At 47.2% G+C, this 144,179-nt stretch overlaps 1 protein-coding gene across 1 annotated transcript; it reads left to right on the top strand.

The window, feature by feature from the left end:
• Nucleotides 1–66,247: 66,247 nt before the first annotated feature.
• Nucleotides 66,248–127,355, top strand: ZNF593 (zinc finger protein 593). The gene is made up of 4 exons (XM_086957653.1): nucleotides 66,248–66,434; nucleotides 73,250–73,451; nucleotides 126,369–126,431; nucleotides 126,904–127,355. Exons 2-4 carry the CDS (start codon nucleotides 73,252–73,254, stop codon nucleotides 127,028–127,030), a joined length of 390 nt encoding a protein of 129 aa, XP_086813779.1. The 5' UTR covers nucleotides 66,248–66,434; nucleotides 73,250–73,251; the 3' UTR covers nucleotides 127,031–127,355.
• Nucleotides 127,356–144,179: the final 16,824 nt, after the last annotated feature.

Below are 144,179 nucleotides of genomic sequence, written 5' to 3'. Positions count from 1 at the left end.
ACACCCCCTCACCCACCCGAAACCCCCTCACACCCTCAAACTCACACCCACTCACCCTCACACACCCTCACACACAGTCACACATCCTCACCCACATGCCCACACCCCCTCACCCTCACACCCCCTCACCCTCACACCCCTTCACCCTCACACCCCCTCACCCTCTCACCCCCTCACACTCTCACACACCCCTCACCCTCATACCCCCTCACCCTCACTCACACTCTCACCCTCACTCACCCTCACACACCCTCACCCACCCTCACCCTAACACCGCCTCACCCCCTCTCACCCTCACACCTCCTCACCCTCACACACTCTCACCCTCACAGCCTCTCCCCTCACCCTCACACCCTCTCACCCACATCCCCTCACATCCCCTCACCCTCACACCTCTCACCCTCACACACCCTCACATCCTCACCCTCACACCCCCTCAACCTCACACCCTCACCCACTCACCCTCACACCCCATCACCCTCACCCCATCACCTTCACATCCCCTCACCCTCACACCCTCACATCCCCTCATGCTCACACACCCTAACACCCCCACACCCTCACCCCCACACCCCCTCACCCTCACACACCCGAAACCCCCTCACACACCCTCTCCCTCACTCACCCTCACACCCCCTCACACACAGTCACGCATCCTCACCCACATGCCCACACCCCCTCACCCTCACACCCCCTCACCCTCACACCCCTTCACCCTCACCCCCCTCACCCTCACCATCACACCCCTCACCCACCCTCACCCTAACACACCCTCTCACAGCCTCACCCTCACAACCCCTCACCCTCAACCTCACACACCCTCACACCCTCTCACCCACCCACCCTCACTCACACCCTCACCCACACACCCCCTCACACACCCTCACCCTCACCCTCACACACCATCAACCCCTTACCCTCACACACCCTCACCCTCACACACCCTCACCCTCACACCCCCTCACCCTCACACACACTCACACCCTCACCGTCACAACCCTCTCACCCTCACCCACACATGCCCTCACCCTAACCCCCTCACCCACACACCCCCTCACCCTCACACACCCTCACCCTCACACACCCTCACCCCCTCACCCTCACACACCCTCACCCTCACACACCTCCACACCCTCACCCTCATACACCCCCTCACACACCCTCACTCACCCTCACACCCTCACCCACACATCCCCTCATCTTAACACCCTCACCCGCCTCACCATCACACGCTTGCAACCCCCTCATCCTCATACACCCTCACACTCTACCCTCACACCCAACCCTCAACCCCTCACAACCTCTCATGCTCACACACCCTCACTCACCCTCACCCACACACCCCTCACCCTCACACACCCTCTCACCCAAACCCTCACGCACCCTCACTCACACTCACACCCTCAGAGACCCTCACACACCCACTCACTCTCACACACCCTCACCCTCACACCCCTCGCACTCACATCCCCTCACGCTCACACACCCTCACACCCCACACCCTCACCCCCTCACCCTCACACACCTGAAACTCCTCACACACCCGCACCCTCACTCACCCTCACACACCCTCACCCTCACCCTCACACACAGTCACGCATCCTCACCCACATGCCCACACCCCCTCACCCTCACCCTCATACCCTTTCACCCTCACACCACCCTCTCACCCACCCTCACTCACACCCTCACCACACACCCCCCTCACCCTCACACACCCTCACCCTCACACACCATCACCCCTTACCCTCACACACCCTCACCCTCACACCCCATTCACACCCCTCACCCTCACACCCCCTCACCCTCACACACACTCACACCCTCACAACCCTCTCACCCTCACCCACACACGCCCTCACCCTAACCCCCTCACCCACACACCCCCTCACCCTCACACACCCTCACCCTCACACACCCTCACCCCCTTACCCTCACACACCCTCACCCTCACACACCCTCACACCCCCTCACCCTCACACCCCCTCGCACCCACCCTCACTCACCTTCACACCCCCTCTCCCTCACACACCCTCACTCACCCTCACACCCTCACCCACACACCCCCTCATCTTAACACCCTCACCATCACACGCTTGCAACCCCCTCATCCTCATACACCCTCACCCTCACACCCCCTGACCCTCACAACCCTCTCATGCTCACACACCCTCACTCACCCTCACCCACACACCCCTCACCCTCACACACCCTCTCACCCAAACCCTCACGCACCCTCACTCACCCTCACACACCCTCTCACACCCTCAGATACCCTCACACACCCACTCACTCTCACACACCCTCACTCACCCTCACACCCTCACCCTCACACCCCTCACACCCACACCCCCTCAGCCTCACACCCCTCATCCTCACACTCCTTCACCCTCACAACCCCTCACCCTCACATGCCCTCACGCACCCTCACACACCCTCTTACCCTCACCCACCATCTCATCCCTTTACTCACCCTCTCACACCCTCTCACCCTCACACACCCTCACTCACCCTCACATCCCCTCACCCTCACACCCCCTCACCCTCTCACCCCCTCACCCTCACACCCCCTGACCCTCACACACTCACACACCCTCACCCTCTCACACCCCTCACCCTCACACCCTCTCACCCTCACACACCCTCTCACCCACACCTCCTCACACTCCTTCACCATCACACTGTCAACCTCACAACCCTCATTCCACCCCTTACCCTCACCCCCCTCACCCTCACACCCTCACACCCCCTCACCCTCCCTCACACCCCGCACCCAAACCCCATAATCCTCACACACTCCCTCACCCTCACACCCCCTCAACCTCACACCCCCTCACACACCCTCACCCCACTCACCCTCACACACAGTCACACACCCTCACCCACACACCCTCACCCACACACCCTCACCCCTCACCCTCACACCCCCTCACCCTCCCTCACCCTTACACCCCTTCACCCTCACACACCCTCACCTTCACCATCACACCCCTCACCAACCCTCACTCACCCTCACACACCCTCACCCTCAGACAACCTCACCCTCACACACCCTCACCCTCACACACCCTCTCACCCTCCCTCACCCCCCCTCCCCCTCACAACCGTCTCCCCCTCACCCCCTCACCATCACACCCCCTCACCCTTACACACCCTCATCCTCACACACCCTCATTCTCACACACCCTCACACCCACCCTAACCGTCACACCCTCACAACCCCTCACCCTCACCCCCTCACCCTCTCACTCTCACACACCCTCACTCACCCTCACCCCCTCACCCACACACCCCCTCACCCTCACACACCCTCACCCTAACATCCCCTCACACCCCCTCACCATCACACACTCAACCCCTCATGCTCATACACCCTCACTCACACCCTCACCCTCACAACCCTATCACCCTCACACACCCTCACTCACCCTCACAAACTTACTCACACACCCTCACCCTCACACACCCTCTCACCCAAACCCTCACACACCCTCTCACCCTCACTCACCCTCCCACCCTCACCCCCCATACACCCTCACCCTCACACCCTCAAACCCCCTCACCCCCCTCACCCTCACCCTCATACCCCCTCACCCTCATACCCCCTCACCCTCACACCCCCTCACCCTCACACACACCCTCAACCTCACACCCCCCTCATACCCACTCACCCTCACACCCCTTCACCCTCCCACACCCTCACACCCCCTCACCCTCACACACCCTCACCCACCCTCTCACACCCTTTCACACCCTCTCACACCCTCAGACCCTCACTTACCCTCACCCTCACACCCTCATACCCCCTCACCCTCACATCACCTCACCCTCACACACCCTCACCCTCATAACCCCTCACCCTCACACCCTCACACAACCCCTCACCCTTCTCACCCCTTCACCCTTTCACCCTCACACACCCTCCCCCACCCTCACACTCCTCACCCTCACACACTCACACCCTCACGCAGCCTCTCTTACCCTCACACCCCCTCACCCTCACACCCCCTCACCCCTTCACACCCCCTCACCCTTACACCCCCTCACTCTCACCCTCCCTCACCGTCACCCACCCTCACACACCCTCACTCACCCTCACCATCCACCCTCACAACCCTCTCACCCTCACGCCCACACACCCCCTCACCCTCACCCAACTCCTCACCCTCACACTCCCTCACTTTCACACACCCTCACTCTCACACACCCTCATCCTCACACACCCTCACCCTCACGCACCCTCACCCTCACACTCTCACACACCCTCTCACCCTCACGCACCCTCTAACCCTCACACACCCTCTCACCCTCACCATCACATCCCCTTACACACCCTTTCACCCTCACACACCCTCTCATCCTCTCACCCTCACACACCCTCTCATCCTCTCACCCTCACATCCCCTCAGACACCCTCACCGTCACACCCCCCCTCACCCTCACACTCACCCTCACACACCCCCTCACACCCACTCACTCTCACACCCCCTCACCCTCTGTTGGAACCGGCCTCGTGGCGTGGCCCCACTCCTTCTGCATGGTGGGCCCTGGACGACATCGACCCCTGCCCTCGGGCTGAAGATACCCCCTCTGACATTCTCGAGAGCCGCCACCCCTGGCAACCACCGGCTCTCCCCCACCCGAACATGGCGACCCCTACTCGCCCCACGCTGCTGGCCCGGTCCCTATCCCGGGCTAACCTCTCAGGCCCCGACGCCGTCTTGGGCCTTCCCCGTTCGGGCCCGGAGCCTCGGCCCGACCTCGGCCGCGGCCCCAGCTAAGCCCCGACATCGAGGCACCAAGATCCGACCAGGGGGTAAAACGGCCACTTGACGGATCAAGGAGGAGAGGAGTTTCGATGGCCCTTCAGCCGTCCCCGGACGCCGGGTTTCGATCGCCCTCCGGCCTCCCTGTGCGCTGGCTCCGCCCTCCTGCTGGGTGTCTGGACACTCTCATCCCGGCCCCTCTGACCCCCAGGTGCGAGGGTCCGGACATCAAAGGACTCCAGACCTATATTTGGGGCAGCCCTGGAATGGGTCGGCAGTTGTATCCTGGAGTCGAGAGACCCCGAGAAGAACTCACCTACTTGGAACCTGAAACCATCTTTGGAGCCCTGCTGGCGCTGCCGCGGCCCAACCTCGCTGAAACCATCTTTGGAGCCCTGCTGGCGCTGCCGCGGCCCAACCTCGCTGAAACCATCTTTGGAGCCCTGCTGGAGCTGCCGCGGCCCAACCTCACTGAAACCACCTTTCGAGCCCTGCTGGCGCTGCCGCAGCCTGACCCCGAGGAACCCCCCAGCTCGAGGATTGAGAGCTGAGCGTAGGGTACCTCAGTACCAGGCTGGTACCGAGACTGTCCCGCTACCCCCTTCCCGCAGTTACCAAGACCGTTAGGATCCTTCGATCCATTTGTACCTGTATCGTAGAGATAACCTGCTTTTTACTGATAAAGATGTTGAGAATCGATCCTTGTGTGGTGTCCATCTGTAGTGGTGTGATTGCTCGCCTGTACGATCCTAGGAGAGGAACCTCACCAGGAGGCCCCTCGACTTCGCTCGGCCAGTTCTAGACGGAGAGGTGGGTCTTAGGGTGGTCGGCCAGACAACCTCTGCCCCCCCACTGGAGATCCCCTTTCTAACATTGGTGGCAGGCGGTGCGATCCGAGACGACGCAGATCGTACAGAGAGTGACTCGCCCACTACTGACAGAAACACACTACGACCATGACTACCAAGGAAACCAGACCGACCGCAGAGTTCCAGATGGAACGGTTGGAAGACTATAACCACAAAGAACTGAAACAATTCTGCAAGGACCTGGGTATCGCTACCACTGGGCTAAACACTAAAGACGATTTCAAGCAGGCCCTGCAAACATGGGTAGAGGCAGGAGCGACGCCACCCCAGAACGAAGACATCACGTTCCCAGATATGCATCCGGAAACCATCACAACCCCAGCGGAGGGAAGAAACATGGGCCTCTCCCACGAAGACGCCCGAGAGCGAGAAAAGAGCTGGCTCCACGAATAGGAGCTGGCCCGACTCCGCCTAGATGGAGAACTACAACTGGCCGAGAAAAAGATAGCCCTCGAGCAACTACGGCTGCAAGGAGACCTGGAGGAGAAACGAAGGCAGAGGGACTTAGAGGAGAAGAAGCTCACGTACGAGCACAAGCGTGGTTTAAAGGAACTTGAGATCAAGGCTAAAAACGGGGAGGCCAGCGCCTCCACGAACCGAAGCTCACCTCCTCCTGCGGACACGAAGGTCCACATCTCCAAAGATGTTGTCCGAGAATACTATAAAAACGACGATATCCAACAGTGGTTCAAGGCCTACGAGGTAGCCATGACCTCGCACCGGGTGCCGCAAAAAGACTGGGGTGCCGGGTTGTGGGGAAAGTTCGTCAACGAGGGGAGAGACGCCCTACTACAGCTCCCCGACGCCGAGATGACCTCTTACGAACACATGAAAGCCACCCTCCTTACTCGCTATGGACTCACCCCCGAGATGTACCGGCAACGATTCTGAGACTGCAAGAGAATCCCCGGTGCTACCTGGGTGGAGTAGGTGAACTTCTATAAAAGAGCCTTAGAGGGGTGGATCAAAGGCAGCCAAGTCACCACCTACGAGCAGCTGTTCAACCTCATTGTATGGGAACACCTCTCCAACAACTGTTTTGTCGAACTTAGACAGCATCTCCTCGACAGCAAACTGACCGAGCCACGTAAACTCGCCATTGAAGCCGATCGATGGGAGAGCACCCGGGTCCCCCGGAACTCGATGGGAGATTTTGGCCGAGCTTCCCAGGGGTCGCACCGTCCACGAGGCGGCGGAGGAAGCCAGAACAGGAGCCGAGACTCCCCAGCGGCATCTTGCCCAACCCACACTTCGCTATCCCTGGCCAGACGAGGGACCCCCCCCAGCACGGCCGGGGCCCGCACGAACATTACCTGCCACAGATGCCAGCGACCCAGTCACTATGCCAATGACCCCAACTGCCCAATGAACCAGTGATCCAGCACCACCGGTCCGCCAAACCGCCAGATCGCCGCCGCCTCCCTGGGAGAAGAGAGGTGCGAAGAAGAGGACTATGACAAGAACAGACCGAGTGGGAGCCCACCGCCATGTCCCTGGTATGTCTGGGCGAAAGAGACATGGTCCCCCGGGCCCCAATCCCGGCCAACACTCAGAAGTACAGCCAGTGGGTCACCATCAATGGACACCGGGCCGAAGCCCTCCGCGACACGGGAGCCAGCGTGACGGCCGTCCGTGGCCACCTGGTGACCCCAGACCAAATCCTGCCCAATGTACTGTGCCCCGTGCGGTCCGCGGACAATTCCAAGAGCCTGTGCCAGATGGCCCGAATCCCCTTTGAGTGGGGGGGAGTGTCGGGCATGCTGAAGGTGACCGTTCGCGACGATGCCCCGGTAGACTGCCTCCTCGGGAACGACCTGGAGAGTTCCCCCTGGGCCGACGTCGAGCGGAGAGAACATCTGGGGATGCTAGGCCTCCCTGAGTGGGTCTGCGCGACCACCCGATCCTTGGCCGCCCGAGCCGCCACCCCAACCGAAGAACCAGAGTGGCCCGAGCCTCCACCGCCCGACACCTCCGAAGACAACGACCCTGAGCCCCGTCCACCGGGACCCAACCGCGAACAAATTGCCCCACTCAGCGACCTCCCGGAACTGGCCCAATGGCGCCAAGAAGATGGCCCCACACGAGAACAGTTCCGTTAAGAACACAAAACGTGTCCCTCCCCCGAGGTGATCCGACAACAAGCCGCCGCTCAAAGCACCGGAGACCCCTCGGGGGCCCACTGGGTCTATTGGGACAACGATCTCCTTTACAGCGAACAAAAGATTGCCGAGCTGGGGGCCAGCCGGGTATTGGTGGTCCCCCTCCGGTTCAGAGACTTCCTCCTGAATTTGGCACACGATGTGCCCCTCGCCGGGCACCTGGGGCAGGACAAGACGTACAGCCGCCTGGTGACCCATTTCTACTGGCCCAAGATGAGGAACGATGTAAGCAATCACTGCCGGGCTTGCCCCACCTGCCAAGCCAGCGGGAAGAGAGGCGGAAAGCTCGAGGTCCCCCTGCAACCATTCCCAGTCGTCAACACTCCCTTCGAGCGGGTGGGGATCGACATCGTGGGACCACTGGAGCCCCGAACATTTCAAGGTCACCGTTTCATCCTCGTCCTGGTGGACCATGCCACCCGTTATCCCAAAGCCATCCCTCTCCGGACCGTGACGGCTCCCGTGGTTGGCCGGGCGCTGATTGGGATCTTCTCCCGGGTGGGCTTCCCCCGAGAGGTCGTCAGTGACCGGGGTACGAACTTCATTTCCCGCTACATGAAGTCCCTGTGGCAACAATGTGGGGTCACGTACAAATTTACGACCCCCTACCACCCCCAAGGGAACGGACTGGTGGAACGCTTCAATCGGACCCTCAAAGGGATGATCATGGGCCTGGAAGAGCCCTCACGACGCCAGTGGGACGTGTTGCTGCCCTGCCTCCTCTTCGCCTATCGGGAAGTCCCTCAGAAGTCCCTGGGGTTCAGCCCCTTCAAGCTGTTGTACGGGCACCCCGTCCGGGGTCCCCTAAGCCTGGTCAAAGAAGGCTGGGAGGCAGCCGCCCAAGATGCTCCCTCCGATGTATACCGATTTCTCCTGACCCTTCGAAACCAGACTCGGCGGTTCCGAGAACTTGCCAAAAACAACCTCGAGGCCAGCCAAGAAGAAATGAAACGCTGGTATGATCAAAATGCCTCTTCCATTGAGTTCGAGCCGGACCAACAGGTCTGGGTCATGTCCCCGGTCGAACCATGTGCCCTCCAGGACAAGTGGACTGGGCCCTTCAAAGTGGTGGAGCGCAAGAGCCCCGTCACATATCTGGTGGACATGGGAGTCCCCCAGGAACCCCCTCCGGGTCCTCCACGCCAACCGGCTCAAACCTCACTTTGTCCGATCGGAACTTAGCCTCCTGATGGCTACAGACAGTGGGGCCGAAGACGACTCTGAGCCCCTACCGGACCTCCTGAACGCCACTGAAAAAGACGGCTCCGTGGAGGGAGTCAACCTCTCCTCCGCCCTAACCCCAGAACAACGTCGAGACTGCCAAGAGCTGTTGGGACAATTTGCAGACTTGTTTTTTCTCACCCCCGCAGTCTCCCTCTCGGTGCGTCCACGATGTTGACACCGGGGACAGCCCACCTGTGCGGCACCAGGCCTACCGAGTTCCCGATCGAGTTCGGACCTGCATTCAATCAGAAGTGTCCAAGATGCTGGCTCTGGGGGTGGTCGAACCCTCGGACAGTCCGTGGACCAGCCCTGTCGTCCTGGTCCCCAAGGCCGCCGCCCCTGGCACTGCTCCCGAACTAAGGTTCTGTGTAGACTACCGGGGATTGAACGCCGTCACCCGGACGGACGCCCACCCTATTCCCCGGGCTGATGAACTGATCGACCGCCTGGGGGCGGCCCGCTACCTGAGCACCTACGACCTAACCTCCGGCTACTGGCAGATCGGACTCACCCCAGGCGCCCAAGAGCGCTCCGCTTTCTCAACCCCCGACGGCCACTACCACTTCAGGGTAATGCCCTTCGGGATGAAAAACGCCCCTGCAACGTTCCAGAGACTGGTGAATAAGGTGCTGGCGGGGCTCGAGGAATTCAGCGCCACATATCTGGACGATATCGCGGTGTACAGCCTCCACTGGGCTGAGCACCTCCAACACCTCCGGGAGGTCCTGGCAGCCCTCCGCCGGGCCGGATTGACAATAAAAGCAAGCAAATGCCAGATCGGCCACGGTTCCGTGACCTATCTGGGACACCAAGTGGGGAGCGGCCAGGTGGCCCCCCTCCAACCCAAGATCAACGCCATCTTGGCCTGGGAGCCCCCAGTCACCCAGACAGCGGTCCGAGCCTTTCTGGGGCTCACTGGGTATTACCGGCGCTTTGTAAAGAATTATGGCAGCATTGTGGGGCCCCTCACTGAACTCACTTCCAAGAAGCAGCCACAAAAGGTCCACTGGACACCCCAGTGTCAGGCCGCATTTGAGACCCTAAAGACAGCGATGTGTACCGCCCCCGTGCTCCAAGCCCCCGATTACAGCCGGGAATTCGTAGTTCAAACAGATGCCTCCGAGCATGGTGTCGGGGCAGTCCTGTCCCAGATCAACGCCGAAGGAATTGATCAGCCGGTGGCCTTCATCAGCCGGCGTCTGCTGGCCCGAGAGCAGCGCTGGAGCACCATTGAGCGAGAAGCCTTCGCCGTGGTGTGGACCCTCAAGAAACTCCGACCTTACCTCTTCGGCACCCATTTCCGGGTGCAAACTGACCACCGGCCCCTGCGGTGGCTGATGCAGATGCAAGGGGAGAACCCGAAGCTGCTGCGATGGTCCATCTCCCTACAAGGGATGGACTTCACTGTGGAGCATCACCCCGGCAGCGACCACGCCATCGCTGACGGCCTGTCCCGCTTCTTCCGCCTCGGCGAGGAGAACACCCAAGAAGATGGGTGACTCTCCCTGCCTTCGGCTGGGGGGGACGTGTGTTGGAACAGGCCTCGTGGCGTGGCCCCACTCCTCCTGCATGGTGGGCCCTGGACGACATCGACCCCTACCCTCGGGCTAAAGATACCCCCTCTGACATTCTCGAGAGCCGCCACCCCTGGCAACCACCGGCTCTCCCCCACCCGAACACGGCTACCCCTACTAGCCCCACGCTGCTGGCCCGGTCCCTATCCCGGGCTACCCTCTCAGGCCCTGACGCCATCTTGGGCCTTCCCCGTCCGGGCCTGGGGCCTCGGCCCGACCTCGGCTGCGGCCCCAGCTAAGCCCCGACATTGAGGCACCAAGATCCGACCAGGGGGTAAAATGGCCACTTGACGGATCAAGGAGGAGAGGAGTTTCGATGGCCCTGCAGCCGTCCCCGGACGCCGGGTTTCGATCGCCCTCCGGCCTCCCTGTGCGCTGGCTCCGCCCTCCTGCTGGGTGTCTGGACACTCTCATCCCGGCCCCTCTAACCCCCAGGTGCGAGGGTCCGGACATCAAAGGACTCCAGACCTATATCTGGGGCAGCCCTGGAATGGGTCGGAAGTTGTATCCTGGAGTCGAGAGACCCCGAGAAGAACTCAGCTACTTGGAACCTGAAACCATCTTTGGAGCCCTGTTGGCGCTGCCGCGGCCCAACCTCGCTGAAACCATCTCTGGAGCCCTGCTGGCGCTGCCGCGGCCCAACCTCGCTGAAACCACCTTTGGAGCCCTGCTGCCGCTGCCGCGGCCCAACCTCGCTGAAACCATCTTAGGAGCCCTGCTGGCGCTGCCCCGGCCCAACCACGCTGAGAACACATTTGGAGCCCTGCTGGCGCTGCCGCTGCCCAACCTTGCTGAAACCACCTTTCGAGTCCTGCTGGCGCTGCCGCGGCCCGACCCCAAGGTACCCCCCAGCTCGAGGATTGAGAGCTGAGCGTAGGGTACCACTGTACCAGGCTGGTACCGAGACTGTCCCGCTACCCCCTTCCCGCAGTTACCAAGACCGTTAGGATCCCTCGATCCATTTGTACCTGTATCGTAGAGATAACCTGCTCCGCCCTCCTGCTGGGTGTCTGGACACTCTCATCCCGGCCCCTCTAACCCCCAGGTGCGAGGGTCCGGACATCAAAGGACTCCAGACCTATATCTGGGGCAGCCCTGGAATGGGTCGGAAGTTGTATCCTGGAGTCGAGAGACCCCGAGAAGAACTCACCTACTTGGAACCTGAAACCATCTTTGGAGCCCTGTTGGCGCTGCCGCGGCCCAACCTCGCTGAAACCATCTCTGGAGCCCTGCTGGCGCTGCCGCGGCCCAACCTCGCTGAAACCACCTTTGGAGCCCTGCTGCCGCTGCCGCGGCCCAACCTCGCTGAAACCATCTTTGGAGCCCTGCTGGCGCTGCCCCGGCCCAACCACGCTGAGAACATATTTGGAGCCCTGCTGGCGCCCGACCCCAAGGTACCCCCCAGCTCGAGGATTGAGAGCTGAGCGTAGGGTACCCCTGTACCAGGCTGGTACCGAGACTGTCCCGCTACCCCCTTCCCGCAGTTACCAAGACCGTTAGGATCCCTCGATCCATTTGTACCTGTATCGTAGAGATAACCTGCTTTTTACTGATAAAGACGTTGAGAATCTATCCTTGTGTGGTGTCCATCTGTAGTGGTGTGATTGCTCGCCAGTACGATCCTAGGAGAGGAACCTCACAAGGAGGCCCCTCGACTTCGCTCGGCCAGTTCTAGACGGAGAGGTGGGTCTTAGGGTGGTCGGCCAGACAACCTCTGCCTCCCCCCCAGAAGATCCCCTTTCTAACACCCTCACACCCCCTCACCCTTACCCTCACACCCCCTCACCCTCACACCCCCTCACACCCTCACACCCCTCACCCTCACACCCCCTCACCCTCACACCCCCACACCCTCACACCCCCTCTCACCCTCACACACCCTCACACACTCACACCCCCTCACCCCCTCACAGCGCTTCACCCTCACACCTCCTCACACCCTCCCTCACACACCCTCTCACCCTCAAACCCCCTCACCCCCATCACCCTCACCCCATCACCTTCACCCTCCCTCACTCTCACACCCTTACCCTCACACCCCCTCACCCTCACCCTCACAATCCCACACCCTCACCCTCACAACCCCACACCCTCCCCCTCACACCCCACACCCCTCACACACCCCCTTACCCTCACACCCCCTCACCCTCACACACCCTCACACCCCCTCACCCTCACACCCCCCACATCCCCCACACACCCTTATACCCCTCACCCTCACACACCCTCACACCCCCTCACCCTCACAATTGCTCACCCCCCTCACCCTCACACCCCCTCACACACCCTCACTCACCCTCACCCCCTCACCCTCCCTCACTCTCACACTCCCTCACCCTCACACCCCTCACTCACACACCCTCACCCCCTCACCCTCACACCCTCTCACCCGCACACACCCTCACCCTCACACCCCCTCACACCTTCTCACCCTCACACACCCTCACCCTCACACAACCTCACCCTCACTCACCCTCACACACACTCACACACCCTCACCAGCATAGCATAACAAAAAAAGCATAGGATAGCAAAACATAGCATAGCATAACAAAACAAAGCATAGGATAGCAACACAAAACATAGCATAACAAAAAAACATAGCATAGCAAAACACAACGAAGCATAACATAGCATAACAAAACATAGCATAACAAAACAAAGCATAGCATAGCATAACATAAAGCATAGCAAAACAAAACATAGGATAGTATAACAAAACATAGCATAGCATAACAAAACATAACAAAACATAGCATAACAGAACATAAAACAAAGCATAGCATAACAAAACATAGCAGAACAAAACATATCATAAAATAACAAAACATAGCATAACATAACATAAAACATAGCATAACAAAACATAACAAAATAAAGCAAAACACTACAAAACATAGCATAGCATAACAAAACACAACAAAACATAGCATACATAACAAAACATAGTATTGCAAAGCATAGCAAAACATAGCATAGCATAACAAAACACAACAAAACATAGCATAACAAGACACAACATAGCATAACGAAACAAAGCTTAGCATAGCATAACAAAACATAGCATAACAAAACACAACAAAACATAGCATAGCATAACAAAACAAAGCATAGGATAGCAAAACTAAACATAGCATTGCATAATAAAACAAAGCATATGATAGCAAAACAAAACATAGCATAGCATAACAAAACACAACAACACATAGAATAACAAAACATAGCAAAACACAACACATAGCTTAACAAAACACAACAAAACATAGCATAGCAAAACAAAACATTTAATAGCATAGCAAAACATAGCATACCAAACACAACAAAACAAAGCATAGCATAGCATAACAAAACATAGCATAGCAAAAGAAAGCATGGCATAATAAAACACAACAAAACATAGCATAGCATAACAAAACGTAGCATAGCATAACAAAGCATAGCATAGAAAAACATAGGATAGCATAACAAAACATAGCATAGCATAACAAAACACAGCATAGCATAGCATAACAATTCAAAGCATAGGATAGCAAAACATAGCATAGCATAACAAAACAAAACATAAGATAGCAAAAAAAACATAGCATAGCATACAGCATCACTCCGCACCACCACAGCATCACTCAGAGGCACCACAACATCACTATGCGCTACCAGAGCATCACTGAATGCCACAGCATCACTCGTTCGCCATCACAACATCACTCAGCGCCACCACAGCATCAATCTGTGCAACCATTCAACAACACCTGGTTCATATATGTTCTCTCAATGTTTCAAGCTTTATTCCAAATGTAACAAAAAGATGTTAATATTTCACTTCTGTTCTTGGATTTTCGTCACAATAAAATACACTGAACATAATCTTCACAAAAGTTATTTACAAAACTTTAAGCTATTGCCTTTATAAATTACAATAACTTTTATTTAAGTATTAATTATTGAAAAAAAATTATTTCAATACACTTAAGTCACATAAATACAACACATATTGCATTACAAATGTTATAGATGTCACATTTGCGAAAGTTATAACTATTGGCATTGTAAATGACAAAGCTATTAATTTTGCTATTTTCAAAAACAAAACATAAATTTAAAAAATGGTCATTTACAATACCAATAGCTCAAACTTTCCTAATGCGAGACCTATTGCATTGCAAATGCTTGTTTAGTTTGTATTGAGGACCAAACAAATGACACGCTTAGACAAACCCCGATATTGTGACAGAGAGTGGTTAACAACATTTCAGACTCCGATCCAGTCTCTCCAAAGATCCCTCCTCTGCCAGACAAAAGTGCCTTGCAATATACAACAGCCATTTAGACATTAAATTAAGAGCCCTAGAATAGTACAAACCTTGCCCATGTTCTCCCATTATCAACAAGCTAAACTCCCAGGCCAAGCTCTTGGGCGCACTGGTATAGGCCACCAAGGTCAATACAGTAAGATTGTTGACAACACCTCAGGAAATACGCTATGCTCCGGAGGAGCCATTAAGATCAATAATGGTGGATCAGGACACCCTTGAACACACCCTAGTGGTGGTTTTGGCAGTGGGGTCGAGCTACCGGCAACCCATCCCACTTTGTAGTACATAGAGTAAGGTGCAGTTAACGGTCAACAAGCATTCGCCAATCAGGTAAGGCCTTTGACATCCAGCGACACCCTTGCCACAGAAAACCAAGACCTGGCCCTTCAAATCTCATGTTCAGCTGTCCTCCCCGCTATGGCAAGTCTCTCACTGAGGGCAAAAAAACACTAAGCAAACAAACAAAGAAGCAAAGTCTATTAAAAAGAGCATCACCTAGACCATCTTTGTGCAGCTCCACCAATTTGTATACAATATTTGGGCAAGCAAGCAAGGTTAAGTCGCAGCAGACTTTATCTAAAGTCTTGGAAGTGGCCAGTTAGTCAGGTACCAAAGATACAACTGCTTTGGGGGGTTGTTATCCTTTGTTATTTGGATCGGACTGTTCGATGTTGGTATGGGGACATTACCTAACTTGAAATGCCTGACGTGGAATGTCCGGGGGCTGCGAACTATGGTTAAACGCCACAAAGTACATGCATACCTGGTGCGTAGGGGGGTTCAGATTGCTATGCTACAGGAAACTCATCTGACCAAAAAAGAGTGCGCTGCATTGCAAAAAAGATGGCGGGCCAGGTGTTCGGCACCACTTACTCAGCGTATGCCAGGGGGGTGCTGATCTGGGTGAGGGCGGGGGTACCATTTCAAGTGCTGAATCAAGTGGTGGACCCTGATGGTCGGTTCGTGGCGGTGGAGGGGAGGCTGTATGGAAGGGACGTGGTTCTCTGCTGTGTGTATGCCCCGAACACTGATCAGGCTCGATACTTTGATGGCCTCTCTGGGTCCTTGGCCTCTTTCCTGGCAGGCCCGATAGTGCTAGGGGGGGACTTCAACTCGATCACGGATGTGGCTCTGGATAGGTCCCATCCCCCACTGGTAGACTCCCCGGTGCGCAGGTTGGCCATGCACAGGAAGGATTGGCAGGACAGATGGGGGTTGCTGGATGTGTGGCGGGAGCAGCACAGACACACCAGGGATTATTCCTTTTACTCTGCTCTCCACGATCTGCACGTCAGGATAGATTCGGTGCTCTGCGGTGGGTCCCTAGCCCCATTGATTTCCCATACGGAGTACCTGGCTAGGACCATCTCGGATCATAACCCCCTATTGGTACACATTCAATGGCAGCGGGAGCGCTCAGCGATACCAACATGGCGGCTCCGGCCGGAGACGCTGGAGGACTCAGTATTCAGCGACGCGATCCAGCAAGGCATTGACCGCTATTTTGGCGAGAATGAGGGCACGGCCACGAGTAGGTCCACTGAATGGGATGCAATGAAAGTGGTGGTGAGAGGGGTGTGTCTGGGTAGGTTTTCGAATGTTCGTACGACTGTGTTGAATGCACTCATGAAAGCGGAAGAGACTTTGAGGGATTTGGAGCGCCGCAGGCCGGCCAGGCCGGACTTACAGACCCAGTTATTGGAGGCGAAGGAAGTGGTCGCCACCGAGACAGAACGTTTGAGGTGCTACGACTACAGGCAGTACGTCATCAGAGCGCATGCAGAACGGGACAAGGTGGGCACCCTCTTGGCCAGACTTGCTAACCCGGAACTTAGGGGCTGCCCGATCCTTAGCATTAGCAATGCACGGGGGGAGATGGTGTATTCCCAGGCAGCGGTGTAGGAGTGTTTTCGGGTGTACTATCAGGAATTATATCGGAGTCAGTTGGGAGTGAAGGTCCAGGACATAGCAGAGTACCTAGGGGAGAGGCAGCTTCCGGTCCTAGCCGAAGAGGACGCGAAGGAGCTGGGCGGCCCGATCACGCTCCCCGAAATACGGGTGGCCATTAAACATATGGCTCGTAATAAAACGCCCGGGGTGGATGGGTTGCCAATTGAATTTTATCAACAGTATGTCGACAGCCTGGCCCCCAGGCTCCTGGTGGTGTACACGGAAGCTTATGAGGCAGGGGGACTGCCTGGGTCCATGCGCGAAGCCTTGATTGTACCGCTCCTAAAGCCTGGCAGGGACGCGACGGATGTGAGGTCCTATCGCCCGCTATCCATGCTGACAGTAGACTACAAGATCCTGAGCCGAATCCTAGCCACCAGACTGGCCCCACACATGACGGGCCTGGTGCACAGGGATCAGGCTGGGTTTATACCCACGAGGAGCACGGCGCTGAATATTCGCCGCCTGGTGGGAATAATGGACGCCATCTTGGATGGGGACGGGGCTCCAGCGGTCCTGTCCGTGGACATCGAGAAGGCCTTTGATAGCTTAGAATGGACTTTCCTGGATGGGGTGTTAGAGAGGTTTGGCATGGGAGAGGGGATCCGCCGGTGGACGAGGGTCCTATATGCCTCGGCGACGGCGAGGGTGCGCTTGGGCGGTCTGGTGTCTGCGGCATACCCGGTGGCTAGGGGCACGCGACAGGGGTGCTCCCTATCCCCCCTATTGTTTGCTCTGGCGATGGAGCCTTTGGCGGTCCATGCGAGGTCGGGTGACAGGTACGCGGGGGTAGCCAGCGGCGGGCAGCAGCATTATATATCGTTGTATGCGGATGACCTGCTCCTGTACCTCGACGACACGGCGCGGGCCCTGGAAGGAGCGATGGACTTGCTATCGGAGTTTGGCCGGCTATCGGGCCTTAAGGTCAACTGGGCGAAGACCTGTGTGTTTCCGCTGAGAGCGGAGTCGCCCAACCCTGGTCGCGATCTGGGGGTAGTCTGGGAGCCATCTTGCTTCACCTATCTGGGTGTCCGCATCTATCACGCGACTGCGGATCTATTGGAGGGCAACATTGGTCGGTGCGTCCGGGCACTGAGGGGCAGCATGTCCTTCTGGTCGACCCTCCCGCTGACGGTTCTGGGTAGGATCGCCCTTTTAAAAATGGTGGCGCTCCCCCGCTTCCTGTACTACTTCCGGACATTGCCTATCTGGATTCCTCAAGGGATCTTTAGAGACCTGAGGACAATGATTATTGGTTTCCTATGGGGGCATGGCCGCCGTAGGGTGGCGCTGAGCACGCTGCTTCGCCCCAAGATTGAAGGGGGTATGGCTGTGCCCGACTTTGAGCTATATTATTTGGCGGCGCAGTTACAGGTCCTCACGCAGAACGTGGCCAGGGTGTTTAGGGGTCCGGAGGAGGACCGAGACCGGGGGATCCAACGCCATGTGCTGTCCTATATCGTCATGCAGCAGAGACTTGAGTTAAGGGGCCTCACTATGGAGGAACGAACACTCCGGCTGTGCTGGCAGAGGAGCCTTAGGAGAGCGAAGGCGACGCGGCCTTATGCACCGGAGATCCCGATCGGTATGCTGACGGCACTGCCACACGGGGGAGATTGGTCGCCATTGCTGGATTGGGAGGAGGCGGGCCTACAGGTGGTGGGTGACCTGTACATCGATGGGGCTCTGGCACCGTTCAAAGTATTTCGGGAACAGTTCGGGCTGCCTGACGGGGGGTTCCTCCTGCACGCGGCGGTGGTGGCGGCTATACAAAAGCACTGGAGAGGGGGGCTCATGGAACCGACCACGACTATGGCGTGCCAGTATGTGGTAATGGCGGCGGGTACGTTCAAGGCTGTAACGTGCCTCCATAACAGGATGCTGAATGAGGGACTGGAACCGCTCCAGGGGCTCAAGGCTAAATGGGAGGAGAGTGTGGGCCAGCCCATACCGGACACGGTGTGGGGCCACATCCTGCGGCGCACGTGGAAAGGCACGAGAAATGCGCGTTTCCAGCAAGTGCATTTCTATGTGCTCCATAGGGCCTACTTAAACCCCGAAAAAATACAGCGGTACTTCCAGGTGCCGGACGCCCGGTGCCCGCGGTGTTCGTCTCCAGGAGCGGACATGGATCATCTGTTCTGGGGGTGCTCGCACTTGGAGGCCTACTGGACGGAGGTGGGGGATCTCCTAAACGATGTGACTGACAGGGAGGTGGATTTCGATACGGCGGCATGCTTGTTGCTCTGGTTCCCGCACACCAAACACACCAAGGTGACGAGCAAATTTATTGATCTGGGACTGATACTGGCGCAAAGAGAAATATTGTGGCAATGGAAGTCCAGGGGTGGGCCGTCACTGCGTAGATGGAAGAATGAATTGCTGCGGTGGTCTGAATGCGAGAGTGTGCTCCGGATGAAGCAAGCTGTTAAGCTTGGAAATGAGAAGGCTTTGGATGCAGCGCGTGCGTGGGAGTTGGTGGTGCAGGCTTTGCGTGATTCTTTGGTGGAGGATGAGGACTGAGGGAATCAGGCTGGCGGACACTGCGGGGCAAACACAAACAGAATTGTAACTTACACTGTAGTGGATCCATCCAACACGTCGGGACGAGGCATACATCGTTAGCAGTTGCCAGGGGGGGTGGGGATTTGGGGGGGTAGTTTAGTGGGAGTTTGGGGTGGGTCGGAAGCCAAGTAGTTGGTCGTCTGCTAGGGCGCCTTGAGTTCAGTAGGCCGATAGGGTACTGTGCGGAGCGAGAGATGGCTGGGGGGAGCGGCCAGGCATGATAGGCCCTACAGCGCTCGGGGAAGGTCCCGGCATGGATAGTACCACTGATTACACAACTGGAATGGCTGACGGAAGTAATGTTGAGGGTGGGAGGGTAAAGCAGATACGTAAAACGATATATCAACCATGGTCCCTATGGGACGCGCACCGTGATGTTTTCCTACTGAATGGAGTATTATGCCGCCCGGCCTCCGGGATGCGGGCTGAATGGCTGTGTACGATATACGTCTTACTGTTGGCGGGGGGGATGTCACGAGTGGACTGGTTGACTAATTGTATTCTGTGGTTTCTAATTCTGCAATAAAAACAAATTAAAAAAAAAAATTAAAAAAAAAGGTACCAAAGATACAACCACACATGCCCACCTGGATCTGTCCTTTTCCAAGGTTCCCCGTTTTACAGCCTGTGTCAGTGTCAAGATGACCCTAGAAGTTTTAGGACAAAAGTACACAGGGGGAATGGAAGGGCCCAGATTCATCTCAGAGCCACCATCTAGGGACTGCTCTTGGAGGGTCCCACCAAGGGAGCAATCACCCTGGAGCCCCGAAGGCCCGCCAGTGAGGAAATAATTTCTGGGGCTCTGAGTCACACACTGCCGTCTGAGATTTCATGTAGCAATCCAGAATTCAGCCACTTGCAAGAGAGGGTGAACTGTGGCCAACTGCACAATTGCAACACAGCAGAGATGGTGAGGGAATACTGCGATCTCCCACTAATTAATCTTGAACCCTTACAACCCGCCCATCAGGCCTGCCGGAGGGTGGAAAGCAGCGACCACCCCAAATTCGTTTACATACCTAGGTACTGCCACAGGGGCCTCAGGACAAGCTTGACCAAGGGAACCTGCTGGGATTATTTAGCCACTTCTCTACTCTCAAGAATATTACCTATGAAGATCTGATATGGGTGAAATCCACTCAAACTCCACATGGGAAGTTTCAAGCACAGCATGGAGGTATGTGGCACTGAGAGAAGCAGAATGGGGAGAAAAAAACACTTTTGCAGATGAGGAGTGACTTGCGCAACTATACTCGCCAAAAATACCTGCATGCCCTACTTAACCCACCTTTATGGGAGACAGCACAAAGCATCCTTAAGGGCACATCAGGCGGAAACAGAAGCTGGAAAACAGAGGACATGAAAGGTTCTAGGGCCCTAATGATTGTACACACACTTAGTCTGAGAGAGGTGTGCTTCGCCCTTACAAGTGGCATACGTCAGGAGGAGGGGTGGCAGGAGAATCACACGAACAGGAAGGACATTGGGCTACATGTCTCTGCCCTGACAGGAGTTCAAGTCAAACATGACAACAGACAAATTTTAAACTTTTGATAATTTCATGGAACGAGGCGGGGCTTAAAAAAATCAGAGCAAGTAGCAAAGTGCGGTCTTACTTGGATACAGACAACATCCTCTGCCTCCAATAAACTTGGGCTATGGCCCCTACACCCTTGTCAGGCTTCCAAAAGAATTTTACTACGGCATCCCGCACAAGCCTTATTGGGCGCCTGTCGGGGAGGGGTCTATCGAGCTTCATTAATCATGATGCCAAATTAGAAGCCATGCTGATTGATAGCAAATGCAGAGCAGTCCAAGATACCCGAATCCAGGGTTTGAAAATCAGCCGCAAACATGTGGGCTTGATTTTGGTCAAACTGCTATCTTAACGCTCCAAACAAAGCAATGACTGAGTTGGTAAGCAACCTCCTCGAAAGCCTTGAAAAACTCGTTCTAGACCATCCCCAACATGAATTTACAATCACTGGAGATTTTAACATCAGGGGTCTGGGGGAGACCTCCGCTGAAGGCTCCCAATCAAGAGCAGAGACTGCTATTAATGATTTTCTGAAGCACCACAATCTAGTATCAGGACAGATGGCATATGAGGGGAAAAATAAGGATTGAGTATTCTCCCAACCTGTAACGATATACTTACCATTGATTACACTTTTCTATCTGATGGTTTGGCCACTCGCCTGAGTCACTTTGATATATCAGTCAGACCAGAAAGTGACCATAATCCACTGAAGTGTTATTTGAATCTCGCAGTACAACCTGCGGACCAAAACAACCAGGAGGTCACTTCAACGGGGAAGAGACTGTGAAATTAGCAAAAAGAATTAAGTGGCAGCCGGTTCATAGAACAAACATAAGCACCTGGTTAGGGGGGCTGTAGCTCATTCTAAAGACATATCAATCAGAATATGCCCTACAGGAGTGAGAAGGATACATGGATGATCTAAGAACAGAGATACAAGCCCAATTTCCAACAGGCGGTCCGGAAACATGTGAAGTCTGTTCACTACAGCAAAGTAATGACACTCTTCAAAAGATCCCTCCACAAACCCATGCATGCTCATCAGATACATCAGCTGAATCAGCAAAATTGGCCAGAATGTCCCATAAAAAACAGTTTGGGAACATCAGAAGGAACGACATGACAAAGAATGGGCGACAGTCTTTCACATCTTAAAAGGTTCCAACCAGGCTCACATCTGGACCCAAATCAACAAACTTAAAAACAGTAATGTGACAGGAAAACAGAGTCTCTGAAACAGTATGGGATCAGCATATTGTTCAGCTGTAAGGGATCGGTCAGGCATCACACCAATTGCCGGTCTGGTTGAAACTACAGTACAAAAGCCAAATATTGCTGCAAACCTGGGAGCCAGTGAGCCCAGGCTGTATCATCAAGATGAACTTATTCACGATCAGGGTCTTTTCCTGGCGGTAAGCCAATCTGACTCAGGAAGTCGAATTTGCTCATGGAAGGTTGCAAAAATACTTAACCTGCTGAATTAAAAGGGGGTCCTGGGCCTGAATGGCTTTCCAGCCGGCTTATTTAAAGATGCCCATTGCTGGGCCAGGATGCTGCCAGTTCTTTACAATTATTCCTTTAAAAATCCTGTCACCCCCCCCTAGGTCTGGAGAGGATCCATTCTATGCCCCATATTCAACAAGCATTCGCAAAGCCAATAGGTCTCGGCAATGACCGAGCTATCAGCTTTTGGAATTATTAATGTGAATGCTTTTTAGCAATATGTTGACACCTTTAAGCTTAGTCAATGTTTTTAGTTCTTGACTATTATATTCCGCAAGGAATAAATAGACGAGTATTGTGGGCAAACCAAGCTCTGAAACCAGCGGATTTCGGACAGTTTGCGTGGCTTACTGAAGCGGAAAGCACGTCCACATCAAAGCCATCAGCCTCCCTCCCACAGGCATCTGTAGCTTCCCCCAGCATGCGCTCGGCCTCAGGCATTTCTCCTCCCCCCTAATTATTCACCCCTGCTGTTGCTGCCCACGGCCGGCTGTACTTTCACTTTCACGGCCGCCAGGCCGTGTCTCGCATTTCTCCTCCCCCCTAATTATTCATGGCCGTAATTTCACTTCACGGCCGCCAGGCCGTGCCTCTTTCAACATCCTCCCCCCTCCCAGTGTACTTTTATTTTTTAAACTTGTTTCCAGAGTTGATTTCAGCCACACAGTGCCAGTCTGCAAGGAGGCACTCATTGTCCCGCAGGTAATTATTCTAGGATGGAGCGCTTGCTAACGTGCTAACCATTAGAGCACTTTATCTTCAGTTTCTCTGCTGTGCTCTTTATTTTCACAGAACGACTGCATTATCAGCAGCCCAATTTCACGGCAACTTCCGGGCGGTTGACATGCTTTGATCAATTCCTGTGCCCTGATAAGATTGTTATTTCAATCACTTTCAGCCACATAGCATTAGTCATGCAGCGCCAGTCTGCGAGGAGGCATTCCTTGCCCCGCAGGTAATTAGTTGAGCATGCAGCGCATGCCAGCGCGTCAATGATTAGAGCAGTTTGTTTGTTGTTTAGTTAAACTGCCATGTTCCTTACCTCCACAGAATGACGGCACTATCAACAGCTTAATTTCACGGTTATTTTTGGGCCGTTCACACGCCATCACTAAATTTTGTGCCCCAACAGGATTGTTATCTTAATCACCACACAGGCACACGTGGCGCCAGTACCTTAATTATCAGGTACCCCAGATCTTATGATTTTGGAGCGGTGGGCTTACTATCGGGATTTTTTTCTACATTCATTGTTAGGCATTCTATATATTATTTACAGTTCTCCCATTTTCTGCCCCTATTTAGTGCACATTCCTGTGCAAATTATAAATATCATAGTAATCTATTGCCAGCACAACGCGGACAGAATCTCCAAAAACGTCGGTTTTCGCTGCATGTCCTCATCGTAATGCATCTTTTTCAGCATATCCATTGAAACTTGAATTACACTCTTCAGGTTTGTCACATCCTGTTTGTAACATTGAGTTTTTCGATATGTATATAAATCGTTACTGAGGCATGATGCTGACATATATTTAACTAAGCAATTGGATGCTAACAGCTAATTGGGCGCTCCACAGTTATTATCAGGGGAAATGTAATGTATTCACAATGAAAATCAGTAGGTGGTGCATCTAGAGGGAGGGTGCGCATCCAATACCCAACATTTCTGTAACAACAGAAGCCAAATATGTATCACCCCCTGAGCACACAAATAAGTAACTGAGATTGGTATTGGATGCGCACCCTCCCTCTAGATGCACCACCTACTGATTTTCACTGTGAATACATTACATTTCCCCTGATAATAACTGTGGAGCGCCCAATTAGCTGTTAGCATCCAATTGCTTAGTGTAGTATATTACAGCAAAGGAGCAGCCCCTTGCTTAGTGTAGTATATTACAGCAAAGGAGCAGCCCCTGTAAGGGTATAGTATATCAAATATGAATAGAGATTAGGAAGCACAGGATCTGTTTAATAATTTACTGACGGGTAAAACAGGCAAAACCACTAATGTACAACAACCTACTAAGAGTGTGGGACTTAAAGAGAAATTCAAGAGATTAGAGTATTTAAAGAAACAGGACTTAAATAAATGGTGGGACACAGCAACGTTAAAACAATATTTGAGCCTTAACAGAATACCTAGAGACCTTAGATCTCAGATAATGCCTACCTACGAGGATTTTAGAATCGGATTTATTAGACAGATGGGTGAAAGAATTAACATCATCCTCCAGAAACCTTATGAATATTCTAATTGAAAATGCTGAACGTAAGATTAAAAAACTTTTGGAAGAGATTCACAAAATTGAGGATGAAATCAAGGACCTTAATATGCCGGAGGCCACAATCAAGAATTACACCATTCTTGATAATTATTTAAATGACCTTCAGGCAGATATTAAACGTAGAAAGGCCAGGAAGCTACAGCGTGACGAAAGAGACTATAAGACAGGCTGCGTCTTCACGTTCGCCAAACGTTTTGATTATTTAGTTCAGCAACCCCGGGGTTCAAAACAGAGGTCTACCACTAAACCTAGCGTCAGCGCTAGTGAAACTGAAGCATCTTCTATTGTTAGCAGTGAAAATGAGGAGGTGGATGGTGTGCCGTTGGCCGGGGCAGATGTACAAGAAAACAACAATAATTTTTTAGAGGAGGTGAAACGTCTCAGAATAGGATATCAAGACAGTGCTTTCAAAGGCAGGGGTGGAAACATGTCAAGACAAGGAGAGGATCCAGGGGCAAGGGGTCAACAGGCAACAAGAAGGGGAATGAGACTCAGGTCATGGAAAGAATAACAGATAGTCATAACAGACTAGACTGTGAATTAGAAATTATTAATTTGTCACTTGTGAACCTAACAGAAGATATGTTTACTCTGTTAAAGAAAGGTCTTGGATTTTGTCCGAACGTTGTACCTGATTGGTATTTGACAAAAATTGACATCTACAAATTTGTTAGACTTCTGAAAATTAAGAAGCATTTTGTACATGCACCTATTAAAGATAAAAGTTGTACTTACTTACAGACTATGAGTGAATTGAGCATAGAGGGGGCTAATGCCACTAGGCTTTTACTGTCACTCACTGAGAACGAACAGGACCCTATTACAGTAGCTAAACTTTTAGATGATTTAGAGATCAACAGGTATTTGAGCGAAAGCAGTGGCTTAAAACTCAAATCTAAGTGGACACCACAATTGGGTACAGGGAGCACCATTGATACATTTCACAGGATGGTGGAGTTAGATATTGACAAACTTATTGACAAGAGGACTCGGGGTTGTCATTACAGGAAACCAGATAATTTAACTACTGCTGAAAGAACTGCCCTCAGAACACTCAGGAATGATGACAGTATTACCATCCGGATGGCGGATAAGGGTGGTAATATTGTCATCATGGATACGGACAAGTATAAGGCTGAGATTTTTTCTCAGCTTGATGACTCTAGGTACTATGAGGCTCTCAGGGGTAACCCACTGGAATCCCTGAAAATCAGCATTAACACCAAACTTAAAGAATGGTATGACCTAACACTATTGGATATAGACGAATACAACTACTTGACAGTATCGACACCCAGAGCACCCTGTCTATATACACTACCAAAAGTACATTTTGTAATTTGTGGATATTTGTTAAGCGCAGCCTATCGCTCGAAAGGGAGCATCTTGGCGCTGAGAAAATTGTGTGGAGGTGAAGTTGTATGATGGAGATTCTAAATAGCGGCCATCACATAAGCATCAGATTGCTGATAGACCCAGGTCTTCAGTTGTTTCCTGAAAAGGCTCTCGGTCTCAACCAGTCTGAGGTTTAAGGGCAAGTTGTTCCAGGCCCTTGCTGCTAGGACTGTGAAAGTTTTTCCGCCCTTGGTTTTGTATTTGTACCTCGGGATCTTGGTAAGGTTACCACCGGAGGATCTCAAGCTACGTACGGGGTCATAGTGAACAAAACGGTTGACAAGGTATTTAGGACCGATGTTTTTCAGTGCTTTGAAGACTGTCTGTAGAAGTTTGAAAAGGATCCTCTTGTGCAAGGGCAGCCAATGAAGAAGATTTAGTGCAGCTGAGGCTGAGGATTTCCTGGGGAGTTTTAACACTAATCTTGCAGCCGCATGTTGTACACTTTGCAACTTCTTCAGCGTGGACTTTTTCACTCCAGCCATCAACCCATTGCAGTAGTCGAGTCGGGAGAGTATTAATGCGACCACGACTGATTTCCTGGACGCAATGGGGAGGAAATCAAAGAATTTTTTTAAAGATTTGATAAGTCCGAAACAGCAACCTGCCGTGATCCTGACGTGATCATCGAAGGAAAGGGCTGCATCAAATTGCACGCCTAGGTTGCGAGCTGAGGTCACAGCACTAGCATAAGCATAAGGATAGAAACAATCAACCGGGAAGACCTATAATTTCAGGGATAGGTGGACCCACGGAGAGGATCTCGCAATACATAGATATATTCTTGAGACCCTATGTTCAGCCTTTACCGTCTTATATACAAGACACGAAGCATGTACTAAATATCATGTCTGATGTCACTTGGGAGGAAGGAATGTATTTGGTGACCTTAGATGTTGTCTCGCTATATTCTAACATCGATCACTCCCTAGGAATAACAGCAGTAGAGACTTTTCTCAATAAGATACCAGTGGAACTATTTGAACACACTAATATGTTATTGGCAATGACAGAGTTGGTATTAAAAATCAATGTGTTCATATTTGACCAGAAATGGTACAAACAGTGCCTCGGTACCGTGATGGGTTCCAGATTCGCTCCGTCTTTTGCCAACCTATTTATGGGGTGGTTTGAGGCGGAGTGGATCGGGGGCCGTCGTGGTAAAAAATGGATTGACAACATACAATACTGGGGCAGATTTATTGATGATTGTCTCATGATCTGGACTGGTACCCTGGCTGACTTGCTTTGCTTTTTTGAATATTTGAATGATAATGATGTGAACCTACGTTTTACTTCACACTACGATACAAAGAAGATTGTATTTTTGGATGTAGAGTTATACGTCAAAGATATGAGACTGTGTTCGAAAATGTATAGAAAGGAAACGAGCTGCAATGCAGTTTTATATGCAACAAGTTGCCACCCAAACTGCCAAAAAAATCTATTCCCTACGCTGAAATGGTTAGAGCCAGGAGAAATTGTTCTGAAGATGATGATTTTCATTATAACTTAATGGATATGTCACGTAGATTTGAAGCCAGAGGCTATGAAAGGGGTGTGATTAACAAAGCAAAAAAGAGAGCATTGAAGCTCCTAAGATCACATACCTTAGCGGAGCATAAGAAAGAAGATAACCGCACAGATAAGGTGCGACTTATTACTCAGTTTAATACTGAATCCAAACGTCTATACTCGATTATCAATAAACATTGGCACTTGTTAAAAGCAGATAAAGATCTGTTACCTTACATCAGTGAAAGACCCTCAATTACATTTAGAAAGGGCAAAACATTGGCTAATGATTTAAGCCCGAGTTATCCAATAAAAGCGAAGAAAATTTGGTTGACATCTATGACCAAAGGTTTCCACAAGTGTGGTAAATGTAACTCTTGCAGGTGGGCTAAGAAAAAGGTAATGAACTTCAGCTATAATGGTTCAGAAAGGTTTGAGATTGATACATTTATCAATTGTGAATCGACGTATGTAGTATATGTGATATCATGTACGTGTGGTCAGATATACGTGGGGAGCACAATTATGAGGTTGAGAGACAGGATGATGGAGCACTTCCGAGCATGGAAGAATGGTGATACTAGATATCCTATTGCTGCCCACAGTGTTCAAAATCATGATAATCAACAACAGCATCAATTTAGTTACCATGGGATCGACCAAGTTACACAGGACCCCAGGGGGAGCAATAGACAATTAAGACTGAGACGGAGAGAAGTGATCTGGATCATGAAGCTGAAGGCGGTTGAGAGAGGTCTTACTATTGATAATGAATATCAATATTATCTAGGTCAAGAGTAATATATAAAATTCTTTGATTACTGCTCTCAAGTGGCAGGTTTATCTTACCAGTATTTGTATTATGAATTGTTTGCTATACCTGTATGGTTAGCAGCGTAGGTACATGTGACATTATGACAATTGATGGAAAATATATTTTGCTGATGCAAAGTTTAGAAATGATACGAATTTTGAATGTAACTCGTGTATATATTGAGCACATGTTACCAATGGGGTTTTTGCTGCTTTCTCTTTTTTCTTAAATAATAATTCCTTCTCAAATAATAATTTTATGGATGTTGGATATTTAGATTTGAATAACTAGGAAGAGACCTTGGAACACAATGTGATATAGATACGATGTTATATGTTGGTTGAGACTGAGAATAATATCCTAATATTGACAATGTTGTAATTGGATCCATATAAATTTACGAGTGTTTCTTCTTGGTAAAATTTAGGATTGCCAGTACTGTATCACTGCCCTGATTAATGACACACACGGAAACACTTCTCTTTTCTATCTATGTATCCTTTTTCCTTTTTTCAGATTTTCTACTAATACATTAATAAGTCGATTTGTTATAAGGTTTCCTAAGTTAGTTGACCAATCGTTATGCACACCGCTACTACTGATTTATGGATTTATCTCGAATTGGACGTAGTGAATATGTTGAGATTGGGGTATACCGAAACATTTCTGCTGAGAGGGTCGCCCAGCCTCAGTGTATTATTACGATTGTGACATTGTTGCAATGTTTCTTTGATTGTCAAGTATGAGAACAGACCGGATAGAGCTCATCATACTCAGCTAATACTCGGCAAATACGGGTTAATAAATGGATCTTTATGTATATTTTTAAGATTTTCGAGATGATTTCTCGGAGTATGGTAATATAACAACATTGCGCTTACGACTTAACGGATTTCGACGGTAGTATACTATGCCGTTTAGTCGAATTAATTGACTGAAATATTACTTTCTGAAGTTTATGTGCATGTTTCGGTGTAAGTATATATTATGCAATGAGTGCATTACGGAATATCGGTTTACCTCTAACTATATTTCGAGGATTAAACCACTACAATATGGCGCCTGCTCTAGTTTGTGATAAAAGGACACTCCAATATGGCGCCCACGCTGAACGCCGAGAAGCAGCGAGGATTTTTGCTGCCATCATATAGGTATGCTCCAGCGATGAGTTTATCCCCGTTTGCGTTGACTATTTTTTGTATGGATTTTAAAGCGTCTCCTCTCTTTAACAGGAGGAGAACGGAGGACTTGATTGGTTAATACGGACTTTGGGTAAGTCACTGTTAGAAACGTGACACTTAGTTTCCTTAAAATAATGACATGGTTTTGATATATTACTTTCGCATTTCAGTGACTTTATTTTGTGATCCTCCTGACTAAATACGATTAACAAGGACATAATATCATTTTGAGAGTGGATGTATTGAACGAGGACGGAAAGGAAATACTTTATATTTGGTGTAAAATGAACGAGGTTTTTTAATATTAGGAGACAAACATAATTTAGGCTTAGACAACTGACTGACTATCTTCTTATTTTTCAGTGCATGTCCTCACAATGTAATTAAAGACAATAATTGTGGTGAGTTATGGCGCACTTCTATTGCATATTTAACATCTATATATATTGATTAGATGTTAACTTATATATTACATTTTAGAAATTACAGGATTAGAAAACTACTTACAACATATGAAACTTCACTTCGTGATAATATTTGAATGAGGTGAGAATTATGTACAATTGTTAGATTTTATACGAAATACAACGCTGACAGTAGGATATATGTAGTACTTTATCTTTCAGGAGTTATTACTGAAAACTCTGGAATCTTTATGTGAATATTGAACACGCTATTGTGTTAAATTTGGTGAGTGCCATTTCGGCCAATATAATATGGATACTAGTGTGTATAACATTTGGCTGACTTAAAGCGAGGGTTTCCGAGGGTATACAATATGGTTTTGGATATTTCCGTCTTGAACTGACTTTGGATACTGGATACCGCACCTAGGGATAAGCATATAATTGGATAGGTTGTTAGACCTCTGAATAGGACCCAGGAAATCTATCCAATAGTGATATACAGGCATATGGTAGCCTTGTTTGGTGACTTTTGTTTGCACTCATTTTTAGACATATTTCCTGGCAACAAGACGAAGAAGTTATATATCCAGGAAATTAGATTTATTTTGAGGTGAATATGCCTTATCTAACTCTAAGCTGAATGTACTGGGTTATAAGGTATTCACATATATTCTGAGTGTGAACTTTCCACCCTTGTTAGAGCTATGTAAACCTCTTTTCTTTCTTAGGACAAGTACCTACACGTTGGATAAGATCTTGTATTAACTTTGCTTTTTGTGTTGGTGAAGGGAACTATCTTTTCTCTTCTTTTGGCAACATAGAGTAGTAGCATTTTATTTATGGGCAATGTTTATTTGGTTGCAGCCCTGAAGAAGTCTATGTGTAATATAAATACACGACGAAACACGTGTTGGCTGATGTACCATCTATGCACAGAGACTGATGTACAGAATTTACAGTCAAATTATTTTGGAATAAATCTTTGAAGATCTGCAGTGACTACAACGTCTGAAGAATGGACTTGATCTTGTTATGACACCGAGTGGATTGCCAGCTATTTAATCTTCTTTGTGCAACTATAATTTAGTTGAGACCAATCTCAGTTACTTATTTGTGTGCTCAGGGGGTGCTACATATCTGACATATATTTAATCTGGGTTCTCCAACGCCCGAGATACTTTGTTACTTAGGCACTTTATTTACACACTCTGTGGTGTTGCCGGCCGACCGGGTGAGATACAGTTTCATCATTATTTTTTCATCGGTCTGCATGATTAGAGAGGAGTTTCTTAAATAATTGGGTGTGTTACCCCCCAGACGTGAAATGCACGAATGATGCAGTTTCCAAAACGGCAATTGGTAAATGAAAAGGTGATATCACCACGAGCATTATGTTTGGGTGTGTCTTTATACCCCTTGGCTCTCTATACCTGGAGAGTTTGTCAGCGTTGCTATTAATAGGTGCAAGATCAACTACATATGATTCTATTGAGAATAGTTGCACTTGAAGTGCCTGAGGAGTAGTTTACATTTGGTTATTCATTTCACTTTTGTTTCTTTCAGCCGATTTAAATTCACTGTCATCACTTTTAATAATCAAGGCTGGCCACATCCTTATGCCCTCTGTTAGACTCGTTTTTTGTGCCTTTGTGCCCTCTGTTAGACTCGGTTCTTGTGCCTTTCTGCCCTCTGCACCACCCCAACATCACTCAGCGCCACCCCAGCATCACTCAGCACCACCACAGCACCTCTCAGCATCACCACATCATCACTCAGCACCACCCCAGCATCACTCAGCACCACCACATTATCACTCAGCACCACCACATTATCACTCAGCACCACATTATCACTCAGCACCACCACAGCACCACTCAGCACCACCACATTATCACTCAACACCACCACATTATCACTCAGCACCACCACCACAGCACCACTCAGCACCACCACAACATCACTCAGCAGCACCACTCAGCACCACCACAGCACCACTCAGCACCACCACATTATCACTCAGCACCACCACTTTATCACTCAGCACCACTCTGCACCACCACAGCATCACTCGGCACCAACACAGCATCACTCAGCACCACCACAGCATCACTCAACACCACCACAGCATCACCACAGCACCACCCAGCACCACCACAGCACCACCCAGCACCACCACAGCATCACTCAGCACCACCACAGCATCACTCAGCACCACCACATCACCACTCAGCACCACCACATTATCACTCAGCACCACCACATTATCACTCAGCACCACCACTCAGCACCACAACAGCATCACTTGGCACCACCACAGCATCTCTCAGCACCACCACAGCATCACTCAGCACCACCACAGCATCACCACAGCACCACCCAGCACCACCACAGAACCACCCAGCACCACCACAGCTTCACCCAGCACCACCACAGCATCACTCAGCACCACCACAGCACCACTCAGCACCACCACAGCACCACTCAGCGCAACCACAGCATCACTCAGCAAACCACAGCATGACTCAGCGCAACCACAGCATGACTCAGCGCAACCACAGCATCACTCAGCGCAACCACAGCATCACTCAGCGCAACCACAGCATCACTCAGTGTAACCAGAGTGTCATTCAGTGTAACCACAGCATCACTCAGAGCAACCACAGCATCACTCAGCACCACCACAGCATAATTGGTTCAAATATGTTCTCTCAATGTTTCAAGCTTTATTACAAATGTCACAAAAAGATATTAATATTTCAATTCTGTTCTTGAATTTTCGTCACAATAAAATGCACTGAACATAATCTTCACCAAAAGTTATTTACAAAAGTTTAAGCTATTGCCATTATAAATTACAATCACTTTTATTTAAGTATTAATGATTTTAAAAAATTAAAAGGCATTGTTATTTGTAATATCAATACATCTAAGTCACGTAAATACAAAATATGTTGCGTTACAAATGCTATAGGTGTCACATTTACGAAAGTTATAACTATTGGCATTGTAAATGACAAAGCTATTAATTTAGCTATTTTCAAAACCAACACATAATTTTATTTGTGCCAGAGCAGGAAAGACCTTTATTTATCCTTTCCCATTTGCTTGGCTAAAGCTGGCCTTAAATAAGAAGACCAAGGTAATAAGAAATGGCATGTTTGACCACAGTGTCACGGTGATAAAGGAATCTGTTTAACGAGAATACCAGGAAGATAAAAGGAAAACGTTAAACCACCAGAGTTATAAAATGAATCACACTTAATTACAGCACCATGGTGATAAATAACATGTAAGACGTTTAACCAAAGCACCAAGGTGATAACACAGTGCAAACAAAAACACCTACGATAACACAGAACATGTTTAACCACGGGACTTGGGGGATCGAATGGTACATGTTTAACCACAGAACGTGAGCACTAGGGTGATTACACAGACATCTTGAACCAGCACCAGTGTCATAACACGAACCCCAATGAAACTCAATACAATGGCGTTAACCCTTGGCACAAGGGTGACAACACTGAGCATGTTTAACCACGGGACCAGAGTAATAACATCAAACACGGACATGGGATAATATGAAACAAAACCAGAGTTCCCCTAGCACGGAAACATCGACTACTGTACCCCATGTTTTTGCAGCCACTCCGTGTAGTTCTCCATGGTGTGCTATTGGTGCTGCAGCTTCTGGGAGGGACACTTGGGCTCCACACGTCGGTCATCCCGCTGCAGCGCCTTGTACTGCTCCGTGGTGGTGGTTCTCCCAGCAGCCCGTGTCCTGCTCCGGCAGGATCTAGTGATGTATGGGTCGCACTCTTATTTTACCTATTACAAGTATCGACACAAAAGTCACAGGCCACCTTACATCCTCATACAAAACAGGGTTAATGGAAGCGAAACCTTGCAGTCATGGAAAGGTAGGACATAACCCATCTAACACAGAAGTAAAGTAAAACAAAGAAAAAAACTGATAAAAAGTCAAGAAGAATAACAAGCATTGGAAATGCAATAGGGCTCGCATTAGGAAAGTTTGAGCTATTGGTCTTATAAATCAAAGTTTTTTTTATTTATGTGTTATTCTTTAAAATAGCTAAATTAATAGCTTTGTCATTTGCTATGTTTTGTTATGTATGCTATGTTTTGTTGGGTTTTGTTATGCTATACTATATTTTGTTTTGTTTTGCTATGTTTTGTTTTGCTATGTTTTGTTTTGCTATGTTTTGTTTTGCTATGTTTTGTTATGCTATGCTTTGTTATGCTATGTTTTGTTGTGTTTTGTTATGCTATGCTATGTTTTGTTGTGTTTTGTTATGCTATGCTATGTTGTGTTTTGCTTTGCTATATTTTGTTTTGTTATGCTATGTTTTGTTTTGCTATCCTATGCTTTGTTTTGTTATGCTATGCTATGCTATGTTTTGCTATCCTATGCTTTTTTTAATGCTATGCGGTGTTTTCTTATGCTATGCTATGGTATGCTGTGTTTTGTTATGCTATGTTTTGTTATGCTATGCTGGTGAGGGTGAGGGGTGTGAGGGTGAGAGGGTTGTGAGGGTGAGGGGGCGTTAGGGTGAGAGGGTTGTGAGGCTGAGGGGGTGTGAGGGTGAGGGTGAGTGAGGGGTGTGAGGGTGGGTGAGGGGGGTGAGGGGGGGTGAGGGGTGTGAGGGGGTGTGAGGGTGAGGGTGAGTGAGGGTGAGTGAGGGTGAGGGGTTGTGAGGGTGTGTGAGGGTGAGGGTGTGTGAGAGGGGGTGTGAGGGTGTGGGGTTGAGGGTGAGGGTGAGTGAGGGTGTGTGAGGGTGAGGGTGTGTGAGGGTGAGGGGGTGTGTGAGGGTGAGGGGGTGTGAGGGTGCAGGGTTGAGGGTGAGTGTGAGTGAGGGTGTGTTAGGGTGAGGGTGTGTGAGGGTGAGTGAGGGGGTGTGAGGGTGAGAGGGTTGTGAGGAGGTGTGCGGATGAGAGGGTTCTGAGGGAGTGTGAGTGTGAGGGCGTTGTGATGGTGTGTGAGGGTGAGTGAGGGGGTGTGAGGGTGAGTGGGATAGGCGAGACCTAAAAATCTATCCAACAGCCGTACTGAATGAGTAAAGTGAAGTGCAGAAACCAATCAAATGTCAGAAGTGATCCTTCTGGTGTTAATAATCTTTATGATTTCCATAGTTCTTGAACATGATGGAGAGCACCTTCAAAGCGCAAACAACATTTTTAACAGCTTAATCGTTGTGATTGGGTGGGTTTTTGGTGGTCAAAAGGACAGCATTCAGGCTGGTTTTCTCAACAATGGAAAATGCTTCATAACCAATGAGTCACCTCTAAATGCACAAAGGCATTAAAGGGCTTTACCTGCAGGGCGGTGTGAACTGCAGGGGTAGATCAGCTGCTGCAGGGGAGGAGGAGAGGTGGGCTGATCACCGTGGCCCCTGCGGCTATAGAGGTGATCCGGGAGAGGCTGACCGCGGGCGGCCGATGACGAAGGGCAATCTACTTAACCCGGAACTGGGGGTGGGAGGAGTGTAGATTTTGGTGTTAAGAGGGAGGGCACCAAACGGGGAGAAATGTTAAAGGTCAATGTGATTAAAAAACATGTAGGTAGTTAAGCCGCACATACGGACCATAATGTCATATTAAGCTGAAAATAAAGTGCAGCTAAAGTATTCATACTGAATAAGGTCCGTGACCTGGAGGCCCCGCTCGGAATAGTTTTTCCTAACTTGAAGGCGGGTGCCGGGCTGAAACAAAGCGCAGCGCCCATGCACTTGAAACTAGTTTCATCACATAATCGTGTTGCCACATGGAAAAGAAATGTACGCATTCCACCGCTCAGTGTTTCAACAGATTTACAGAGAAGGCCGCACAGAGAGGCACAGGTTAACGCAGCTCGACGCTCCCATTCAGCCTCTTAAAGTAACCGCACAAATGAGTCTGGATCGAGCATTAAAGAGCAACAAACAGTGTTGTGGGAGTAGCATCGAGGGTGGCACAGGGAGATTACGTGCCGCTCTGTGAAATGGGCGCCAACACTCAAGCCTGAAGCATACCTCAAAGAAACAAGTTTTTTTTAAAAGTACACTGGGGGGAGGAGAATCACCAAAACGTGCACTAACCCTCTATGAACTTCACGAGCCTGCATTCTGGCATCATGATGTAACACGGCGTCCCTACCAAAACACCCCCCATTCCGCTCAACCCCAAATGATTCTGCATTTGCTAATGTTTGTGGCATAAAACCGGGAGATTATTATTTTTTTCCCTGCCTTAATTGAAGGAAGCATTTAGTGGAGATTTACCCATTATTGGCTCTCGGTGCGCGTGCGGCGCGCTCGCGCACTCTGGAGCAGGTTTGGACGAGCTTGCAGGATTTATGCGAATGGGCCTGCGGGGAGAGGCAATTTGTAGCTGAGACGGACAATTATACGTGGCCCATGAGTGCAAGAATGACTGCGCCAGGCGGCTAATGGGTAATAAGGCTGCGCAGGCAGCCATGAGTCGCACAGCGGTGTGACGGCGGCTCCAGAGAGCGCCGAGAAGGGGTGCTGCGAGGCATTGGCTGCAGCCAAAGAGAAGGCTCGCGGGGAACTTTAAAAGTGAGCGAGGGAGAGGGGCTGGGGTAGAGAGAAGCCAGAGGGTGAGGAGAAAAAAAGGAGAGGGATACAAAAAGAGTGTGTGGGGAGTTAATTCAATAGATTAGAGTACAGGTGTGTGGGTGTGGGAAGGAAGTGAGAAGGCAATAGAGCATTAGAGATTTTAAGAGACTGCGAAAAGAAAGTGAGAGTGGGAAAGGCGATGGGGGACAGAGAGGCAGTGCTGTAGTGAGGAGAGTGAGATATAAGTAAGTATGAGAGAAAGTGATAATGAGAACGAAGATAGGTGGGAGGAGAATTAGTTGGGGTGAAGGGTTAGCAGTAAGGATGAACTGGGAGAGGAAGGAGGAAAATTGGAGGGGAAAATGAAAAGAGGGAGGAAAAGAGGAAAACAATGAAATGTGGAGATAAGCGGAAAGGATGAAGAGAGGGAAATAAAATGGACAGGTATGAAAATGAGAGAGAGAACGAGAGTGACGACGAGAGAAGAATACAGGTACAGCAGAAGCCAGAGAGAAAGATGGAGAGAAAGACTGAAAACCTGAAATAGAGGGAGGGGGGAAGAATCACAGAGAAGAGAGAGACGGACTGAGGCTGTAGAAGTGATTTAGAGAGGCACCGAGAGAGGAGCACTGAAAAACAGGTCCAGGGCTCGAAAAGAGAGACATATATGGTCGAGGTGGGAAATGCAGAAATCAGAGACAAACGAGCCAAAGAGAGGGCGGAAGATAGCGAGACGATGAGAGAGAAAGCTGGCCAGTGAGAGAGGCGGTAAGAAAGAGAAAATCAGAGAGAGAGAAAATAGCATGTAACTGGTTAATTTGGCCCGACATTGCCATGAGGGGGTTCTAGTAATATCATGAACCACAAGGTGACGAGGCAGAGTGGTTTATATATGTCACAGGAACCCTAAGATGGCAATGTAGGGCCATATTATGTACGCATGGTACCCATTGTGTATTTTAAATGGTATACATTAAGTTTGGGAAAGTTAGCTTGAAAAAGCAGTTTTCTAAAAAGTGAAGTTGGCACTGGGATTTGATTGGAATTATATATAATGTTTAAGCTTCTTTTAACTCTCCTTTAATAAATTGGTAATTGAAAAATGGTGAGGGTCATTGGATTTAGAAGATTCTGTGACTGCTGTGTTTACCGCACAATTATGGACTTACACTGACATTGAGAGAGAAAGCTGGACAGTGGGAGAGGCTGCAAGAAAAAGAAAAGCAGACAGAGAGAGAGAGAGAGGAGAACATAAAGGCACAGAGAAATGGAGAATCAGAGACAGAAAAAAGACGAAGAGAAAAGCATAAAAGGAGACACGGCCTGGGGGCTGTGAAACAGAAAGTACAGCGGGCCGGCCGTGAATAATTAGGGGGTGAGAAATGCGCTGGGAGGGATGCCTTTGATGTGGTAATGCGAGGCAGGCAGGCAGGCGGCTGGTGGCATTGTGCACGTGCTTTTTAGGGCTTGCGCTTGCGCAATGACCTAAAAAGCACATGCACTGCATGGAATCGCCAGTGGAATCGCCAGTGGTGGTTAAACTCTGGATAAGCCACATTAGAGCTTCGCCAGCTATGCGCAGAAGCGCATCAGCAGGCGAGCCCTAAAAATGTCAGTGCAAGGCAATACCAGAGTATTCCAGGGGGAACCACCCATTCCAGGCAAACACGCCATCATCAAGGACTGCATGCGCCCACAGTCACAGTTGCAGCGCAGTGGAACGCTCCTTTTGTAAGGTTAAATATTCACTTTTTTTCCTTCTTGCCATGTTTGGGTGTAAAAATTATACTAATGAAATGCAACCAGTCTCCAGACAGTGTAAAAATGATAAAATAATTAATAATTTCACAAAATATACCGTATTACACTGCATAATTTGCCTTTCTTGCCGCATAATTTACTTAACAGTGTTGCATAATTCCAGTTGCCCTGAACAAAAGTTATGACCATGAGGTGCTTCCGTGTACTGTAATAAGAAAAAAAAAAGATTGTTCTAGCCAGGAAGTGCTTACTGGTCAATAATGGGTGGCACAGGACATAATGCTTTCCATGCACCGCAAATGTTGCATGATGCAAAAAGGGAGAACTCCACTGGAGTTCGCTTAGAAAACCTTGGTCAGCTTGCTACATGTTTGAAGACAGGAGGAAGTGTGCAGTGCCAGCTCGAATAAGACTAGCTGCGCCACTACGGCAGTCTGTGTGTGACCCACAGGTCACCTGTTTAAACCCGGTAGGGCAAGCTCAGTCACTCATCCTTCTGGCGCTGATAAACTGAGTATACCGTAAATCCTAAAACGTGAAAGTCAGGCAGAAATACAGTTAGCGGAGTGCCTTAAATTCAAATGCAAAAAGAACAATTGGTGGACTGAATGCAGAACAATGTCATACATTCACCCCAGTACAGAGATCTGGGCCTAAATCCATCTTTTTTTGTTCACTTGCTATTCCAGTTTGGACCCAGCCATATGCAAATCAGTCTTGACCCTGCGCCCAATGGGAACAGTCCAGCCTGAATTGCCAGGTCCTCCCTGGACTGGAAACAAGCACCCTAGGACTGGTTTCGGGCTGTCAGCCCTCATCAGCCAGGATAGCTTGACTCCAGTGGCATGGAGAGCACGGGACTCATGTCCGAGCATATTTCGTCCCACTCGTCCCCAACATTGTTCTGAACGCAGAACAATGTTATACATTCACCCCAGTACAGACGTGGATCCTGTGCTCTCCATGCCACTGGAGTCAAGCTATCCTGGCTGTTGAGGGGTGAAGCCCCGAAACCGGTCCTAGGATGATTGTTTTCGGTCCAGGGAGGACCTGGCTTGGCAGTTCGGCCTGGACTGTTCTCATGAGGCACAGGGTCAAGACCGGTGGCATGGTGAGCAAAAGAACGATGAATTTAACCAAGATCTCTTGACTGGGGGTGTATGTTTTGATTTGTTCTGCATTCCGTCCAACAATTGTGTGTCTTTTGCTTTCTAGCCTTAAATACAATGTACATTGTTACAGAAAAACAATGAAAGACTGCTGACGGCTGACAATCTTGATGAAATCAGCAGGTTTCCCGCCTTTAGCAGAGTTAACAGAAAGATGTAGATTAGGCGGATCACCTTGGAGAAGTCCTGACCATCTCGTCGGTGGAATTCCCAAGGTAGGTGTTAGACTCGGCCTCGTGGCGTGGTCCTCCCTGACCCGTAGCGACCCAACCCTGACCCGTGCACCACACCAGGCCCCTGATTATCACGGCCTACCCGGCCCACTCCCTCCATGACCCCACAGACAACACTAGACTTCCCCGTCCTCACCCCCCATCTTCCCGGTACCGGACGCACCCAAACCCCATCGGCCCCAAAGGCCTCCGGTGACCATTCCCCTGCACCTAAGCTGGCCGCCCCCGGCCCCATCGCGACCTCTGCCCTAGACGCGCCATGCCCGGCTGGGGGGTAGAGAGCTCCCCGTGAGCAAGAGAGGGAGGAGCAGTCTCTATCACACCTCCAGCCTCGCCTTGAGAGATGGCTTTCAATCGCCCCTCCGGCCTCCCTGAGGGCTGGCTCCACGCCTGCTGTGTTTCTGGGATCCCTCCAGACCCAACTTGAGAGGATAAAAGAGCCGTGTGGCAGGAAACCCTGACAAGCGACCACCAGGTGCTAAGACCCCTGCCTGCGAGGACTCCGGACATCAAAGAAGAGTAGACCTATAACAAGGGGCGCTCTAGGACTATGAGGAGATGGAATCCTGGAACTAAAAGAGCCCTGCTGACGTGGTCGCGGCTCAACTGAACATCGAAGAGGCACTATTTGAACCTTGGAACCTTGGTGAGCCCTGGCAGAGACGGACTTCTGCCTGAGCCATCTGAGCCCCGCTGACGTGGTCGCTGCTCCCTTGCAACCTTGAGAACACCTGAGCCCTGCTGATTGGATCGCGGCTCCCCGAAGACCGTAAGACCTCCGACATCCTTGCTTGAGCCCTGCTGACTTGGTCGCGGCTCAGAGACTGTTCTGGTCCGGCTGGACCCAAGATCGTATCGTATCCCCCGGCTCGAGGATTGAGAGCTGTGCGCCGGATACGCACCTGTATTAACCCTGAACCGTAAGACTGTCCCGCTACCCCTACCCTTACCGAGACTCTGTGAGCCCTTGCTCTACTTGTAATTACGAACCTTGCGGATCATAAAGATCCTGATACCTTGCTAGATAAAGAATACGTTCTTCAGAACCTACTGTGTGGTGTCTCTTTGTCGAGTGATGCTAGCTCAGCGCGTACGATCCTAGATACGAGACTCTTCCCCATAAGGGTCTCCCGCCAGTGCTAGACTGCATTACTAGGAGAGGTGGGTCACAGGGTGGTCAGGTACATATCCTGCCCTCCCCTGGGATCACCCCTTCTAACAGTAGGTGCAATGTGGAGTAGAAGAAAGTACACCAACTGTACCTGGTGGTGACAGGGACTGGTTTTAAGCTGCAAGGTGATCCGTCATATGTTTGTAAATATACATTTTTTACATCTAACGAGCAAGGGGCGTTTATTGAGCTACAATATCGGAGAACCGGCCTCGTGGCGTGGTCCTCCCTGACCCGTAGCAACACCCTTCCGAGCTTTACACCACAACAGACCCCTGAGTCCCCCGGCCTAGCCAACCCTTCCCTCCATGTTAACCATAACCGTCCCCGGACTTCCCAGTCCATGTCTCCATCTTCCCGGCCCGTAGGCCCTGTGTGCCCACTTCCCGGCACCTAATATGGCCGCCAAGCCAGCGCGGCCTAGGCCGGGAGGCGCCGCCCTGGCTGGAGGACAGAGCGCCCCCCTTGAGTGAGAGAGGGAGGAGCAGTATCTTTCACACCTCCGACCGATCCTCGAGAAGTGGGTTTCGATCGCCCCTCCGGCCACCCAGAGGGCTGGCTCCACGCCTGCTGTGTGTCTGGGACTCCTCCAGAACCTGACATGAATGGATCAAAGGGCCGCGTGGCAGGAAGCCCCAACAAGCGGCCCCCCAGGTGCTAAGACCCCTGCAGACCAGAACTCCGGAGATCAAAGAGGAGCAGTCCTATAACTGGGGATGCTCCAGGACTATCGGCAGATTCGATTCTGGAACGACGAGAGCCCTGCTGACATGGTCGCGGTTCGCATGGCAGAGAAGGACTTCTGCTGGAACAACCTGGGCCCTGCTGAGTGACTCGTGGCTCCCTTGCAACTTTGAAACACCTGAGCCCTGCTGAGTGACTCGCGGCTCCCTGAAGATCGTAGACCTCCGACATCGTGCTTGAGCCCTGCTGAGTGACTCGCGGCTCCCTTGCAACCTTGGAACACCTGAGCCCTGCTGAGTGACTCGCGGCTCCCCTGAAGATCGTAAGACCTCCGACATCTTGCTTGAGGTCTGCTGAGTGACTCGCGGCTCCCTGACTCTCCCGGTCCCGCTGGACCCCAAAAGATCATCTCATATCCCCCGGCTCAAGGATTGAGAGCTGTGCGCCGGCTACGCACTGAGATTGACACTGATCCTAAAAGACTGTCCCGCTACCCCTATCCAGACCGAGACTCTTTGAGCCTTTGCTCTATTTGTAAATACCTGCCTTGCCGATCATAAAGATCCTTTGAATTCTGAGATAAAGAAACGTTCTTAAGAAGCTACGGTGTGGTGTCTCTGTGTCGTGTGGTGCTTGTGTAGTGTGTACGATCCTTGATTTGAGACTCTCCCCCTGAGAAGTCTCTCGCCGGTGCTCGTCTTCATACCTAGGGAGGTGGGGCCCAAGGTGGTCAGGTACACTTCCTGCCCTCCCCTGAGGTAGCCTTCTAACATTGGTGGCAAGCGACGATATACGAGCTGCAATCTAGAGATCGTACAGCACACGACTAATGCACTACTGAGCAAAGACGACAGAAGAAACCACCATGAGTATCGTTGAAGTTAACGCAAGTACGGCATTCCAGGTAGAACAACTGGAGGAGTACACGCACAAAGAACTAAAAGAATTCTGCAAAGAACTGGGAATCGCTTCCACTGGCCTCAACACAAAGGAAGACATGCAGAAAGCCTTGAAAACTTGGGTGGAGTCCGGAGCCCCCGCACAGAAGGAGCGGCGGCGCAGCCAGACAGACCGGGACTCCCCCAGACAGAAAGCAGCAGCAGCCTGGTACGAAGCATCGTACCAGACGGGGGTCTATCCCCGGAAGCGCTCGCAGATCGAGAAAGAAGTCGCCACCATGAGCTCGAGATGGCAAAACTAAAGATCGAAGGCGAAATAAAATTGGCAGAAAAGAAACTTGCGGTCGAGCAATTGAAAGTACAAGGGGAATTAGAAGAGAAGAAACTCCAGCGGGAGCATGAAGGGAGGGGACTTCAGCTGGAGCACGAGCGAAGTTTGAAGGAGCTCGAGCTCAAGGCGAGGAACGAAGAGAACCGGCCCCCGGGGAACAGAGAGACCATCCCCGCGGCCGAGCCGAAGGTCCACATCCCCAAGGATGTTGTCAAAGAGTATTACAAAAATGACGACATCCAGCAATGGTTCAAGGCCTACGAAGTTGCCATGACCTCCCACCGAGTCCCACAGAAGGATTGGGGGGCCGGATTGTGGGGTCGATTCCTGAGCGAGGGGAGAGACACCCTGCTCGATCTACCGTCCTCCATGCAGACTTCCTACAGCCACATGAAGGAGGCCCTCCTGACGAGATACGGCCTCACCCCAGAATTGTATCGCCAGCGGTTCCGGGACTGCAAAAAGATTCCTGGCACCACCTGGGTAGAGTACGTAAACTTTTTTAGCAGAGCATTTGAAGGATGGGTCAAGGGCAGCAAAGTGACCACCATGGAAGAACTAACTAACCTCATGCTGTGGGAACACTTGTCCACAAATTGTTTTGTGGAACTACGCCAGCATCTGCTCGACAGCAAGCTCGCAGATCCGAGGAAGCTGGCTGTCGAGGCGGATCGCTGGGTGAACACCCGGGTCTCCCGGGGCCCCGTAGGAGACTACCCCCGCACCAGTCAAGGACCACCCCGCCAGAGAGGAGGGGGAAACTAAGGAGGACCCAGGGACGCCCAGTCTGGTCCCCAGCATAGCCCCCGAGAAACACACAGCCGAATTTCCCCGCACCTCCGGCCGCTACCACTGGTCCCCCGGGTAGACAGCACCGAGTGACCATCACATGCTATAGATGTTAGAAGCCGGGTCACTACGCCGGTGATCCCCAGTGTCCCATGGCCCCCCGTATCCCTACCACCACTCCCCCGGCTAGGCAGTTAGCGAATGTAGCTCTAGGGGAAGAGTTTGAAGACACAGAGGAATGGGAACCTGCTGCCATGGCCCTAGTATCCCTGGGAGATAGAGAGATGGTCCCCGGGAATGCCCTGCCTCCCAACACCAAGAAGTACCGCCAGTCAGTAATAGTGAACGGCCACCGAGTGGAGGCCCTCCGTGACACCGGAGCCAGCATCACGGGTGTCCTTAGCCATTTAGTGCGAGAAGACCAGATCCTCCCCAATGTCCTGTGCTCTGTGATTTCAGCAGATAACTCTGAGAGCTTGTGTAAGGTAGCCCTGATACCATTTGAATGGGAAGGAGTAGCTGGGACAGTAAAAGTAGCAGTATGGACCTCCCAACCTGTGGATTGCCTCCTGGGGAACGACCTGGCAAGTTCTTCATGGAAGCAGGTCGAGCGCCAAACCCACCTCAGGATGATGGGTCTTCCCGAGTGGGTGTGCCACACCACCCGATCTATGGCCGCCCGACAGGGAAGTCAAGGACGAGACCGCTAGCCTCCCCCCTGTGGACGGCAACAGGCCCGATCCAGCCGGGAACCCCGACCTCTCCCCACGAGGAGAGGAATTCGCGAACAACGAATCCATACACCCCGACCCCACACAGATCACCGAGCTGGATGATTTGCCCGAATTGGCGCAGTGGCGCCACGAAGGGGGCCCCTACCAAGAGGAGTTCTGCAGGGAATAAGCTACCTGTCCTTCCCTGGTCGGACCCCGGCAACAGGCCGAAGCCCAGGCGGCGGGCGACCAATCTGGAACCCACTGGCTGTACTGGGAGAATGACCTCCTTTACAGCGAGCAGAAGTCGGCGGAGCTAGGGTCAGCCCGAGTGCTGGTGGTACCCCTACGCTTCCCCGACTTCCTCCTGGGCTTGGCCCACGATGTACCCCTAGCAGGCCACTTGGGTCAGGACAAGACATATAGCCACCTGGTCACCCACTTCTATTGGCCCAAAATGAAAGCGAACGTAGAGGCCCACTGCAAGTCCTGTCCCACGTGCCAGGCTAGTGGGAAGAGCGGAGGAAAGAGCAAGGCTCCCCTTCAACCATTCCCCATTGCCAGTACCCCCTTTGAGTGGGTCGGAATTGACATAGTGGGGCCGCTGGACCCCAAGACTTCTCAAGGTCACCGCTTCATCCTCGTCCTAGTGGACCATGCCACTCGATAACCAGAAGCCATCCCCCTTCGGACCGTCACGGCCCCCGTGGTGGGCCGGGCGCTGATGGGAATCTTTTCCCGTGTAGGATTTCCCCGCAAAGTAGTGAGCGACTGCGGGACAAACTTAATCTCCCGATACATGACATCCCTTTAGCAGCAATGTGGAGTGTCTTATCGGTTCACCACTCCGTACCACCCCCAAGGAAATGGCCTAGTAGAGCGGTTCAACCGGACTCTAAAGGGGATGATCATGGGCCTAGAGGAGCCCCTCCGGCGTAAGTGGGACGTCTTGCTCCCCTGCCTCTTGTTCGCCTACCGGGAGGTCCCCCAGAAATCCTTGAGGTTCAGCCTGTTCGAACTACTGTATGGACACCCTGTCCGGGGGCCCCTCAGCCTGGTCCGAGAAGGTTGGGAGACGGCACCCAGAGATCCTCCTCAGGAGGTGTTCCGGTACATCCTGACCCTCCGAAACCAGACTAGGAAGTTCCGGGAATTGGCCGAGGCCAACCTGGAGGCGAGCTAGGAAGAAATGAAGCGCTGGTACGACCAGAATACCACTCTAGTCGAGTTCCAGCCGGGCCAGCAGGTATGGGTAATGGCCCCAGTAAAACCTTGCGCTCTTCAGGATAAGTGGACGGGGCACTTCAAAGTGATCGATCGGAAAAGCCAAGTCACATACTTGGTGGACGTCCAGTCCCCCCGGAACCCCCTGCGGGTCCTGCATGTGAACCGCCTCAAGCCTCACTTCGTGCGGACGGAGTTGAGCCTGCTACTGGCCACAGATGACGGGGCGGAAGAGGAAACGGAGCCTCTCCCTGACCTCCTGTGCACCAAGGAGAAATATGGCTCCGTGGAGGGAGTGAACCTCTCTTCCTACCTCAATCCACAACAACGCGAAGACTGCCGCCAGCTCTTGGGGCAGTTCTCCGACCTGTTCTCTCTCGTCCCCAAGGTCACCGACTGGTGTGTCCACTACGTGGACACCGGAGACAGCCCGCCGGTGCGACACAGAGCCTACCGAGTCCCCGATCGGGTCCGGTCCTGCATCCAGGCAGAGGTCTCGAAGATGTTGTCCCTGGGGGTGGTCGAACCCTCAGACAGCCCCTGGGCCAGCCCGTGGTGCTAGTCCCGAAAGCTGCTGCCCCTGGAGTCGCTCCCGAACTGAGGTTCTGCGTGGACTACTGGGGGCTCAATGCAGTCACCCGAGCCGACGCTCACCCCATTCCCCGCGCAGATGAGCTCATTGACCGTCTCGGGTCTGCTCATTTCCTCAGCACCTTTGACTTGACCTGCGGATACTGGCAAATTGTGCTCACAGAGGGAGCCAAGGAGCGGTCCGCCTTCTCCACCCCGGACGGGCACTATCGCTTTCGGGTGATGCCCTTAGGGATGAAAAATGCCCCAGCCACCTTTCAGAGACTGGTGAATAGAGTCCTGGCCGGCTGGAAGAGTTCAGTGCCGCATATCTGGACGATATCGCGGTTTTTAGTTCAGAATGGAGCGAGCACCTCCGGCACCTCCGGAGAGTGTTGACTGCCCTGCGCCAGGCTGGCCTCACAGTGAAAAACAGCAAATGCCAAATCGGGCAAGGATCGGTGGTCTACCTGGGGCACCAGGTTGGAAGTGGGCATGTCGCTCCTCTGCAGCCTAAGATTGACGCCATCCAAGCCTGGGAACCACCCAAACAGAGGTCCGGGCCTTTCTGGGGTTCACTGGTTACTACCTGAGGTTCATCCGAGGGTACGGCAACCTCGTAGGTCCCCTCACAGAGCTAACGTCCAAAAAGCAACCCCAGAAGGTGCAGTGGACCCCTGCCTGCCAAGAGGCGTTCGACGCCCTGAAGAGAGCCATGTGTACTGCCCCGGTGTTACGAGCTCCTGACTACTCAAAAGAGTTCGTGGTACAGACTGATGCTTTGGAACACGGCATCGGGGCCGTACTATCCCAACTGAATGAGGAAGGTCTAGACCAGCCGGTAGCCTTCATTAGCCGGAGGCTACTCCCCAGAGAGCAGAGGTGGAGCACCATCGAACGAGAAGCGTTCGCCGTAGTCTGGGCCCTCAAGAAGTTACAGCCCTACTTGTTCGGAACCCATTTCCGCGTCCAGACGGATCATCGACCATTGCGGTGGTTGATGCTGATGCGGGGCGAGAACCCCAAACTGCTGCGATGGTCGATATCCCTCCAGGGGATGGATTTCACTGTAGAACATCGCCCTGGTACCAACCAACGCCAACACTGACGGCCTCTACAGGTTCTTCCGCCTCAGCGAAGAGAACCCCCAAGAGGATGGGTAGTTCTCCCCGACTTTCAGCTGGGGGGGACGCATGTTAGACCCGGCCTCGTGGCGTGGTCCTCCCTGACCCGTAGCAACACCCTTCCGAGCTTTACACCACAACAGACCCCTGAGTCCCCCGGCCTAGCCAACCCTTCCCTCCATGTTAACCATAACCGTCCCCGGACTTCCCAGTCCATGTCTTCATCTTCCCGGCCCGTAGGCCCTGTGTGCCCACTTCCCGGCACCTAAGATGGCCGCCGAGCCAGCGCTGCCTAGGCCAGGAGGCGCCACCCTGGCTGGAGGACAGAGCGCCCCCCTTGAGTGAGAGAGGGAGGAGCAGTATCTTTCACACCTCCGACCGATCCTCGAGTAGTGGGTTTCGATCGCACCTCCGGCCACCCAGAGGGTTGGCTCCACGCCGGCTGTGTGTCTGGGACTCCTCCAGAACCTGACATGAATGGATCAAAGGGCCGCGTGGCAGGAAGCCCCAACAAGCGGCCCCCCAGGTGCTAAGACCCCTGCTGACCAGAACTCCGGAGATCAAAGAGGAGCAGTCCTATAACTGGGAATGCTCTGGGACTATTGGCAGATTCGATTCTGGAACGACGAGAGCCCTGCTGATGTGATCGTGGCTCGCATGGCAGAGAAGGACTTCTGCTGGAACCACCTGAGCCCTGCTGAGTGACTCGCGGCTCCCTTGCAACTTTGAAATACCTGAGCCCTGCTGAGTGATTCGCGGCTCCCTTGCAACCTTGGAACACCTGAGCCCTGCTGAGTGACTCGCGGCTCCCCTGAAGATCGTAAGACCTCCGACATCTTGCTTGAGCCCTGCTGAGTGACTCGCGGCTCCCTGACTCTCCCGGTCCCGCTGGACCCCACAAGATCATCTCGTATCCCCCGGCTCAAGGATTGAGAGCTGTGCGCCGGCTACGCACTGAGATTGACACTGATCCTAAAAGACTGTCCCGCTACCCCTACCCAGACCGAGACTCTTTGAGCCTTTGCTCTATTTGTAAATACCTGCCTTGCCGATCATAACGATCCTTTGAATTCTGAGATAAAGAAGCGTTCTTAAGAAGCTACGGTGTGGTGTCTCTGTGTCCGGTGGTGCTTGTGTAGTGTGTACGATCCTAGATTTGAGACTCTCCCCCTGAGAAGTCTCTCGCCGGTGCTCGTCTTCATACCTATAGAGGTGGGCCCCAGGGTGTTCAGGTACACTTCCTGCCCTCCCCTGAGGTCGCCTTCTAACACAGCGTCTTTGGATCGCCTGGCGAATGTGAGTACAAAAGTAGTCTAGAAACAATGCCCCCTGCGTATGTTAAACAGCAGTTGGGGCGGTCGCTCGGGCAGGGATAAAAACCAGAAGAGGCACGACTTATGCATGCCCTCAGCAAATGGGGAGCCCACAAAATGGAGCGATGATGGTTGTAGCCAAAGGCAATACTATGGGCGGACAGTTCCCTCGATGTACATACACCATGTTTTGGTTCAAGACAGCGCATGTGCGCCATCTTAAAGCCGAGACCTAAAAATAGAGATTGGACTCTAGCCGCCATTTACCGATTGATCGCCTTACTAGATGTCAAGGACAAAGTCAATGTCTGAATTCTATTAGAACAACTAGAAGCCTGGGTAGGTGAGGAGGACATTTTGCCTTTCTTCCAATCAGGTTTTAGGGCCGGGCATCTACTCTAGACAACATCCAAGCACAATCAGTCCTCAGGTATCGTGCCCTTCAAAAGAATAGCTTACCTCCCCTGTGCTGCTTCACAGACTATAGTGCAGCCTTTGACAGGGTGGACAGGGCCACCCTTTAGAGGAAGCTTGATGCATGGGGCATAGCCAAATCTCATAAGAGCCATTCCCTCTTTATACACAGAGATGTAGATGTGGGTGCAGGTGAAAACCGGCCCATCCATTGCCACATGAAAGATTGACACCAACTGTGGGTTAAAACAGGGTTGTGTTTTGGACCCCATGCTGTTCAATTTATACCAGCTGGCTTAGGGAAGGCACTGGATTCCAGAAGTCTGTTTCCTCCACGGCTAGGCACCATCACTTTGCAAGAAATCCAATATGCTGATGACATTGTGGTCATGGATCACACTAAATCAAGTTTCCAACAGGTTTTGGATGCCTTGAACAGATTTAACATGGCTAACCACCTACAGGTTAAACAGGCCAAAACTAAAGTCTTTGATATTTGGCAGTAATCGGCACAAGAAGGCGATGGCATGGTGTCTGGGCTTAAAGACAATCACCACAGCCAGGCATTACAAGTATCTGGGCGTGTTGTTTAGCAAAATAGGGGCAGCCATAGCCCAAATAAATTAACTTACAAAGAAGGTGGCTGCTATCACATAGGTATTGGCCAACTAAATTTTTTTTTAAGCAGCACCTCTGTGGCCCCATCTTAAGAGTAATGAAGGAAACTTTAACTCCAGCTCTAGATTATGGCCATCATGCCTGCGCTGGACTACACCCTGGGGCTATGCCACTTTTGAGCATTTAAGACATTATTTCAGCAACCACGATATGCTTGACACTCCAGATTCAGACAAGAGTTGAGGCTAGAAATTCCATCTCTTGAGTGTAAAGCATCCATGCTAAAATATTACATCCAGGATGGCCCGCACGAACTACATAAAAAGCCTTCTAAAAACCATCTATGAAAGCTCCGGTAACCCAGGGTCTATCCAATTTAAGAGAAGCGATCCTGACACTCAAGATTGTAGAATCTGCTTTTGGGGATGGTACTATTCCCACACTCTGTATGGAAGACAGCAATCAACAAACAAATGAAAGTGACCTCCTGGGAACAGAATCCATCAGTGGTTGACAATTCTGCGCTGGCTCAACTTTTGTAGGACCCCTACCACGTGGAGAAACCACAATCTCACTTCACAAATCCCATTAATGCAGAAACACATTCTTTATATGGGATAACTAGCCCTACCAATAAAAGATTTTAATCCAGTCTGGGCTGGCTTGGAAGGCAATAGTGCCTGCAGGCTACGCCACAACAATCAAGATCATGGGCTCAACTGCTGTGTAGCTGCCTTATTTTAAAACATCAAAAGAGACTCTTCCTCAAACAGTTTTTTTGGCCTAGAGTGCACTCACCTGTGCACAGGCATCCTTTATTAGGTCTCGGACTAGTGTCGCACTGCGCAGCAGTGTGGGCAGAGCTCCGAGATGTAATATTTTCTAGATGTTTTCTACAGTGGGGCTTGAACCCGCCCCTCGTCTCCATTGGCTGGCTTCCTAAACGGACGCCAGCCATTGGAGGAGAGAGGCATCACTCCATTCAAGCCCCGTCTTTTCCAGATTCGGGGGCGTTTCTCTCTCGTCTTTAGATTTTTTTAAGCCCCGCCCCTTTTCTAGTGGTGGGCGTTTGTGGGCATTTTTTTTTTATTTCTGTTTTTTTCACTGTTTCGATTTTATTAACACCGGATATTTCATTATGACCATCTTGTTATTTTGGTCTACATCCAGAGTGTGCTTCAGACGTTAATTCGGGTAATTGACCACGTTATTAAACACTAAGGTATGACATCTCCTTTTCGAGAGATTTCCATGAGTTTTCGCGTATTTAGATGCATTCAGATACATTCTTATTCTCTTTCACTGACGGCCTGGTACAGTGGTATTCCGGAGGAGGTTTACAGAAGAGCTTATCACTGAGTATCTTCGTACACTTCTCATTAGTAAGTTATTTTACGTGTTAGCCTTCAAACAGCCAACGTTTTCATTTCCAGATTATTTTTTACACTTATTGTGTTTTTTTGGCTCTGGGTGTGTGTGGCTCTGTGTGTGTGTGGCTCTGTCTGCGTGTGGCTCTGTGTGTGTGTGGCTCTGTGTGTGTGTGGCTCTGTGTGTGTGGCTCTGTGTGTGTGTGTGGCTCTGTGTGTGGCTCTGGCTCTGTGTGTGTGTGCGGCTCTGGCTCTGTGTGTGTGTGTGTGTGGCTCTGTCTCCGCTAATACTCTCTACTACTCTCTAATGCTCGCCTATTGCCATTGCAAATAACAATACCATTTATTTCTGTTAAAAAAAAAATGCCATTTGCAATGCCAATAGCTCTAATTTTAACAAAGCCGAGACCATTGCATTGTAAATGCTTGTTTGATTTACTTAGTAGCAGGTTCCCTGTGGTGCTGGAGAGATGTGCTAACTCTGTGAACATTTCAGAACAGCACCTCTCTCAATTAAAGGCAACAGTTTCTCATCAGGAATGAAGACTTTAATTTTCATCATTCGCTTTGCGTACTGGGTCACCCATGCAATAGCGAGAACCAGCATAGCAGGTCTTATCTCCCGAATAGCCTTGAGAGCTTTTTACTAGTTTTAAATGTTTACAGTGGTTTCTTTTTTACAGTGGTTTTGTATTATGCACTTTGAATCTCTGCCTGTCTTTCCCTTATATTACATGCTATTTGTAATGGGTTTTAGTAGCTAAACAATAAAGAATTTACAGATATCTGGGGTGACCTCAACTTCTGGCAGGAGCGGTCAGATGAGATAAATATAAGTGCTGGAGACCACATGGGGTCTTCCGCCCGTTACGTACCAAGAGTCCCATGTGCATGTATGTTTGATTATTGGCCAGCGTGAACCGGGCCCTGTCACCTATGTGACTTTACCGGGAGCGCGGTACAGAAGGGACTACGTTAGCAAAGTCTGTCTTGCGTCCAAAAACATAGTGTTTTATTCATTGGGATTCATTTTAGCTTGATTAGAATGTAGTTGTATTCTCTATTCTGTATTCTGTTGTGGGGTTCTATGGATGGGCGGTTGGGAGGCAGTGAGTGAAGATACTGGAGCAGGGTGTTTGTGTAAGCTGTCTACTGCTGTACTTAAAATAAAACGTCACATTAAGGAATCATCTCATGCATTCGTTTGGATTACTTCACGAATTTTGACGACGCGGATGCGATGTATTGAGACAGCGAAGACAGCGTTCACTTGGCTTCAAGGTATTTTTTTTTAGTTATCAATGTGCGTGAAAGCACCTGCGGCTGACTGAATATCTGTGCTTTTGATGGCACCAGCGGCTGACTGGGAGAGGACATTTTTTTTCTCTCTATTATATTTGAGAACTGTGCGATTTCAACTGGAGTTAATTGGAAGGATTTCTGTTTAGACTCTTTTGTTACGATATTACAGTGTGGCGTAATAGTGTTATCCTGTACTTTTCAGCGCTATTATTTGTGAAACTTAAAAAGAAAACATTGAAATTGATATTGGCTAACCGTTTACTTGAGCTCGAGCGTTGGATTTTTTCTGAGCGAGGTCCCGAGCGCCGGATTCGTCACACATGGTTTGTGTTGCGCAAGCTTATTGAAGTTTAGCCGCGCAATGCATTCTGGATCGTGCTGAGCCTTCGGGGTAATTGATGTCATCACGCACGCAAAGCGGACATCTTGGAATGATTTTTATTGTTTTTTGTCAGCATTGTGCAGTTTGTCCGTTTCAGTGATTCGCACACTTTTGTTTATCGGCTATCTTAATTGCGAAATCAGTGATTCGCACACTTTGGATTCCACAGGCAATTTAACCCCTTCGCTGCTGACCCGTTTCCGCCGCTGTGCGGTAAACAAAAGAACAGGGGCGGGCCATGACGAACCCCAGCCGTCATCAGCACACGAGCACCGTAGTGCATGACGGCTGGGGTTCGTCATCAGCATACAAGGGGTTAAAGGATATATTTGGAGCGAGCTGCAGTTATCCGCACACTTGTTATATTAAATAACTATTTTAGTTCGAGACATTTATCCATTGCAGATTATTTAGATTTTTTTTTTTTAAGTTACATCTGTTGTTGAATATCCACATTTTTTTTCTTCTCTTTTACCTAATTGCAGTAATGTGCACATTCACATTAGAGTAACTACTTCTATTTTCAGGAGGTTAATACTTTATAAGTTGTTTATTTAATTTCAGTTATTTCAAATTATACGAGTGAGTTAAGATGTCTTCTATTTTAGAGCCTCCACATTTTTTGCCGGTCGCTGGCGAGCCTAAAGTTGAATGGGAGTTATGGTACCTATGTTTTTGGCATACGTGGAAGTATTGGAGGAAGATGGATGTTCTGCAAAAAGGAAGCTGGATCTTTTGAGGCATTGTTTAGGTGGACAAGGAATAAAGGAATTTACGGATTTGCCTCCAATTCAAGGATCGGAGGAGACTGATGTATTTGAGGTTGCTATAAAACAATTGTCTATACATTTCGGCAAGAAAATAAATACTGTAATGGAAAGATTCAAGTTTTACTCACGGGCTCAGAAAGAGGAAGAGTCTATTGTCTCAGCCTTACGTGCTTTAGCGGGTTCATGCGCTTTTGATACCATCAACTATGAGCAAGTTCTACGAGACCAAATCATGATGAAAACTAAGAGTAAGACGATACAAGAGAGGTTATGGTTGGGTACTGAATCTTCTTTGAGCGCTGTGGTAAACATAGCTAAGGGCATTGAACAGTCTGAGAAGTTTGCTAATGAGATTAGAGGTCATTCTCAAAATGTTTCTGTGAAAATTCAAAATTCCACATCTGAAGTGTCTCTTGTTAAGAACCAGTTCTATTCAAAGAACCCTGTGCATCCTTTAACCCCTTCGATGCTGATGACGAGCTCAGCTCGTCATCAGCTACGGCGCTCGTATGCTGATGACGAGCTGAGCTCGTCATGTTACTCGGGATTTTCGAAATCCCAGCACACAGCGGGAAAACCGCTAGCAGTCAAGGTGTTAAAAAAGAGGTTTAGTTGAAAGAAAATAAGTGGGGGGAAAAAGAATTTACCTCCGCTGAAAATAAATTTGGTGGGAGACGTAATTTTATAATATGTTACAGGTGTGGCAGTTTTGAACACGTTGGAAATTTTAGAAATTGTCTGGCATTGAATAAAATTTGTGTAAAATGCAAGAGGGTAGGCCATTTTGGGAAAATGTGTAGATCTAATCAAAAAGTCAATTGTGTAACATCAAGTGAAGAGGGAATGTGTGAATGTGTGAACAATTCAGTGAATTCAATTGCATTTCTTGCGTTGGATGTAGTGACACCAAGAATTTTCCATCTTGTTTTATATCTATTGCTGGTGAAGATATTCAAATGATGGTTGATTCCTGTGCTTGGTATACTATAATTGGAAAGGATGTGTTTGTGAGATTTAGGGGTGACAAAGAATTATTGTCTCCTGATATTAGACCTGGAGGTTATACTGGGAAAAAGATTGATTTGGAAGGGTTTTTTGGACAGATTTAAATTTTCAAGGTAGAAGAACTAGGGGCAAGGTATATGTAGCAACTAAGTTTTAACTGTTGATTTTAGGATGGCCTCATCAGAAGGAAATGGGGATGAAGCGCGATCCTAATGCCTCACCAACTGTGTATGTTGTGTCTGAGTGTAATGAACAATTTGTTGCTAGCATTAAGGGAATGTATCCAAGAGTTTTTGACGAGAGACTTGTTGAATTTATCAATTTTAAACATAAAATTATACTCAAGAGCACTGCTATTCCGGTGAGACACAGAGTACGTAATGTACCTCTGGCTTATCGTGATAAATTAAAAGGAATGTTGTCAGAATTAGTACAAAGTAAAGTCATTGAACCCATTGAATCTTCACCGTGGGTTTCTCCGGTTGTTCTTTCTCTTAAAGCTAGTGGGGATCTTCGTTTATGTGTTGATCTCCACAGCCTTAATAAAGAGATTTGGACTGACAGACATCCTTTACCTAATATACACGAATTGATTTTTACGTTATCTGGGATTTGTATTTTTTCAACATTGGATTTGGCTAGTGCCTATCATTAGGTTATGCTGCACCGGAGGGTATGTACCAATTTTTAAGGATGCCTTTTGGTTTAGCTAGCGCAGCATCCATGTTCCAAAGATTATTGAAGGAGGTTTTGGAAGGCTGTGCTGGTGCAATAGCTTTTCAGGGCGACATATTGATTTCTGGGAAAGATTCTGAGGCACATGATACTAATTTGTTGAGGGTTTTGCAAAGTATACAGAATAAAGGATTAACTCTAAAATATTCTAAATGCAAATTTAGACGAGGAAAGGTTGAATATTTAGGGCATGAAATATCTAGCCTAGGCATCAAACCCAAGTTCAACCATGTTAAAAGCATTGCTGAAGCACCTGCTCCAACTAACAAAGAACAGTTGTACTCATTTTTGGGACTTACTGAGTTTTATAGCATGTTTATCAAAAATTATGCTTCAAAGGTATTTCACCTTAGATTGTTGTTTGAAGAAAAATGCAAAATTTGACTGGAGTAAAGACCAACAAATTGCGTTTGAAATGCTTAAAAAGGAAATTTGCTCGGCACCATTTTTTAAACCATTTACGGTTGGACAGGAATGTGTAGTGGCTGTTGATGCAAGTGGTACAGGTTTGGGGGCTGTTCTGATGCAGAAAAGTAATGGAATTGAACATATTATTTTGTATGCTTCTAGATCATTGTGTGGTGCTGAATGCAGCTATTCCACTATTGAGCGGGAATTATTGGCGTGTACTTGGGCTGCACAGCATTTCAGAAAATTTTTGTGGGGAACAAAATTTTGTTTAAGGACCGACCACAAACCATTGATTAACATGCTAGATGCAGGTGGTGGAAGAACTTTAACAGCACTTTTGGCCAGGTTGGCTGCTAAGTTGCAAGAATTTCAATGTAGGGTTGAGTACATTACTGGCCGTATGAATGTACATGCTGATTGTATATCTCGGTTGCCTCTACCTAATGAGGTGGATTCAAATTAAGCATGGGTGAATTTTGCGAATCCGCGATCCGCAAATTTGCGAATTCTCAATCCGCAAAATTTGCGAATTTGTGCGAATTTTTTTATTTTTGCGTGTTCGCAGGGCACTTTGCGTGTTCGCGGGTGTTTGCGGGGCGCTCTGCGTGTTCGCAGGTTTTTTTTTGCCTGGTTAATCACTGCCACCCTCTTGTTTTTTACGCCCTTCTGCCCTCTGTACCACTCGTTTCTGTGCCCTTCTGTCCTCTGCCCCACTCATTTTTTTATCCCCTTCTGACCTCTTTCCCACTTTTGTGCCCTTCTACGCTCAGCCCCACTTAGAATGGCGCCGGCAAGCTGCCAGCGCCATTCTAAAATAGCTACAAAGAGCTTCAACAGGAAGCTCTAATAGATAAAGTAAAGCAGGTGCTCGAGCTGAAGATCAAATTAAGTTACACAATCATTAATCACCCCAAGTTTGGGCTGATTAATGATTGTGTAACTGAATTTGACCTTCAACTCGAGCACCTGCTTTGCTTTATCTATTAGAGCTTCCTGTTGAAGCTGACTTTTGTAACTATTTTAGAATGGTTCTGGCAGCTTGCCGGCGCCATTCTAAAAGAGTTACAAAAGTCAGCTTGAACTTTGGACCCAATCCGTTCCGCCAGCGGATTTTGCGCGAAATTCGCGAATCTCACAGATTGCAAATTTACCGAAAATCCGCAAAATCCGCGAGCGGAACGGATTTTCCGCCCATGTTTACTTCAAATGATTCTGGGGAAGAATGTGTTGTTGTTGCATATACCTTTGAGGACGTTGGTGGAATTGGTTTGTCTGGAGTTATTTCAGTGGATGATTGGAAAAGAGCCATGGTTGAGGATAATGTTTTGTGCAGAGTGCTTGAATATTTACGTGTTGGTTGGCCGGAAGAAAGGAAGTTGAATGGAGAATTGAGTTTGTTTTTTAAGGTGAAGGACAAACTTATGTGTTCACAGGATATTGTTACCAGGGGTGACAAAATTGTTCCTCCTTATGGTGTTAGAGAGAAGTTAATGACTATTGCACATGAGGGACATTTAGGTATGTCTTGTACTAGGAGGCGTTTAAGAGAATTCTATTGGTGTCCAGGTATTGACGGTATTGTGGATAAGTGGGTTAGAGAATGTGATCCTTGCTCTAAGAGTGATAAGACGGTCAAACCTTTGTCTACTTCTATAACTCCTATTGAGTATGTTGATGGGCCGTGGAAGAAATTGGGGATTGACATCATTGGTCCTTTGTGTTTGCCTTCTTCTAAGGAAGTTTTTGCTTTGGTTTTAATAGGCTATTTTTCTAAATGGCTGGAGGTTAAGGTTGTAGAAAAAATTACTTCTTTGCAGGTGATAGTTTTTTTTTTTTAAGTTCAAAAGGCTTTATTGAACATTGCACATGTACCACAGCTGCGTGCCTACAACCCGGGGACCGGCAGCGTATATTAAGAAGAACAACCTCCAATAAAACACAGCCCATCAGCCGACATCCCGGGGGACCGGCGGCGATTCAGAAATAGGAACCCCGAGTGGCCGCAGTACATGATAGACAAAAATAACATAGCACTTCCAGGGGAACTTTGCTTTTTCCTTTAACCAATTCAACAAGAATGAAAACAGCAACACAGGAATGTAGGCAATCAAGCGGCAGGGCAAGCAGCATGTGTTTTCTTCAGACATCAAAATCACTTTGTGGAGACTGTACAACATAGCAATTGCGGCAGATCAGAGAGAAATAAAGGGAAAAAGGGTCAGCATGCGCGGGCCAACCTCACATCAACACATCCCTCTCGCAGCCAGGAACTCCCTACATGTATGATTCCGCCTCCAGAAGTGCATCAGGGTTGGCATCTGAAGCCTCCCCCACTGAACCATCCCGCTCCTCATCAGCAGCCACAGCAGTCTCATCAGGCACATTCGCATGGACCGCACCCTCCAGCACTGCCGCCCAGTAGTTCTTAGGCCTATTCTTGGGGGGCATCAGGTCGCTATACAGCCCAGTCTGAGTACAGCAATAAACCAGTTCTCTCTTCCACGCTCGCACTGTAGGCGGGGGGCCTCTCATCCAGGCTCTGGCAATACAACGTTTGGCCATCAGGAGCGCCAGATCCACAATACGTCGCTGGGAGAAAAGCAAGGGTTTGTAGTAGCCCAGGAGAGCCAATAAGGGTTTCGGGGCTTGTGTCAAGTTCACCGTTTTATTGATCTCAACAAAGACCGATTGCCAAAAAGAAAAGATCGTGGGGCACAACCATGCAACATGAAGGAAATCCGCCAGGGGGGCCCTACACCTCTCACACTCCGGGGATTCACGGAGTCCGTATCTATGAAGCCTCTCCGGCGTATAATATGTCCTGTTCAGAAATGTAAAATGTGTGAGCCTGTGGCGGCCATTAAGAGAGATTTTGCGGACGCTGTCGCAATAATAGCTCCAGAGGTCCTCAGTCATATCGATGCCCAGGTCATGTTGCCAGGCCAGGCGTGGCTTGGTGTAATACGCATACAGCTCCGTCTGGGCTATCCGATAAAGAGTGGAAAACATTCTCTGAGGAGATTTAGCTGTGACCACATAATCAAAGGTAGTTATCGTCACTGGATCCGTCATATCTGGTCCCAGAAGGTCCCGCAGAGCACTACACACCCTATGGAACTGGAAGCGGGCCATCAAGGGGGGGTCCTCCATCGCGTTAGTCACCTCGTCCCACGTCCGCGCCATGCCACCCGAAAACAAGTTACCCATGGTGTGAATACCAATCCGTCTCAGTGCCAGAATCACTCCCTTTTCCCTACAGGGACTCAACCAGTAGCACCACTCAAGATTAGCGCTCAGGGAGTATAGGAGCGAACAAGCTTGGGCGTTCGCCATGTAGTGCCAGGCGTGGGTTACCGACAGTAGAGAATCGACCAGGCCCGTACGTCGATCCCTAGTCTGCGTTAACAGGGCCAGCAGGGGAGTCGGGTCTGCGACTACCCGTTCAATACGGACGTAAGGGGTGTCCTGTGGACCCTGGATCCACGCATAAGCATGGGCGGACTGCGCCGCACGGTAGTAGAGCTCCAAATCTGGGGCGTTGAGGCCGCCCGCCGCATATGGTCGTATTAGAATATACCAAGCGATCCTAGGCTGTTTACCCGCCCAAGCAAGTCGTACTAGCAGCGATTGGAGCCTGCGGAAAAACTGAACAGAAAGGACCATAGGGATAGTGTTGAACAGGAAAAGAAAGCGCGGGAGTACCACCATCTTCATTAACGCGGTGCGTCCCAAAAGAGACAGTGGGAGGGAAATCCATCTCTCTACATCATCCTCCAACTTCGAAACCGCGCAGCCATAATTTTCCCGAAGAACGATCTCCGAATCGGTATGGAGCCGGATGCCAAAATATCTGACCGCCTCAGTAGTCCACTGTAGTGGAAACTCAGGGTCAAACTGCACTGTAGCCGCTGTAAGCGGAAACATGATCGACTTTGTCCAGTTCACCCGGATGCCAGAAAGGGCGTCAAACCGGACTACCTCCCGCAATACCGGGGAAAGATGATTCATGGGGTCTCGAACATAAAGAAGCGTATCATCCGCGTAAGAAGAGACAATGAGCTTGTACTTAGGGAAGCGGATACCCCGATGAGCATGGTACTCGCGGAGGGTACAAGCAAGGGACTCAGCCACCAAAGCATAAAGCATCGGGGAGAGCGGGCATCCCTGCCTCGTGTCCCTGCCAACCTCAATGGGCTCAGAGGTCAGAGGTCCAATACGGATCCGGGCCCTCGGCTTTGAGTACAGGATCGATAACAGCTGCAGGAAGAGAAGGCCAACACCCATCCTGCGAAGAACATGATGCATAAAAGTCCACTCTATAGAATCGAATGCCTTTTCCATATCTAAAAATGCGGCAATGGCCGGTACCTTCGGACGAGTATGCTGAAAAGCGGCAAAAACCGTTCTAATGTTATAAACAAGGTTGCGCGTAGGGACAAAACCACACTGCTCTGGGGCCACCAGCATCGTGACCAGAGGATGTAAACGGTTAGAGAGCACTTTAGCAAAGATCTTCGCATCTCCGTTCATCAGGGAGAGCGGGCGATACGAGGCACAGTCATTAGGGTCCTTGCCCGGTTTAAGAATTGCCACAATTACAGCCTCACGGTGGCATAGATGCCGAATTGGCCATATCATCGAACAGACTCAGCAGATGTGGAAGCAGCAAATCGTAAAAAGCCTTGTAGAAAGCCACCGTGAGGCCGTCGCTGCCCGGGGCGCTACCACCCCTCATGGAGGACAGTGCCAACACCACCTCATCTCTCTCAAAGGGGCGAGCCAAAAACTTACGGTCCATATCAGAGAGCCACGGGAGCTCTATGTGTGACAGGTAGTCTACTATCCCCTCCTTCGGAGCGGGTCCCCTCGAGGCGTACAGAGCCTTGTAATAGTCCCTAAAGCGTTCGTAAGCGGGAGCCCGGCGTCACCAGATCTCATTGTTGAAACAGAAGAGCGCTCTCTGCCCTGCTTAGTCAAGCGGGCCAGCACCACACCCGGACGCTCTTCCTCACAGTAAGTCGTGGGAATGGCATACTTCCCTAAGTGTTTAATCTCCAGATCTGCCTTGTCGTTGTACTCCTGAAGGACCCCAGCAATCTCCTGGTCAACAGAGCCGCCGCCAGACCGTAAGCGCAGCTCTTCCAGATCCCGAAGCTTCCGTTCCAAAAGTTCAAGGCGGCCCCGGATCGACTTTAACACGCCGCCATGCTTAGAGATAGTAACTCCTCTGGGATAAAGCTTAAATGCTTCCCAAACCGACTGGAACGAATCAACAGAGCCCACATTGGCCTCAAAAAAAGTCTCCAGGGCTGTAAATAGTTCATCCTTGAAGAGAGGGTCAAGTAAAGAATAAGGGGGAAATCGCCAAGAAAAAGGCGGTATCCGTCACGCTGGCACCGAGCAGGTGAGCAGTATAGGCGAATGGTCCGAGTAGGTCCGCGGAAGGATCTCGCAGGATCGCACGTCCCGCATGCAAGCCGAGGACACAAACCAATAGTCTATCCTCGTGTGGATATTATGGGGGGCTGAGTAGTGTGTAAACCTTCCTCGCAATGGGTATCTATGACGCCAGACATCAAGCAGATCGAGGTTAGTCAACTGTGTATCCAGTGTGCGTGCAGAGGCCGAAGGCGTCCGGGTTGGACCGTCCGACCTGTCCAGTGCCGGGTGCAGAGTCAGGTTAAAATCCCCTTCCCAAAATACAACCCTGTCCACAAAGGCATAAACCTTCTGAGCCAGTGTCGTGTAAAAGCTAGGGAGATCAAAATTGGGGCCATATGTGTTCACTATACACATGTCAAGACCTTTACCAGAACAGGCCGTAATCGTGAATCGTCCCTCACTATCAGTGGTCATCGGCGTCCAAGCAAGGGAGGATTTAGGATTAAACCAAGCAAGAACCCCCCTGGCGTGAGTAGTAAAACCTGCAGCATAGATATTATCACGGAGCCCTCTGTAACCAAGGATGGGACTATGCGGCGTCAGGTGGGTTTCCTGCAAAATTGCAATGTCTACCCTGTGCTTTGCCAAATACTGGAGGACCCTACGGACCTTGCGGTGGTCATTCAAGCCCTGCACGTTCCATGTCAGGAGCAGCATTGTATCAGGAGCCGCCACCCCTCCTGTCATATCCCCTGCCATAGAGGAGAAAAAAAGATTGCATATACTGCATACAGTTTAGTAACTTGTGAGATTGTGTGCTCATCGCTGTCACCCCTACCAATTAGTCCACATGCCTCAAACAACAGCTGCTCCGCACCGCAAAGCAACAAAAAGGTCTCTGAAACAGAGCCACCCCATCCCCCCACCCATGTTTGCCCTACCCCAACTCGGCCGCGCTCATCCATCCACCCCAACAAGCATTCCTCCCCTCCCCATGCATCCCTCAGCTCCACAACAGTCACAAACACCCTCGCCACCCATAAAACATCTACCCCTTTCCCCTCCACGAGAACCATAGGAACAGTGGGAAGCACACGAGGGCAGAGGTAGCCTATCTAGCTCGTACCAAAGGTACCCAACAACAACAGCTCAAAAACCGCCCCCCCCCACCCCTCATCCCCCGCCCCAGAACCCTGAAAAAAAAAAGCGTGGCATCATTGCCACAACATGCACATTTGGGAACCAAAAAATAGGAGAAGCTAAGAGTAGCACATCAGGAAGAATCGCCCCGCCCAAAGGGACACTAGCGTGACCACAGCAAGGCAGCAAATAAGGGCATACGTTCAAACATATTATAATTGGCAGTGATAGTCAAACAAATACAATGGCAGACCCAGACATAGCTCTCAACAGGATGCATCTACACAAGGAATCACAGGTTGAGTTGGCTCAAGTTCGGTAAATAGGGGCTGGCAATACCTGAGAAGTAGGCAATTGAATCGTCAGCCTCCAGGACATCAGGCCCTCTCAGGGCGGGCGGCACAACCGCCATTAAAGAGTAAAGAAAGCAGCAACCAAACCTGAGGTGTCCCAACCGGGCAGCAACCATCTCAAAACATGCCCCAATCAGTCCTGGTCTTCCATGGAGCCCCCCTCCAGCTCGGCGTCTTCCTGTCGCGGCTGTCGTTTCTCTCACTGCCAGTCTTTCAGGTTCTTTTGGAGCGCCTTAGGGTCAGTAAAAATTAGGGATTTCCCTTGTCGATTGACGCGCAATTTCGCCGGGTATAGCATCACATATCTTATCATATCTTATCATAGCCCATATCTTGCAGCTGGCGTTTCATAGGGGCAACTGTTTCCGGGCCTCCTGGACACGAGCCGTAAAGTCAGGGTAAATAGATAAGGTGGATCCCTCATACTGCAAAGGTTGCTTTTCTCTAGCCAACTTGAGCGCGACATCCCGATCGCGATAATTTAAAAGTTTGGCTATAATGAGTCACGGTGGGGCACCCGGCTTGGGTCGCGGCCCCAAGGATCGATGCGCCCTTTCCACCACAAACATGTGGGAGAATACATCATCCCCCAGCAGCTTCTTTAGCAGGACCTCCATAAACAACTCCATGTTACCAGTAGAGGTACTCTCCGGAAGGCCCGTGATGCGCAGGTTACAGCGGCGCGAACGGGCTTCTAAATCCTCCGTTTTATCCAGGAGTGTCTGCATTGCCCTGCAAATCTGTCTATTGTCCGTCTCCAGAGTGGTGTGCACCTCCTCCACCTCGGTAATTCGGTGTTCCGACATATCCAACCGTTGTGCATGTTTATCCAGCCGTTCCGCCATGTGGTCCATGCGGTAAGTTAAGGCGTCCAGTTTCGTGCCGATAGCCGTCATACCTCCCTGAAGATTCTTTTCCAAGGCTAGGAGTATCTCCCTCAGGTCCTGCTGCTGCGTCCCCTCCCGTATGTCCCCACCAGTCGCGCCGCCACTCCCATCGCCATCTGCCGTCTTCGAGTTCTGCCTCGCGAAGGAAAGCTTTGATTACGTCCTATCTGGGCGCCCCATGGCGAAGAGAGGAGTGTCCCCGGGCCCCCAGCGCAGAATCACAGGCAATGTGCGCTTCGCCTGTCCCGTCTAGGCCTGAGAAGTTGTAATGGTGCTCAGTGGGGGGGGGAGAATCAGTGCAGCAGGAGTGTCAGAGGTGCCTGCAAACTCCACGTGGCCAGCAGGTCGTCACGCAGATACCGGCACAAGTGGGGAAAGCAGCTGGCCGCAGCTCCCGAAGCACCAGGTGCAGACGTGCAAACCAAAAGAGCGCCAAACTCCACCCGCAAAGTCCGGCCACCGGGTCATGGACTGTGGAGTAGATCCAGGTTGTCTCCAGATGGGGCTGTAGGCAGTCAAATTAAGTGGAGAGGCACACCAGCTCCCTCGATGTAGCCCTATCAGAGGAGCCTCACCACCGCAATCAATGAGGAGTCAACTGGGGCAGGGAATGACACCCGCCTGTGCCCGGTATGCAGCCCGGCCACCGTGAAGTAAAGCGGGGCAAGAGCGGGCACCGCCGCACCCGGGGACCTCCAGGCAGCAACTCGAGCAGCCGCATCAGTGCGATCGGCCCCTCCAAGGCCAGACGCCTCACAGCACACCCAGACTGCGCAGGACGCAGACGCTCCACATGCCGATCCCGGCTCCGGCGTACCAATAAGTCCGAGTCAGAGGCAGGGGAAGGCGGAAGGCCCCCACACCGTCGAGCGAGCACTCCCGCTCACCGCCAAGGATACGAGACACGACCCGCCTTCCAGCGCGGGGTCGCATAGGTCACAGCGCCGGAAAACACCGCTCTGGGGTCAGCCGTGTTAATAATCGAGACCGCGGTCTTGTGGGCCTGCTTCTCGTCGCCGCACTGGGCTGTAGATCTCTGTCCTCCGGACAGTGGGCTCAATCGTTCCGCCACCAGTGGGGCCGCGATGACCACGCTACCTTCTGGGCACCAAAATGTCAGATTAGAAGTCCTAAATGTGCAAGATAGTTGGAGGATGAAGGTTCAGAGCGGAGGAGCTCCGGACTTAGGCAGCCATCTCGGTTGCCGGCTAGCTATGCCCCCCTGCAGGTGATAGAGTTCCTTGATAATGTTTTTTCTCAGGAGGGTTTACCTTCTGAGTTGGTTTCGGATAATGGTACCCAATTTACCAGTAAGGAGATGGAATTATTTTTGAGGTCTTATGGAATTGTGCACAAAAGGGTTTCTAATTATAATCCAAAGGCAAACGGCCAGGTTGAGCGCTTCAACAGAGTTATCAAGGAATCCATTCAACTGGCTGTGAAAAGTAATATTGATTGGCGGAAAGCTTTGCGAGCTACCTTGCTTACTTATCGTACTTCTCCCAGTGCGGTGACTGGTTATTCTCCTTTTGAAATGCTGAGAGGTCGAAAGCCTGGTTTGAAACTTTTGCCTTGGTGGTTAAAAAAGAGGAATTCACAAGATGTTGGTTTGGATTTTGCTCAAGCAAGAGAACGTGTATGGAACTATCAAAAGAAAATGAATAAGTATAAGTTTGTGCATCAAGGGCAAGATCAGAGAATTCAAATTGGTGATTTGGTTCGAGTAAAACTTGGTGGGACTTATAATAGGAAGTGGTCTAAATGGTCTGATCCTATTTAGGTGATTGAAGTATTTACTAAAGCTGTGAGAGTAAAAGACAGTAAATTTGGGAATTTCAGACGTGTATCTTTGTTTAGAAATAAGCCTCTTGTAAGGGAACCTCAATTGCCTGTAGTGCATTCTAAAGATGTAGTTCATGAGGATTTTCAGAATTTTTTTTGACAGTTTCAGGTTCCTGAGTCTTTTTCAGATAGTCGTGTTGGGAATGGTCAAGTTCCTGGGTCCATCTCAGATGGTCATATTGAGAATGGTCTCGAGCAAATTCCTTTTCCGGTTGTGGGACAGAATGGTACGGTTGGGGAAATGGGAGTTGCTGAGGGAATCTCTCAAAATGTCAACAAATTCGTGTGTGAACCTAGAAGGAGTTGTCGTATTAGGAATGTTCCGATAAAAATGAAAGATTTTGTATATTGAAGATTTTTTTTTTGTCTTATTCTTTTTGTTGATTTTTTAAAGGGGGGAGGTGTGTTGTATTCATTGGGATTCATTTTAGCTTGATTAGAATGTAGTTGTATTCTCTATTCTGTTGTGGGGTTCTATGGATGGGCGGTTGGGAGGCAGTGAGTGAAGATACTGGAGCAGGGTGGTTGTGTAAGCTGTCTACTGCTGTACTTAAAATAAAACGTCACATTAAGGAATCATCTCATGTATTCGTTTGGATTACTTCACGAAGCTCACCTTAAGCTAATGTTTTCGATTCTTTATACTGTTGAAAGCGCAGCAGCTTCCCCAACAATAAACTTCTACAAAACGTTACAAAAACCACGTCCAGCACTGATTAAGCAAAACGTCATTACCAGACCAATTGGGTTTACCATGCTTGTTTGAGGAAGGAGGCGTACGTCCATACGCATATTATCAATAATCGAAGTGTTTTGAACATCCCTTCCTATACATTGTAATTTGATTTTCACGAAAATTCGAGTTTTTCTGTCTAATGTGCCTCCACCCGAGCATTAACTAATGCATTGATACTGTTCTCTCGATTCTTGTTCCTGCTCCGTTTTCGCCTCACCTTGGGTTATCAAACGTTGACATATAAATACTGGGTTAAGTATCCAAACAGGACTCTTTTTCCTACTGCACAGAACCCAGCTGAAACCAAGGGGGCGCGCTTACTATTCCTATCTCTATGGCGGAAGTTTGGGGACGCTCTATTGGTATAGCCTATCCTTGTGACTTCCGGTTTGAGTTGACGCGCTGCGGCGCTCCTTCGGCTCGGCCTCTATGATCCTTTAACTAACGAAGAGGGCAGCTTATTTACAGGTATGCGTGGTGCGGAGTGATGGGCTGCTAGAGCGAAAGGGTGAGGGTTAATGGAAGGGGCTGATTAGCGTACGGGTGAGGATGATTTGTCGTGCAGAGGTTCGCCCATATAAGTACCAAATTACTCCATACTGTGTATAACTGCCGGTGATGGCCTTTTTGCATCCAGCCACTGCTTTCTGGGAGTTGTAGTTGTACGATCATTATTCTCGGTAGGGAGTGAATCGTCGCAGCTTGCAGTGGCTGAAATACATACTCCTGAAGTAACCACACTTCTGTGGTCTTTGGGACCCACCTTATTTTTCAGTGGCATGGGGGAACGCCTGGTTCTGGAGATTTGGGAGAGGGGTTGTTAATAGTCGCCGTGTTCAAAAGTGGTGGTGACTGTAGGTCACTTTTGTGATTGAGACTCTGGTGGAGTTTGAGGAGGAGGCGTCCTTCCTTTAGAGTTATTGCAGTTATACAGCTCTTTATACCCCCTAGAGCGCATTTTCGGGTTCGCAGCACGGTTCATAGTTGGCACAGTTTTTTTGTGCTCCTATGCAGTAAGTACTTAGGTGTTGTGAGAGAAGTGCTTTTATCTTCGGGAGCAGCGCCTAGAGTTTATACAGTACAGTACTCTTTTTTTTTTTCTTTGCATAGTAAGCAATTTCTAGGGCAAAAACGCAGTGACAGAATGCAAGGATATAAACCTGGAATGTGTGCGCTTTTCACGCGAGTCATGGAAAAGCCTTAGAGATCTGTTCACTATATTCCTTGTACACTTTACTTTTGGGCTTTTATCCTTGCTTTTAGAACCCGTTTCAGAGAGACATTGGGCAAGCAGGAGCTACTGGTCCCTTGGGGGTTGAGGCCTTTTACTTCCAATAGCCTCATGGCCTGACCTCCTGTGGGTCCCGGGCAACTGGGCAAAGTACCCCTTGAGCTTTTGTCTCAGTAGTATTGTGGGTCGAGCAGGCAAGGGCTTCTTGGCGGGGGATCACAACTCAAACTACAATCCGAAGCAATACATGATTATCCAGTTAGATACTTTCTTTTATTAAAGAATTAATATTTATATATGAACTCAAAGTGAAATACAGCATGCACAACCAATAAACACAGCTCCCTAAGGTCAGGGCTCTGGTGTTCAATAGGCAGGTCCCTGAGTATCACTTCTCTCTTACTAGTGGTCATGGTTATTCCCCATCCACTACTGGCGACATTCAGGTTAGCCCCACTGGCATTCCCAGTCTCAGGAGTCCCACTGTGATAAAAGTCAAAAGTGTATAGAGCACTAGGTGGCAGAACAAGTTCCCGTGGGGCCTTCTTGCTCTGAGATTAGTGTTACCCGCTCCTGCGACGATGGTGTGACCAAAGTTTCTGCGTGGAGCAGCAGAAGCTGCTGTTGGTGAGTAGCACCTAAAGCCCGGCTGGGACAGCCTATGGGCGTGCACAAAGTTTCCTCTGGTGAGATGGTAAGCACCTATTATCCTTCCCACAGGTGCAGGGGCCGGTCGCTCCGGTCCCGATCCTCAGTCGGGGCGCAGGCCCACATGGGTCACCACAGCGGCATCGCCCCATGATGAGGACTTCCACTCAGTTGTGCTTTCCGGTGCCTACAGCCCGATCTGCACATTTGTAATCTTCACAGTGGCTCAACTTGGCAGTCAGGGTTTCTGACTTCCCACACGGACTGCAGCCCTTTCGGCACAACAGTGATGTTGACCACTGCGCCTCTGAACCTGCACATGAGCGGCGACCCAATTGGTGCAGCAGACGTCTCCTCACACCTTGCTACAGGGATCAACTTGCCAAGCTCCCCCACTAGGCCTCGCTCCCTTCAGCGCTCTCCTCTTCCTCACCGGAGAGCACACTTGTCTTGGCAAGCAGGCAGGCACTGGTGCTCCATGGGCCGGTGGTCTTGGATGTCCCTGGGTGATATCCCCTCACCCAGCTGAGAGTATTGCAGGCCTTAACCTTCAGCCCTGTTCACAGACAGAAATCTTGCAGAGCTTTTCTTCCTTGCGCAGCCCAATTGACTGCTTGACAGTTGACAATTTGGGGGGCCTTGAGCACCCCTTATAGTCCATCTCTGGACACCAAATGCAATTCAGGGTCTGCGTATTTGAAGTTTGTTTTGGGGTCTGCTCTTCTGCCTTGCCCTTGTTCCAGAAAGTAGTCTGTCGCAGTAGGAGAAACTTCAAATCTAATAGCCCCACAGTACAGGCTTTGGGAGTGACCAGAGGCTCACAAGTGGATGTCCAACCACAGGGATATTTTCATAAAAGGTTACTCTGGGGCCCCAAACCCTGCTCATTACGATTATCTTATCAGCCCCATCTCCTTGCTGAGATGTGCCATGGCCCCTTACCAATAACCGCTCTCTGAATTAAGAGAACCCTTTGAAGTGTATTAAAGATCATGGCTGTTGTTCTCCAAGTGTGTCTCTCACTCAGCTCAAAGGAATGCAGCAATCTCCATATCTCTCGGGAGGGGGTTGGAGGGGAATTCCTCTGCTTACTTATGCTCCTCCAGTCTGCCCTGGGACTCCAAATTAACACAAACTTCCATGTATGGTATTCTTCAGAGGTGCACATACAAACAGCACATGCGCTAATTACTAACTTGGTGTAGGCCAACGTTGAGTTAAGCACACAGCAGCAGAAAGTTACATTAGTGAGCCAGTAGGTCTCACCCCAGTGACAGATATAAAAAGGCCTGTTCACCTCTATTAATCACTAGATGGTATGCTGCCACCATGGCACTTGTGCTACTTAACTCCTGGCAAATGCAGTATCCTTTCACCACTGAGGGTAGGTCTTGGGGCACCCCTCCTAGTCCAACATAACCGCACTCCATGAGACGGGCATGTGTCCGGATGCGCATGCATGATCTATGTTCTCTTTTGACAACAAAAATTCACACTAAGGATTCAGCAATAGCTGCTGTTGGGGCACTCTTGGCAGGGGTACCTATGCGTCAACAAGTGAAGGGCTTTACCATCTCAACACTTACCTTCTGCCCTTTACTCTTGAAGCCTTAGCTATTTCTGTTCACTATAAGATTTGGAGTGCAGTTCAATTGTTGGAGACCATGAAACTAGCAAGAGTTGAAATAAGTATAAGAAACTGTATCTGTCTAAAGTTAACCGATAACTGTGTCACCAGTTTTTCAGTGCTCCAGTCCCTGACTTTATTTTACATGTACTTCTTTTCATGTGTTTAACTAAAACTGGGCCAGCTGAATTGACGCAGAACTACAGCGCTCAAAATGCACTGGGTTGTTTAACGAATACCAGGACAGTGGCATTGTGTTCTTAGTGACAAGCAGTCACCTCTTACCTTTCTTTCTAGCACGCTGTTGCTCCTCATGGTATCCCATATGTCCTTAAGAGCCCCCTGTTAGAACCTTTATCTACGAGGCTATCTATGATCTTCTCAAAGTCAGCTCTGCTTCCCGTAGTTGTCTTTTTAGGTCTTGGCTATAGGACACTTTTAGCTGTCTGTTTTCCAAAGACCTCTTGTGAACCTTTCTAAAAACTTGCAGTGGATTCACGCCAGTCCACTGCTTAGCATGGGTTGGCTTTCTTGTCAACTCCATTTACTTGCTTTTCGTTCAGTTTTTTCTTTGTTTTGTTTCTCCTTCCCATGGACCACTGCTACTAACTGATTCTGAAGTTGGTTGCGCCTGGTTTAGGTGTAGTTGTTTACTCCTTTTTGTTAACATTCCACGCATGATATGTGTTTAATTCTACAGCTTGCCTATTCCACCTATTTTAGTTTGCTACATATGAATTCTAAAATATTATAAATAAAATTGTAATAAATAGCATTTTGCACTTGGCGGATCTGCATGTGTGGTTTAAGCCAGACTGGGTGTATTATGTGTAGTAGGTACAAAGAAAGATGTAACCATAATAATATGGTTAAATATGTGCAGGGTGATAAAACCACAGTGACTGGGCCGTATGAACACTGACCCATGTGGTTTGTTGGTAAAGTGCGTGTGGAATTGAATCTGTGATTCATAACCTTTGTTTTCTCTAGTCAGTGACAGTGTACTTTGGGAATAACAGGGAATGTGACATTTGTAATAGATGCATGAATCTATCTATAAGACGTGTTATTGGGCCATGATAATTCTCTGTGCCAAAAAACGGGCCCACTGCAACCAGATCTCATATTGCTAAACTTTTCATGTTCATGCATGCTACTGCTAAGTAAGTTGTCACCACACAACCTCCTGTGCTTGCCAAGTAGTACCTTTCAAAGGAATTACACATTTAGTGAATTTTCTAGAATCAGTTTCTCTATGTTGTGATGCCCCAGCAGAACATTTGTTGTTAGCACACTTTTTTGAAAACCAGTCTTTACCCTTGTATGCTGCTCTCTTCCAATATTAACTTTTATAAGTCTCACCAGCACGACCTCATAGAAGGTAAAGGGTGGCACCTCCTTGTTGAGGTATCTGCTGTTATCCTTTTCAAAATATCTATTAAGTATTGTTAAGGGCAATATAGATGCCTTTGTGACCTAATGACTCTACCAGTGCCTTTTATTCGTGCTGTACAGCAGCGGTTCTTACCCTTTTGACTTCTTTGGGCTCCCACTTAACCCTTTCTGGTTACCCGGGACCCCCAGTGAATCATTATTGAAATCCGGGGATCCCAACGGAGCCGTTTACTGGAATCGGGGTACCCCAGCCAAAGTGTTTTCGATGATCTATCTGCGAAACAATACACAAAAAAATGCAGAAACAAGCATTCATCAAACAAGTACAGACATTGTGAAATATTTTATTTAATTCACAAGCAAATTGAAAACAAAATCTACATTTTAATTATAATTGGAATGTTGGAGCTTTTCTAAATCTAATTGAGGCCACTCATCATCCATCTTATATTTTTTACCCTGCACTTGCTCTGCTCCGAAAAATCTTTCTGGGGATACACTTAGGTTCCAGTTGCAAATTACTTCACATTTACAGAACGTTTGAATTTTTACTCAGGGGTCCCCAAACCACAAGTTAAGAACCACCGCTGTACAGCATCAAGAAAAGTAGAGAAATTAAAGGCGCAATTATGCAGCTGTGTCATTTTTGTCGTGAGAAAGTGTTTTTTTAGTATATAAACCTAATTAAAATGTACAACTGCAGGGTTGGTGAGGGGAATGTGAGAGCAACATATGCCCCAAGATGGACTTGTGTTGAAGATGTCAGTACAAGAAAGTGTTTTTCTCTAGAATGTGTCCTGTTTCAGTTATTCTGTAGACGCATAGATTGTCATTCCCTTTGTGGCACTACTGTCAAATCGTGAAATGAACTTTATAAATCAGCAATGGCAAAGCCAGTAGTTCAAGCCTTTGGCACTTATTGGGGTTGTCAATGGATTTTTGCCATGCCGCACAGCACCGCTAATGTTTGTTAGAAACAAGGGGACCCCATACAGTAGAACCTGGGAACCTGGGGTAACAAGATGCTTTGGAAGAACAATGGTTCAGGGTAGGCCTCAAGGGGTCCTTGGTAGAAAATAGAACAGGGAGCGAATACTTAATAAATCGCTTGGGAGCAGAGGTAGTAGGTACAAGTAGGAGTATTTTATTTTACTCTTTTCTCAAGGATATACATAAATAGTCATACTCTTTTTCAGGTGCTCAAGTGAATAGTGTGGTGCAGGAAGTGACATAAGTGATCAAAGTGAACGGACTGTCACACAACAACAACAAGGATAGAAACACAACAATTATATACAAATAGAACTAGTGAAATTCCTTGGGTAGGTCGACGGCGTTTCGATCTATATAGCTTTTAGATCTTCATCAGGACAGATGAGCCTCCTGAAACTTGCCTTTGCTTGTGTAGGCAAGGAAGATTGTTTGGTGGTGCAGCTGCTTAACTGCCGTGGTTCCCAATGGGAGATTGTATTGTATTAGAAGGTCTTCTAATAGTGGAAAAACAAGTAGCGCTCAGTCACTGCTACTGGGACGAGGGTCCTACTTGAGTTAAGGAATTTTTTCAAAGGATTCCGATTTAATTAGAAGGGGTCCTTTTAGCGCGTTCGTCGCTATTGCTTTCAAAACATCGAAATGCCTGAAACCTCGGAAGCGGTACTTGGACCCCACTTATCCTGCCGAAATCCTGCACGAATTAGTTTCAGGCATTTCGATGTTTTGAGCGCTACTTGTTTTTCCACTATTAGAAGACCTTCTAATACAATCGAAACGCCGTCGACCTACCCAAGGAATTTCACTAGTTCTATTTGTATATAATTGTTGTGTTTTTATCCTTGTTGTTGTTGTGTGACAGTCCGTTCACTTTGATCACTTATGTCACTTCCTGCACCACACTATTCACTTGAGCACCTGAAAAAGAGTATGACTATTTATGTATATCCTTGAGAAAAGAGTAAAATAAAATACTCCTACTTGTACCTACTACCTCTGCTCCCAAGCGATTTATTAAGTATTCGCTCCCTGTTCTATTTTCTACCAAGGACCCCTTGAGGCCTACCCTGAACCATTGTTCTTCCAAAGCACAGCACCGCTAAAGCATACAAAAATAAAAAAAAGGGGGAAAAAACTTTACACAGAAGGTCGCATTATTTTTTGTAGATGTTTGTATCGAATAAAAAGCAAGCAAATTAGTGACATTGAGTCCAACCTTTTGTAAATATGGGGGGGCTCTAAGCCCACAGTAAGCGAACATAATCTCGCAACAGACTGCTCGCTTAGGCGAGACGTAAACATGATAATAGTACAACAAAATGAATAGTTTTCTCATATCCTGTGTGTGCAGTTTCTCACTGTATGCCTTTCTCTCCTTGCTCTGTGCTGCAGCCATGGGAAAATCTAAGCAAATTGGGAACCATAACAGTGACAAAAAGAAAAGCATTGCGAAGCTGTGGAAAACGAAGCGCCGAACAAAGGACTTGGACCAGATCCACCATGACATGAGCCCAGACAATGCGCGAAAGCTGCTGAACCAAGCGGTGGACTTCGACATGGTGGGCAATGCCCAAAACTACTGTCTACACTGCGCGTGAGTAAGCACTACGGCTTAGGCTGTACTTACATAAGCACTTATGTCAGCTCCCTGTGACAGCAACTGCTATGGCCTGAAGTAGAGAGCAAGTGGTGCTGTAAACAAGGTACCTGAGTGTGGGGGGCATGACTTGCAAATGGACTGATAATTGAACAAAGATCTGAACTAGAACGATACTGGCCAAACTGCTTGTGTGAGTGCAGCGGTGTGCCTATGCACTACAGCTTGCTTTATTGCCTGCACTGCGAGTACTGCTGCCTGTGAGTGATGTTCTGCTTCCTGTGCCGCAGTGACCACTCCTTGATGAGATGCGTATAGCTGGAGCATTGGCATACCTGGTTTACTACTGTCTGCTGATATGTGTGACTCAACGCAAAGGTATCCACTTCCCTGGTAGTGGAATCTCTGCAGTTCTGCTTGTGTTTAGTGTTGTTTGATTTGCTAGGGCAATGGGGGCTGATGGTTGACTTGGAAGAGGAGTAGAAAAATTGGTCTGAGATTATTTTCTGGTTACTGAAACAGATGTAGTCTTGAAATATGGTGAGGAGGATTTGAGATTTATGGGTACCGATTAGAGAGAAGTTCTGTGAGCTAATACTTTCATTGACCAAGCAAGAGTGGCATGTGTATAAAGATAAAAAACGAAAGGTAAAGGGCTCTGATGGTGATACAGGGAGTGATTGACTATCCAATGCAAACATGGCAGTGAGTGGGTAAAAGGACAGAAAAGTTTGACTTACTCTCCTGTGCAATGATCCTGTATTCCATAAGCAAAGCTCTGTATTAGGTACTGTACACAACAGGCAGCTTGATGTGGTTGTTCCTTTCTAAGTCTCACTCAAGCGTGATTCGTACGTCTCTCTTTCTTATAAAAGGAAGGCAGCAGAAAGAAGCTGCTAACCAGAGGTATGGAAAACAGATGTGCATAGGTGCACAATCAGTTTTATTTTTTATTTGACTTTTTATATTTGATATACCACAAACCTACCTCGAAGAAGCAGTGGACATTATTTGTGCAAGAAACATTTGTTGTAGCAGTAGTTCTTTCATCTTGAGATACTGTATGGATCAGGTTGTACTAACCTTGTGCGGTGGATCCAACAGCAGCAATGTTCTCTTCCTTTTCCCACCGTCCCCACAAATGACCAAAAATGCTAACATATGATCGCCAGTGGTAGAAGCAAATATAGTGGAATGGGATAGGAGAGAAAAAGGAAACACAGGACTCCCCTCGTAACCTATAGGGTCAAGGAGGTTTGCAGGTTGTAGGGGCATCTCTACAAGATACAGAAAGATCTTAAGTAACTTGTCATTGGAATATTAAGCATGACTAATTGCTAACAGACATACCTTAGCAATAAAGGGCTCTATAAGCAACGATGTATGCTCTGAAAGGTGCCTGGGAATTTCTGAAAGGTAAACACAAAGAAACAGAAACTTTGCACAAATACATATACATTACACCTATCACTATACTCTCACTACACACTCGTTTGTGGAGGACGAGAATGGTTTATACTTGACTTTTGTAGAACTGAAAATTAAGGAACACTGTAAACATCCTACTGATCCATGCTCTTAGCAGTATACATACAAGCTGGAAATCGAATACCATGTACACAGAATTCATTGCTCAGGCCTCAAAAACTCCGAATTGTTTTTACCAGACCTACAGGTGTAGTGACTTGAATAATCTACTCAACCGAACTGTAATGTAGTTGACCCATACACTCATCTCTTCCTGTGCTCCTAGGCAAATATTTTATTTCAAAGTCGCGTTTTACTTCATTACCAGATAATGGACTACCTTCAAATATGTGAGCGCAGCATGTTTACTGTAAAAAAAACTCTTGTTTGATTTAATAGGTATAAAAATGTTGCCCACATGTACAGTACACATAAGCCCTGACCGCCCTCTTAGTTCACTAATAAATAGCATTGTCATCAGGGTTGGGATGTTTCTCAGCTCATATTTTTAAAAGTTTTGCTTTTAATTTTAATGAAAAGCATTATTTGGTAGCACAGTAATTTACAGACAAACATTTCATTTGAAATTGCCACAAACTTTCCCAGTGATATACAATTTCACTGATAAAATTGTATAGGACAAACAATAATATGTACAAATCGGGTTTCTGCAAATATTTATCATTTGCACATTACCAAGCAAAGTATTCTGATTTAGTATTGATCAAATTAAAATCTTTGTTTCCATCTCACTTCAGTGTTCCAAAAGTGCTATCTAAACCACTGAAATGTATCTGGAAACAATTGTACTGTTCATTTACAAGCTATTAAAATGTTGTGTGCTCATCAATCGTTTGCTAATTCACTATCGGAATGAACAGAACTGCTGTTCCTTACAAGCTCTCCTGACGGGGCCTATAGGTCCTCAAAATAGCTCAACCTGTTAAAATCTCACTAGCCATAGCTAATGGGCGAGTTGATTTCTCAAGGCCTGTTAATATTAATCTATACATTCTTTTGTAATGCCCTCTTAAGAATCACCCTGCCACCTTCACAGAAAATCATATAAATCTCATTAGTGCCCATAACTAATGCACAAGAAATAAACACTTATTTCAAACACACCAGACAGGACTTTGGGATACTTCTCATGGTGTGGAATTCTAACACACTGTTAGAGATGAACTCCTTTAGTGTGGTTGTTTGCCCATGGCTGCTCCTGGAGAGGGTTACAAAAGGAACCTCCTGTGTTTGTACTAGAGCTTCCTTTTTTGTTTCTTAAAAAGTGGGGGCTGAAGAGGAACCTCTTCCTCTTAAGCCTCCCTCCAACCCCCGGGCAAAAACAGTCTTTCTGCCCCAGCCCCCAATGGTGCAGATGGGGGTTACATAGACACAATCCAGCGAGTGTAGAGGTGGACCTCAGCAAGGGCTACTAGTGCTAGGGGTTCACCCTTCTCTGCATACAAGTCCTCAGACAAGTGAATAGAAGTTGTCACAGAAACTGAAATAGCAAAGAGATATTTTATTAACCTCATGAGGTGGAACTACATTCCTACAACACCCTTCGGTAGTGTATGAAGTAGCACAAAGAGTAGAAAATCCATGGGTCTTTTTTACCCACAAAGGAGCTCAAAGGAAGGCTGTACAAGCACACATAGGAGAATTACATACTTAAATGGTCATACAGCAATGCACAGTCACCAAAGAAGGAGGAGCCAGCACTTGCTGACTTTAGTAGAAACATCCTGACAGTAACAAACCTGAGCAGGTGCATGGGCAGCTACAAACTCTTCTGAGCATGTGCAGAGTAACAGAGGCTAAGTATGGCTAGTTCTTTAGCAAAGCACAAGGGCAAACAACAGAGAAGAAGGAAAGGGCACATGGCGAGCACATGGTTGACAAAATGGCTGCCGGAAACAAGATGGCTTCAGCTAAATGCTGTGTAATGTATCACACTTGCACTCTTGGTTATTCAAAAGTTTTTATCCGTTGTTGCGTGCTCTAGGGTGTACTCTCCATTGCAGAGTACAAAGTATAATCCAAACACCGTGCCCCTTAATTGGGTGACGTCCCCTAGTCACAGCTTGATCCCAAAAAGGGTTGTAATAGTTCTACCAAAGTAAAATCTAAATAAAGTTCAGAACACAATCTGCTCTGTGTTCCAAAATGTTTTTATTCTTCTAGTTCATTCTGTGTAACCCATTGTCTTAGGTTATGTTCATTCATTTCAAATGATAATTATGGCCACCAGCATTTATACCCAGGACATTATCTTAATCCAATGCATTTCGGCTATGAGTTAGCCTTCATCAGAGAACTGGGTTCTACAAATAAAACAATATATCAATGTGTCATACATGAGGATCCTTTGGAAAATACTTCTAGAAATTACGTAGCTAATCGTGAAGTAAGCGTGTGTGATATCTTCTATTGTGCCTGTGTTGGTCGACTATATATGTAAACCCAGTACTCAATATTAATTCGGTGGAAGGAATAAGGTGATAATGAATAAGATGAAAAAACGAGCTAAAAAAACGAGCATACGTTCATTCAGTCCCACTAAACAAATCTTCATGATTCTGGGATTATACGCGCTGTAAACTGAATCTTAAACAACAAACTCTGACCCCAAGTCAACAATTGTAAACTTTTTTTTCCCTTTCAGCAATTTTTTCCTTAGTTAAATTGCAATTTTTTCCTTTTGTCTTATTGTAATTTTTTATTCGAATGAAACAAGGTTCAATAAGTAAGTAAATAAATAAGTGTTTGTGTTTTCTAACACAACTGTACAGCTCATCTTGTTTTGAGGTACTTATCTAGTATATTTATATAACTGTTTTCTTTATATAAATCGCTCTACCAACCTGCGTTTTAGCCACTTAAAACAAGTTCTAATTTTACAATGAAATTATTATAAGTCTTTGCTTGTTTTGTTTACTTTTGGTCAATCACTCTCCAAGAGAGCATTTTTTTGTTTATTTTTGCCCAATCACTCTTGAAGAGAGCATTTAAGCAGTCTGCCCACGCTGCTTCATCCCTCCTTCCTTGTCTCGGCCAACATTGTCTGTTGTTACTGCTACCCACCACGTGTAGTATACCCTTAAACCTTCATGTGATCAAATGATGAGAAGGGCCGTTTAAATCACAGGGCAAAGTCAAGCAGTTATTTTGCTTCCACTGGGTCATAGGCAATCGGGTTGTCAGTGCTGTTTTATGACCAAGAAAGATACTACAGTAATTAAAACAAAAAAAACAAGGTCTCATTTTCATGTAGGTTAATCTTGCTGTGTTTGATGCAATCAAATGAAATCCTGGAAGTAAATGCATCTTCTGCTACATAGACATAGCACATGAACCATCCCTGCTTACTGAGCATTCCACGTACTTAACACACACTTGTCACTCCGCAATAACTGCTCTATGGAGCACTCTCTTGTCATGGACTCCAGCACATGTGCCTGGGAGTCAGGGAAGCGAAATAAAATATTCTACATTAAACTCTGTTTCCTATTGAAGGACGTCTTTTGCCAATGCAATAGGCTTCGCATTTGGGAGAATTTGAGCTGTTGGCATTGTAAATGACAATGCCTTCTATTTACATGTTGGTTTTGAAAACATAACTAAAATCCATTGTCCTTTACAATGCCAATAGCTTAAACTATTGCAAATGCGAGACCTATTGCACTGCAAATGCTTGTTTCTGCTTGTGTTAGATCTCATAGTCTGTATCTGCTACAAGAGAGTAAAATAAATCAAATAATTAAATGGAACATACAGCTTCACTCCTATGGGTATCATTTTGCACACTCGGGTGGGACACTACTCAGGGATGATTTCATGCAGTAAGGCACATAATGCTGTGCATGCACATTTGTGTGGCAAGTCACCTAAAACACCAGGCTCAAAGAAACCTTAGTCTATCTCGAATTTTGGACCTAAGCGCGAGGTTCCGAACTGTGGGAGATTGCAGTTGAAACAAAACAAGCTAATGATTCCTGATTCGTATACTCATTATTGTTTGAAAAAACAAAAAAATTAGGAAACTCTCACCCAGTTAATTAATGCAAGTCACTTCCCTCTGTTGTCTATGTAGCATGAAAAAAATAAGGTCAGACAAAATGGGAAAACGTGTTTGAGCCACAACTATTGCAATCGCAGTGCCTTGAATGTGTGTCGTAATGGTTGTTTATCCAGTGGCTTATATCTACTACACATTGAAAGCATGGAGACGTCAGACTGGCACAACCCATTCCAAAAAGGCCAAGACAGTCTTTTTCCCAGGGATCAGGGGCAGAAAGCCCACCTGATACCAGGGTATTTTTTAAAGAAAAGATGGGATGGGAAGCCAGCCAACACTGACTTGGCCCCAGCCTAAAGGCCCCACAGTCTTTCTGCCCCCCCTGGGGACTAATGCATCCCCATCCCCATGGCAGGCACAAGAGGATACTTCTACTCTTCTGGTTGTAGGTTTCATCTCACTTGCCATGCTGAATTGTTGCATTTTTGGGGGTAGGTCAGCCAGCAAAATCTACTAAACCAAGACATTTCTGAAAACTAGGCACCCATGGGAGGCCAGGGCGGTATGACTTGTGTGGATCTCACAACATTTTTCTTGCCAATAATGCACTGCAAACCTCAAACTATAGCTAAAAACACATGCCCTACATATCTGTGAGAGAACATTTTAGAAGCTGTGGGAAGCCACAAACCTTTTACCACGCCACATTGCGAGACCTGTCCCAATAAAAACTGTACTCCACTTGCACGACTGGGCTTACTGCCCACGAAAAGAACAAATAATTAAGGCATTGCGAAGACTGCATGGTCTTCACAAGGTCCCTGGTTTGTTTGTTCCTCTTTCGGGAGCTAGACGGTATTATTTCTATCGGGACAAAGGTGGGAACACTCAGTGGGTGAAAACTTGTGGATCCTTATGGATTAAAGCCTTGCCCCTCGCATAAATGTGAGACATCTTTTTTGTCAGCAAGGCTTTCTGATCAAAAAAACACATCAATTGATCAGCACAAACTAGACCACCCCTGGACTCCACTTGGTGACTAGTTTTCAGAAATATATGGGTTTGGTTGGTTTACCTGGGTGGCGGTTGAACAAAACTCCAAAATCTGCCCCTACTGCAAAAATAAAAGCGTTGATTTTGCTTGTTATAAGGTTGCGATTTGGGGTGATGTGTGTTACAGTCGCTAGGCCCAGCCACACAAGTTGGGTATTGTTTTTATCAGGGGTATTTGGGAAAACAGAATAGTAGAGCATTTGTTATTACTAATTACATTTTTTAGCATTTTTGGCTTCCAAATGTAAGCCGTTGTGCAAGGAAGAAGACCTTTTTAGCAAAATGCCCTCTGAAGATCATTATAGTATGGGTAATCCCAAATTCAGAGGTGTACAAATAGCTACTATTTCTAAACTCCGTATCTACTGAATTTAATTTATTTTATTTGAACAATTCGTTTCCTTGGGAAAACCTTGAGGGAATCAAAAAAAGAACCCCTTGCTCAATTCAGAATTTTGTCTACTTTTCAGAAATGTATAGCTTACCGGCATTACCCATGGGATTTACACTTGTTTTCACAACAAACCGCAAGATAGGGGACACCACAAGAATTAGGTAAAATGGAATACCTCTTAGAAAAATGCAAAAACTAAGGCTAGGATTACCCGTAAGTAACAGTCCTTGGCATGAAGTGCAGTAGATTCACATGGACTGGGATGATTGCAAATGGTTTTGTTTTCCTGCCACAAGGATGTCCACCTCCTCCTCTCTTTGATACTGCCCATGAGCATCAACTCCATTGTTAGATTGTTTTTCCAGAAGGCGGGTGAGAATGGAGTTAGATTAAGTAATAGTAATATGATGTCCATGCAAGTAATGTAATTAAAAGTGATGTAAAATAGTAAACTGTGACCTACACAGGTGTCTAGGGAGGTGGGAGGGCGTATGTGAATCTACAGCAATACATGGCAAGTACAGAGGCATTCTGGGTACGTCAAAAATTCAGTTTGAGGCATGTGTAACCGTAGATAAACATGCTGTGCATAGACTGAAAAACAGTCCCTTTTCTCCGTAGCAGTGGCTACTCCGTGGGGGTGGCAGTTGTTTGAAATATGGTACGTAGTACAGCTTGTCCAACAATAGATTGTTGACGTATAAAACATCCACTCAATGTTTTGTGAAAGTATGTGGTGTGGACCATGTTGCTGCTTTGCAGATGTCCGCAGTAGATATGTTCCCAAAAAAGGTCAAAGAAGCTCCTATTTTTCAAGTTGAAAGAGCACTAGGGGGAACGGGTAAAAGTCTTTTTGCGTTTGTTTTTTTACGTTTATTTAGTCTTTATTTCGATTATCATATCATTAAAGACAACAGTACATCAAATTCATATTGTGGACTGTTAATTTCCACCATAAACTAAAATTTATAGCAGCTTGATCATACAAATATTTTAAGATTAATAAAACCAGTATAAATAATTCTCATAAAACCATAAGTCAATCCATCCTGCTATACATTCATATTTTTTTTTCTTCAAAACTGTTTTTATTAAGATCGCTGAGATATACATACACAGTGCTCCGATCCCCGGAGGGGCTGTGACAATAATTATGCTTCATAATGTGCGATTCATATAACTGTCATACCCTCCACCCCACACCCCAACTACCCAACCCTCCCCTCCCTCCTGCAGCACAATGTCTCTTCAATACTGTTTAGGACGCCCCTTTGCTGGGGCAGCTGTTGCGCCTAATAAATGTTATTAACATAACATAACATAACAAATGTCCGTATATGTAACCTTGTCTCAACATGCCCTTTACAACTGCCCATCCTCGCCCCTTGGCGGTGGTGGAGGCTCCAGCCACAATCCCCTGTAGTCTGCCCATCCTTTCCATATTTTATAGTGTTTTGTGGGGCAGCCTCTGGCCTCAAACACCGGCCGCTCCAGTCCCATGCAAAAGTCCAGTCCTTTCTTCCACCCGATCACCTTGGGAGCCCTGGGATCCTTCCAGGCCTGCGCCATATCTCGTTTGGCTAGTGTAAGACCCAGCAGAAGCAAGTGCCGTTTGTAGACGTTACCGCCCACCCCTTCTACAGGGGCTGTAGGTCCGAGGAATAGTGTGTCACTAATGTTTGGTATATTTTGGATATCTTTTTGTCTTCTATATCCCCCATGAATACCTGCGCCTCTATCGGGCTGAATTCGGGTAGCGTATCTAAACCCACAAGTGCAGGTGCCAGAGCGTGCCTAAATTGTAAGTAACGAAAGAACTGCGTGCGGGGCATGTCAAATTCTGTGCTGAGGTCTTGAAAGGATTTAAGTGTGGTGCCCTTCAGAACATGGCCGAATGTTGAGATTCCTATCAAATCCCAGCCCCCAAATCCCGGAAAGGACATCAGAGCCGGCAGTTGCCCGTTATGCCAGAGTGGGGTCTTCCCCGTCAGCTTTCCTCACCATCCCATACGACGCAGTGCTTGTCGCCATATCTGAAATACTACTTGTGTTGCCCTAGGCAATCTCTTTCGTAGCTGCGCCAAGTACAAGACCGTGTGTGGGGCGTCCGGTTCCATTAGGTACCTTTCTAGGGTATATGCCGGATTCTCTCTGCCACTGTACCACCAATCATTCAGGACTACCAGGTGTGATGCTTGGTAATATGATAAAATATCCAAGGTCGCCAGTCCCCCACAGTACGTGGACAGAAAGCAGGTCCGCAGAGCTACCCGCGACGCCCCACCGGCCCACAAAAATCGGCCGAGTGCCGAGTTGGAACCATTGCAGCGATATTGGGAATGGGTGGTTTTGCAGTTGATACAGCAAACGGGGAAGGGCAACCATCTTAAATATGGCGGATATACCATATATATTGAGGGGGATGCGGGACCAGCACTTCATCTCCTGCTGCACCTTGTCCCATACGGGAACTACATTGCGCTCCCTGGCAATTGTCGGCGTGGCCGTCAGAAACACTCCCAGATACTTAAGACCCCCCGGCCGCTCTTTGTAGTGTCGAGGCCCATGGCCTGACCTCAAAGTGGTCTCCCAAAATCCAGAGGGTGGACTTCTGCGGTTTCAGGAAAAGTCCCGAGACTTCTCCGAAGATTTTCATTATGTCTAGGACCCGCGGCCCGGACCGATTGACATTCGTAAGGAAGAATAGGACGTCATCCGCATATAGTGCGATTCTGTCCGACGGTCCCGCCTGCCACTCAAAACCCCTCAGCTGTGCATCTATCCGGACCCATGCAGCCAGCGGCTCCATAGCTAGAGCGAATAAGTAAGGCGAGAGGGGGCACCCCTGCCGGGTGCCTCGCCCTATCGGGAAGGCTGCTGACACCTCCCCCGCCACACTCACCGAGGCCGTCAGACCATTACAAATCCGCCGCCACCGCCGAGAGTCATATTTACTTACCTCTCACACGCCCACAGAGGAAGGCTGAAGCCATTGCCTACACCGCCGCCACCGCCAAGAGTCAAGGGACATCGGACTCCGCGCCGCCGCTCCGGGAGACTCCAAATCCCGGCAGGCACCGCGGCGGCGCGTCTGAGTGACGCGGCAGCGCCCTGTGAGCGCCAACAGAGACGCAGAAAAGGAGGAGCACCCCGGCAGAGCGGGGGAGACCATTACAAATCCGCCGCCACCGCCGAGAGTCATATTTACTTACCTCTCACACGCCCACAGAGGAAGGCTGAAGCCATTGCCCACACCGCCGCCACAAGAGTCAAGGGACGTCGGACTCCGCGCCGCCGCTCCGGGAGACTCCAAATCCCGGCAGGCACCGCGGCGGCGCGTCTGAGTGACGCGGCAGCGCCCTGTGAGCACCAACAGAGACGCAGAAAAGGAGGAGCACCCCCGCGTCGCGGGACGCGAGCGGGACGCCTGGGGCGAAGCCCGGGCAAAGGGCGGGCCCTCTACGGCCCTCATCGGCAGGAGGAGGCAGGGGCAGGGCCAGAAACCCTGCTAGAGGCACACGAGGCATTCTACTGACCAAGTAAGACTGTTTTGTTGGCAATAGCCCTTTGTGTATTCATAGAAGTCCAGGCACCTTGCTATATTTCCTATAATGTCAAAAAAGGGTTCTGCACCACCAGCTAACACCATGAAGAACTATTTGGTGCAAACAGTGGAAAAAATTAACTCACAAAGGAGAGAATCTTTGGGACTTAGTCAGTCACCTGACTTACACTGCTTGTCCCCCTCTTTAACCCCTTCACCTGAGGACTCAGTGTCCTTGCAGACTTTCCCTGATGCATGTTTTAACTGTCCTACAACACAGGAATCCGGCCCTTTGAATGGCAATGTACCATCTGGATCTGGTTCTGAGGTTCTTATAGTGGACCTTGGAAATAAATCTGACAGTGATGAGGACCAGGAAATTCTTGCATCCCCTACAGATGAAGATATTTCAATCACTGAACTACCTTCCCGACCGGATTCTGGGGAAACTAAAAACCCGCCTAGGCGGGGGGGACTAAGATCTGGGACTAGGAGGAAGAGGGTAAACACCCCAAAAGCTCCTCTTAAGGAAGCCGGAGGGGGAAGAGCCAAGCCTATCGTCAGTCTTGATGAGGACTTATTTGACAGATTTGCTGAGTTAATAGATATGAAAATTAAATCCATTGTGAAACCATTGCTTTCTAAGATTGACAAACTACAATCTGAAGTTAAAAAATTGGGAGGGCAGATGAGCAAACTAACTGAGGGTGTTGACAGTGTCATGACGATAGTGTCAAACATGGGTAATAACAGCAAGGAAGATGATGATCAAGAGGGGGAGAACACAGTTGTTGCCCCAAATAATCCACCACCCCAGCTTCCTGACCAAAAAACTAGTGGTTCTGATATTAACAGAGGGGACGGTCCTTTAACGGTTGAGATACCCCCTGTACATGCTCAGCCTACCGACCCTCTTCAATTTATAGTTGAAGCTTCTCCTGTTGTTCTAGTTCTGGCTAATGTACCACCATTAGAAGCCGGCATTGAAGAATCCCCTTCCTCCCTGTCTAACAAAGCCCTACAGTGGCTTACAACTAATATGAGATTAGCTCCAGGGGGTGGTCAGCAGTTAGCTCAAGAGATCAAAACCGCTAAAAGGGTTTCATGGCTGGGTAATCGCCCCAAAAAATTCAAGGGGGATTGTGTGGCAGTAAGCTTTTCACACACAGGTGTGTTACCTAATATTCTTATTAACTTACTCCCACCACAACGTAGGCAGGGCTCTGTTGTACCATTAACCTTAAAATTCTTTTATGGTGAGCAACAGAATGTTACATACCATAAAACACCAGCCTTTGGTTGGGATTCTAATTCTGATTTACACCACAGATGAGGTTTTGAACATACTCGCAACACTGTAAATCAACCAGTACCCCAAGGGTTTCAGAATCCTTTTGCTCAACCTCTCTTACTGTCCAATCGTTTTGCACCCCTATCCTTTTTGGACCACAACGATTGACTTCAGTCAGAATATTCTGTACAGTCTGGGAATAATGTGCCTGTTTTTAGCTTTCTTACTTGGAATATCGCAGGCATTAAGACAAAAGCAGATAATGTAATATGGTTAAATTTTACATCCAAGTATGACATTATCGCTTTACAGGAAACTTGGGACACAAACAATAGTTTTTCTCTTGATGGCTACAGTTACTTCTGTATCCCTGCTGTGGCTAGCTCAGCAGGAAGAGCGAAGGGAGGCCTGATTAGCCTCTTTAAACTTGACATCAAGGGTTGCCTCAAGAAATGTGACTCAGGATCTGAGCATTGTCTTATTGTTGAATTGTCTCGAGCGGATTCTCCCAATATTTTGTTTATTAATTTTTATAATGCCAATGCTGCCGATTGTACGTCATATAGTCTCGGAAGATTGGATGATTTTCTGTCAGTCTATAGTGAAGATGTTAATGCATTTGAAATCATCTTCTTAGGGGATTTTAATATACATCCTTGTTTACTTTTGTGTGTTTGCGATGACATAGAATCCCCCCCTAACAGTGCAATGGTCCATCTGGTGCATAACAAACAGGGGGACTGTCTTGAAAATTTTCTCGCTAGATGGAACCTATACGAATCCAGTTGTGGGGAGGGGGGGGGGTCAGGGCCCCTACTTTCAAGGGCTCAGACAATGGCTCTATCATTGATTACATTTTTATTTCTGCATGTTTTTTATCTAAGGTTTTAATGTATAGAACTGTGGTATCCGCCTTTAGCGACCATAACCCAGTTTCTTTGGACCTAGTAGAGAGTGAACTTCTAGGGCGTAACCATGGTCCATTCCATAAAGATGGTTCACTTAAAGTTAAGGACCAAAGACTTAGACTGAAATGGGACAGTATAATCCCAGAACCCTTCGTTCAAGAAATTTTGTTAGAGGCAGAGGAAGAGGTTGGAGTGTGTCTATCTAGTGAAGCTAACGATGGGGAAGTGATCCTTGCATTTAGCAGTATATGTAGAAAGATAAACGGTAGGCTCTCTGTGATCAGTAAACCCAAAATGAAACCTCTTAAAAGATGGTTTGATCACAGTTGCTCCCTAGCACATTCTGCACTGCTTAATGCTCTTAAAACCGATCCAAAAGATCGTGACCTCATCAGGACCAGCAGGGCTTTATACAAAAAAGCCATTGCAGACAGGAAGAAACAGCTTAAAGATGAAGCCTGGGCACAACTCACAGATCCATCCATAATAATAAACAGTGGTGAGTTCTGGAGGATTGTTAACCAACCCCTTCTTACAGGCGAGGATAACTCTCCCCTAGAAACCAATATCCCAGATGAGGACTGGATTAAACACTTCAGAGACATATACTCAGACCATCTTCATGTCGAGAATTGTGCACAGGAAGCGTCTACTATTATAACAGGAAATCACTTGCTCTTTGAAGTTGAGGAAGTTTTAGCTGCTATTGATTGCACTCTGACCAAAAAGGCACCGGGACCAGATGGTGTTCCTGCTGATGCCTTTAAATGCTTCCCTAACTTCTGGTCAAGACTGCTTTGCAGGGTTTTCAATGCTTTAAACCGTGACAACATTCCTAAGTCATGGAAAACATCAACAATTATTCCTGTTTTTAAAAAAGGAAATAGGCAGGACCCCGCATGCTACAGGCCCATTTCACTGATAGACTCCTCAGTTAAGATTCTAGGGAGAGTCTTATTAGCGAAACTGAATGAATGGACCTCAGAGAATAATATCTTGAGCAATGTGCAATATGGGTTCAGACCCAAGAGAAGTACCCTGGACCAGTGTCTCATCCTTCATCTACTGATTGAGAAATATACCAGAGCCAAGGATGGGTCCATGTACCTAGGGTTCATGGACCTTTCCTCTGCATTCGATATGGTTAATAGATCTAAGCTCTGGGGTAAACTAGTTGACATGGGCCTGGACAGATCCATAGTCAATTTACTGGCTGACCTCCACTCTGGCCTTTCTGCCAAAATTAGAGTTTCCACTAACGGAAGGTACACTGACGTGTTTGCATCTGAAAGGGAGTCCGACAGGGATGCATATTGGCACCACTACTGTTCACGCTATATGTGAACGCTCTAGAGCCCGCCCTAAGGGTCGTTACAAGCGACATCCCACGTGCAGGGGAACAGGGCATACCAGTTCTTCTGTACGCGGACGATGCGGTTCTACTTGCTCGAACAGGGGTGGGGCTTCAACGACTTTTGGACGCCTTTGAATCCTTCATGGGTTCCTTAGACCTGAAAATAAATGCGAAAAAATCTCAGGTTATGCTCATGGGCCGGGCCTCAAGGAAATCTTTCCACAAAACCTTTTTCTGTGGCCAGGAAAAGCTTGTTCGCGTCACCTCTTTTCCCTACCTGGAGATCACCTTTGATGAGAAAGGTAGTTGGGGTCCCCACGTAAAAAGCAGAGTAGCCACGCTGGCCAGAACTTCCGCTGCCCTCCATGGGTTTTCTAAAAAACTGGGGGGTAGGCCAATTGCAGCTATCAGTAAAATATATAGAGCTAAATGCATCTCAGTTGCATCATATGGTGGCTCATTGTGGGGTTATAAGGGAGTTGATCCCATTCAGACAGCGGAAAACAAATTTTTTAGATCTGTTTTGGGTGTCCCACAGTCAACCCCGTCCTATACCGTCCATCTGGAATTAGGGGAAGGCTACATCGCAGATTTGATTAAAACAGCACCCTTAATCGCTTGGCTTAAGATGGGGCTTAATACTGAAATCCCCCTAAATCATACCATAATGAGGGACTGTTTGACTCTAGATAATGTACATAGGATTGGGTGGTTGATGTATATTAAGGATAGCTTTTCTAGGTTGGGGAGGCCCGAACTATACTCTGTCATTGACTCTATAACATCCAAAGACGTCGTTTACACCAAGGTGGCTATGAAGGAGCTCCTTTTATTGGAGAGGGAAGAAACCGAGCTGAAGAAACCCTGTGTCAGGGCCAGTCTTTTGCTGGCTATACCTATTGGTCCTGACAACTACCTCAACGTGGTGACTCATCCCTACCACAGGTTCATTTTAACTCGTTTTCGACTTAATTTGATTCATTTTAATTTGGGTTTTTATCCTGTGTGGAGCACCCCTGAAAAGGCTCCGCCCTGTTCTTGTGATCATTTTTCTGAGCAAAGTACAATGCATTTTATAATGTTCTGCAGTTATTATAACGATGCTCGGAAGTTGTTTCTTGTACCTATACTCAAGGAAGCAGGATTTATCTTAGTCAGACCTGCTCTTATTTACTTACAAATGTTACAAACTCCCAGGATCATGTTTTATGTGGCAAGTTTCCTGGTGAGAGCTATAAGAAGCAGGAACATCAGACTTAAAAATGTGCCTACCTCCTTTTGTAGCCCAGACTCGCATATCAACTAGTCTGGCTGCTGGTAATTTTCGGTCAAGAATCTTAGATTATATTGTACCAAACAGGGCTTGTAGTTACCTTACTCTATTATCCATGTGGGGACACACCTAGGAAAATTTGCAACCTTTTCTGCACTTTAGCACTTTGCACTTTAGTACCTCGTAGCTTGTACTAATATTTTATCTATGAAATGTAATATGGTGTACAATGAATTTTAACTAAAATGTTTTTTAAATGTTTTTTTAACTGTTTTTACTCATGGCATTTGTTGTTTGTGATTTTATGCCATTGTCTTTGTATGATATTAAGTTATCGCAATAAAGAATTTTGATTGACTGACGGTGTATAAAAGTCGGATATAGGACATAAAGTGGGGCCCTAGATTGAGGCGCGGAAGGAGGGCAAATAAGTAGGTCCAGCTCAAGGAATCAAAGGCCCTGTCAATATCTGCTAGTAAGAGTGCCGCTCGATCTCCGGTTTTACTCATCGCCTCTACAGCCACGTGGGCGCGTCGAATATTATGCGCCGTTGCCCGGCGGGGCATAAATCCGGCTTGGTCCGGATGGACCAAGTCTGATATGTATGGGAGAACGCGATTCGCAAGTGCCTTGGCTAGTATTTTGGCCTCGGTGTTTAGAAGAGAGATTGGCCTATAGGACTCGTGGCGGTCCGGTGGTCGACCGGGTTTGCAAAACACTACTATTTCTGCATGTCTCCAGTCCGCCGGCAGAAGGCCCTCCTCCCTCGCTGCCTCCAGGGCGTCCTTATAGTGCGGCCCTAGTTGGAGGTGGTAGCGCTTGAAAAACTCACTAGGGAAGCCGTTGGGCCCAGGGGCCTTACCAGTATTGAGCTCTCCCAGCGCCGTGCCCAGTTCCTCGGCCGATAGTGGGGCCTCAAGGCACTTACGCACCTCATCTGGAAGCGTGCGGGGCGGAAGATCAGTTATAAATTTGTCAATATCAAGTGCCGAGAGGGAGTCCCGTGGGGCGTGCTGTATCGCAAAGTAGCCGGCGAAGCTGTTCGCCAGCTCCCTTGGGGCTGAAATGGAGGCCCCGGCATTATCTCTGAGGCTCGGCAGTTCCTGTGCCTGGAACACATTTTGGCAGAGTCTATGGAGCATCGTGCTAGATTTGTCGCCCCATTGATAAATTCTACTTCTTGTCGCCAGTCAGATCTGCCGGGCTTCATCCAACTGGAGGGAGGCATATGTCTGTGCACCAGTAAAAGCTGCCCTACATCCTCCAGGCGACTCGCCACCCCACATTGAGTCTCCAGCTGTTCCACCTCCGCGCGGCCCGCACCAGTTCTTCCTGTCACCTGCGACGCACTGCCGCTCACCATGCTATATCTACCCCGTGAAGCGTGGGTTTCAGAGCCTCCCAAGCTGTCCGTATGTCGGACACAGTGCCTAGATTTTCATCCCAGTACTGGGCGATGGCCACCTCCAAGTGTTGCTTCCTGCTGCAGATGCCAGGTGGAGAGGCGCCACCGAAATGGCCGTCTCTCTCTATCTAGGGCAACCTCAACCACCACGGGGGAGTGGTCCGAAAGTCCTCACGGCAGGATAGTCGCCGAGATTACTCTGGTAACGACTGCACTGGGAACAAAAACATAGTCTAGTCTCGAACGAGTGGTGGACCGCCGAGACGTATGTGTACTCCCGCTCATGTGTGTATAAGTATCGCCATGTGTCTACCCAATTCAGGCCTCTCACCATACCATTCAATTTAGTGGGGGTATCTACTATAGGGTCACCCCTGAATCTGAGGCGGTCAATCCGACACTGCATGACGTCATTCCAGTCCCCCCCCTATCACTGCCAGGCCCTCGGGGATTTCAGGCCATACCGTGAAGAGTTTTTCAATTAGGGCCCATTGCAATGGGGGCGGAGCGTACACACTCCCAAGAATTATCGACTCTGAGCCCACCGTCCCTTGCACAAAAACATATCGGCCTTGGGGGTCTATCCAATGTTTCGTATGTGTGTAAGCCAGTCTACGGTGTAACAGTATTGCCACTCCCCGAGATCCCCTCCCAAAGCCCGCGTGGTAGACCTGATCGTAGCCATACCTCTGTAGGCCCAGAGCTTTATTACCCATTAGGTGCGGTTCTTGTAGCATCAAGACATCCACTTTCTCCCTCTTCCCCTGTCTAAGCACTGCACCTCTTTTGATCTTGTCAAGCATACTCCGTACATTCCAACTCATCACCTTCATTAGGGCAGCAACATGCGCTCGCCCAGGGTTTTCAGCCCCCATCTAAGCGTAGGTGGATTCGTACAGCAAGCAGCGGGCACAATAGGCGTGGAAACCACAACAGCATTTTTCGAGACACTCGTGTGCAGAACAACCCCCCCCCCCCTCCCTCAGGCCCCATCCACCCCACTGTGCGGTCCCCCTTCAAACCAATACCTATCAACTTCCCAAAACTTCCCCCCCCCCCTCCACCCCACCCCATACCTCAATGAACGATGAAGTATCTGTCGCGGTGTAGCGTGACTTCTGCCCCCAACATGAGACAGACCGCCCACCCCACCAATGGATCCCCATTGCTACACTTAACCCACTAACAAACTTGTCCTAACAGAGGGGTCGAGTCCCACCTCCTTATGCCGTCCCCCCACCCGGATCCCAAAACCACAAAGATACTTGTATAGGTGAAGTCTTAAGCTGCAGTCCGCCAGGGTTGTCCATATCTGGGAGGAGCGTATCTTCCTCCCCTGGTCCTGAGTGATCGATCATCTTCCGTTGTGATACCTAAGATGCCGGATCTTGAGAATCTGGAGCCCCAGTAGCTCCCGCTGCCCCATTCTCTGTAGAAGAGTTCTTCTTAGGACGGGATCTCCAATTGCTTCTGCTGCACGATCGCAGCGGGGTCCGAGGGGGCCCGGCAGTGGAGGAGTCCGAATCCCGACCCGGGGGAGTGTGCACCCTGATACGGACCGTCTCGTCTGTCCAGGCAAAGACTTCCTCTGGGGTGTTAAAGAATAGGGTCTTGGACTGGAACACCACCCGCAGGCGGGCCGGGTAGAGCAGTGTATACTGAATTTTCAAGCCCCGCAGTATCGCCTTGGCCTCAGTGAAGGATTGGCGTTGCCTCTGTACCAACTTAGTGTAGTCCGGAAAAATCAGGATTTTATGATTGGCGAACCACAGAGGTTCCTTCATACGGGCCTGCCGCAGGATCGTGTTGCGGTCATGATAGTTGAGCAGTTTGGCTATCACAGGTCTAGGGCGTTCCCCAACTGGCGGCTTCTGGGTCAGTGCTCGGTGTGCCCGTTCGATTATAAAACATTGCGATAGGGACTCCGGAGGAATCCAATTTTCTAGCCAAGTGGTCAGGAAGGCCTCCATGTCACCCTTCTCACAATCCTCCGGAAATCCCACAAATCGTAGATTGTTCCTCCGGGCCCGCCCTTCTGCATCCTCTGCCCTCAGGGCAAGGCCTCTCTGGATCCCCTCCATGTTGGCCACTTTCTTTTTAAGAGTCGCGACGTCATCCTCCACTCCAGTAATTCGCGTTTCGGCTTCAGTTATGCGAGCCACAGCGTTGCGTAGGTCTTGGCGCAGTAGAGTAACATCTGCTCCGACCGCCCCAATTTTCGCGTCCAACATGTCCCAGGACTGTGTTATCGCCGCCATGAGGGTGGCATCATCAGGGACGAACGCAGGAGGTCCCCCGGTCGCACCGCCCCCCCCCCCAGGCGGCCCCGTAAATTTATCAATTGTGCCCTGCTTTGAGGTGTGTCCGCTGTTGCCGCCCCTCGCCATGGCTGCCTGTATATACAGGTACTAGGTCCAGTGCGCTACCAGAATAACGATCGGGATGCAGGTGACCTTCCCCAGATCAATTCGCGCCTCCGCCTATGTCGTCGCCCTCCAGCTGTACCTCAATGGGATCGCTCCTCACTCCAGAGATCAGTAGATGGGCCACTGCCAGGGCCTGGGCCACGTGAATCACTCCGCTCCGCAGGGCGCACTCCAAGGGGTCCACCACCACTGTCCCATGAGTCGTCACTGCTGGGCCAGGCCACAGGATACAGACCCCTGCGGGGTTAACTCACGTCGATCGTTGTGTAATGGTCCACCGCTACCTGCGGCCACCTCTCCTCATGAGGGCCTGCCCAGCGGCCCACCAGCGATCCCAAACCAGAAGGAGAGAGGTCCCAGTACACTGCGTCAGAGGCGCCGGATGATTGCCTCAGTCCAAATATCTCGCCCCCCCCACAGGCAGCACTAGGAGCCGCTGTCGGGGTGTAGCAGAAGGCAGGGGGGGGGGGAAATAATGTCACCAGGAGGGGGGTCTCTGCCGCTCCACAAACTGGCCGCTCCCTTCAGTCCGCCGCGACCGCCAAGCAGCCCGCCCATCCGCTGTCTCAGCCCCTCACTCGGCTGGCACCGTGGAGCGGGGTCCCCCGTAGCCGAGCCGCCGGCCTCCGCACCAGTCTCCCTCGGGGCACCTCCGCTCCCACGTCCTCCAGAGTCCCGGAAGCTAGGGACCGGCCACTGCTCCGCCTCCTCTCCGGTCACGCCTCACTCTCGTCCCACTGCTTCAAACCGGAGGTCCCGGCTTCACTCCTGGCAGCAGGCCGCACAACTCCGGGGCCCGAGCCGCCGCCCGGCAGTCCGTCACAGCTCCCAAAATACCGTCGAGGCACCGCAGCTAGGTCCGACGGCCAAATGTGTCGGTTTTGGGCGTCTAGGGGTTAAGGAGACGAGGGATTAATGTAGGATAGCTGGTCGGCGGGACGGAGCTCACCTAAGCTGCGTCCGCCATGATCGCCGCCTTGGCCACGCCCCCGATACATTCATATTTTCATTAAAAAAAAGGTGAGAAAATTATACCATCATTTACATAAGAACATTTTTAATATCACCCTAAAAACTGACATGTATTTAAATATAGCTACAATGGCCTGATTATGAGGGAATGGACCACTTACATGTTGGCTACCTTTCGAGCCCTGACAATTTTCAAACTAATGGCCCACATCCAGCCCAAGAATTTCGCTAGGGCAATTACTATGGGCTCACTTGTCTGTCCTTTAGAATCCTTAATGCCTCTATGCCCTCCCTGGTACCGAGATTTAGACAGATTGGTTTAAGCCATCTGGTACGAGGGGCTTTATAGGCTGGACAGGCAAACAACACGTGTGCTATAGTTTCCCTCTGCAACGGACATGTATTACATTTATCATCATTCAGAAGATGCCATTTGCGGGTAAAAGTCTTAATTGGAAGTGAGCCCACTCTGTATTGATGACAGTTTTCTGTTGAGTGATACCGTGATATAATCCCAATAGGGTTCGTAATGATACTCATGTTTCCTCTCCAGGAAATCCCTTGTCAAGGCTGGACTCATGGTGGATGAAAAACGTTTCATCCTAACCATGGTCCAATAGGCTATCTTACCCTCTTTCTTTGTGGGATGTGGGTTGCCTTCGGGATTTTCCCATATACCACTCATCCCCAGGTCGCTCAAGGTAGTTTTAATCCTTCTCAACCAGGGGATTTTGCAGGAGGTATCAGCTCGCCTGAGTTCGAGCAGTGCCTGGGCATACAGAGACAGCTCAGGAGTAGCCCATAATCTTCTCCATAGTGCCACAGGTCTAAGACAAGCACTGTCATCTAACTGGTTACAACTCAAATCAAGGTAGAGGGGCAACGGGAGGGTCGACGGAGGAAGGGAAAGTAGAGTTCTCACAAACTTGTTCTGGGCTACAATCAGGGGTGTTAAATCTGAAAAGCCCCATATAGTACTCAGGAACTAACTTTAGAATTGTATATCTTCAGCACGGTAGCCACTAGTTATGTATGGGACAGTCTCTGCTCCTTCACAAGGACGCCTGCCAATTGGGCATGTTTAAGAGCCAACTTGTTGATCTGGAGTTTCCATTTTAATTTACTTTCAAGGGTTACTCCTAAATATGTAAAAACATCAGTTTGCTCTAGCTGTACTTTATTCATAAAGACCCACCTTTTAATGGCCTTTTGGTTATGAAGAACCATGAACTTTGTCTTCTCCACGTTAACCTCAAGGTCATGATCGCAGCAAAACTCCTTAAACCTGGTGAGGGCTAGCTGCAGCCCTCTCTGAGTCTTGGATAATATTAAAGTATCATCCGCGAACATTAACAATGGTATTTTCTGGCCAGCTAGAGATGGAGCATCTGTTGGGTGGTTTAAATTCCACGACCCTTTTTATAAAAAGGGAAAATGGGGTCGGGACAAGCACACACCCCTGACGTTCCCCCTAGGCGACGTGAAACGTGTTCGTAACTTCCCCATTCGCACCCCAGTGTACCGGGGCAAAGTTTGAATTATGCAAAGTAATTAAAACGGGGAACAATTCAGGCGGCATCCCCATATCATGGAAGGTGCTCCACATTTTGTCTCTGGGCACTATATCGAAAACCGATTTTTAAGTCAATAAAGGCTGCCAATAACAATCCTCCAGTGGATGATTGCACACCTAGGAACCTGGTCAATGGTGCCTGTATGTGGCCGAAATCCAGCCTGCATGGATGATAAAATGCCTGTTTCATCCATCCATGTCTGGATTCTGCTTAGGACCAGCCTGCCAAAGATCTTTTGGATACAATCAATAAGGCTTATAGGAAAGGTATGTGGTCAACTGGATGTGTGCAGTGAGATGGGGGAGAAGTGCAGTGCGGTGCTCGGACTGTGTATTTCAGCCATTATATACCTGGTCTGAGCATTCTTGATGAGTCTATTCCCCCCCCCCCCCATTCCTGTTTTACTTCCGGGGTGCAGCGAGGTGTTTTGAGACATTGAAGTGAGTGGTGAGCCTGACCTCAATTGCAAGCTCCTTCTGGCCGGCACGGAGTAAAATGGAACGACGACATGGCAACCAGACCAGAATCTGACAAGCCCGCGCCACGGTCCTCCAAGGGCTCTAGAATTGTACAATCGAATAAATTGGACTGGTACGCTTTGCCAAAGGGGTCCCCGGTGGAATTAAAAAAGTCAGCACTGGTCGGTGAAGAGAGCGTGACCGCTCCTATTGAACCCACACTGATGAATCTTACGGCAGCTATTAACGGGGTGCAGGCGACGTTGGGGCAGAAGATGGAGGCCCTGGATTCCAAGTTGCTGCGGACGGACCTGGCGAAGACCAATGAGCAGGTCAAATCAGTTGAGCTTAAGGCTAATAGCTTAGTGGACGATGTGAGCCAATTGCAGCAAGAGGTGCGAGACCTCCAGGCCTCGAAGGCTCTCACGGATCTCAAGCTTGACGATTACGAAGGGAGGGTCAGGCGTAACAACATCCGCATCCTTGGAATACCCGAGAAGTCAGAATGCCCGACTCCGGACCTGTTTGTTGAAACTCTTGTTCTTAACCACCTTAATCCTAAAGGTCTTAGCAAATTCTTTAGTCGAGCATGCGCATAGGGTCCCGGGAGGTAGACCGGGAGCACCACCTCGCCCCATGATTGCAAGGGTCCTGAATTTTCGAGACAGGGATGTGATTCTGCAAACTGCACGTTATTGTCCCCCCTTGAAGTATGAAAATGCAACCCTTTCCTTTTTTCCGGATTTTACCCAGATGGTTCAAAAACAGCGTCCGAATTTCCTAATGGTAAAGAGGAGACTGAGGGACAAGGTACTAAAATATGCAAAGATGTTCCCGGCCCGACTCTGAGTGGAACTCAGTGGGAAGACCTGGTTCTTTGACAATCCCGATGTGGTGTCGGATTGGTTGGACAGTGTGATTGCGGCTGACAAGGCGGATCAAAATTGGGCCGATGTAGAAGACCAATAACTAAGCGTAATAGTGTTATTGGGTTAAATAGCAGGTTGCTATTATTGGGGGTGGTATGGCTATGTAACGTTTCTCTTGATTTGCTACGTTTGTAAATGTGTAGTCTTACTCTGACCTTACATGAGGTTGCTGTGATGGGGCGGTGGCGGGCTGAGTGTGTCACTACCTCTATTTTCTACCTCTAGCTAGTTGTAGATTAGTGTTGGGGTGAAAAGGGGCGACAGGCACATTGCTAGTTGGGTATGCGCGTAGGCAAGGGGTGCAGGGTGGGAGAAGGTGAGTTAAGGGATTTTCTGCATTTTTGTATGTCACATTATTGGCAAATTATTTCAATGTTTTTATGTTTTTTGTTCAAGGCATCGAGTTACAACGTAGCTTTTATGTGTTGCAACAGTCAGAGGATTGTCACTTGCTTTTGATGTATGATGATGGGGTAGGGAACTGAAGGTATTGAGCTGGAATGTCAATGGGTTGGGGGATAAAATTAAACGTAGTGTGGTTTTGCAGTATCCTAAACGTCAGGCGCCTGATGAGGTCTTGCTTCAGGAAACCCACTTAGTGGGTAATTCCGGTAAGGCGATGCATAGAATGGGGTACAGGTTGGTGGCTCATGCGGGATTCACATCAGGTTCCAGGGGGGGGCGGGCATCCTGATTCGGAAGGCGCTCCCGTTGGTTGTTGACTCTATTTCTGAGGATGACAGAGGCAGATATGTTGGGGTGACGGGTCGCTGGGAGGGGCGAGTCCTCACCCTATTGTCGGTGTATGTTCCCCCGGGTTTGCAGGCCACTACTTTTGTTGACTTGGGAAAGGTTCTTCTTGATCTGCCGAGGGGGCTATTGATTTTGGGGGGAGATTTTAATGCGTGGTATCTGGAGCTATGGATAGGCATCCCCAGCGTGATACGGGGTGTCGCCCCTATTAATCCCTGGTTTATGCGTAACCCCAGACTTCGTAAGGATCTTATCAAGGCTCTAGAGCATTATTTCCTGGAGAATGCGGGATCGGTGTCCTCTGTTTCGCTCTGGGAAGCTTTTAAGACGGTTATCAGGGGTCAGGCTCTGTCATTGATAGCTGGCACGAAAAAGGAGAGGAACAAAGATGTTGTTGAAGCAGAGGCTGAGATAGGTCGCCTGGAGGGAGACCTGGAGCAGGAGGTAACACGTGCTAGACTGCAAGTCCTGACCCTCAAACAACTTGACTATAGATTTCTCATCACCGATAATGCCAGGGCCCTCAGTAGGGAGCAGCAGGGTCGTTTGTATGACCTCGGGGATAAAGCAGGGAAACTTATTGCCTGGCTGGATAAAAAGGGTAGGGTGAATCGGGTTGTCCCAGAGCTTGTGACAGCTGGGGGGACTCGGCTTACTGATCCCCAGGATATTGTGGATAGCTATGCGGCATATTTCCAAACTGTGTATACCTTGGTCTCGGATAGACCATAGGAGGACTCCAATTCGCTGCTTCGAGATCTACAACTCCCTTATTTGTCTGCTGAGGACCGGGATTTTATGGATAGTGCCCTTACCACCGATGAAATAGCCCTAGCAATACGCTCCTTGAATTCGGGTAAGGCACTGGGTCCCAGCGGGCTCCCAATTGAGCTGTATAAGCTAGGGCCGGATAAGCTGGCTCCTCACCTTAAAGCTATGTTTGTTGAGGCCTGTGAGAAGGGGATACTGCCTTATGATCAGAGAGTGGCTTCGGTGGTGGTCATCCATAAAGAAGGGAAACCAAAGACTAGCTGTGCCTCTTATAGGCCTATTTCATTACTGAACGCGGAGCCCAAAATACTTGCCAAGCTTCTCTCTAATAGGCTGATTAAAGTGATTAGCGGACTGATACACCCGGGTCAGTCAGGCTTTATTCCCCACAGAAATAAGGCTCTAAATTTGTGTAGGTTGCATGGCGTGATAGCTAGGGCTCATACCCTACAGGAACCGGCCATAATAGCCTCGCTTGATGCAACAATGGCTTTTGGTACTGTAGAATGGCCGTATTGGTGGGCAGTCCTGGCTAAATTTGGATTTGGGCTCGACTTTATCCGCTGGGTGCGTTTGTTATATACTGAACCGCTTGCCCAGATAGTGGTAAACAATCGGGTCTCGGCGTCTTTTCGTCTCGGTCAGGGCACTCAACAGGGTTGTCCTCTCTCTCCCCTTCTTTTTTCGCTGGCCCTGGAACCCTTGGCAGCCTGGATTCGCTGGGAGCCTTCTATCTGTGGTATTCGGTGGTCCTCTGACTGGGAGGACCGAATCTCAATATATGCGGACGATATTTTACTTTATTTGACCTCTCCCAGAAAGTCCCTTATTGTTGTGTTTGATGTGTTGGCCTCCTTCGGTAGAAATTCATGGCTGTCCATAAACTGGCTTGTAAATAATCTTTCTTGTTCGTTCTTGGGGGGGAAGCTCCAGTTCCTCCGCGAAATTGTCAGATTAATACGGGAGGTTTTAAGTATTTGGGGATTTTCATTTCACTGGATTCGGCGATCCGGTATGCGAGGAATCTCCTTCCCCCTTTGCAGAGACTCAGGAGCAATACGGCTTATTGGAAGAAACGTCCCCTCTCGCTGTTGGGGCGCGCAGCCCTTTGTAAGATGTCTCTGCCTCGTTTTCTTTACGCCCTCCAGAATACTCTAGATATTGTGCCGGCCAGTTATTTCCGTGAGGTGGAAGGGCTACAACGTAGCATATTATGGGAGGGTAGACCCCGTATTGCTTTAACTAAATTGATGCTCCCATGGTATGATGGAAGTGTTGCCCTCCCTGATATCAAACAAGATTACTGGGCTTCCCAGCTGGCTACCATAAACCAGAGTACCCATGGGTCTGTATCCTATCCCGGATACACGATGGATAGGTGGCTTCTCCCGGAAGGTAGTTATAATAGGGCATTATATTCTAATTCGGCGAGGCTGCGCTTAACAGGGCCGACTCAACATGCGGAGCGGATCTGGCACGACGCCACGAGTTCTTTGGGATGGAGGAACTGTTTGACACTAGCTACCCCACTGTTTGATTCGGAAACATTGGGCAAACTATGGAATACAAGAGGTTTTTGATAAGTGGGATTTGATAGGGATTTCCACCATCAGTGACATTTGGGATATGGGGAGGATTAAAACATTCGAAGAACTGCAGGCCGAATTTGATCTGAGTAGAACCGAGTACTTTCGCTATGCACAGGTCCGACATGCATTGAAGGTGTTTCTGCCTACGGAGGTGGACATTCCGGAGGCCTCACCCCTTGAGGATGGAATTTTAGATGGTCATCTGCCTAAGAAGACTATTTCCGTGATCTATAAGAAATTAATTAATCATAGAGCGGATTTCCTTAAGGATCTGAGGGATAAATGGACGCGAGATGGCTTAGAGCTGGAGGATGAGGACTGGCAAGTGGCTGTGTCCTCTCTGAGGGAGGTTGCTATCCCGGCGCGATTGAGGCTTGTGCAGCTGAAGATATTACACAGGGTCTATGTCACGGGGCCTCGCCTTGTCTGCATGGGGCTATCTGAAGCAGGTTTGTGCAGACGGGGTTGTGGATTTGTAGGTATGTTCCTCCATATCCTTTGGGAATGTCGGTGTATTGTAGAGTATTGGGGTACGATCCTTGACACTATGCATGAGGTGTTGGGGGTAGCATTGATGCCGGAGGCGAGGAGATGCCTCCTTAATGATTTGGAGCCCACTGATCTTTATGTGGCACAGACAAAATGGACAACACTGGGCTATATGATAGCGAAAAGAAACATAGCTCAGCTTTGGGGATCCGAGCGTACTCTAGCCCTTGAAGGATGGAAAGAAGACCTGGACTGGTGTATGTTTTGTGAAAAGACTGTTTACGTAGCGAGAGGCTGACCTCGAAAGTGGGCATCAGTGTGGGGGTCTTGGAACCTGTTAGAAATGGGGATTACCATCAACATGCACATCTCCCCATTCACCACCGGGGCAGACCCATCCTGACTTCTGGAGCCAGGCACACCATCCAGCTCCAGATAATCACAAGCCAGACAGCCAATTCACATAAATTACACTGACATGCCAACTTCTAGAAGTGGCACTCCCACACTAGACACAATAATGCCGCCCACATCATCGCGCAGCATTTAATCACACGAGTCCGCACATACCAAACTCGACCTTGCACTCCCCACGCATCAGGAATTACCATGGACAACACATCCCCCATGCATTCTTATTGGAGGGCAGGCCACTCTCACACACGTACTCAGAGAGTGCACACACTTTACACTGCGCCACAGTGCTAAAGTGTGCAAAGACCAGGAATCGCTATAATGATGTAACATTAAAAGGCAAAAAGTTCAGGGGTGAACCTGCCAGAAGGGCCAAGTCCAACAGAACCAATATAGGGGGGAGATCTGTGAGCCACCTAGAGACTCTGTTTTTGATATTTCCTCATCCCTGTGAGTTTTTGACTTGTTTGTACCCTGTTCCCCGTTTCCCCCCCCACCCCTTGCGAGATGTAATGTGATGTGGGAAAGTGTTTCCTCTGTATTGTGTTTTTATTTGTGATGCCTTGCTTTAATAAAAAGAAATATAAAAAAATAAGGCTTATAGGCCTATAATTGCCAGGTTTTGATCGATCCCCTTTCTTAAAAATCGGGATGATCTCTGCTCCTGACCACGTCTCTGGGGTGGGGGCTCCACTTGCTATAGCATTAGCAAGAGGCTGAATATAACTCACCCACTTATCACTATTGTACTTGAACAGGTTCGCTGGAATGCAGTCCAGTCCAGGTGCCCTACCTTTCGGAATTTGCTTAAGGGCTTTTTGGACCTATTGTATAGAAAAATGCAGGGTGGTAGTGGGATTGCGATTAGGAAATTGGGCTATATAATCACTAGTGACCGCAAACTGGGCCTCAAAGTGAGAGGTCCACACTTCAGGTGCAACGTGATTGATCGGGGGTGATTTTGATGTACCATTACCCCATTTAACAAGATACCAAAAATTAGCCATTTTTAGGTCTCGCGACCTATCGATGTGCGCAAGCGCATCGAGCGGAGCGAGAATTCAAGTGGCGAAAACATCGTCAAACCAAAGGGCTTTCAGCCCCTCGGTTTTCATGAAGTTCACGTGAACAAGCATGCGCATTCAGGGCCAGCCCAGCACATCAAAGGGCTTCTCCTCCCCTAATTATTCATGGCCGGCCGCAGGCCGGCCGTACTCTCAGTTTCCCAAGCCCGCCACCATCCTCCATGCATCTCCTTTCACCATGCCTGCACTCTATACAGCCCACACAAATAGCCCACTTCTGCTGCTGCACCAGGTAGGACTATCTTGCCACAACCAAACCTATCCGCCACCAGTCTTCCTTTAACATTTAACCCATGTTTAACAATCTTTAAAAAACAAAACATAACGTACAGCCTAACACTGGCTTCTTGGCTATAATTCGTAATCCATAAGCATCAAACTATTTTATAAGTAACTGACTCAGTCCTAGCCTTACCAGCCCTTCACACCAAAATGCACTCTGACAGGCATCTGTTGCTTCCCCAGCGTCTCGCCTCACTTCTCCTCCCCCCTAATTACATCCCGCTTTCACTTGAAAGGGACCGCCAATGCTTGTTTCATTAGCTCCCCATCTCTCATTCTGTCATCTTCCCCCTCGTCCCTCCCCCCCACCAGGTCTCTTCTTTCCTTTTAAGAAGGCCCGCAGTTCACTAATGGAAATGTGGCATTGCATGGCATTTTAAACATTTTGTGTGTGCGCGCGCACGCACCACTGGGATGTGCATCTTTGTATTGCAGAAATAAGCAGCAGATTTAGGGCATTGTTTCTGCAAAATAAGAAATTCCAATGGCAGTCTGACTTCATTATGTTTCTTGCGGGAGCCCCTTCTTTGGTTATGCCGCTCGGATTTCCCCAATATCTTGCACGCACAATCAGCAGGTTGCTTGTCAGAATGGTGTTATAAAGAATAACATTATCCCGGGGCCAATAGAGAAGAACCTTCAGATAGTTTATTATGCAATTTGACGGTATGAAAATTAACAAGGATAATCTTGTACAAAGGTACACCACATATTTGTACGCAAACAGACCTTCAATAATACTCACATGCGTGGGAATGCGCACATCAAGGCACAGGGTCATGCATGAGCACAGGTGCCTAAATAATTACATACATGCAAATAGACATTAACTCACATTTCTATAAACATGCACATTCATACATGCAGTCTCATATGCATACATTGCATTTCCATACCAAACACACATGAAAGCCCACACTACACAATCACACGTGCACCCTCACAAACAGCCTTCTTCCTTCCTAAAACACAGCTTATTTTTGTTAATGGCTTTTTTATATGCGTGTCTGTGGTGTTAAAAATGTCAGCGTAGCATTCCCCATAGCTCCCCGTGACCCCCTCCCTCTCTCTTCTCTCCTCGCTCCTTGTGCTCCCTCCTTCCACTCAGCATTGAACATGTGCCCCGGTGCCTTCAGAGGAAACCACGACTCTTCAATCTTTTTAGAACAACGTCCGCTCATCTCATTCTACCTCTCCCTTCCCCCCACCCCGTGTTGGTCCGTCACCTCTTGCTTTCGGAGACAGTTATATGGCTGCAATAAAGCACAGCAGCAATGCCCCATTCTCAGCTCTTCACAGCGCACTCTCTAGCTGTGCTGTGACAAAAGGAGAAGGAAGGGCCTCAGCCCAACCCCAGGGGGCAGCCACTTATCCTGATAGCGGGGCACTTACTGGGCAATGTATCTCGTCCCAAGGGGATTTACAGAAATGAGGATTTAATGGCAGATAAGCCCATGCAGCCTGCCAATTTCCGGTCCAATTGGACATCAAGGCCCCATATAGGCACAAAGCTTTAGCGCACAAAGCTAGAAACTACTGCACATGCAACGCCACTCACACATGCAACGCCACTCAACCACGCAACGCCACTCAACCACGCAACGCCACTCAACCACGCAACGCCACTCAACCACGCAACGCCACTCAACCACGCAACGCCACTCAACCACGCAACGCCACTCAACCACGCAACGCCACTCAACCACGCAACGCCACTCAACCACGCAACGCCACTCAACCACGCAACGCCACTCAACCACGCAACGCCACTCAACCACGCAACTCCACTCAACCACGCAACGCCACTCAACCACGCAACGCCACTCAACCACGCAACGCCACTCAACCACGCAACGCCACTCAACCACGCAACGCCACTCAACCACGCAACGCCACTCAACCACGCAACGCCACTCAACCACGCAACGCCACTCAACCACGCAACGCCACTCAACCACGCAACGCCACTCAACCACGCAACGCCACTCAACCACGCAACGCCACTCAACCACGCAACGCCACTCAACCACGCAACGCCACTCAACCACGCAACGCCACTCAACCACGCAACGCCACTCAACCACGCAACGCCACTCAACCACGCAACGCCACTCAACCACGCAACGCCACTCAACCACGCAACGCCACTCAACCACGCAACGCCACTCAACCACGCAACGCCACTCAACCACGCAACGCCACTCAACCACGCAACGCCACTCAACCACGCAACGCCACTCAACCACGCAACGCCACTCAACCACGCAACGCCACTCAACCACGCAACGCCACTCACACACGCAACGCCACTCACACACGCAACGCCACTCACACACGCAACGCCACTCACACACGCAACGCCACTCACACACGCAACGCCACTCACACACGCAACGCCACTCACACACGCAACGCCACTCACACACGCAACGCCACTCACACACGCAACGCCACTCACACACGCAACGCCACTCACCCACGCAACGCCACTCACCCACGCAACGCCACTCACCCACGCAACGCCACTCACCCACGCAACGCCACTCACCCACGCAACGCCACTCACTCAAAGCCACTCAAACCCACGCAGTGCCACTTTCACCCACACTGTGCAGTGCACAATAGGCCTCGCAGTAGGAAAGTTGGAGCTATTGGTTTTGTACATGACAAAGCCCTTTATGTTTTTAAAATGAAAACAAAAATAAAAGGCATTGTTATTTGCAATTGTAATAGCTCCAACTTTCCTACTGCGAGACCTATTGGCAACGCCAGTGCTTGTTTTTTTCTTGGCTTGCACCGAGCAGATTTTGCCAGTGGTGTTCGTCCCATTCCTGTTTGACTCGTAATAAAACTTGCTTAAAACTGGCTTATAACCAGCACTTTCCAATCTAATATCTTCCTTATTCCTTAATCTAATTGCTCTCGCTAATCTCCTATAGGCCTCTCTACATAATTTAGTGTATCAGGGGGCTGCCTTTGGGCCTAACTTTGTTTCCAGTTTTTTTAACTTCTTTACAAAACCAGCATTTACAATGCAATGGTCTCGGCATTCTTAAAGTTAGAGCTATTGGCATTGCTCATAACATTATTTGTATTTATGTTTTTGTTTTTAAAACCTAAATAAATGGCATTGTCATTTACAATGCCAATAGCAGGGCAGGAGAGCAAGCACAACCAACGAGGGGGCGGGGGCACCAGAGCAACCACAACCAACGAGGGTGCGGGGGCAGGAGAGCAAGCCCAACCAATGAGGGGGCAGGAGAGCAAGCACAACCAACGAGGGGGCAGGGGCAGGAGAGCAATCACAACCAACGAGGGGGCAGGGGCAGGAAAGCAAGCACAACCAACGAGGGGGCAGGGGCAGGAGAGCAAGCACAACCAACGAGGGGGCAGGAGCACAGCGAGGGGGCAGGGGAGCAAGCACAGCGAGGGGGCAGGGAAGCAAGCACAGCGAGGGGGCAGGGGAGCAAGCACAGCGAGGGGGCAGGGGAGCAAGCATAAACACGCTAAAAACACTAGTCCATCCACTGATTTGAGCTGGCGTGAGCTGTGCGTTTTCAAAGCACGCACAGCGAGCATGGCCATTTAGAAAGTGCAATCCTTTGGTGACAGGAAACAGCCAGATAGCCAGCAGGATTAAATCACAACTCACCGGATCGGGCTTGTGTAAATCCGGGAGGGAGCCCCTGAGTTCCGAGTTTGCTTTCCACGGTCAAAAGATCACACAGTTGGAGGGAGGGAAGCGCTGTCACAAATTTGGGCGAGATAGAGATGGCAGGACTGGCTCAAGTTCCGAGATCGGCAACAACTAGGTGAGACGGAGAGACAATGGCGGCCGCCGCGCTTCGCTCCTGGCCACACACAGACGGCAGAAGCTGAAGTCCCGAGGGAAAGAATTCGGGAAGCCCTGAGCAGAAGCTGAGGAGCACCGAAGGTCTGCGGTGGAGTAAGTGGAGCCCCCGGGCCCGACTGAGCTGAGTGGAGAAGGGCAGGCAGCGCCTCCAAGGCCTATGAGCCACATCCCACAGAAGAGGCGAGAGCGGGCACACGAAGGGTTGCGGCTGGGCTTGGCTGGCTCCCAGGGATTCAGAAGCACCGAGCAGCTGTGTCCACATGCCCTCGAGAGCAGGTGGTAGCAGCAGCTGGTATGGAGGGAGAATCTCTGTGAGAGCCGCACGAGTGAAAGGGAATACTGCATCTGGGCCGCATGGCCAGTAGGAGGCCACACGGTACCAAGGCAAGCCACAGCCTAGCGTTATACATGCGGGTGGTAACCACATTGATGTTATGCCTGTTACATGAGTGGGTATACCCGGGCCACTGGTAGCGTGTGATTCTACGACATCAGCACTTTTTTAGCAATTATGGATTTCCCAACCGTGGCACATAGTTAACCACAAGCACAAACAACGAGGGGGCAGGAGCACTCACCGGAGGACTCAGCAGCTTCCCTACTTCTTCCGGCAGGGGTCGGGCAGAAATGGATTCAGCAAAGCGCCAACAGTTTCGGATTCGGGGGCGTGGTTTTCATGCTCTCCTCTTCCTGAAAATAATTGTAAAATTCCAGCCAATGGGAAGAGGAGAGAAAGAAAACAAGAAAGAAGTGAAAAAAGACGCCCCAGAATCCGAAAAAGACGGGGCTTAAACGAAGTGACGCCCCTCTCCTCCAATGGCTGACCTCCATTTAGGAAGCCAGCCAATGGAGAAGAGGGGCGGGTTTAAGCCCCCAACTCTAAAACATAAATTCTCGCCAGCGAGACTGCGCAAGCGCAGCCGAGACCTAAAAAGGGTTACATTTTGAAAACAAGTCATTGTGAACCTGCAAAATAATTGAATTTATTTCCTCTTGAGTGTCACAGTTTTGGATAGTTACCAGGGAACACTCAACCCGTGCCTCCATCTGTCTTAAGTGCCCTTCATTGGCTGCCAGACTGACCCGTTTGACTCTCCTGGAATCGTTGGAGGACTCCACTTCTACAACAACCTTTGCTGTTTCCTGGCATTCATAGTTGGATAGACCTGGGACCTGCATGGTCAATACTAACAGGTTATGGTCACTTTCAAGCCGATCATAACCTACCATGTCCTGTAAAGACGACCATAGTTCCAAGCCAAGGAAGATATAATCAATCCTACTACTTCTCGTGCCATTATTAAAGGTGTGTATACCCTGCCTATCTGACCGGGACCTCCCGTTCACTGCCCTTATGCCCCGTTCTAAGCACAGTCCTTTCAGCTGGAGTGCCAGTTCAGTCCATTTTTTAATAGGTATAAGATCAAGGGATCTAATGTGCCATTGTGCATCCTCCTCGCTACTAAGATTACCATCTTCACAGTCTAGGGGCTCGAAGGTGCAGTTAAAGTCCCCAACAATAATCAGGCTACTAAGCAAAACCCCATCCGCGCTATGGATGAACTGGTCTGGGATGTGTCTACGCTTTTAACACTCTCCCTCTACTTCTGTTTGTGGTCAAAAGGCTCAGGCAGTAATCCCTCACCCTAATTCTAATAGCTCCATTCTGAGCTTGGCACCCATGGTTCACCACACTACTTGAACTCTCACAAGTTCCTTACAAGAAACTTCCCCTCAAGCCGGACCTTTTCACGCAGACCCATGACAAAATCAGACATCCCAATCTCAAGGAGATGAAACTTGCCATATGGCTCCTGAAGTCACAGATTTTGGATTTCTAAACCTTCCACAACAGTGGATGGATATTCTTAAAGAAGCTTGTAAACCTACAACTAGAAAATGTTACTCAGTTAAATAGAAAAGATTTGTTCCATTGCCATAAGCAAAATGTTAACCCTTTACAGGTAAGTGTACAAACAATTGTCTGGTATCTCTTGCATCTTCAAACACCAGGATTAACATACACTTAAATATGTCTACACCTTGTTGCTATTGCAGCATATCTACAAAATGGACAACATGTGTCTTTATTCAAAATACCGGTCATTAGAGCTTCATGGAAGGACTTAAGAGTAATTCCTCCCAAACTCCCACCAGCCCCAAAGTGGAATTTAAACATTGCGCTAACAAGGCTTATGGGCCCTCCGTTTGAGCCACTACATTCATACCAACTACAATAATGGACTTGGAAAGTAGCATTCTTAATAGCTATTGTTAGAAATGTAGGTCACTAGTTGGCAAGGGTTTGCACCTTTGTCCAAATAGGGGCCCTTCTTCCTAGTCAGGATAAGGGAGTTACACTCCTAAAATAACCCCTGCTCATCCCCTTGGTAGCTTGGCATGAGCACATCCACTTACTGCTGTGGTGATTGAGGTGTGTGAGATGGTGATGGTTGAGAGGGAGAGGTAGGGGTAGGGATAGGCATATCTAGAGGGCTTGTGGCAATGTCATCTTTAGTCTTCTTCGGAGGCATACGAGAATCGGGAATGGCTTCCTCGAAAGACAGGTGTCTTTTTGATGGAAGCGTAGTTGATTGTAGGGCATTTTTTTTTCCAGGCTGAATTTGTAATGTCTTTTGTTTCGGATGGAGCCATTTTTGCATTGTCTCGAAATCTACGTCGGATGTTGAATGAGAGAACATGACATGGACATATAATAGACATTGCATTGCTCATACGGCATGATCAGTGTCATGCACTCTCCCTTAGGCGTTGAAAACGAGATGAACCATATGAAGATACTCGAATACAGGGCGGACTATACACTGCGGGACCAGATAAGTCGATACACAGTGTCATTAGTTTATACTTTGATGGTGATGTTAATGTTTACACACAATACTGTTATGACAAGGGCCTCTGGACACTGATACGAAGGTTGTTCTCCACAGAACTGTTCAAAAATGTTGTAAAGTGTTGAGATTCTGACATATTCGACACCCAGGCGTTCTCCCATGTGGCCTTTGCCACAAGGAACAGGGCGGCATCTCTGACCCCTTAGTGTGAACCACACAAGATTGCTCACTATTTTACTTCTATGCGGATATGCTTTCTGTTTTTTTAGGGAATGTCTCCTCTAGTAAGGGTAAGGTGGAGGGGGGAGGGCAAGGGGGTTAAGCAGATAACTCTGACCAGTAGTGACATGACAAACATATGCGATGCAATAAAGAACGCCACAGACACCGTGACGTGGCAGATGGCGGCGATACGACATCTGACTGATACTCTGAACCAGCACAGAACATTGACGTTTCTGACCTGGAATGTCGGAGGACTTCATAACCCTCAGAAGATGCGCAAAGTACTAGCATATTTAGATACACAAAGTGGACGTGGCTTGTACACAAGAGACACACTTGACACCTCAGAGAGCGGCAGATAGGGGCCAGATGGGCTATGTATAAGCTGACGTCATTGTATTCTTCATACGCTAGGGGGACCCGTTGTTGGTGAAACGCAACACACCATTTACGCTTATTACATCTGTAAAGGATGACCAGGGACGCTATGTCATAGTGAAGGGATTCTTTGGTGGCACAGTGTTAACGATTGTTAATGTATATGGGCCAAATAACGATGACCCCTCTTTTTACGCACAAATTTGGACACAGCTACGCAATTTGCAACCCAATGCCATCCTATGGGGTGGGGACTTTAACACTTGCTTAGACCGCATGCTAGACCAAGGGTCTCCAACCAGTAGCTCGTGAGCTATTGTAGCTCTTGCGCTAACTGAGTAGCTCACCTGTGTGCAGCCCAGTTTATGAAATCAGAAAGATTTTGCTTGGTTGAATTAATAGACCTATAAAGAAATTGAAATTATACTGCACTAATAATATTAGTAGCTGTTAATGTGTTTTATTGAACATAAGTAGCTCTCAATACAGAAAAGGTTGGAGACCACTGTGCTAGACAGATCAACCGGAAATCATAGATACGGCAAACAAGCGGCTAAAATATTATGGGAAGGGATGGAAGACTGGGGCATGGTGGACATATGGAGGCTAAGAAATCCAGAACGAAGGAAGGCATCTGTTTCTCACTGACTCACCTTACATGGTCCAGACTTGATTACAGGCTAGCGACTCAAGAGGTGTGCACATGGACTGTTGCCATTGATCACTTACCCAGAACGCTTTCAGACCACGCCCCAGTGCGTCTCACGCTGGCGATCCCGACACATACCCTGCGGCAGTTCACGTGGAGTTTGAGACAGTCCACGCTACAAGACCAGATGTTCCGAGAGAAACTGTGGCAGGCGATAATAGAGTATTTCGAACACAATGCTGGATCGGTCAGTAGCACGAAGGTACTGTGGGAGGCTTTCAAGGCCACCATCAGGGGCCACTGTATTAACAAACATGCGGGTATTCTAAGGGATATCCAACAACAACTAAAAAGGATAGAAGGGGACATTACTAGACTTGAGCAGGAATTTGAAGACACACATGATAACTCACTGCTAGCAGAAATAAGAACACAGTTGGACAAATATAATGAATTTGCAGACGATGAGGTGAAATACATCTCTCGCAAATACACGGCCAGATGTTACGGAGAGGGCCGGAGGCCTGGTAGGGCGTTGTCGCATAACATTAAACCTACCCACACTACGGCGTACAACAAAACTATCAGCGCCAAACAGTGTGTGACACTCCAGCTATTTTAGACTGCTTCACCAAATACTATGCTCAAATATACACTGCCCAATCGAAGGCCTCTACATCTGATATACATGAATATCTAGATGATGTGGCGTTGGCATGGCTGTCAGATACACACGAGAGTACTTCTGTCATCATATTACTAAAGACGAAGTTGTGGATGCCACTAACTCGCTCCCTAATAATATGGCACCAGGGCTAGATGGAATCCCGGGAGAATTCTACAAAGAATTTCGGGATCTGCTGATACCACACTTAGCAGAAATGTATGAGGAAGCCTATGAGGAGGGCACACTCCCAGCATCCTTAAGTGAGGCCCTTCTGATAGCACTTCCGAAAACGGGAAAAGACCCAACTGAATGCGAGTCGTACATCCCAGATAAACATAGATGCCAAGATACTGGCAAAAATAATAGCGACCAGAATACAGCCATTGCTATGCAATCTAGTACTGCCGGACCAGGCAAGTTTCATGCCGACGCGATCTACCACCCACAGTATACGTACCATATTTGCGTTATACCACCAGATAGATCGGGACATGCCAGCGGCTGCGGCCCTATTGAACGCAGCCAAGGCATTTGACTCTGTGGAGTGGGACTTCATGTTTGTCACTCTTTGTAGGATGGGTTTCCCAGAACCATCCCTCAAATGGATATCACTGTTATATACCACACCTAGAGCATGGGTCAGAATCAATGGGAACACGTCCAGCCCAATTCAGATTACACGAGGTACCAGACTGGGCTGCCCCCTATGCTGTTTGCATTAATCCTGGAACCACTGGCCTGCAAAATTCGGCAGAAGCACTCAGAGGCTGCCCTGCAATTTGACCTTCGGCCCATTGGAACTGGTCTATATGCAGATAATATGGTCCTTTATACCACGCACCCAGACAGGAATCTAAATCCACTCATAAGAGAATACTTCCGATATGAGCAGTATTCAGGCCTTCTAATAAATATGGGATACATCTGTTGTGATACCCCTAACTGCCACCACCACAGAACCTGAACTAGAGTACCCACTAAAATGGCGAACAGACCCAGTTAAATATTTAGGAATCTGGATTCACCAAGATCCAGACCTGGTCGTGAGGGAGAACTACGGTACAGCGCTGGTGAGATTGGAAGAGCAGGTGGATAAATAAATTAAAATACCTTTCTCCATGGCGGATAGGTTAGCTCTACAGAAAATGATCATACTGCCTAGGTTTCTATACCTGTTTTGGAATATACCAATATGGCTAACTAAGGCATTCTTTGTCCGACTATGCTCTATTTTGCAACGCCTGACATGGGCAAGAAAGCAAGCCAGGACTAGCGGGAAGACCCTTACTCAACTGTACCATTTAGGGGGCTTTGGGGCGCCAGACCTCCCAATTATATTTCCTCTGCGTGCAGGCCCATCATGCACACTATTGGACTAAACCTCACGCATATATCTCACACATCGCAGTGGAAAAGGATAGCGTCCATCCCATGCCACTGTCTGCCCTTATAGCGGATCCAATGAAGTATACACCACGAGATAAGATACAAACAGCTCAATGTACCTCTAGGGCGTGGCATGCACTGGCACACAGAGCACATAAGCTACCGATTTATGCACGGGCGTTGTCCACGGCGAGACACCCCAGGCTCACTGTAATGCAGGAAAAGAAAATGTACACTTTGCTGTTAGAGATGGGGCTAACAACTATAGGCACTATGTTCCCACATAATGAATTCATTAACTTGACAGATCCCTTACTTTGCGCACATCAGTCCCCCTTTAAAGAAATGTGCATATTTAAGACTACGCACGGCAATCAGGACATTATATACCACATTCCCAGAAGAACCCATGCAATTGAACAAGTTACAAATACTGTTAACAGCACCTACACGCAAGAACCTGGTGACACGCCTATACAACGCGTCCCAAGAAGAACAGGCTGTGAAGCCTAATATGGCGGCACACCGATGCATTGCACTGGGTGAGACGATTGCCGAACATGATTGGCAGTACAGCTGCACACAACTCACGCTCCTTACGTCAAACTGCAACTTGCGCATTATTCATTTCAAGTTCCTCCATCAACTATAGTACACGCTGGCAAAATTACACAAAATAGGACCTGGGGAGACAGACCACTGCCAGAGATGTAATGCACCAAGTGCTGATTTTTTTGCATATGTCTTGGTCATGCCCGAAATTTTAGTTATACTGGCGAGACTTTACTAATACTTGAAGTAATTAGATGGAGATTTTCTGAATGAAAAAGAAGTTTATTGCTGGAAACGGCTTATACATCCACAGAGCACAGAAGCAACTCTCTCTGTCCAACTCCCACATATAGAATGTAGGCAGACAGAGTAAACATAGCAAGACTAGAAAACATTCTAAATGAGATTACTACACACCTTCCCCCCCTTGAAACAATTTTTTTTAAAATTTAAAATAAGTGAAATCCATGAACAAAATCCCGTAATTTAACAGGAGAATGTCTGATGCGAGAACTTTTCCTTAAATTAACAACATTGCCAGAAACAACACAAACATCATCCAAACCCCTGACATTGTCACAAGAATCAACATTGCCTGAATCAACACAAACATCATCCAAACCCCTGACATTGTCACAAGAATCAACATTTATGGAACCATAATCCGAATTAGGAAAAGGTGAACCACCAGAACCAATGGAAACAGAAGTAGAAGCATCACAACCAAATGTGTCCAGCAAAGCCGCACAGTTATCCTGATCGTCATAAGGTTTAGGAGAAACAGAGTGTGGAAACAACTTAGGATATCCAGTTTTACATAAAGAAATAAGTCTAAAATTCCAAATCTTACCTCCTTCAACCCGTACAGCCTTACTAAAAACTTCCACCACTTTGCATGGATCAGACCATTTAGCCCACTTATTACCATAAACACCACCAAATTGAACTCTAACCAAATCGCCCACCTTAATTTTGGAACAACTGGCAGAAGACCCACGGGAAATTCCTCTCATTTTACTCTGATACTCCACCACTTTATTTCTGATTTTTGAAGAGTCAAGCAAAGAATCATATGGGATTTTACTTTTAATCCACCAGGGTAACAATTTCGAACCTGGCTTCCTACCACGCAACATCTCAAATGGAGATAAGCCAGTAACAGAATTGGGAGAAGTGCGATACGACAACAAAGTTGGACATAGGGACTTTTTCCAATCTAAACCACTTCTAATAGCAAGTTGAATAGACTCTTTAATGACTCTGTTGAAGCGTTCTATTTGGCCATTGGCCTGAGGGTTTTAATTAGATACCCTCTTATGTACTACTCCACACCTCGAGAAAAGGAACAAACTCTTTACTTATAAACTGAGGACCATTGTCAGAAACAATTTCTGCAGGAATACCTTCCCTACAAAAAACCTCATCCAAAAATTCAATAACTTGCGCTGACCCAATTTTATCCACAAGCTTCAACTCAGGCCACTTAGAGAAATAATCAATCAACACTAAAGCAAAAATATCCCTGTTGGGAGATAAATTGAGTGGACCAACGATATCAACACCAAGTTTTTTCCATGGAGTAGAAACAAATTCAACAGGAGAAATACCCACAACTAAAGGCTTCGCCGACTTGTCACTATGGAAACAAGTAGGACATGACCAGACCCATTTGTCAACCATGCAATCAACTCCAGGCCACCAATAGAATTCTCTAATGCGCCTTTTGGTGCTAGACATACCCAAATGTCCCTCATGAGCCATAGAGACAATTTTCTCTCTCAGTTTAAATGGAGGAACTATTTTGTCACCACAAGTTAAAAACCCTTGATCAAACATCAATTCATCTCTTACTTTCCAAAAAGTAGACACATCGCCAGATAACTTACGTTCTTCAGGCCAACCCAATTGCATAAACTTCACAATATCAGACAAGATACTGCCATCACACATGGCTGTTTTCCATTCAGTTTCAGAAATAACCACAGAAGGAGATTTGGAAGCTTCACTATTAACATCTTCAATAGAAAACACTACATCCATGTCGGAACCAACGAAAGAAACATCAAAGGAATCCGACAAGGGCAAACGAGACATACAATCAGCATGCACATTAAGACGTCCGGGAACATATTCAACTTCACACTGAAACTCTTGCAATTTACGAGCCAAACGAGCAGTCAAAGTCTCCCCCCCCCCTCCCCCCCCCCCCCCCCCCCCCCCCCACCAGCAGCCAACATATTGATTAAAGGTTTATGATCCATTCTCAAGCGAAATTTGGTACCCCACAAAAATTGCCGAAAGTGTTGAACGGCCCAAGTACACGCCAGCAATTCCTTTTCGATGGTGGAATAATTATATTCAGCACCCCGTAGGGTTCTTGATGCATAGGAAACAACATATTAATCTCCTGAATTCCTCTGCATCAACACAGACCGTTAACCAACATTGCTGGCGTCCACTGACACAATACAATCTTTGCCGACCTCAAAGGGTCTCAAAAACGGGGCATTGACAATCTCCTTCTTAAGCAAATCAAAAGCAAGTTGTTGCTCATTGTTCCACACAAACTTTACATTTTTCTTCAATAAAGATCTTAAAGGATGAACCTTAGTGGAGTAATCTTGCACAAATTTGCTATAAAATTCTGTGAGGCCTAAAAATGACACAAGTTGCTCCTTAGTAAGTGGAGCAGGAGCATTAGAAATACTTCTAATGTGGTTGAATTTAGGCTTAATACCTTGTGACGAAATTTCCTGTCCCAAATTTTCCACCTTATCGCGTCTAAATTTACATTTAGAAAATTTCAGAGATAACCCTTTTTCTTGTACGCGTTGAAGAACCTTCTCTAAATTCTTATCATGATGCTCAAAGTCTTCACCAAAGATCAGGATATCATCTTGAAAAGCAATGGCACCATCACAAACCTCTAGAACTTCCTTCATAAGTCTCTGAAAAACAGATGCTGCACTAGCTAAACCGAATGGCATGCGGCGATACTGAAACATGCCCACAGGTGTAATAAAGGTGTAAGAAATTTGGAATCATCATGTAAAAGGACTTGGTGATAGGCACTGGCTAGATCTATTGTGGAGAACACACGCGCCCCAGAAAGTGTGGAAATTAGTTCGTGAATGTGAGGCAAGGGGTGCCTATCACTCCAAATTTCCTTATTTAAACTGCGAAGGTCGATACATAAACTAAGTTCGCCATTGCCTTTAAGCGACAAAACTACTGGCGAAACCCAAGGGGAAGACTCTACAGGTTCAATAATTTTCTTAGATACTAAATCAGATAAAATTGATTTCAGTTTTCCGCGATACGCTAAGGGTACATTCCTAACTCTGTGTCGTACAGGAACAGCACCCTCCTTAAGGACAATCTTGTGCTTAAAATTAACAAACTCGCCCAACTTATCAGTGAAAATTAAAGGAAATGTAGTTCTTATTTTACAAACAAACATCATTTTCATGAGAAATAATGTAGACAGGAGGGGAAGCATTGGGGTCAAGTTTGATGCCCATTTCTTGCTGGTGAGGCCAACCCAGAAATGATGCTCCTCTAGTTGCAACATAGACCTTACCCCTAGTTGTTCTGTCTTCAAATTTAAAGTCAGCCCACATGAATCCATCAAGATTGATTTTGTAACCTGAGTAACCACCAGGTTGTATATCAGGAGGAAAAAGTTTTGTGGTATTCCAAAACTTATCAAAAATGTTTCTGCCAATAATGCTATACCAAGCACAAGAGTCAATCAACATAGAAATTTCCTTCCCATTAACCAGAATTTTATCGCTGGGAAAACCCTTGCACTTGGTGTCGCCGACACACAACAAGCTATTTATTTCTGAAACTTGTGCCTGATCTGCTTCGCTACCCTCAAACGACACCAAATTTACCTTTTGGAAGGATCTGCACATTTTGTTAAAATGACCAGATTTTTTACATTTGATACAAATGTTATTCCACGCAGGACATCCCTTGTAACTTCCAACGTGGTCATTGCCACCACACCTATAACAAACAATTTGGGTTTTCTTAAAAAATGGCTTATTTTCTTTAGCAAAACCCCCCTTTTTAGAAACAATAAAAGGCTTTTTAGGATTAGAATAATCCTTAACGATGGCTACTTCAGGAATAACATCTTTGCTTTTAACAACCTGTCCACTGATCTCACTAACGAAAATTTGAGATTGTTCAATTCCCTTAGCGATATTAAGTCCCCATCCACAAACGTTCCTGAATTTTTTTACTCTTGGTTCTCATCATAATTTGGTCTCTCAAAACTTGTTCAAAGTTGATTGTTTCAAACGCACAAGAGCTAGCTAAAGTGCGTAAAGCGGCCACATAATTCTCAATGGACTCATCCTCCTTCTGAGCTCTCGAATAAAACTTAAACCTTTTCATGACCGTGTTCATTTTTCTGCCGAACCTAATTCTCGTTTAACAGTGACCTCAAAAAAATTAATGTCGCCAGAACCATCGATAGGAGGAAGATTTGCTAACTCCTTTAAACCTGACCCCCCAGACAATTTTTAAGCAGTGCCAACTTTCTTTTAGGGGAACAGCCATCCTCTTCTAAAACATCGACATATGCCAAAAACATTGGGTACCACAAATCCCACTCCATTTATGGCTCACCAGCGACAGGTAGAAAGTGTGGGGGAGCAGTAATATTCGACATATTAAACTTTAAAACAAAATTGACATTAAGGAATTGGAAAAATAAACATTGGTTATACAGATTAAATGAGATGGAACAAAATAATAAGCTAAAATAAAAGAAGTAGTCACCGATGTCACAATAGTAATGCTGGAAATTCACACTAGTTAAAAATAATAATCTAAAGAAAAAAAACGTAGTCACCGATGGTCAAAATGCTTCCAAAAGTTGTTTGAAAGTCATAAAGTGGGCTGGAAACAGAACGATAGACAGAGAATCTGGAAAACGTCTTGCAGATCAACTTGCAGAAGAGAAGAAGTGGTTGCCGTAGAGACAAACACAACAAAATGGTTGCAAAAAGATTACGTCCTGCGTCCTACGTTGCACTGCGCCTTAACGCGATGTAATCATCAAAGCAGCATGAGACGTCACTGTGCCAGAAAGAGTCAGAATAGACAGAGCACAATGACACACAGAATCTCTTTGAAGCCGCGTTGCCAGGAGTCTTCACGCTCGAGGTAAGACTGTTATTCTTTAATAAGTTAACAGTTTAGTAGCAGCGCTCGAGCACACAGGTTAACTTAGATGAAGGATAGAAAATCCAAGGGCTCCAGGTCATTCCAAGGGCACCAGATCAAACATCCAAAAACATTAAAAATAAATGGTCATAGAGAAATGCAATTGTGGCACAGATTTAATGGAAAGTCCTTTGCAAGAGTCATTAATACACAAAATCTTGAAATGGTTCGGAGAGAAGTGAACGCTGTTCCATTAAAAAAAAAAAAACAAAAAAAATCTCCTTTGTAAATCCTTTTTGAAACTCCAAATTGTAGGTGCTTTATGAAAGTCCCAAACGTCGCCAAAATTGTGAAGTAATTAGATGGAGATGTTCTGAATGAAAAATAAATGTATTGCAGGAAACAGCTTATACATCCACAGAGCACAGAAGCAACTCTCTCTCTGTCCAACTCCCACATATAGAATGTAGGCAGACAGAGGAAACATAACAAGACTAGAGAACATTCTAAATGAGATTACTACAATACTCTCACTGAGATGTTATCGGAGCAGGTTCCCAACACTCCCTTAGTGTGTATACTAGGAGTTAGAAAACTTAAATATGCTAGGCGTAGGAAATTTCTAGCGGACGCATTATTACTTGCTAAGAGACTCATAGCTATCCGATGGGAGAGCAAGGGACCCCCTAGACTTAAAGACTGGATAGCGGACATGACCTATTGTAAGGTAACGTTAGAGACTTATGCAGAACAAAAATTCCACAAGCCTCGAGGCCCAGAGATTTCTGGGAACCATTTGTGCAGTACTTAGACAACATTGGAGCCCGAAACCACAGTCTGACCTACATGACCATACTATTTACATACATAAGTGATAAGTGAAAATACACTTCAGACAAATATATATGATGTGATGTAGAAAACCACGTGGGGGAGAGGTGCTTTGGCAGTTAGGTTGCCATCTGCCGTGTATCAGAAGCTGCTACATGATAAATTATATGTACATGATAAAGGTTGTACTCCCATATGATATGTAAAGCTACTGCATAGCAATTGTGCTGTTTCAAGAATGTAACTACTGGTTGGATGAAAAATAAAATAAATAAAAAAAGATCAAAACAAGATTTAAAGGCATATTTATTGCTCATTCACTTTCAGAACACTGGTTCTTTGTTAGGAGCTCTCTCGACAGTCTGGGCAAGTAGGCCCTAAAAATAGCTTCCCTTGATAAAATCTGACTCACCATAGCGAGTGGGCGAATAGGTTTCTCGTGGGCTGTGAATGATAAACAACATTAAAGGCCAGTATCCACCTTTTGTGGATCCTTGCAGGTTAGTACTCCAACCCAGTATACTCTCCTCCAGCTGAAGGATCAGATGGAGACTGGACCTAAAAATGCCCTTGCCATTCCTGTCTTTGGTGGTGTTCGACCATCAGCAGTTACTCCCTCAAAATAGTCCTGAGCCAGAGATGTGAAATCCCAATAGATTAAACCTTCTTAAAAGTCAAGACTTTTTTAAAACTTTGAGTCCTGTAGTGGAGCCGTCCTTAAAAATCTCTTGGGTTTGTGATAATAAGAGACCTATCATGTAAAGTCAGTCCCTATCATGTAGAGTCAGTCCCTCAAAGGATAGCTGTTTCTGGTCTGTAGTCTGCCAAAATTGCTTTTTGATGTGGCGAAGTTTCTCACCACAAAGTGTGAACTCACTGAGTTTTTCTGTCTCCAGAGAAACGAAGCAACTCCACCTAAAAGTGAGTTGAATCCGACTTCTTGAAGTTCACAAATCCATGTCCGGGTGCTTCAACAATGCAAATTTGGCATTTGTTCTCGAGCAAGCAGGAGGATGCCAGCAAACTAATTGGTCAAAAAGTGGTTCCTCCTCAACCAAGATGGCCACCGGTGTAAGGGAGCCACAGAGCAAGCAAGCTTTGGAGAGGGGAGCCTCAGCAAGCCTAAGAGTTGTAATGCTGCAGCATCGAGAAGAGTTATGTAGAGCCCAAAAGCACACACATTCGGCTGTGGGCATTCAAAAAAATCCATAATAAAGCTGTACATAGGATGAAGGTTTAAGGAACCATCAGGAAGATGTGCTATACTTAGGACAAGGCACTGTGACACAGAGGTCTTGTAGAACAGCTCTAGCAGAAAATTGGAATCCTGTGGGATTTCATGCCTTATGTAACTATTCTCCTTGTAGAGGTGCTTCTTTGGCACTTAGGAAGCTTAATGGCCTCCATGATACCACCACAGGCTTGTGTTTCTCAATAAACCTTCTTGTTTCATCATATGGCTCCTGAAGTACTTCATATCAATTTGGGGATAATCGGATACAATCAGTTTAGCAAGACATAATCGTGGTGGTGGCGGAAAAGTAATCCCACAGATATGAAGAGGAATTAACTGAGTGAGAAAGGGGCAACTGATCACAAGACTCCATCTCACATGGATTAATTGTACGAAAGTATAATCGAATCAGCTATGGCTCTAATTCCCAAGGTTAGAATGTTTAAGTCATTGGGCCCTATTGGGCATATTACAAGCTCCCCATGATCAGGTTAAGATCCATCTTATCAGTGTGAGCTGTTGAGCTCAAGCACCTCTCCAGTGCAGCACTTTTCTGAGTGTTCCACGTGCTGACTGCCCTCGCACTGCAACCTGCTGCCATCTTTCCACTCAGATTCCACTGTACACATTGCTGCAGTTCACCGGAGCCGTGATGCAGAGCCAGAAAAAGTGAAAGAAAAACCTGAGTGTTTGCATTTGGCAGAAACTAGGTGGAGCTAACTGCACATTCTTGAAACTAATTTTTTTAAATATCTTTTTATTGATAACAACTTGTCACTTAAAGTTAGTGCATAATCATTGTCATTATGGAGCATGTATGCAACATAAGTCAACCCCCACCCACGGTTTGTACATTAACATGCAGTGACCCACCAAATCGCATTTACCCTCTCTCCCCGAGGTCCAGGGCATGGTCCACCCTCGAAGGCTCACATAGACCCCCCCTCCCTCCCCCCCCCCCCCCCACCCCACCCTGTAAGCATTCCACTTTCCCCATACCTGCGACCACTTTTTAGGACACCCTCTTGACTCATAAATTGTCCGCTCAATCAGCATGCACCAATCCATGTCGCTCTGTCATTCTACAATAGTTGGTAACGCTTGAGCACCCCATCTTTTGGCAATGTTCCGCTTTGCGATCATAGTCCCAAACATCACCCACAGTTTCTCTCTGCTGCTTAGATCTGTGGGACCCCATATATTCAAGAGGCACAGCTTTATATTGGGTTCGATTGTGACAGCCCTGACCTCTTCCATACACCTAATCAACCCCAACTAATAGTTCTGCATATGTACGCATTCCCAGATAATGTGTGCGTAGGTGCCCTCCTTCCCACATCTCCGCAAGCACCCCGGATCAGTCCTATTACCCATGCGCACTAGCGCATGCCCAGTGAGGTAGACTCTATGGAGTATTTTCAGTTGTACCAAACTGAGTCTGGAGGATATAACTATCTCTTTAGGGGAGGGCAAGGCCTCCATCTATTCGTCGGCACTATGACACATTGGTGCTATCACCCTGCTGTACCTTGCCCCCTATTTAAACCCACGTTTGGGCAGCAGTGTGCTTTTATATAGGCTATATTTCAATGTGTGGTTAAGGAAATAGACCATTTGTTTGCCAAGGACCACAGACTTCATGAAAGACAAAATCAGAAGTACATATAGCCACAAGATTGGGAGACGGTTTTATATGTAATAGAACATTTTATTCTGAAACGTAATGAATTGAGAAGGTTTATGTTGCGGCACTATGTGACTTTAATGAACATGTTGACTGAATTTGTTTTCTACGTAGAAGACTCAATGGATTTTATCTTTTGTGAACCGCAAGCATTTTAGATCAAGTGTCATTAAAAACTCCCATTGTATGAACTGAACTGTAATGGCTGTGGATGGTTATTGTGTAATTATTGTTACCCAATGTATTTTTTTGCTGTCCGGTCCAACTCTATTGAGTAGGAAGAATGGATAGAGATTATTGAAAATGATGTAGAAGCCTTAGATAGTAGAAACTTCTCAGTGAGTAGAGAAAAAGCATTGTTATGAAGCACGTTGGGCAAGCATGTCTTTAAATATGTTCCTTTAGGTATGAGTCACAGCTGATGTTAAAAAGTAAAGATTTGAGGCAAGATGTGTGAAGTCAGTTAACCCTGCTATGAAACCACATGTTGTACACCCAACTACAGTGTCCAAACAAGTCAGTAGATTAATTTGTAGCCAGATTGTGGTAGCTTGCCATAATCAATCAAACAATTGGGATCTGTAGAGCTCGGCTTATCACCCGTGAGGGTATCAAAGCATATACATAAGGTGTTTGGGAAATAATTGATGAGTCCATAAATGACTAACGAGTTGTCCAATGTTCGAGGAAGAAATGCAAGAGAGATTATGGGTGGGAAGCAATCCTTCATTGAAAGACGCCATTTTAATTGCAGGAGTGGGGGAGAGTCAGACTACTGCATGGCGTAGATACAACTGATGGAAGGAAAGAAAATGGTGAAGGTAGCAGTCAAGGCTAAAATGTCTTGTGAGGTCAGCATAATTAACAAGAGGCTGATATTGTATGACAATGGGACAAGTTGGGACACCAAAACTAATGTATGTGCATGACCTTGATGTTATTGATTTTCAGGGATGTACTTCTGTGCTCCACGATTAGTATTGCGTTTCATGTGTAGTTGTTTATGCTGTTGAAATTATTTTATAGTTTTGTTGATTTTTAAAGTAAATTGAGGGAAAACGATGATGTAATTATAAAGAACACTGAAAACCTGCTGGCCTACATGTCTTATGGAAATGCTTTGTCAGTTGGGAAGCTGGCTGGCCTGCATGGTACAACTCCTCGGTTGTATTTCTCAAAATAATTAATTGGTTCATCACCATGGCTCCTGAACTAAAACAGCACCTTTGCTGGAGTGTCCTGGAAAATCAACATGGGCGGGACAGGTCCAAGGCAAAAGTAAAAGAATCACCAGAATGTCTACAGGATCTCTAGGACAATGTCTACAGGATCTCTAGGACAATGAGGGAACAAGAAAGGAGGAGCATAGGATGAAAACCATCATTGACATAGCCGATAGGTCTCACCTTTGGGAACTTAGAAGTGCTTAGCCATGCAGCACATTATCCCTCACTGGGCAAATGTCTGTAATGGATCGCGTGCTCATGTAATGCGTTTTGATACCTTCATTCGCGCTATATAACAATGCAAAAAATAAAAAGGAATGGAAGGAGAAGTGCTTGCACGTTTCTGAGGTGGGGGTAGCGAAAAGATGCACCCTGTAGAGTGGTTAAATAAAGCATGTTTGGCTGTGAGGCGATCTGACTGGGGTTGATTGTGAGGGGGGGAAAAGAGGCAGGGAGGGCAGGTCTCTGATGAGCAGGTAGTTAGGTGTTCCAAAGTGACGAGCCCTGCACACAACAGAATCTGCCTCCTTGGTACTTGAGTGAGGCTGGGATGGTGGCAAGTTTGTTTTGAGTGGCATATTTCAGGGAGGGTTGTGATAAGGGACAAAGGTCAGCGAAAACCTAAGCAGGGCCGCACCATTCTATGCACACTGAAGTGTGGTGAGCACTTTACTTGGGACGCTTGTAAAAAAATTATTGGCAAAGTCAGTAGCACGTTGCAAACTATTGGCCCTGCTGTACAGCATGAATAATAAACAAGCATGCGCAGTGCAATGGGAGAACATCAGACGAAACGAGGGACAGCAGGAGGAGGCTGGAAGGGGTCAGCAAGGAATGGATGAAGTGGGGGGAGGGGCAGGAAAAGTCAGCAAGAGGACGAAGAGCGGGGGAGGGAGTGGTCAGGAAGACGATGGAGAGTGGGGTAGGGTAGAATTTACTGTTATTTTAAATCACTTGACACATGTCCACAAACCCATAAAGGGAATTTCCTCCAGCAGGAACCATTTGTTGAGGCAAAGGGACAAACAGGTGATGTGCACCCCCAGAATCCAAGAATCAAGCTGCAAAATCTTTTCAATAAACATAACATTTCTACCTACCAACCGAAACATGTTTTTTATACATCTGGCTCGGACAGGGCAAATGTTGGTACAAAATGTCACTGCACGAGGTCAACATTTATTTTGTTCTGTATCAGTACATTCAGCGACATCATAAGCTAGTTGGTGAACCCTAGAGTGTCTCCCAAGTCAGCTCTTGACCATTTGTGTGTGTGTCCCTGGGAAAAGATTAGCCCTCTCTGCAGTTTTCAGAAAAGTAACTTATAAGTGGTCTTGAGTTTTGAATAGGAGTGGGCGGAATTTGCGTAAATGTGTTACGCAAATCTCCGCGAAACGGTACAAAATCTCAGCGAACACACGGAATTGCTTGTTTGTGATGCTTTTTTCCTGTTCGCAATTGCTGTTTGCGTGCTTGGGCGGGATATATCTCACGAGCGCGTACTTTAAGAACGCGAACAAGCAAATTATGCGAAGTCGCGGAATGCAGAATTTCGGGCAATTTCGCGTTCTTCGCGGAACACGAAATTACCCAAATTCCTCGAACGGAACGGAATTTACCGCCCAGGCCTAGTTTTGAACCCTTCTCGCACCCTCTTTTAATGACTCGTGTCAGTCTCGCCAGAAAAAGTACCTCAGGAAACTGATATTTTAGAAACAGAAACAGGTCTCCATGAATGTGGGGAACCAAAAGGGGCAAACATATTTGCCTGCAATTGGTACACTGTAATTTAAAACGAGTAGGGTGTATGGAGATTGAGTTGGAGCAGTGTAAAACGAGGTACAGAGTGCAGCGAAACAGTGGGTGGAGTGTGTATGGAAATAGACAACTGGGGCATGGTGGGGATGCTGAGGAAGGGTCCAGTTATTGTGCAGATGTGACTGAGTGAAGGTTGTGCTTCATAGGGAGTGAAAATAGGTGCGGTGTGTAGAGCGAACGATGGGGAGCAGTGCACATGGCTGGGGCTGTGTTTTAGAGAGGTAGGGGCATAATGGTCTAGTTTGTGCAGGGAAGAGAGCAGGTTAAGTGCCGTCTGCATCGTTTGAAAGGGGGTGACATCGGGTGCGATTGTGTGGACGTGCACCTGTGCACAGGGAATGGAAGTTGCTGGAGTACAACAGCACTTGGATGGACAGGGTGGATGAGGCATCTGCCCAGCGAGAGAGAACAGCTTGTGAAGCTCCAGGCCCAGAGCATGGCTTGCTGCAGCACTACTATAAATAGAGGGGATGGTGTACTGTTACAAGTAGTCTTCTCCGGTCTTGGCCCATCTTTCTGAAGCTCAGGAATGCCAGGAATTGGTAAGACGGGACTATGGCAAGAGCTAAGGGGGGAGGGCGTTATATCTGCTTCCATCTCCAAAATGTTAACGTAAGCAACGCGCTGTATACCGCAATGGAACCGGCTCATCGAATCAAAAGCTTGAACAAATATCTTGGTGATACAACCCCCTCCCCCATTCACCTTTTGATAGGGATCCTTGACACGTGGGCGGGATACTCGAAAGACTCTGGAAGCCTGTGGGCAGTTCACTGGAAACTGACTGTATATGTGTTAAAAAGAGTAACATAGCTAAACAAGCAAGTACTGGGTGGGGCGAAGATGACCGCACACAGAGAAATCGTGAGTGGGAGGCGAAAGCAGTAGCAGAGAGAAAAACAAGTGGGGAAAGACTGAATTAAAATATTAACAGAGCACCTAAAGTAAACAAGATAGTGCGGCTACTGCGAGGAAAGATCACGCACGGCAAATGAAGCGATGTTCACCAAACAGAAGACAGTAAGAGGGATGAACGAAAAAGATGAGCAGTGCTTGAAGCCCATATTGTAGATACCACATGTCTCTAAGAGACAGCACATGTGCTGCCTAGGCAAGACCTAAAATCAGAGGGAGAGAAAGTAGTCCCTTATGCACTACAATGCAAGGTCTAACATTGGCAGTGAAAGGATCCATCATCAGGTCAAAAACACAGAGGTCAAAATCTCATTCAGCAGGACAAACCTAAAGAATTAGGAGGAAGGCCAGAAGCAGGTACCTATCATGGGTGAGGAAGCCATCAAATCCTGAGCAAGGGGCTGACCGAAATCCTACTGGAAGTCTATTTTCGATACTCTAGTTGTGTTGCCAACAAACTGCTGAAGCTCTCTCTAGGTGAGACCTAAAGCATGGTTAGATTTGCTCCAGTACCAAGCCATAGGAGGAAGTTACTAAATTCGAGAAATCAAACGGGAGATTTTGTATTTCATTGAGGAGAAACTCTTAATGAAGCGACCGACCTGCTTGACCCTGTGTCAATGTTCCACTCAAGCAATGACAGACAAAGCTACCTATGTGTCTATTTATAGAGCCCCTGTGTCAGGTTTTTCTAAAAAAAAAAAAGGGGGTGGGGTAGATGGCTCTGTCAAACCTTTTAGGTAAACCATAATTGGGATTAGATTGAGGGCGGGGTGTGTGTATGTAATCACACCCTGAATGGCTCTTAGCTTCTGTCTGTGTGTCAGGTACGTGCATGTGTGTTATGAGTTCACATCTGTCTCTGGAACACAGAGCTACACTGGGGCCCAGAAGAACACATCTGTAGCTGAGATTTTGGGAACTTCTGGGCCCAAGTGCACATATCTGTCTTGATTTTCTTACACCTCTACCATCTATGTTAATGTGGATACTCTGTTTGTCCTCTTTTTCTAGGAGATACTTTGTGGATCTTAAGAGCATGAAAGACCACTTCAAGACGAAAGTCCATAAGAAAAGGTAAAAAAACATTGGAGTAAATGATCTTCTCTGGAAAGATAGAAGTTCTGTTGTACTCCTCTTTGAGTTGGATTGGCAGTGGAGGGTTTACATCTCTTGTTGAGTTCGGTAGCAGAAGTCAGTGAATGATATGAGTGATGTGGTTAGTTAACAAAGACCACCCTGTGTTACTAGCAAAGAAAGACTACTAGTGAGTTGGGTTTGGCAGAGGCAGAGGCAGATGCTGTGTGGTAGGAATAAGCCATCTTTTTTGCAAGTTGGTGGCAGTGGGCAATACGTGCCAGGACTTGGTGAGTTTTGCAATGTGGCGGAAAGAGTCGGTTTCCGATGTGAGTCATGCATCTCTCGAGTAATTTTCAGAAGGGGTCAGCCTGTGATGGGAGTGGTGCTACCCTCTTGAGTTAAATTGCAGAGGTTAGTATGTGGTAGTATGGGGTTTTAACTTTACACTTTTTTCTCCTTGTGGTTTCAGATTGAAGAAACTGAGGGAGGAGCCATACACACAGGCAGAGGCTGAACGAGCTGCCGGAATGGGCTCCTATATTGCTCCTAAGAAGGTGGATGTTCAAACACAGCCGATCGAAGAAGAGATGGGCTGAGCCATGGTGAAACTCTCTAGCATTGTCCCAGCCAGAGAGACCTATTCGGGCCCTGGATTCTACTTGAGAGGTCATGAGAGTGCCAATTCTACATGACTACTTCAGATCTGAACTACGAGATGCAATAGTCCTTCTCCATGGACTGCCTCACCCAACTCCTATTGAAAGTAGCAACACCCTAAGTTGTTTCTTAACACTCTCTGCCTCGACATTCAGAAACACTTTCCCACTTTGAGTGCTTTTCACATATAGTGAAATAGCATCAAGGATGCATGTGGTTTTCAGACCAAAGATGTCTTGTGGCCTTAATAAAGACTGAACAGGTTTCTTTATTGTCATCACCTCTTTGTGCTGCAGACACATTTTCTGCCAAATTCTTTAAGATGAGATGCTACATCTGAGGTTAACCACAACGTCTTGGTACTTTACCATGTTAGTTTCTTGTGCAGTGAGGCGCCTAATAGTGTGGTGACTGAAATTGACAGTGAGCCCTATTCATTTCCGGGTGCAACTGTAGATTTCCCCTGAGAGTGTCCTGAGATGCTTCTGAGCTCTAATCATCTCTGGGTGTGCTTGCTGATTTCTCAATCTCCTTATGGCAGAGGTCTTCAAACTTTTCGATGCCGAGACCCCGGTCAACATTTCTTAGGCTCGAGGATCACCTCCGGAAAAATTTCTAGAACCCCATACTCCTCATCGACACTGATGACCAACCCCCACGGCAAATTATTTTTACTGTGGGGAAATAATATTACTTGCTGTTTAAGAAACCAAAGTTTGTGGGTGGCTGTGATTCGGTGTTATAGGCTTACCACACCGTTCAGACATAAAGTCTCCAAAAAGAATTACCTAAAAATGCTCAATGGTACTTTAGATTTCACAAACAAAACAGAATTTGAAAAAAACGTATTTGAATAACACCTTTCTCCTGAAAAAGCATATCCAATGTACTACCCTATTTCTCATCCTGTACCTCTATCAATATCTTTAATCTATATATACTTACTGTTGTATCTTCTTCACTTTTAGGTAATTATAGTGGTACATTCCGCCCACCCCCTGTACCCTTACCTGTTGGTGTGTTCCACTGGAGTCTGCTTTGGAATGTTGAGTTCCCCCAGGCAGTCTGGAGGGTGGGTGACAGAATAAAGACTACTACTTCTTACTTCCGCTTCAAATCTTTATTACAACACTGGCGACGACGAAACCGGCGTAGGGGGCCTTTCTGTCACCCCCCCCCCCCCCCCCCCCTTTGTGTCCTCTCTCCATCTGCTTCCAGTTGAAAGAGTTTGAGTACTTCGCAGGATAAGATCCTCCCCTGTTGAAGTGGGGTGTATGCTGAGCAATCTTCGGTGCCTAGTACCTTGTGACGATCGTGCTGGCATCTGCGGAGGTGAAGATATTGGGAAGCGCTGTCCCCACCTCAGCTGACCGGGAGCCGTGGGAAGCGTGAGTACGGCTGGGGGTCAGCGAGGGTGGTGGTGTTGGTGTTGTCATTGGGGGAGAGATCTTCTTGGTCATCTCTGTTTCAAAGTACCCAGCGCTATCCTTGTCAACCACCCATCGCGGAGTCTGGGGAGTCATGCAGGTTGTCTTCGCACTGTTCCTGTGAGGTCATTGATGTGCCCTGTGTGAGCCCGCATCATAAACTGCAGTGCTTCTTGTCCTTCAAGATCTGTGAGGGCCCGCGTGTGCTGAAGTGCTGTTCCTCGGTGGGCCAACAGATCCTTCATTTTCCTCGGCCGTGTCCCGACGGACATCCTGTGCTGTGCCTCGGACGTCCATTGGCTCCAATTTCTAACTGCGTGTGCTCAAGTGCTGTTAATAGGTGGGCCAACAGATCATTCATTTTCCTCGGCCGTATCCGGACGGACATCCTGTGCTGTGCCTCAGACGTCAATAGCTGCCAAATTCTAACTGTGTTCCTGACAGGGCGTAGCGTGTCTGTTCCGGGAATCCTGTCACAATGAGCGCTGCTAGTCAGTTCCTTCAGTGCGCCGCTCGTCCGTTCCTTCTGAGCGGCGCTCGTCAATTTCCCTTCAGTGCGCACCTCGTCAGTCCCGGCACCCCAGCCGCATTAGGACCGGTCCTGTTCGTCAGTTTCCCACAGAGTCGGTTCCAGAATTTCTAGTCGCCTCACCTGCCGTAGCCCTCCCTTTTGGCTCCAGTCTACCTGCCTTCAAAACTGCCATCTAGCATCGATCTCCTCTGGATCTATTCTTTAGGCAAGGCACGATTGGAGTGTTCATCGACTGTTGTCTAGATAATTCAAGAGATCGCACTGCATTAAATTTGTCATATAAAGTGTTGTGTTGACGAACTTCATTCCCCCTGACTTTCTCCCTCTTCCATGCATAGTGTGTGTGCATCTACACGGTGACACGCACACCTTCTTCACATTATGTGCTGGCAGTTAGTTAATGCATGAACTGTATTGGCACTTTCCCCCCATCCTCTATGTACAAGTGGAATTCCTGAAATTCAGCTTGATAGATTCGGAGTTACCAGTGATTGCATGTTCCACTAAGTGCACAGTTTCAAATATTTGGTGAAAGTATATGAATTGTTTTGTGCGTGATGAGCTCCGCTACGGTTAAGTATTTCTCCTAGTTATTTGTGAAGGAAATAGATCGTTATTGGGGTGTTAATGCACACAATTAAACCCTTAGTTCCATTTTCGTAGTAAGTGATACTGTGCAAGTGTGGCTAAGTATATACATGGTGGGTTGTGGTGACAAATGGATACTTCAGGTCCTTTCTGCAGTACGTGTGTAGTTCTATAATCCATTGATTGGAAGTACCTTGTAAGTACATTTTCAGAGTCAGTTGGAACCCCATAGGGACCAGTTCTACCTTACCGTTCTTTGAGGACACAACCTACAGAATATTACCTCTGCTAGTACCTTAACCAGGGTGTCTCTATACTCCCAATCTCCTGCCCTATTGTAATTTGTAGTGAAGCACTGGTAGTACTGTCCCATAGCGGCATCATCTATGAGCCCACCCCCCTTCTTTTTAAACGAAATTTGGGATCCAGATATCCACTGGAAAGACTGGATCTACTGGTTTGATTCCTACCTCATAGCCATAGGGGGGGAGAAATTTTTGGCTGTACGCAAATAACATGTGTTACTCCATAACCTGGGAGTTCAGGGAAGAAAAATTTATAACACCCTTCCAATCCAGAATTGGAGGATGAGGAGTTGGATTTAAATGTGTTTAAGATTACCATGTTGAAACTAGAAACGCACTTTGGGGACAAAGTTAATGTGGTCCTAGAGCGGCACAAGTTTTTTTTGCGAGTACAGGGTAAGCATGAGTCTGTCACTAATTACGTAGCCGCACTCCGGGGGTCTTACTCGGTTATGTGAATTTGGAGATTTGAATGACTCTCTTATCAGGGATCAGCTGGTGAGGTGTACACACAACCCTCGAATAAAAGAGAAATTATTAGCTAAAAATCCATCGCTGAGAGAAGCAATCTCCATGGCCCAATCCATTGAACACACTGCGAAGTGTATCCTAGAAATGAATCAACCTAAAGAGCCGGTCAGTGGGGTGAACAAAATTAAAAGTAATGAGTTTGAGGATTATAGAGGGGGGAAATTCTCAAGATTAGGTCCAAGGATATTAAAAGTGAGAAACCGATCAGTGTTACGGAGGGGTTGAAGTGTTTCAGATGCGGGAGCAGCAATCACCTCGCCAATAGTATTCATTGCACCGCACGTAATTCCACTTGCATTAAGTGCAATAAAAAGGCCCACTTTGCTAGAGTGTGCAAAGAAGGGGAGATGAATCAGGTAAAGGTGGTAGACAATGATGACTAATTGAATCCCAAGTTTGTGTTCTAGGGATGGCAGGTGATCTTTTGGTCCTAATTTTATGGCCAGGAGTATAGGCTTTGCCGTTCTTCTTATATCTTCAGACCCCTTTCCTTGTAGGATGGTGCACGTGCACCAGGGTACTGTGGCCTGACACATATAACTGTTGTTATCCTGGTATATGCAAGTATAATCCTTTCGCTTTCTTTTCGACAGGTATGACCATTGTGTTGTTGTATTACAAGCAGTATCCATATGCTTTCCTTTCCTTAGGTCTATGTATGAAGCCATTACGTTGCGCAGTCTGTGAATGTGCACCTTTGTAAAATCAACGTTACAGTTTGCTTATCCCCTATTTGTATCTCCTTAGGCTGTTTTCCTACAGGTCCCTTGGACTTTCCCCTTCCTCCTCTCCGCCCCCCCCCCCCCCCCCCTTGTTGCTGGTTCGTCTAGGGTCTCATTCCCGGCACCCTGGTCATACATTGCCCCCACATGTTCCTCCATTAGCCCTCCCCTGTTCTTCCTGCCTTCTCGTGCATTTTCCCCGTCCTTCCTTCCCTCTTGGTTCCCCTTCTTCAGCGAGGGGAGATGTGTTGTATCTTCTTCACTTTTAGGTAATTATAGTGGTACATTCCTGTGTTGTAATCTACTTACACTTTATGTATTTATAGTGGTACATTCCGCCCACCCCACTGTACCCTTACCTGTTGGTGTGTTCCACTGGAGTCTGCTTTGGAATGTTGAGTTCCCCCAGGCAGTCTGGAGAGTGGGTGACAGAATAAAGACTGCTACTACTTACTTCCGCTTCAAGAGTCTTTATTACAACACTTACCTCCCCTATGCATCTATATACTTTCAATGTACTTATGGATCTATATATTTATCACTTTCTTCTAATTTAGCATTTAAATGCACTACCCTATTTCTCAGCCTATACTTCGCTCAATATATCCTCTGGCTCAACCTTCTGACTCATCTCAAAATTCTTTCTACTACTCTTTCCAATGCACTACCCTATCTATCACCCTATACATATATCCTCTACATCCACTCTCTCATTTATCCAAAACCCCATACCTCTACTATGTTCCCCAAAATAACCCTTTCTAGACTCTCCTACTCTACCCATCATCGGACATCTCTTTTTACTATACCGATCGCCCAAAACAATCTTTTATAAACTCTTCCCTCTGACTCTTCCCCCTCAAAACCCCTATTTACTCATCCAAAAGCCTCCTCCTACTGCTATGACCTAAAAAAAATAATAATAATCTCACTCTTCTGTCCCTCCACTATCCTTTTCAATCAAAATAACAGATTAACATGTTCACTTCTCAATTTCCATATTCCACTATACTAATTCATTCCAGAGTAGTGTGATACTCTCCAATGAAGCGCTTCAAAACCCCATCAAGGGGTAGCAAGCGCTATATAAATACAAACCTCTTTCCCTCTTCTATTGCACAACCTACCCTTCTCTATCCAAATAACTGAATAACATATATCGCTCAAATTACTTCATACCTCACTATACTAATTTTTCAACACTAATCCTTTATGGGTTCCATAGTAGTGTCCTACTCACCGGAAAAGCGCTTCAACTCCCATCACGGGTAACAGGTGCTACATGAATGAAAACCTTTCTTCCCTTTTATCCCTCCGCTACCCTTCTCACTCCAAATAACTGACTAATATCCACCACTCAAATTACTTTCATATTTCACCATACTAATTCAGCACTAATCCTTTATGGGTACCTTTTTTTCCTCTTCTATCCTTCTGCTATCTTTCCGAATCCAAATAACTGACTAAACTATCCACCACTTGAAATTTGCTTACATGTTTCACTATACTAATTCAACACTACTCCTCTATGGGTCCCGGAGTAGCGTGCTACTCGCTGAAAAAGCGCTTTGGCACCTTGTCAGGGGTAGTAAGCGCTATATAAATGAAATTACAAAACAATACTTTTCTGAACTAATGTGATGATGCGCCTATTTTCCCCAGAGAGATGGTTAATCTGTGGATCCACCTCATTAGTACCATTTTAAGACCCAAATATAGCAATTAACAATGTAAAGGTGACCAGTCCAGCTTTGCAAAGGGCCTTCTATAGGGCAGCTACACGTATCGCTGCTTTTTAGTAACATTTGAACCGCATGGGGAAAAATGTTTTTTTTGCGTTAAAATCAGCATATTATGTTGCCGATGATGGATTAAGTGGCAAATGCAGCAAATCTATAATCATGCTAAAATCTCAGCGGCCACACAATGGCATATTTTCAGTGGTTCTGAGTATAATGGCAGTAATGCATGGGCTGCAAGTTAAACACAAGGCAACCGTGCAGAACCATACTATATTTTATGGGATGCTGATGGCTTGGCTTTTACAGCTGCATGGACCTGGAGGTTTTTGAACATCCTGGGTATATTAGTTTGTGGCTGTCGTTGACATCCATCATGTTTGGGGAAGGGGGACTGGAGGGCCTTCAGAGTCTGAACATGGGGCAGAGTCAAAGGTGTGGCTGAAAACACAATATTCTGTATGTGTTTTTTAGGTCTTTCACCATCAGGTAGCTATATATGAAAGATAAATATAAAAACGTGTTACTCCGTGAGGAATGCACTAAAGTACTGTATAAAACCTCTGTTGGTTAATTCACTGCAGAGGTCTGTGTGTAACCAGAGAGCAACAGAATGAAGACTTAGTTGGTGCAGTGTAGAGTAGTGCCTTGTGTATTTTTAGTGCTATGAGGTCACAGCCTGTGACAGAAAGCACTGTGGACTTGTAAGTTATTATTTTATACTTGCATTACGCAAAGTATAAGAGACTGCTTTCAAAATGCCCAAAACGTTTTACAGTAAAATGGTGCATCCAAAATATCGATTTTTAGTAATACCCTGACTGTACCTAATGCAATTTTTTTTTTTTACAAACCTGTCCCTTCAGCAGAAAGTGCTATGTAAATACATTGACAATTAAAAGCATACATTTCATAGCTTAGTTGTTAACTCTTTACACTACCATTCAAAAAGAATAAATATTTGTCATCACAAAACTTCAAGTTGCACATGGACATCGACTCCAATGTTAGATTGTTTTCTTTCCGCCGCCTGGACTGTATGGCCGTGGGTGTTGTTCCTCCTCGACATCACCGGTACCAAAAAGGTCTGGTAGATTTTCTACGCTTTTCCAAGACATCTCAAGTCAATGGGCGCGACTGTCGCAATAACACTTTTTACAGCAGAAGGAGAGGCCTTGTTGTGTTCCTGCGACCGACACAAATACAGACCTGACGTTGATCAAGGGTATTCGGCATGGCTAGGAGGAAAATAGTGAGAGGCGTCCATCACAGTCGAGGCATGGTAGAGAGATGCAAAAGTGACTCAAGTAGGCCCCAACATGCAAGACCCAGGAGAGGCCGCGGTCAATACAAACACGTTTCGCTGGAAGTTTTTGAAAGTTGACTGCAGAGGAAGAAAGATAAATGTGATTGAAGTACAACACCAACAGGGGGGAAGATACCGTGCAAACTGAAAAGAGTACTGTGAGGTGCAGATGAAGATGAAGCCATCTTCTGCAGATGAAGAGGTTTTCTCTCTTGAAGGCAGCTCCGGTCTCGATGTCGATATAGAGGACCTTCTACGTACTCAACAGTCCATGAGTATGGCACCTCCTCCTTCTCTGCACTATCTCGAGCAGCCTTCTGCCAAGTAGCATGCAGCCCCTCTGGAACATCAGAGACAGGCTCTTGGACCGTCACTACCATGGTCTGCACCGAGTAACTGCTTCAGAAGCCCAGCCCAGCTATGACTCGGCACCGAAGAAACCTTCCAGACCGACAAACTTGGCTCCAACCACCCCAGCACTGAGTCAACCCTCGGCACTAACATCTTCTACCTCGGCACTGAGCGGATTATCAGTGCCGACACAAACTTTTTCAGAACTGAAGAATTCGGCGTCGACTTCCAACACACTAGCAAACCAGTCAAGCCCATTCAAAATAAGCTCAAGGAACAGCTTGATTCAAAGTAAAAACAGCTGATCATCCACCCTCACATAAGCTGCATCCTTGTCCGTCCTTCAGGACTTGCTGCTCCATCCTTCAAATGTCGGCTATCCTCATAGGAAGCGTTTGAGACTCCCGTTCCTGCAAAACCTTGCAGTCAGTCAGATAAGGCCACTAGCCCCTTACCTTTTCCATTACCACCACCCATTCCCCTATCTTTGCCTTCACACTCCCCTCCTCCTTCTATAGGGGATCCCCTTCACATTACACCTCAAGGGTCTCCACATTCTGACACGGGTGGACATTATGGGAGGGGTAGACACGTTTGATACTTTTCCTCAGGAACTTCTACGATGTAGGCTCACAGACTCTGACCTTTACGCTACCCATTCATGATGACTCTACATCCTTCCAAGATTTGATTATTAGAGCTGCCTCCTTCCATAAGGTAGGTAGAACTTCACAGGGAGCCCTTCTTTTCAAAAACCTTTCCTTAACTCACAGCTTCACCCAGTATCATCCAGTGCTCAAGGGCATGCTGCGTCACACCCCTGACCTTTTTAAAGACCCCGTCAGAGCTAGGGTTCTAACACCATGGGTGGATAAAAAAATATATGGCCTCCTCATCTGACCCTTTATACATTTGTGGTCAACTTCCTTCCGAATCACTAGTACAGTACAATACAATACAATGCAAGCCACTTGTAGAGCGAACAGCTGCCTTTGTAGAGGCGTCCTGATGCTATCAGAAAGGTCAGGAAAAGGAAAATCTAATAGCAAAACGGCTTAGATGCCCTCTAGACAAGAATCAAAAAGCAGAGTTGTAAGGTTCTTTTTGACGACTGATTCAGAGGGGCTGCACCACAAACTGAGAAATAGAGCATGCCCCAATTTGGAAGCCAGGAAAAACAAAAGTTCTGCCCCCTTTTCTGACCTTATGAATGCGGGCCAGTTGAAACAGTTTGAGGTTATTAGAGCTCAGTGATCTAATTTGGCAGTAGTTCTCCTCCTAAGATAAAAAAAAAAGCCTTTGTAAATAAAGGCCCTAAAGGCAAAGATGAACGCCTTGAATTGGATGCTCTTGATCAATGCAAAAAACACAGTTGATGGACAGAATGCTGAACAATGTCTTACATTCACCCCAGTACAAAGATCTGGGCCTAAATCCATCGTTTTTTTGCACTCCACACCACCCTAGGTCAGACACTGGCTATATGCAAATCAGCCTTGACCCTGTGCCTCATGGGAACAGTCCAGCCCCAACTACCAAGCCATGTCTTTCCCAGACCGGAATCCAGCATCCAAGGACCGGTTTCTGGCTATCAGCCTTCTTCAGCCTGGATAGCTTGACTCCAGTGATGTGGGGAGCCTGGGACTCGCGTCTGAGCATACCCAGCCCACTCGGGGTGAAAATTGCAAAAAACACAGTTGATGGACAGAATGCAGAACAATGTCTTACATTCACCCCAGTACAAAGATCTGGGCCTAAATCCATCGGTTTTTTGCACTCCACACCACCCTAGGTCAGACACTGGCTATATGCAAATCAGCCTTGACCCTGTGCCTCATGGGAACAGTCCAGCCTGAACTACCAAGCCATGTCTTTCCTAGACCGGAATCAAGCATCCAAGAACCGGTTTCTGGCTATCAGCCTTCTTCAGCCTGGATAGCTTGACTCCAGTGATGTGGAGAGCCTGGGACTGATGTTTCTGTGTTTGATGTATATCGAGGAAACAGATCAACTACTAGGATTGAGACCAAAATTGGTTAAGCAGGATTCATCCCGAATCAAATACAAGTCTCATACCAAAAGAAAACATCACTCTAAAGGACTTGGACACTTTGAAAAAATTAGCTTCTCAGACAGAAATCACTTGCACGAAAGCGGATAAGGGTGGTGCGCTAGTTATAATGAACACCGTCATGTATGAAGAAAAAGTTGTGGAACATGTAATGGATATGAACACATACATGAAACTGGATGGAAACCCTACTATGGAAGTCATGAAACTGTTGAAGAACATCATAGAAAGAGCTAATGAGATGGGAACTATCAAGAAAAAAAACGAAGAAATTTCTAATCAAAGCCAATCTTAAAAGTCCAGTTCTACGCATGACACCAAACATTCACAAGAACCTAAAAAAAAACCATTACGACCAATTGTCTCCACTTGTGGAAGCTTACACGAACCTATCGGCCAACTATTAGACAAACATTTACAGGCAACAGTTAAAAATATGAGAACTTATGTGACAGACACTACTGACTTTTTGCTCAAATTGCAAGATATAACCATTGAACCAAATGAGAATTTGATATTATGTACTGCAGATGTCTGTTCTCTTTATACCTCAATACCCTACTCTCTAGGCTTAGAAGCAGTGGAAAAAGCTCTACTAAACACTGATTTGGACCTTCAATTTCAAACGTTTTTAATGGAACTAATGATATTTACACTATATCAAAGTTATTTCCGATATACAAAGAAACGTGGTATCAACAACTGGTAGGAATGGTGATGGGCAATTCAGCAGCACCGGCCTATGCGAACATTTTCATGCAGGATTATGAGGAAACTCATATTTTTACCAAAACGAAATGGAAAGATAACCTAAAATTGCTAATCCGATATATATATATATATATATATATATATATATATATATATATATATATATATACGATATATTCATCGTATGGAAAAGCTCTCAAGAAGAATTACAAACTGCACTCACAGAATTCAACAATATTGATGACTGCATATAACTTACATGGGACATCTCAAAGACATCAGTTACCTTTTTAGACGTGAAAGTATCAATTACCAACAAAGGTTTTGAAACAGACTTGCACATCAAAAATACGGATAGAAACAACATGCTACATTTTTCCAGTTTTCATGAACCCAACTTGAAAATATATCTCCCTTTTTCTCAAATGGCAGGAGTAAAACGTATAGTGTCAGAGGAAAAAGATACGCAAATGAGACTAAATGAAATGACTACCAGATTCAAGAAAAGAGGGTACTCTGAAAATATAATTGATGAGTGAAGAAAAAAAATAGACACATTAAACAGACAAGAACTACTAAAAACTACAAACAAAAAGGAACAAACCAGGATGGTAGTAGTCTCTAAATACTCGACAGCTAGCACCAAATTTAGAAAAATCATCTCAAAACATTAGAATATACTAAATCTAGAACCAGATTTTAACAAAGCATTTGAAAATCCTCCACTATTCGCATATACTAGAGCCCGCAACTTAGGAGAGATGTTAAAAAACAAACCACCAAAGACGGAAATATTCAAAGGAACCAAAGCTTGTCTTAACTGTGGGAACTGCAACAGCCTAATTAAAGGCAATAAGATTAATCATCCAATGAAAGGATATGAAATAAAACTTAAGGTAAATGCTACTTCTGACACAGCCAATGTTATCTACGCACTAAAATGTCCCTGCGGAAAATTATACATTGGGAAAACTGAGAGACGCATAAAAACCAGACTCATTGAGCACAAATCTAACATACGGACAAAAAATATGAAATCTTCAATTGCTGTTCACTTTATGGAAGAAAAACATAGCATATCTCAACTAAAATTTACAGTATTAGAAACTGTTGAGAAAGTGGAAGGAAGAGACAATACTAAGCATCTCCTAAAAAGAGAGAACTATTGGATTCAAAAATTGTCGTCACAGAAACCAAATGGTCTTAATGACTGGATTGAACTGTCTTGCTACCTATGAATCCTGTTGAAATGTTCCATGACCAAAACAGTAGTTATTGCGATACACTTATTTTATTTTAATTTCATTGACATTGTGGTTGTGTTACTTATAATTTCCTAATACCTGCATGAATATTACCAGATACCTCATACCATCCTAGTAGCTCTACACACTAACTCACACGATATCGGATGTCTTCCTAGTTCAAACAATAAGGGTTCGAATCTACCCAATAGTATAGTTTTTTTTCGTGACATCTTTTTTTCGTGTCAGCTTGTTTATGGCGGGACATAACTCATTTATCCTAAGATTTTTTTCTATCTTTTCTACTAGTCTCTCCAATGAATTGTATTTTTATACGTATGACACATCAAGTGATTCAGGTAAATAATAGACAGAGACGATAGTCTTTTGTTTAGTTCCACTAGTCACATGATCAGAACTTTTTTCAAAACTTAATGGCGGAATAATTAACAGACCGGGTAGACGCAGTTGGCGTTTCAAACAGATGGACACATGCCATAGAGATTCGGGAAGGTGTACATTTTGTACAAACTAGGTCAGTGTATACTATAGTAGAGAAGCATTAAAATTATTTTAAATTAAGTTACGCCATCACAGAACCTTACGATGAGGTTTGACTGTCCGCATTTTTGTTTTTTAGCGTGTATATCAGACACCGACGCTCACGAAATAGGAACAGTCATGTGAGTGAGGCGCGAGGCGCCAGATATTTGTTTCTTACAACTCATGGGCACGAAGGTTGATAGATGTAGATTGTTAACCACACACAACCACATTGCAACTGCATATTTACCATGGATGAAATATCACTGATGTTTACTAGGCATAATAAAGGTGGTTGATGAAATAAGTCTAACAGGATATTCAATGCATGTGTATAGTATTTTTTCTATTGTTTATTTTTGGATTGTTTATTTTTCTTTATTGTTTTAGTGTTATTCCCTGATGAAGGGCTGAAATAAATGCCCGAAATGCATTGGATGTATTAGTGACCATGTCGAATGTTACATACATGAAAATCAAATGAGAAAATATGAAATAAGACATTATGATTGAATAACTAAGAGTGTGAAGAATAAAAACACTAAAGAACTTGGGCCTAGATGTAGGTAATTTCATTTTACCACTTCTTAAATACCGAATTTTACCGATTCGGTATTTAAGAAGTGGTAAGATAGAAGGGGCGGGGGGTGTAGGTATTACAGAATCTGTAAATACCGAATCGTTAAGATTCGGTATTTACTGATTCTGTAAATACCGATTCGGTAATGCCCATTGATTCCTATGGGCATTGAAGCCCATAGGAATCAATGGGCATTATCGAATCTGTATTTACCGATTCGGTAAATACCGATTCCAGCAAGGGTGCAGGGGGTGTCACTTTGCACACAAGCCTGTATTTGGGGTGCTAGAGGGTGTCAAAGTGCCACACATACATGCCCTAAGGGCATGTCTGTGTGTCACATTGCACAGATGTCCATGCACACCTGAATTCGGTATTTTACCACACAATAGGATTGTGTGGTAAAATACAGACTCTTAAGGGCCTGTGGCACTGTAAACTGCCACCTACATTTGTAATTACCGAATCGGTAAATATACCGATTCTGTATTTTATCAGCCCCATACATCTGAAAACCCTAATACCGGTCGGAAACGGCCGAAATCGGCTGTTTCCGACCGGTATTAGGGCTCCTACATCTGGCCCTTGATCATTAAAAATGGTTGGAACCCTTTGTTTGTTCTGAGGGAAGATGGTATGTCTACATGGAAGGATCTAGTGACCCACTAGAAACACGAGTGCTTGTATATTGTTGACGTCCTGGGACGTTGGACGTTACCTGTGTGGCACCTAAAAACTGTTGAAGAAAAATTAATTCAAAGCTATCGATATTAAACAAGCTGTGCATTTGCCTCAATATATGCATTTTCAATGAACTTACGCCCTGAGAGTCTAATAGCACGCAAACCACTTAAAAAAAAATGAGTAACTATGATGAAATCTCAAGAACTACAGAAGCTAGAGCAGATACATTTGCATTCAAAACAGATGAAGCAGACCGAATATATGCTCTGATTAGGGATGAACTATCGCAAGAATCTACCAAAAGGTCAAAGGAACAGAATATAAGACAACTCATATACCTCACAAAAAGACAAATCAACCAAAGGTTACATGCGAGTACCCTAATTAAATATCATCGAAATCTATGCATACCACGAGGCCTACAGATTGCCCTAAAACCTCTGTGCAAAAATTCTTAAACTTTCCAGGAAAAATGGTTTGCAATATTAAATAAATGTTCGCTTGACCTTATGCTTTTAATAATTGAAGAACTATTGGGAATACTTGAAGAACTCAGTAGGGAAATTTCAGAAGTATCTACAGAATTAGCCAATATGATGACAGAGGATGAACTCAAAAAAACTTTAGACGATATAAAAGAACAAATGGAAAACATACTCGAGACATCAATGAAAGAAAGGTTCGAAAATTTAAGAGAGACACTCTTGATTATAAACTTGGAGAAGTGTACACATGGGCTGAAGTATACGCCCAAAAAAGGAGGAACCGTCCATATGCATCAAACACAAACCTCTTCATCTGGCAGTGATACTTCTCGAAAAACCAAAAAACCACAACAAAAAAGCAATATCCAAGATACATTACAACAAGAACAACAGACTGTAAGTAACATAAGTGAACCAAATCCTTTTTTAGACCAAGGCCAAGCCCAAAAAGGAGACCCAGGAGAGGACAAAACAAAAGAAAAGGAAAAAGAACATCCCAACACGAGAAGCACGTCAGTACCAGCCAAAGACAGGAAAGGGAAGAAAACGCCCACACAGAACAATTAGTAATTAACATTAGTAACTATGAATTAAGTTCACATGAAATGTCATTACTACAACGAGGAACATCGTTTGTACCTACCACTGACACAGATCCTCTAAAGCTTGAAGTCAGTTTTTTCAAATTAATGCAGAAACTCCGGTTACGCCACTTTTTTGATAATGTTCTCCCCAAACATGACATCGAGGAAACAGATCAACTACAAGGATTGAGACCACATAGTATGTTTCAGGCACCGGTCAGCCACAAGACATTGGATATATTTGAAAAATTGGTTAAGCAGGATTTATCCTGAATCAAATACAAGTCTCATACCAAAAAAAAATCACTCAAAAGGACTTGGACACTTTGAAAAAATTAGCTTCTCAAACAGAAATCACTTGCACGAAAGCGGATAAGGGTGGTGCGCTAGTTATAATGAACACCGTCATGTATGAAGAAAAAGTTATGGAACATGTAATCGATATGAACACATACATGAACCAAACTGGATGGAAACCCTACTATGGAATTCATGAAACTGTTAAAGAACATCATAGAAAGAGCTTATGAGATGGAACTATCAATGAAAAAACGAAGAAATTTCTAATCAAAGCCAATCCTAAAAGTCCAGTTCTTATCATGACACCAAAAATTCACAAGAATCTAAAAAAAAAACATTACGGCCAATTGTCTCCACTTGTGAAAGCTTAACCGAACCTATCGGCCAACTATTAGACAAACATTTACAGGCAACAGTTAAAAATATGAGAACTTATGTGAAAGACACTACTGACTGTTTGCTCAAATTGCAAGATATAACATTGAACCAAATGAGAATTTGATATTATGTACTGCAGATGTCTGTTCTCTTTATACCTCAATACCCCACTCTCTAGGCTTAAAAGCAGTGGAAAAAGCTCTACTAAACACTGATTTGGACTTCAATTTCAAACGTTTTTAATGGAACTAATGATATTTACATTATATCAAAGTTATTTCCGATACCAAGAAACGTGGTATCAACAACTGGTAGGAATGGTGATGGGCAATTCAGCAACACCGGCCTATGCGAACATTTTCATGCAGTATTAAGAGGAAACTCATATTTTTACCAAAACGAAATGGAAAGATAACCTAAAATTGCTAATCCGATATATAGACGATATATTCATCGGATGGAAAAGCTCTCAAGAAGAATTACAAACTGCACTCACAGAATTCAACAATATTGATGACCACATACAACTTACATGGGACATCTCAAAGACAGCAGTTACCTTTTTAGACGTGAAAGTATCCATTACCAACAAAGGTTTTGAAACAGACTTGCACATCAAAAATGCGGATAGAAACAACATGCTACATTTTTCCAGTTTTCATGAACCCAACTTGAAGAGATCTCCCTTTTTCCCAAATGGCAAGAGTAAAACGTATAGTGTCAGAGGAAAAAAATATGCAAATGAGACTAAATGAAATGACTACCAGATTCAAGAAAAGAGGGTACTCTGAAAATATAATTGATGAGTCAAGAAAAAAAATAGACACTTTAAACAGACAAGAACTACTAAAAACTACAAACATTAAGGAACAAACCAGGATGGTAGTAATCTCTAAATACTTGACAGCTAGCACCAAATTTAGAAAAATCATCTCAAAACATTGGAATATACTAAATCTAGAACCAGATTTTAACAAAGCATTTGAAAATCCACCACTATTCGCATATACTGGAGCCCGCAACTTAGTAGAGATGTTACAAAACAAACCACCAAAGACGGAAATATTCAAAGGAACCAAAGCTTGCCTTAACTGTTGGAACTGCAACAGAATAATTAAAGGCAATAAGATTAACACCATATCTGCTATGGAACGTCCAGCTCCAGTGCTGGACGTTCCATTGCGCAGGTGCAGTTTGAACGGCCGCCGGCAGCACTCCCGAGGTAGTGGTGTCGTCGGCCAGTGAACGTGCGCAGCACCTAAAGGGTTAATCATCCAATGAAAGGATATGAAATAAAACTTAAGGTAAATGCTACTTGTGACACAGCCAATTTCATCTACGCACTAAAATGTCCCTGCGGAAAATTATACATTGGGAAAACTGAGAGACGCTTAAAAACCAGACTCACTGAGCACAAATCTAACATACGGACTAAAAATATGAAATTTTCAATTGCTGTTCACTTTATGGAAGAAAAACAACATATCTTAACTAAAATTTACAGTATTAGAAACTGTTAAGAAAGTGGAAGGAAGAGACAATACTAAGCATCTCCTAAAAAGAGAGAACTATTGGATTCAAAAATTGTCGTCACAGAAACTAAATGGTCTTAATGACCGGATTGAACTGCCTTGTTACCTATGAATCCTGTTGAAATGTTCCATGACCAAAACAGTAGTTATTGCGATACACTTATTTTAATTTCATTGACATTGTGATTGTGTTACTTATAATTTCCTAATACCTGCATGAATATTACCAGATACCTCATACCATCCTAGTAGCTCTACACACTAACTCACACAATATCGGATGTCTTCCTAGTTCAAACAGTAAGGGTTCGAATCTACCCAATAGTATAGTTTTTTTCGTGACAGCTTTTTTTCATGACAGCTTGTTTATGGCGGGACAGAACTCCTTTATCCTAAGATTTTTTCTATCTTTTCTACCAGTCTCTCCAATGAATTGTAGTTTTTATACGTATGACACATCAAGCGATTCGGGTAA

The sequence above is a fragment of the Lissotriton vulgaris genome, chromosome 2_1, assembly GCF_964263255.1.
Source record: "Lissotriton vulgaris chromosome 2_1, aLisVul1.2, whole genome shotgun sequence".
NCBI classification, from domain to species: Eukaryota; Metazoa; Chordata; class Amphibia; order Caudata; family Salamandridae; genus Lissotriton; species Lissotriton vulgaris.
Note: the sequence above shows the minus strand (reverse complement) of the source record. Positions and strands in the feature narration are given on the sequence as shown.

Bases quoted from the DNA above. Each gene is read 5' to 3' on its own strand.
- ZNF593 (XM_086957653.1), top strand. From the start codon at position 73,252: ATGGGAAAATCTAAGCAAATTGGGAACCATAACAGTGACAAAAAGAAA. The intron at 73,452-126,368 runs GTGAGTAAGCAC...CTCTTTTTCTAG, and splicing joins AACTACTGTCTACACTGCGC to GAGATACTTTGTGGATCTTA. The intron at 126,432-126,903 runs GTAAAAAAACAT...TTGTGGTTTCAG, and splicing joins ACGAAAGTCCATAAGAAAAG to ATTGAAGAAACTGAGGGAGG.